Consider the following 138,947-nt stretch of genomic DNA (forward strand, 5'->3'; position numbering starts at 1 on the left):
GAAAGCATATGAAAAGTACTTCTTAATCTATTGATAATTGAATGCCAGCCGTACTTTTGTCGTGCCAACCAGATTGGTAGTACTGTCATGCCATGCTCATAGCATGATCATTGAAACCAAGGAAAGAGTTTGGCCCCAAATCGACGTGTTAATCGAGCTACGTTCTGATGATGATTCTGCGCAGGTTTCAGGAGTGGAGAGGTGCGCGCATGGTGGCCTCACTACTCGAGTGTGTTAGCAGAAAGCCCAGGCACTCCTCTGCTATAGTTCTGAGATCAGAGATCAGAAGCAATCCACCTTGTGCAGTCCACCGCAGACTCCATTCGCCCTCTCCCATCCTGTCCGCCTTCGTCCGCCTCCCTTCCTCGTCTCGGTAGGAGCCGAAGAAAAGAAAGAAAGGACGCAGGACTCGAGGACGCACTCATTGGTCCTTTCACTCCCTTCGCCTTTTTATTATGGAGTCTATGAATGACTTGTAATGGAACGAAGGAAGCTTTTGCTTGATGGAAGCTAAGCGATGGCGCAGAGGAAGGTGGTGGTTCATGCCTCGGAACGACTAATGACAAGCACATGACTCAGTACAAGGCGAGGGAAAGTTAAGACCGAAGCATCACGTGGAGGAGGACCTTATGGGTGTCGTTTAGTAAGATAAGACGAAGATGAACGAGAACGACTCTGTTTTAGGGTTGAATTAAGTGACGGATTCAGAAATCGATGGAGACTTGGGTCTTGAGCATAATGCTCTCATCAAGGTCAAAGATTACAAAAGTCCAAGCGAATCTTCCCAAGAAAAGAGACGCTATACTCCGTGTCAATTGTCCGCTTCGCATGAAAACAACTCCCAATCTTTGTTTAAGTCTCCCATCCCCTCTCTCTCTCTCTCTCTCTCTCTAAACTAAGATGCAGTGTGCTGACTCTCGGTGAGTAACGCCGAGCATTGAATGCTGAAGAGTGTCGATACGCATGGCCGGAGATGTACACAGACAAGTGGTATATGCTGTTGTGGTAGTTGTTGACTCTACTTCTCTTTTTCTTCGTGTCAGGAATGGGACGAAGAATGTTGAATGACTGAGAGAATACGGCGGGCTCACACAGACAAGCGACCAGTGTTTGTTAATGCATGGTAGATATGGGGAAAAAAAGGATATACATGGCCACTCGTAAATGTTGCGATTGGTATTTCATACAATGAGGGGAGCAATGCATCGATGAGAACCGAGAGGATAAGATGAACAGGAGGAAACGATAGCAGCAGTGCATTGGTTCTCTGTTTTCTCCTCCACATTGTTTGATTGCCAACCAAAATCGCTCCCACGGAGCTCCGAGCATTGACAGAAGGAAGACAGTCTGCTTCTAAGATCCATAAGCATAACCTTAATGTATATTAAGAATCGGGACCTTCGCCTCTGGCTCCCTCATCTGCGAAGCGATTGGGTTTCTTGGACGGAGGAGTCTCGGGTGAGGACGACGTGGATGACGACCACATCGGCCATGAATCGCATGAGCTCTCGCAGCTGAAGCAGGATCCGATCACCCCACTGGGACTGGGTGGCAATGAATGATGGTAGAAAGCGGAGGACGAATGCTTGCGCCTGTGGCCAACAATGGCAGTGCCCACTGATTCCAGAAGTAGCTGAGAGCATTCCCCCACCTTTTCCTAAAGAGTGCTTTGCCCATTAGCAGAGTACAGAGCACTAGTGAGTATGAGACAGAACCAAGGAACAAAGGAACAAAAAGATCCAACCTTTGGGGTGTTGAGGAGGGAAATGAGGCGGTGGGCCTCTTGAGATTTCACCGCTGCGGTTCCTCCATCGCCGGACCCCGTTGCCTGGAGCAGCGCCGCCGCAGCCCAGACCGACGACGGATACTGGACCCATCTCCTGTCTTCGTGAAACAAACCAAGCGTTAGGACAATGGCGGCACGAGGAGATCGAGACATTGGTTTAAAGGAAGCATTTTGATGACAACCTACCGGCTATTACCGATAGAAGAGCCGCTTCACACCTTCTCATCAATGCCCGGGTTCGTGCGGCAATGCCGACGGCGGCAAAGTCAGCATCGGCGATTTTGGCCTTTGAGCAGAGCTGAGGGAGGAGGTGGTGGATGAAAGACAGGGGGGTGACGGGGTTCATCCTCCAGCCCAGAACGGAGAGCACCAGAAGCTCCATCCGCCTGATCGTCTTGGACTCGAACACGTACCCGCCCTCCTCCTCCGTTGGCTCCTCCGGTGGCAAAGGCACCTGGAGGTCGAGCAGGAGAGGAAGGCGCGTCTCCTCCACCTTCGCCGCCAGCGAAAGGCACGCCACGGCCACGATCCGCCCCATCCACGGCTTGTCGTCCTGGAGCCTAAGGAGCCCGCCGCCCGCCGCGCCGCAGGAGAGGAAGCACCGGTCCAAGTAGTTCACGGCAAGCAGAGCCGTGAGGGCGGAGAAGGCGTGGCGCGCGGCGGCGCGCGCGACCCACTCCACCGCCTCCTTCCTCGCCGACCGGAGGTAGGAGCCGACGCCACCGTCAGGGACGAGCTTGGGCAGCGCCTCCCCTTCTTTCGCCACGAGAGAACAGAGCACCTCTGTCCACTCCTCCTCTGCCTCAGCCTCAGCCTCCGCCACCAAGAGGACATGGCGCTCGGTCTCGCAGTACTCTGGAAGTGGCATCACAGGTGCCATCCCTTCTTCTACTTCTTCCAACTCCAGGTTCTCTTCTTGACAATAAAGATGATCGAAAGGAGATAAAAGAGCCATTTTTCTTCTACCAACCGGAAGAAGACGTGGAATGCTCTGTTCATTATACTAAAACGCAACACTACAAGCGAGTGGAAGCGCGAAGAGAAGAAGAGGGAGAAGCACCCTCTTCTCCATCCTTGTCTGCTATCCGTTATCCTATTTTGTCTTCGTATTCAGCACACTCTGCTGCTGCTGTCTTCTTCTCCTCTTCTTCTTCCTCTTCTTCTTCTTGTGCTGTGGAGGCTGGGGAGTGGTGGAAGTATCGGCGAAGACATAAAATAGGAGAAGGATTGTATTGGCGGAGAGTAGGGGGCTTCGCGGAGCCATTTGCAACCTTTTTATTACTATTATATTTACTATTTCCTTTTTTTTGTCTTCGTTATTATAATTTTTAGGGCTCGTTTCTGTTGTCGTTTTCTTGGAGGAGGAAAACATGGCGTCAAAGCCGCTAAACTATGCGGCTTTATAATTGTTGGAAGGGAACATTATTAGTACACCATTTTTATTGCATTAAGAAAGAAACAAAAACATTTTGAGGCTTTATAATAGAGAAAAAAATAAGTCACATATAATTATATCCTCTAAAGTAAGTGATTTTAGTAATTTTTCCAATTAATATTTAGATTTAGTGTAAATATTTATTTATAATCTAAAATTTTGATATGTTTTCTTATAGTTAATTTTTGGTGGTGAGAGCCATTTAACTATTAGTTAATTACATGCATGTTAAAAAATTCTAAATTTTATGTTATTATTTTTAATATAAACTATCTATTTTAATTGGAATATGTTATCCCCAAACTTTACAAGATTAGATTTGAGAAAATCTCATTAAAAGGTTTTATTTTTTCGAAAATATGTGAACTCTAGAAAGTATCTTTTAAGGTAAGAGAGACTTGATGGACTTTATGAGTCCTTGGTTCTCATACACCTCAATCAATATGGGACTAAATGATCTTATCATAGCCAAAAAAAAATTATTATTCATCCTCCAATGGATCATCACAAAATTGACAACTTAATGTAGTGATTTCTGTGACACCCAATTCACCAACAAATAAAACGAGAGTAGCAGAAAAACATGAGGCAGGAGAGCCGTGATCTTTTGTCTCTTTTATTGGGATCACAACGAGGTTCTTCGTGATGCAGAAAAGTATGGAGGGATCCGATGGAGTTCATTCTTCAGCAATTAAGAGAGCAAATCCAATGTAGATAGAGTTGCTAACACAAAAAGGAACTGCTGGAAATGACGTACGATTTTGACTGTTGTCTTCTTCGTGGTCTTCAACATCACTATTCTGGAATATGGCTCTGCCAAGTTCAGAGGCAAACACGCATCAGTTTTAGCGTTAAGTAGCAATGACCGAAGCTTCTTCAAACTACAGTTCTTCCAACAGAGAATGATGGCCCATGTTGTGGCCCTCACTAAGAACAGCAGCTTCTTGAGCCAGCATTTGAAGCAATGAAAGGCCTCTCAAGAGATTCAGCAATTGAAGAAACAACAGCAGAAGTGATGTCCCTCTTGAAACAAAAGTAAAAATAGCATAAATGTCGTGTTAGAGAATGGAAAATCAACATAATTTCGATGTATTACGCGATAAAAGGAGGCCAGAAGATCGCTACAACAGTACGTAAAAGCTCAAGGATGTCGATCAACAGCAGTCATGGGTAAATTGTGCTGCTGGATGAATCCGACAAACAATAGAACAAACCTGGTATTTATATCTGCTAAAATTTCACCTACAAGCAACATGTAGAAAAGCATCTTCTAAACCACATCACCGGAAGGTAAACCTACATTCCATGATCATCTTCATGAATGAGAGAAGCACCATCAGCAAATCCAGGAAGATCAATGAACCAAATTGTTACTCTCTGATACAACAATATCTTGAATGCTGGACACCTTCCGGAGCTTACAAATCCTGGCGAAGCTACTTCCAATGGAATTTCGTTTGCCTCTCCGTGTGCAAGACAATATTACTTTTAAATGGCATAAAATCAAGCCTCTTCACACTGTTGCCGCTTAGAAATGTGTCGGGAAATACTTATGCTGGACTCTCACTTCTCTTGTGTGCTGGACATCTCGGAAACCTGTGTATCTACATGTGTCTCATGCTTCTTTTTATTGCGAGAGCTGCGTTTTGATCTGGAAGATCGAACTTTCTTTGAAACATGCTTTTCAACATGACCACCTTCATTTGCAATCCTTTGATATGGGAGATCAGGAGGTGCATCCGGCCATGGAGTTCGCTTTGCAGGAACAACAATTTCCAAAGGAGGATCTATCACCCATCTGCACACAAGCCAAAATGCCCTATAAGGTAACATAAGACAAAGTTTTCCTCATACAGCAACACAACCAACAAAATCTGCAACAGCAGTTGAGTGAATTTTCACAGGAATATTCCATTTTTAAGGCAATAGAATATATGCAGTTTTTGCAAGCACTATAATTTGGAGAGGGTCTAACAAGCGTTTAGCAATTTGTCTTGCTCGACATTAAACAAAAAAATCCTCTCTTTTGAGATCAATTATAGTGCATCGTGTTTGCTAAGCATTTATTTTATGAATTGCTACGCAATTCTTTATGTAAATTAAACATCATATCTACCATTACAGAGTTACATTCTAGAATCAATATAAACGGTCAGCAGATGATTATTTTTCAAAAAAAAAAGTTATATTTTTATATATAATGATAACATAGATTTTCTTTTATTCTACGTATCAGACATATGCCAATGTGGGTGAAATATTGGCTGTCCTCATGTGTGACAAATCACATTGACTCGGCTTATTAAACAAGAATAGGAGCTGTCAAAAACACAAACCAGTGATCTATGACGGCTAGTTTACAAGAGGATCTAAATTTATAATCTGATCTGAACATATAGAGTAAAAAAATGGAATTATCAAATTACAAGTTTTAGTATACCAACCAAGCCCACGGCATCCGTGCCAGAGAGATCATTGTGTTCATTGTTTAAAACTAGTGATTTGATTATCTTATTTTGTTGTGATTGAGCATTGAAGAACTAATATCTTCCCATGAGACCTTAATTTTTTCTTGAATAAAAGCATTATACAGTATGTATTTGTTCTTATGTTGTTTAACTACTTAAATCTCATGTGCAAGTATATTTTGGAAAAATTTAGTAGTGAAAGGCATCACGTAATGAAAATACATTACCCATTATATGTTATCATAAAGGAGATTGCGATACTGACCGACTAGGGAACTTGCTATCGTAGCGAGCTTCGGCCCGAAGCCACCACAGCAGAACCTTCTTCCCGCAGTTCCCAAGTGGCTCCACGAACGAAGCATCCTTCAACAGATCCAGCGGGCTCTCAATCTCCTCCCCGCTAATTCCCACCTCATCAAGATCACGCGCCCAATTCGGCTTCCCCTCCGCCTCCTTCCACAGCAATCTCGAGTTCAGCACGAATGCAGCCCACTCGAGCTTCGTCGGCAGCACAGTCGCCCCATCGCCGACAAAGGTGGCGGCTTTTTTGGAATACGGCAGATAATTGAAGGTGTGCCAGCCGATCAATTGGCCCGAGGAGTTGCACGCCGGGCCTTGGATCGGCAATGGCGAGGTCTCCTGCTCGCTTGCTCTCTGCTGCCTTTTAGCCGTTGCGTCGGGAGCCGCAGAATGTGCCAGGATTCCGACCGATAGCGCACCCATCCACTGCACCTTTTGAATCTCGTCGAATAGCTCCATGGTGTGGACGTTGCTGTCGTCCGCGAACACGACGATGCCGTCCAACCGCCGTTCCCTGATCACTCTGCGTCCAGAAGGCACGGCTTAGAATCCAGAAAAAACATGATTTTGGGTAAGGGGGAAAGGAAGACACGGCGCTACAGGTCGGACCTGAGGGCGCGGAGGCGCATCCGGGCCTCGAAGCGGTGTCGGTCGTTCCAGAGAACGGGCATGTCCTCGTGGAAGGGGAGGTGGACCACCGGGAGGCTGGAATGGGCGAGGAGGGCTGCGGTCTCGTTGGAGACGCCACCGGCCTCGACGACGAGCCAGGTGAGGGGGTAGGGGACGAGCATGAGGGAATGAAGGAGGCCGGTGAGGTGGAGGGCCTGGAAGGTGCGGGCGTAGGTCGGGGTGACGACGATGACGGGGCGGGGATCCTTGACTCCGTACCGGAGGCGCTGTTCCTGCTGCAGGCGGACGAGGATCTCGTGGGCCCGCGCGACCTCGGCGGGGTCCGGGCGCGGCCACGGCCGCACGCGGATGCCGTGACGGCCGACGCCGACGCGGCCTGCTACGGCGGGCGGGGGCGGAGGGGGAGGGAGGTCCGGCCGCGGCGGCGGGGGGAAGGGGATGACGGCGGCGGGGGGTTGGCGGAGGAGGTGGACGTGGTGGTGGTGGTTGTGATGGTGGGATGCAGGGGAGAAAAGGAGGAGGAAGAGGAGGCGGGAGAAGCGGAAGCCGAGGGCGGCGGAGACGAGGCAGCAGAGGACGTGGACGGCGGACCAGAAGAGGAAGCTCGGGGGCCTGAGGGCGGCTGCCTCTGCCGGCACGGCGGCGCTGTATGGCCGGCGGTTCGGATGCTGCCCCGCCGTTTGCTTCATTGCCTAACCCACCTCCGTTCGATCTGCTTCTGCTCTCCGATTTGTTCCGCCGTCAGCTCGTCGGTGGCATACTAGGCAAGAATTATGAATTGCTTCCGAATCTGAAGGAAGGCGAGAGCGACGAGAATAGAGAGGAGAGCAGAAGAGAGGGAGGTTGGAGGAGAGATAAACGACGGGGCCCGGACAGAGGGGAGGAGGAGGAGGTGGTGTTTTGGACATGGATTTGGAAGCTTCCTTGTTTTGTTGAGGTTGGCAGTCACCAAACATGAGCGGATTACAACACACATCTTGGACTCAGCTCCACCCTCAACAGGCAAGTTAATATTTTTGTATATTTATTTATTTATTTATTTCCTTTTTTTTTGCATTAATTGGTGACAAATATTTTTTTAGAAAAACAATTTTTAAAAAATTCTTCTTCAGTTGTTTAATATTTCTCAAAGAACACAATAGTGACTTTGGTCCATCGACTTTGGATAATTGGTCTAATTCCTTAATTACAATATTTCTGAATATATTTACCATATTTTAAAAAAATATTATTATAATTGATATAATAGTTTTTAATTTTTATTTTATTAACTTTGTTCCTAAACAAAAAAGGATAATCATCTAAAATTTTATTTTTATATAAATTAGTTTTCATTGGGTTTCAGTTACAATGTTTTTTGATAGATTTACAGTATTTTTAATGGAGATATAAAAAAATACTATAAGTCTTAGGGAGTTTCCATGAAAGAAAGAAAAAAATATTTTTATCATGAGTCATGTCAGAGTATTTTTAGAATTATGAAAAAGCAGAAACGTCCATTGATTTTATATCGAAAATCAATCACATCGTATTATTAATTCTTCCGACACAAACCATTGATTTTATCCTATCACCTCATCTCGACCGTCAATATGTAAACACTAATAAAAGAATCCAAAGTGCAAACAAAGGAGTTGTTAGGAATGGAACAACAATGGCTTCACCTATAAAATAAAAAAAGAAAAAAAGAAAAAGAAAAAGAAAAACAAAACTACAAAGTAGGAATAGAACAACTCACAAGTTGTGTGGATCTTTTATTTACATCGGTGCATAAAGGTTGTCATGTCATAATGTGACCCATAACAAATGTTGTTGAACTTTGACTTGGTATTGAGATTGAGGTCCGGCAAAAGCCATTTCCAACGACTCCCAAACTACCCCGCAAAAGATTCCAACTAATGGCGTAATATTACTAATAAATTTGCGAAAATTCTTTTATAAAATTAGCACAAAGAAAAAGATGAATTATGTGTCCCTTTGTGCTTTTAGTTTGCTGTGTAGTACACTTCAAACTAAGCTTGATATGATGATGTCAAGAGGTTTTGAATGGCCAATCAAAGTCTACTTCTTCACATAATGGCTCCAAATTAAATGGACCCGAAATTGATACGAGACATGATTGTTGTGGAGTCGACGACGATTGCTCAGCGGATTCGTCTTTGACCCATTCAAGAACAAGGTCGTATTCAAAAGACGGTGATGTCAACGATGTACTCATCGATGACCGATTCATCGGACTTGTCGACATCCACCAATTTATGGCTTCTTGTTCTAGAATTGAACCCACCTCAGAATCATCTTAATTTGATTAGCACATATTAGGTTGTGGGCAAAGTATTAAGTGTAAGACTCCAAGTCAATAGTTTTTTTTTTTCCTTACCCTAAAAATTCTGATCAGCAAATATATTTTTTTAATCAATCTAATCATCATTAATTAGTTAGACTAAAAGAAACAATGAAATAAGACTCCAAATCAATAATATTAAGTGAGCCGCCATCCTAATTCTAATTGAACTTTATTTATATTGATCCATAACTATAATAGGAATCTAATCATATCTATAATATATCTTACCTAATTAAATAGGATCGCATAATTTAATATTCTCTCACCTAACCCCATTAATTGATAAAAAATAAAAAATAAAAATAAAAATAAATAAAAATTTATTTAAAATAATTTTATTTAATTAAATTCTAAAACTTAAAAAAAAAATATTTTATACATGCATACATATTTTATAAAATAGGCCAACAAGTGCAATAAATATAATACTACATTAAGTCCGACTATCAATGTGAATCATAGTAATTATATGTCATTACTATCATACTTTCTTTCATATACTATAATATTATTAGCCCTTCATGATGCAGTCCAAAATGATCATTATAATTTATCTTGTCTAGACAATATTGTTATCGTATTCAACCATAATATATATATATATATATATATATATATATATATATATATATATATATATATATATATATATATATATATATATATATATATATATATATATATATAAACAAGAATGTTAATTATAATATGCACTCCAACATAAATCATCATATCTTTTATGGGTTATTTATAAACCCAATTAAAAGAATATATTCTTTTAAATACTTTAGATTATATAAGTCCTAAATGAATAGATTAACCATGAATATAGTAGAGCTCAAATTCTTAATTATCATTAACTATTTTTGGAGTTTTTCTCTAACCATTAAGTATTTTATAACATAATGCATAGAACTATTAAAAAAAATTATTATTTTTAGAAAAAAAAACTATTGTAATATATGACAAAGTATCTTTAGCGACTTGACAATTAAGAGTAACAACATCAAATCCTGAGATAAAATTTTATGATCATAAAACTTGATTAATGGCCTTAAAGAATATCATAAAATTAATTTTTATTATTGATAATGTAATAATACATTATTTTATATTTTTTTCATGTAAATGACCCCTCTAACTAATATAAATATAAAACATAAAATGAATTTATTATTATCGAGGTAATTTATAGAAATAACATTTGAAAATACTATCAGTTAAAGTCTACCTAATTTCATATAGACTCAACCCATATATGATTAAATATTATTATCAATTTTGATCCTTCTTTTAAGATTATTTTGATAAGTCAACATTTGATCATCATTGGTGTGACCCCATAGGCTCATAAGAAATTGAGGCTTGTGAGCTCTAAAGGGTGCCTCCAAGGGTAAGGGTGACCGGGCGAGCTTATAAGCCCTTGGTTCTCTTACTCATTAACTAATGCGGGACTAAATATCCTTATCAGTGCTTCACCCCGTAGGGGAGCTAAGAGCTCATGACCCTTCTTCTAGTGTTATTCTGATAAGTTAACATTTGGTCATCATTAGTGTGATTTCGTATTCTCATGAGGAATTATCTGCATTGGGCGTACCTACACAATTTTGCCCTTTTGGGGCTCACGAGCCGACGATGGCTGACCTACCTTGAATGCATGCACTATTGCAGTCGCTTGTGTTCAAGGTAGGTCAACTACCATCGATTGTCACAATTTATGATAATCTCACTATGTACATAATTGTTGCTCACGATTGGACCGGCGACCACCGGAGGTCATCGTCTTCAACAATACTATTATCAACAACAAGCTGTCGATAATGGTCTATCTATGAAACATGAGGAAAATCGCATTGCTTGCAGGCAAGTGATAAGACGAACTAGATGGAAAGTAGATCGACAATACAAATAGATTATTCAAGCATTATAAATCAAAATCAAATAATACCTTTTTGTAAGTAAATAGTGCTAATAAATAGATCTAAATATAAAATATATCTGAAATACTTTTATAATCTAAAGTATTTGACTTCAAAATATGACTTTGATACTAATTGTGAGCATAAAAATCATAATATACTACTATTATGCGAAAACCCTTAATACCAAAAAATTAAAATCAAATAATGATAGATTAAATTATACACCATCATTAGATTCAAAAGCTATTGCGATACCGATCTACAACAAATGTTAGATTCACCTTCTCTTCTCTTTCTATTATTCACATGATCGCTATGAGTGATGAATCATGGACAAAGGGGAGATGAAAGAAAATTTGTAATCTCTCAATAATATCACATATCCATATTAAGTCTCATAAGATACTATCTATTTAGAGATGAGAGTAGACAATCTAAAATAAGTAATTAGGAAAGTCGCTCATATCAAAGTATTCTTTTATGGAATCTTATCATAATTGGACTTCTTTTCTACTAGTCAATAATAATAATCAGAATTTAATCATGTCTATAATATATCTTACCTAACTAGATAGAACTATATAATCTAACATCAACCACACAATCGAAGCGATTGTTGCAATATAAACTACCTCGATATCCAAGCCAAACAATACTCTCAGTAAGCATATCTTTTTTATTTAGTAACGACATAATGTTAAAATAGTTTTATAGTTGGAGTGAAGTAGTTAGCCTCTTGTTAACATACAAGGATTGTCAACTAGCGAGTCAACCCGATTGGTTTACTATCGAAAGTGTAGGTCTCTCCTAGTGACTCCTAGTCGACGTGGAGAGCAGGCATTGTGGGCGGGAATAAGGAAGTTGTAGGAAGAGTTAGTTTGCTAAGAGCGGTTCAGTTTTCGAGTGGAGAAGCTTGGTTTAGGAGCTGAGTGGTCCCTTTTGTTGCACCTCCAGACTATGTTGATGACTTTCCACAATAAGCCTATGCCATGGGCGTCCCGGTTGGACCCCTCCGATACTTAAGTTAAGAAAGTGAAGGGGGAGGAAAAGAAGAGTATTAGTAGTGTAATCAAGAGAGTAGAGAGTCTCTTTTTTTCGCTTGCCCCGACTTGGCCTGGAGCATGGCTTTTATACCTGGGCGTTACTCTGTCAAGGCTCCCCTTACTTGGCGTGGCAAAACTATTTAATATGGGTGGCTTGCTAACGTGTGCTCCCAAGGGCAGCGTTTGGGGACTGTCAAGATGACGCCTCCGATCGAACTTTCTTACTTCTTTGGGTCAGGCAAGGCATGGTTCTCTCGAAGCCGAGCCATATTATCGACCATTAATATGAAGCTAAGTTTATTTTTTTGACTGTGGGATCGATGAGGAGTGGTTCATGCATACCCACTTCGAGAAGTCGAGACAGGTGATGTGACCTCCTATCGATGATCATAGAGAATAGGTAGCTCTAAACCTTCATTTTACGTGACGAACAAATATGAGGGTGTCATGATTCATCTCTATCACCTCTCCTAACAAAATTCACTAGCTAGTGAACTCAGTTACAAGTGCATAGTCGAATTCCATAGATATTGGTTAAATTGATACGAGCTCAGTTTTATCCAGACATCATGTTATGTTGTTTTTTACCTCCGTAATGTTTGACTTATTGTCCAATGTTTTCGAGCTGATGCCCTCGGTGTAAATGGGCATGGGCGAACAATTTGAAGAAGTGTTTAGTTGACCTAAATTTTTTTCCATGTCCATAGCTAAACTTTTTTTTGTTTTTCATCTTAATCCTTATGTGAGGTAGCTAAACTTATAAAGAGAAATAAAGCCTCTCCACAATATATCTATTAGCACAACATCTTAAAAAACGACCGCTCATCATTACCCACATCCAAGTGCGGGTGACCTGCTTGTGAGCGGCTTTATAACACTCTATGAAACAATCATAATCATAATAGTCAACCCCATATATATATATATATATATATATATATATATATATATATATATATATATATATATATATATATATATATATATATATATATATATGATCCAATAATAAACGGCGCATATGAGAGTAAGATCATAAAATATTATCATAGGAATCAAAGTTTTACTAGCTATGTGATATATAAGGATTGTCACACATGAATGGCTATTGACACGTTAATGACACTTGATCGATCAATGTATCATCATTATCGAGTCGATAAATCACTTGCATCATTTCGATACCTCAATCTTATTTGATAACTTAGCTAATAGAGATTTAGTCATTTATCATAAGGTCGTGGACTTAAATCTTGTATTCATCACTACGCAAAAAAAAAAAATTCAAATAGAAAGTTGGCTCAACACTCAACCAATCACTACCTCACATCTTCTAGATTTGATTCTACACAATCGTCCATGTAGTCGAGGAAGGTGAAGGTGTATAATTATTTTCAACATTTAACCATCAAATGTAATAGTCTCATACAACATGATAAAAAGGCTCAGCATATATATTCATAGACTTAGTTTCTTTGTTGAATCCTTGGAACAAGAAACAAACATAAATATCAAAGGGACTTTATAGAGGATAGATACTCTTTACATAGATTTTGTATAGGATATTGACTCGAATTTTATTTATTCTAATATCACATCACTCTTAAATAGACACATAAGATGACCTCAGTTGCATCCAAATTAATAACTGGACAACCAAAATTTTACTTAATACTACATTTGCTAAAATTCTTAAACTTTATTGAGTTTGATGCATCACTATAAATATTTTGTATTCATGGTGTAAAAGTCTTGTAAGTAAAAACTTAGGCTCCATTAGGTCAAAGATATAAAATAAATTTTATTATTATTATATATTATTTTATACCAAATTCAACAACGATAAAGGATCCATATATATTAATTCAAAATAGTAATGGCCTTTATTGGGATCGGTATTTTCATATAAAAAATGTATCTGTGTATGATAAACTAAAGCCTTTGATGATCATATCTAAACGTTAGCCACCGGTAATAAACTCTTGTATTATAATGAGAATGATAGAAAGATTCTTATTGGTATAAATTGCCTCCAACTCAACCGATGATAGAAAAAATATTCATTCCTATATGGACTCGACATGTAGTAGCCCAATCAACACAAGAAGACAAGATTTATCTTTTTTATTTATCTATATAAGTCTAAGACAACAATTATGAATTATCCGAGACATGAACAAAGGGTTAAAGGAGATGATTTTGTGCTATCTCCTCCTAAAAGACTCCACGGAATATTCTTCGTTCTCTTGTCAGATATAAAAGATTATTTTTAGGATAATTACAAGGAAAATTATTTTTGGACCACACTTATATACCTTGAATTACTAATTTAAGTGCTAGAGGGATAAGTCAAAAAAATCTCTCATTACCTCAGTCTTTATGTAGATGGTACATTGGGCGCTTAGTGTTTCTTAATCGGAGGCACTTTAACCATACTTTGAAGACATCAATATATCATTCTGTAACAATTATCTTTCCGTAATAATTAACAATTCATAGACTAAAATTAGAAAGTATCACAATGCCATTTAATTGCATTCGTGATTCAGTGGACAAACCCACTTTCATCAACATGTCAAGTTAACCTTGCCATGATTTTGGACAAGTAAAATATATATCGCGGGAACAACAAATAATGACAATGAACTATGAGTTGTACTCCTAATAATCTTGTGTCTAATGATTGAATGTCAATTACACCAATATCCTCATCAAATCAGGAACGATCTAATATCTGTCTTACGTTACACATAATTGATTTGGATCCAAAGGTTGAGATCGATCCATCCGAGCAGTCTTCTCTAGCTCGTGCTTTGTGACACCACTATAATCTGATCTGAAAGAAAAATTGAATTAATTTATAGGATTAGATGAATGAGTATTATTATTTTGAGTTTAAATATTATGGTTTAAACACTCCTTCAATGAAACTCGTGTGTCCTGTAACACCGCATATCAAGTTAGTAAAAGATCATATATGAAAATTTGAAAGAGTATCCTTGATCCGATGCAATCCGAATCGTGTCGAATCTTAATTAGCTAAAGGATTGATATTTTATTTTTTAATAGGTAAATTCTTTTAAAAAAATCTCAAGTTTTCTTTTTTTTCACAAAGTATTTTTTATTTTTTTCTTGCTTCTTATTTTCTAAAAGATAAAATTACCTATAGCCTCCACCCAATGACCGTCTCTATCCCTCATTCATTCGTCGCTATCAAGGCATTGCTAAGGTCTTATCTTTGTGTCCTCATCTGCATCTCTACCCTCGCCCTCCTTTATTATCTTTGATCATGCCATCACCCTTATGTCATGGTCCTTCCTCTTCGGTATCATCAATTCGATTATAAGTGGAAGAACAATAGCGGACTTCATGGAGTGGTTATTCCCATTCCTGGGTGGGTCCTCGTCGTTAGGTGTCAGAGTCGAGCTACAAGTTGACCAGCTTCGTTGCGGCTACTATATCACTAGACCTCGAAGACTAGAAGGGTTGAAAGGTGACGTCATTGTCAATTCTGATGATACCTAAATGATATCTCGATAGTGACAAACGAGAATAAGAATAAAAGATGAGTCCTTTGTCACTAATATTAGTCGTGTTATACGTGAGATAAAAAAATCTCATATTTTATAGAATAAAGATATTATATAAAAAAAAAGAATGTTAAGTGGGAAAAAACAAAAGGAAGAATTTTTTTTCAAATGAATTTGCCCTTTTAATGTGATTTTTAATTTTTAATTTTTTATATTTAATTTTTTGGTATGATCGAAGGATTGGCATTCCTCCACGCTGTATCACATATTACGGAAGTCTGACGTTGTCCTTTGCATCACACACGCGTTACGTGTCTCTGCTGCATGGAGCTTCTCTTCTGGTCTATCATCATATTCCTCGTGCCATTCGATGCATTCAGGTGCGTCATCCCGACGCGATCAATGGCCCTTTCGGCCGGTCACGAGACCAACTACTGTTCCTGTGCTGCCTCTGAAAACGAGGGAGCAGAGGGGCTCTGCGGTCGTGTTTCCCCATGCACAGTGAGCGAGTTGCTCTCTATTCAATGAACCTTCGCCAGACTGAGCGAGTAGATTGATCACCGCCACCTCAATTAAATGCTTTCCGATGACTTCACTGACATACGACGGCCACCGCGTTCCCTACATCTTTGGTCGAGACCGACTACGGATTGAAGAGTTGAAGAAGGGACGATGTGGGTGGAGATGGATGAAGATGACTAATTTAAGCCGTTCTTCTTCTCTCCTCCCGACTTCGAAGCCGCACCTTTGCTTTCCTTGACCCATAATCCTTCCCTCCCCTCCGTCCATGTGCGACTCCTCCGCTGTCATTTTCTATTACAACCACCGCCTCACCTATCAGCTGCAGTATTCCTGGGCGTATAATGCAGTCAAAAAGGTCCAAGACCAGCTAAATTATGCCGTCAGTGCTATTTTAACCCCATCTTTCCGAGTTCCGATGACCACCGTCCCTTCCACTATAAAAAGGCCTCACCCTTCGACCCCCCAACGCATCGAAAGCCGACCTTTCCTATTGTTTCCTCTGGAATCATGATGGCTTCCAAGTATTTCCTCGCCGCCGCCCTCCTCTTCCTCTCCGGCCTTGCCGCCGGCCTCGCCGCGCCGGACATGTCCATCGTCTCCTACAACGAGGAGCACGGCGTCCGGGGGCTGGAGCGAAGCGAGGACGAGATGCGAAGGATCTACGCGGGCTGGCTGGCCAGGCACGGCAGGGCGTACAACGCGCTGGGGGAGAAGGAGGCGCGGTTTGAGGTCTTCAAGGACAACCTCCACTTCGTCGACGGCCACAACGCGGCCGCCGACGCCGGGCGGCAACGGTTCCGCCTCGGCCTCAACCGCTTCGCCGACCTCACCAACGAGGAGTTCCGGGCGTTGTACTTGGGCGCCAAGGGCCGTGGCGTCGCCCGCCGGAGCCGGGTGGCTGCCGACCGCTACCGGTACGAGGGAGCCGGCGATGTGTTGCCGGACTCGGTGGACTGGAGGGCCAAAGGCGCCGTCGCCGCCGTCAAGAACCAAGGCAGCTGTGGTGAGTCTCCCCCTCCTCTTTCCTTTCCCCTCTCCCAAGCAAGATCTCGTGATCAGCAAATCCATCATCAAATGCTAACTCTTGAATGGTTGTGCAGGGAGCTGCTGGGCGTTCTCGACTGTTGCTGCAGTGGAGGGCATAAACCAGATCGTGACGGGGGAGCTGATAAGCCTGTCGGAGCAGGAGCTGGTGGACTGCGACACGGCCTACAACCAGGGCTGCAATGGCGGCCTCATGGACTACGCCTTCGACTTCATCGTCAACAATGGCGGCATCGACACCGAGGACGATTACCCCTACAGAGCTCGAGATGGCTCGTGCGACCATAACAGGGTACCAATCTTGACTGTTGTTGTCATGATTTCATTCATGTTCTCACGGGGATTAGCTTTGTCGTTTGACGATCGCAGAAGAACGCCAAGGTCGTCACCATCGATGGGTATGAAGACGTTCCGGAGAATGATGAGAAGGCGCTGCAGAAGGCTGTGGCAAGCCAGCCCGTGAGTGTCGCCATTGAAGCCGGTGGCAGGGAGTTCCAATTCTACCAGTCGGTATGTGGTTGCTGCTTCAAGTGATCATTCTCATGAATTTAAGGGAATTAAAAGGGCATAACATAATATATTTCTTTGTTTGTTTACCTAAAGAGTGATTATTCCCAGATTATGTTTACTTAAATAATTCATCCCTGGAAGCTAGACAGCAAATCTGTCGTTTATATTATGTCGCATTGGATGGTCTTATCGAAGATCATCTGTACGAACATCTTGTTCTTCGTATCGCTGAATAAATCTTTCATCTATAATAGCACTTTCTGCTGAAAAATTCTTTTTTTCCCCCCACATAATTTAGGGGATATTCACTGGAAGATGCGGGACCGAGCTGGACCATGGCGTCGCAGCGGTAGGCTATGGCACAGAGAACGGCACGGACTACTGGATCGTTAGGAACTCATGGGGAGGAGACTGGGGAGAGGCGGGCTACATCAGGATGGAGCGGAACGTGAATGCATCCACCGGCAAGTGTGGTATCGCCATGGAAGCTTCTTACCCCGTAAAGAAGAGCCAGAATCCACCGAACCCTGGTCCGTCCCCGCCCTCCCCGGTGAACCCACCGACCGTTTGCGACAACTACTACTCCTGCCCGTCGAGCACCACCTGCTGTTGTGTCTACGAGTACAATGGTTACTGCTTTGCCTGGGGATGCTGCCCTCTGGAGGCTGCTACCTGCTGTGATGATCACTCCAGTTGCTGCCCTCGTGACTACCCTGTTTGCAATACCGAGGCTGGAACCTGTCAAATGGTAATTTCATCGTACTCGTCTTTTGCTAAGTCTCTTATTTACCAGAACCGAATTGAATATGTGCCTTTGCAGTCTTTGTTGCCATAATTTTGATAGCCATGATTCATCATTTTTCATGCCGATTCGCAGAGCAAGGAGAACCCACTCGGAGTGAAGGCTCTTGTCCGCACACCTGCAAAACCCTACTGGGCTTACTCTGGCCGAGTGGAGAAGAAGATCAATGCTTGAATGCTTCCAGCGTTGATTTGTTTGGTTGGCCGCCGAGTGCAGAAAGGAGGGGCAAGATTTGCAAACACCTCATGATCACCGATTGATTCACGTTTTATTAGATGATTGGCCAAAGTCCATGTACATGATCTCGATTTAATACTGGACTTGAAGCTAAAAGATTGTTTTTTTTTTCCTTTTTTACTATTCAAATGATGAAAGTTGCCCCTCTTCAGCTGCTTCTGCCCTTCCACAATTACTTGAATCAATCAATGATTTAATGCACCGGTTTGCATGCAGATTAATGCCTTCCAAGACTGCCCTCTCCCATCACCTTTGTTTAGACGACGATTGTTTAGTCGTCCTCTTTGGAACTCTTCTAAGACAGCAAGAAAACCAGGAAGATCGTGAGATCGATAGGTTATACTCGAGAGAATCTTAATGCTTTGACATTGATGAAACACAGGACAGGTCTTTCCTCCCCTAATAAAGTGGCAGTACCTTAAATGGAAGTGGGAAGATCGCAGAATCCAAGAAAGAGCAGGGAATTCAATCTAGGTAACCTCGTCCTTTTCAAGCTCATGCCGGAACAGCCCGATCTCTAAGAATAAAAGATAGGCGCATAGTAAGAACGGAGCACTAAAGCAATGCTTGCTGATAGGCGTCGAAGAAGTCTAAAATCACTCTCGAAATAACTAATAGAGAAAGACAAAAGAGAAAAAAATCCCATTCTATCAAGTAGCAAACTGAATAGTTCAAGAAAAATCAACCCAAACATCTAAATCAAAACGGGCTCCCCCGCCCAAGGAGTCGCGATATGTATATCAGCTCAGGAAACATCATTCAACGACAGACCAGCTAAACGGTTTGCGACCTGCTGCTGCTGAACAACACTTCTCAAGACTCCCATAGCCTCCACTACTTTGGCCTGCAGCGCTTCAGGAGATTCCAGCAAGTGTAATACTTCGTTCTGGTCCATCTCAAGGAGCATGCCAGTTACTTTCGCAGCATACCCGTGCTCTAACTGATCCACGAGAGGATAGAGGCTCTCACCCAGCATCTGAAATGTAAAGAAACAACACACTCGGTTATACTGCCTACCCAGTGATGCAAATCCATATTATCTTAAGAACTAGCATGCTTCACGCACAGACAAACCCACAAGTTACTATTGGACCTTCCTTACCAGTCTCTGCTGCTCTGGTGTAGCATTTGCGAGAGCCGAAGTCAGTTCTCCTACCGGAACAGGTTGTGACATGCCAGCATGCCTTGCGGGCATACCACCCATGTCATAGGGGGGAGAGAACATCCCTTCAGGATTGCCGACTTCCGGCATGCCACGCCCAGGTGGATAGCGGTAAGGACGTCCACCCCTTGGGAGCATCTGCGACATTCAGATTCTCACTATATGCTATCACAGAGGCTTTTTAATTTGTGACAATATGCACGGGAAGAGTGATGGTTATGAGAAACCGGAACCTGCACTCAGTGCAAAAAGTTTTATCACACACCTGCTGTTGAATCATTTGCATAGGGTGCTGCTGTGTCAGTTGCAGTGGACCTGCTCCTGCTCGTCTACCACCAGGACGTTGGGCCTGCTGACCTTGTTGGGCCATCGGGATAAAGAAATTGGGAAAAGGAGCAGCTCCAGGTCTCATTCCAGTAACAAGGGGATGAGGGAAGCCAAATCCAGGCTGTAAGAAAAATGTCATTGGAACACACATCATTTTAGTTCTCCTTCAAGTGATACTATCTTATGGAAGATTCTCGAAATAAAAACATATACCCATGGCAATGGGACCCTAATGGTTTGACAATGTGTACAATTGGAATTTTTTTCATATCAAACAAGCAATTTCTTCAGATTTATTCACAGTAAAGCTAGTTACAATATGTTCAAGGGGGCCTGTTGCATGGTTAATGGCCTCAAAATGAATCACACCAACAAAACACAACATGAACAGAACGTTGCAACACATAACTTACCACATGAAACACCTTTACATAATTGATCAAGTAGGCTTTCGGTTAGACTTTGCAATTGAAGAACATATAGTAAGCATATAACCATATTGCCCATACTGGTAACTACTCTAACCCCTTTTCCTCTCTTTACTTTTTTCTCTTCCCCACATGGCCCCCGCCTCTCCTGTGTCAGAAGGTACTGCTCTTGTGACAGCTCCGTGTGCTTGTAGTAGTCCAGTCGCAACCAACCATTAGTACACTTAATGGTACCAGTGTAGTATCAAAATTTGGCAGTCAACCAGTTTTTACACCAAACTGAGATTTTGTTCTTTGATAAAAATCCATATCTCAATACACTAGCAATATCAATAATTAAACTATTTTATAATTCATTTAAATATCTATATTTTATTCCATTTGTATGCATTGTTGATGAAAACCAAAATACCACTATGTAAACTGATCCATTATGGTGCCTCTGACCAAATTCATTGAACCAAATGCCACCTTATTGGTGAGGATACTCTCAGCAAATTCTACTGCAACAACCTTAAAGGATGGTTCAATCTTAAAGTTGAGAGATGCATGTAATAAACACGACCATGAAAAATTAAGTTGCATCACAAAGGAGCACAAACTAGTCAAAAGAATGATTTACCACAAAACATATAACTAAACTTTGTTTTGGGTGACAGATGCTACCTGAGGAGGAACAAGTGCAGGTGGTTGACCATAGAAAAGTGGTTGTCCTAACCCAGGAGCACCGGGAGGATACAATGGAACACGAGGAGCAACTGAAGGCGGCATCACCACAGGTCGCATTTGTGAAAATTGAGCCTGGAAAAGGAACAAACAGGCAACCAATGAAACTTACCACATTATTTATGACCATATGAAAAGGATAACAAAATTTGTAAGATATATACATTGGAATATGCATAATGTCAGAATTCATCACTTTCCATTATAATTAAACACTTTTCATGAGCTAAAAAGCACAAGAGGCTTCAATTAGAATATGAAAATAAATCAACCCCTAAAAGTTCATTTAAAACATTTCCATGATATAACTGAAACGAGACTTCACCGTTGTTGCTGCTGACTACCCCACATGGTTGGCAACTTGAATTTGTTATTGTATACCATTGAATGAGATAATATTAATATTACACTGGTCTCTTATATCCAAGCATATAGCTCATATGATGATACAGAACTATCATGTAGACTTCAAAGAAATTACCTGCAATCTTGCTCTTCTGTCTTCCTTGCGTTGTGCTAGTGCAACATAAAGTGGTTTATTGCCAATCATTTTGCCATTCATCTCCAAAAGCTACAACAAATTTAAACATTGAATCAACAAACAGTATACAGTAACCCAAAGTGAGGTTGCAACTTCCAGACTTTGACTTACTGCTTGAGAAGCATGATCAGGAGACTGAAAAACAACAAATCCAGATCCCTTGCTCACACCATTTTTGTCACGCACAACCTATAAAAGTTTTACAAGTACATAATGCAGCAACAAGCAAATTATAATGGAATGAAAGAACAATGAAATCAAATTAGACAAATTAAAAACAACCTTGCAAGAAGCAATTGCCCCAAACCCTGAGAACAATTCTCTCAAGTTATCATCACCAATGTTATCGTCTAAGTTTTTCAAGTACAAGTTAACCCCTTCCAATTTTTCAGAAGACTCCTGCTTACTCTGGTCAAACTTCTCTTTAAGTTCCTGTTCTCTCTCTGACTTCTTTTGTGCTCTTCCAACATACCATTCCTTATCATCAAATTTCTTCCCATTAAGTTCCTGAACAGCCTGAGCAGCTTCATCAGGATTCTCAAAATTAACAAAGCCAAAGCATTTTGATTTTCCATCCTCCCCTCTCATTACAATACAGCTGGTGATCTTTCCAAATTCACCAAAAACTTCTTGAAGAGTATCTTCTGTTGTAGACTCTGAGAGATTTTTTACAAATACATTACTAAATGTTATGTTGCTTGCAGCATTCTCCCTTTCCTGTTTACGAATAAAGGGCCCAACAAAAACTTTCTTATCGTTCAATAGCATGCCATTTAGATTCTCAATTGCATTTTGTGCTGCATCATCCTGTTCAAACTGGACAAAGCCATAGCCCTTTGACTGACCAGATGCATCTGTTGCAACCTTGCAAGAAAGAATATTCCCAAACGCAGAAAATGTATCATACAGTGCTTTGTTGTCGATACACTTGTCCAAATTCTGCAACAAAACAAAACAAAACAAAGTCAAAAAACATGTAAAGATATAAACACAATAACTACTTGTTGAAACACATAAAGTGTCACGAAAATCAACTCATTAATTCAAGTTCCAATGATCCAAGAGAAGATCACGAAAATTGTACCTTGATAAATATGTTGGCAGTCCCACTTCTACGTGTGCTAGGATCACGATTTGAATGCATTATCCGAATAGTCTTCCCATTGAGAGGCATGAAATTAAGCACTTCCAGTGCCCTTGCAGCTGCCAACAGGCACTTAACAGAGTCAATAAATAGCATACATAACTTTCTACCAATGCAGTATAAGCACTTCAATCTATATCATCTTCATAAGTTGGCATCAAGATTCAAAATAGGTAGTGGATCATGAATTCTCATGATTCTACTGAAACAGATGATTTACATATCAATAAAAATCAATACCTAACAGAAAATGAAGTCAAAGTGAAAAGAACTTTCATAATTTAGATTGTTCATGAATTTAAGACATGTCAAATGTAATTGTCAGAGACATGCACATACAAAGAAGAAACAGAATATCCTAATCAATATAACATGTTTAAAGTCAGTGTCAAAGAAGAAACAAAAACACACGCATGCATATTATGATACACCGCAAAAAAAAAAAAAAAACTAAGATACTTGGTAATATTCAGATGAACAATGTGAAGATTCCCAAAGTATTCCAAGCAAGGGGTTACATGAACATAAAGGTCTATTAAGAAATTATATTCCAGTTCAAGCAATCAGTGATTTAGCCTTAAAATGAATCTAAGCACCCACAAGGTGCCATTATTCTAAAAAAAACAGAGCTCAACGGAGAGTAAGTTTCAATGATTCCAACAATGCTACAACCTTCTAGTGCACACCAGCATATGTTGAAGGTCAGAAACCTTTGAATATTATGGATTAGAAGGCATCCAGGAAAAAAAGTCTGGGTAATTTTAACAACAAATTTAGGCTTTTGGTGCTGGATAGATCTCAACTAAGATCCTCAACATAATGTTAAATTGATCCATTACTAGCATCAGTAGGCATCCAGGGGTCTGTGTAGCCCGGTGGGGAGGGGTGGGCTGGACAATAACTTCATGTTGCAAGCAGCTTCAAGACAAGTTATTTTTTGGGCAGAAGCTCATCTTTAACGTCATACAATTCAGAAAGGCAACTGTGGGTTTCTTGTTCATGGGTACTACTGAAAGCAAGACATCCCAACCAATAATCTATGCTTCATCTTAATTTTTCCCCACCCAAGAAAAGTCTTGTGATTATTTAGTGGTAAAAAAGAAAAACAAGACATACAATGATCAATGTATGAAAAGAGTTTATTAACAATCATGTTCTGGGGTGATGAGACAATACTACTGTTAATGATAACATGAAGTTGCATCATCATCTAGCTAGTAATCCACCAGTCTGAATCGGCCTCACGTTCAGACACGGACAATCCCTAAGAATAATAACTTGATGACTCCTTCAAACTGTATGAAGCCACAACAACAAATAGCCTCAAACAAGTAGTTCACACCTTGGCATCAGGATGTTCACATGCAACAGCAAGTAACGAGGTCAGCTTCTGTAAAGAGAAATCTAGATGTGCTAACATGGAAAACAAGAGACAAGATACACTAAACACTAAACACTAAACAATAAACAATAAATGGCTAATGACATGGCAAAACTTAATGTCACCGGTTAATTAATTCCTACAAATCCTAGTTAGATTCTTACCAATAAATCACTTGCAACTCACATATACCCATTACTGACCATACCAGTATGACATGGTTCTACCACCATGAGAGTCCACAAAAACAAAAAATAAAAAAAAAATGACCAATTAGCATGGCTCAATCAATATGGCGTATAAATTGAAAATAAGACTGTCTCCGGTAAGCCAAAATATGAGGTAAACTATCAAAAAATAGCATCCAAAGAAATGTTTACATTGGCAATACAGTATAATTATTTGGTGTTCTTCCACAATTCCCTATATCAATTATTAATCTTCAATGCAGGACAAATAACTGCAATCCCGATAACAGTATGCCAATGCTAAAGCAATAGTTAGGGGGCATTGACACAAAACAAGACAAGACCGAGCAACAGCCACATGAACAGATTCCAGAGGAACAAAGAGAGCCAAAGAACAATTCCAACTGACCATCCGCGGCATCGTTGTAGTTGACATAGGCATAACCGAGAGAGAAGCGAGTATTGATATCGCGGCAGACGCGGACGGACACCACCGCCCCGATCTGGCTAAAAACATCATACAGCTGCGCGTCCGTCACGCCCGGGTCCAAGTCGCCGACGTACAACGACGTCGAGGAGAACTGGGCCCCGCCACCGCCTTCAGCCGGGCCGGGGACCGCTGCCTGCGGCTGAAGCGGGACCTGCGCCATTTGCTCCTCACGATCTAGAAGACAACAAAGCCTTTTTCTTCCCGGCTCTTCCGCTGACCCTAAGCGATCAACAACAACAACAAACACCTAAACAATTCCGGTTGCTGGATGAAAGAATTGGAGAGGAATATCGACGGGGTTCTTGTAAGGGTTTGGAAAGGGAGAGAAGGTTTCGCAAGAGCAGCCTCCGCAACCGCAACCGCGCCGGAGGCCGCACAAGGGTTTAAATCGCGGGGGCACGTCGCAAACCCTAATCCAACTAACACGGCAGCCTCCGCCGTCGGATGAGGTGAGGTAAGCGACGCGGACCGTACGATGGCCCGCCCCGGGCTAATGCCGGCGGACAGGGCGAGGGGGTGCGTACGTGTCGGAATCAGGGGGGTTGGAGTTACGAATCAAAGCGTAACGTGCTGATGAGTCGGGCGATTCGAATCGCCTGTCCCAAAAACAACAGGGTTTACGAATGCATCCTCATTGGTCTTGTGACCCCCGCGTGGGTCCCACCGCATAAGATTGGCCTGCCGTTCCGAGAAACCTGAACCCGGAACCGGCACACGCTTGTGAGCCGCACCTTTCACAGCAGGAGGCCGCTCTGGTGGGTCCATGATGGGCCCATCGAAGGATAAGATTTCGCTGGTGCAGCAGAATCAGATGGGTGAGCTCGTTGGCCCAAAGTTGTCTGATTCTTGTTGGGTTAATAATGTGATCTGTGAAGAATATTATAGTATCTGGAAATTAAACACCATCATACCCAAAAAAAGTAACTCAAGCTATTGAGTTAATCATCAACTTAAAATACTTAAGCTAAAATTAATAATATTAATAGATCCACTCCGGTCCTATAGATCAACTCAATTAATCTCGTGTGGCACAAGCAACTCCAAATGGTGGCTAAGAATGGCAGGGAGAAGAAGAGATGTTCCAACACTTTTTAAAAGGATTTCAGGGTCACCATCTATTTCCCAAGTGCTTTGATGACTCCTCTTTCACTTTCAAATGGACCAGATGCCAGATCAAGGACTTCCGATACGAATACACGGAAGCAATGGAGCAGAGGGATTCGAGGTAAATGTATCCAAGACTGATCCAAACAATAATGATAGGCCACTAATCTTCATGTTCTCCATGCATGACAGCAAGCTTTCGAGTGCACAGAACTCACGAATGAAGACGATCTGCAAGTATGCTGTTTCACACACGAATCTTACAAAAGACAAAAGATCATGGAACTTTAGGAATCAGAGGGAGGAACAGAGCGATACAACCAATGACACATCCATCCATACGTAATATATTAAGCTCTTTCTCGACGCACGGAGTACGTACTCATCCTTTCTCTTCCCCGTCGCACATCATTTCCCTTTGCGTTCTTTAAGCAAAACCACCGATCCTAAATCCGTGTGCGTTAACCGGGATTACTTGTAATCCCATGTATTTTTCTTCTCTCTTCTTTGGCTTCGTATCTCATGCTCGTCTTTTGGGTGGATAAGACACACGCTCCAGGAGATACATATGAAGCATATAAATATCGCAATTTACAGCATCAACAGGAGTCTCAGGAATCTTTTCACAGCTCCTCCAAAGGAAAGATACTCGATGGGTGTAAGATTATTCGGATTCCAAGTTTTATGTCTGCCATATACTCATATAGATTATTCTTCTGCAGTTTTATGCTTTTGTGTTTGTTCCTCAAACGTGACACACGAAGGATACGATCTTGAGCTGTTTGGCATGCAATAACTTAGAGCGTGATATGATCCATGTCCTAAAGTTCCAGCCTTTCCTTCTCTCTCTCTTTAGCTGCTTTCCTAAAGCTTGATTTATTTCAAGACATGGTGTTAACTACAAAAGAATCTATCCATCTGCAAGGAGACAAGCAGGTGAAAGCAATATGAAAGCTTTGGCATGGCAAACGAAGTTGGAAGTATTGGTATATCATTAAAAGCTCTTTACATCGATCGAGTTCATCTCCAAGAGAAGCTGCATCACAAAGGAACTACAGACCAATGACTCCTCTTCTCCTTGTCGCTGTTATTGTTCCCGTGGATTCCTTCCCAGCAAATCAACAAGTACAACTAGAAATCCAACAAGAAATAAACCCTACTTCGGTTATCAGTGTATTGACATGTGTCTTCTTCCTTCTTCCTGAGGATGGCATGCGAGAACAGAACTACTGCAACCAGATACATGGTCATATGTACCCATGCGTCTACTGCAAGCTGCTGCTCCACTCGTCGTCGGAGTTCTCGGGGCCCGGCGCCTGATTAAGGTCGGGATTCTTGTACCGCTTCTCCGCCTGCCGACGCTTGTCCTCCTGACAGCAAAAGACGGCCGCCCCGCCCCCGCTCATCTGGAGCGCGTCGACCTTGGCGCCCACCTCCGCGGCCTTCTTCCTGATCGACGCGGCTGACATGGCGATCGCTTCGTGGTCGGCGTCGTCTCTCACGGAGATGTCGTCGGGGAAGTTGAGGCGGGCGGCGCGGCCCCGGAGGTAGAAGAGGGCGGTGTCGTAGGCCCTGGCGGCGGCCACCGGGGTGCAGTAGGAGCCGAGCCATATCCTGGACCGCTTGTTCGGCTCCCTGATCTCCGCCACCCACTTCCCCCACTTCCGCATCCGTATGCCTCGGAAGGGCCGCTCCTTCGGCTTCCTCGCCGCCTTCTTCGGCGGCAGCTGCCTCTCCACCTCCATCTCTCCCTCACCTCTCCTCCCGCGGAGCTCCCTCCCCGAAACTCCCACGGATCGTATGCCAGGAAACTTTGCCGGGGTTGCGTAGGCCGTATGATATATAGCGCGTGCCGGCAGGCGGCGAACACGTCAAGCTCGGCGCTGCTTGGTAGCTTATCCAATAACTAATAAAGGACGGTGGAGAAGAGAGAGAGTCCACAACAAGGAAAGTGCGAGGAAACGACAAATTTACATGACGCCGTCAGTTAAGAGATTTGTGACAATTAATTACAATAATTAATTTGGTTATTCAAATAAAAATACTAATAAATTATAAAATATTTTTAAAATATACAAATTTTAAATAAATATTTTAATATAATGGAATTATTTTTATACTTTAAACTGATATTTGAAATATTTACATGGCCTTAGATATATTTAAAAAATATATGACTTGGATTTTACATATATATGACTTTCAGGTTTTTTCTAATTATTAAAATTTTAACATAAGTTTACATTATTATATATTATATTTAATTTATTTTTACTGTAGTATGTTAATTGATTGGATCGGGATTTTAATTTATAATTAGGATTAAAAAGTGGGAGCTTTATGCCTAAAAAAATAAAATTTTTAGGTATTTATCATAATAATAATAATAACAATAATAACAATAACGCGTCGACAAGAAAAAGATGCTAAAACGCGTAACGGAGGTCGCAGAATAAACGGAGAGAATAATAACGCAAGAAAAAGCAGGGAAAGGGAACGGAGAGCGTGTCGACGGCGGGCAGTCGACACGTGCCGCGGCCGACAGCGCATTAGCGGTGCGATGCAATGATTGAGATATATATATATATATATATATATAATTATATTGAATTATCATGGTTTTGTCGTCTTGTGTGCGTTCCAAGGCACGTGAGGTGCCATGACGCCACCAACGCCCGCGTCTTCTCCCTCGCCACGGCAGTGCCACCTCCGACAAGGGCGGACGGAGGGGGCGAGATCGAGCGGGGCTCCATCCGACGGTCGAGCACGAGGCGGGGAGGGAAATTAATTCGAGGTCGGTGGCGCGTGTCAGCACCGCCTGCTGCGAAGCAGCGGCGGCGAGATGGCGGAGAAACCGAATCGTCTTTTTAGTATAAAATAATATTATATATATATATCGAATTTTGGTAGAGCTAATAGTTATGATAAGTTTCGGTATAATGGTTTTTCTTTTGAAGGAGAATGATTATGTGCCTTTTAACATAGTAATGTAGTTTAATTTTCTAAAAAAAGTAAAAAAATTAAATTGATCCAAAGTCCATGAATATCTATATTTATATATTACACTTGTCAATAATAATGAAACATCGTGATTTAATAGGTATTGATATGTATACTAAAGATACCGTATGAATATTTAATCGAAGGTATTGATATGTAGTGTTGATCGGATATTGATTCCATGATGCAATCGAATGTAGGCGAGTAGTAGTTATCTTATATTCATAACCATAATGTTTTAATACACATAACTCATATAATTTTTTTATTTTTATTATGATCTCAACTTAATTATTATTTCAACACACTTTAAACGACGCATCATAACAAATATTGTTCTAACTTTCTTCCTATTCTACAGAATCCTCTAATAAGTACAATATTGGGAAACTTTTGGTTTCCCATCCCTAAACCCGAATTCCCTCCCTAGTTTAACAAGCATAAGACTCATTCATACACCTAACCCTAACATCTAAGCATAAATATTATATTAAAGCAAGCTAAGTTAACCTCAGAATGTCAATTATCTTACAAAGGCGAGTTATATGATTATAGCATCTTATTCATGTCAATAACTTGCATAAAACATGCATGTGATTTTGATCATGCTTAAAATAACGTAGATGCTTTCAAACACTTAAACTCTCTTTTGAAAGAATAATTAGGTTTAAAATAAGATAGATACACTTTCAATACGTTTGGATTGTTATCATCATTCAAATTTGACTATCATCGATTGATTCATTGCACCCCATTCACTATTTATTATCTATGCATCAACTTGGTCAAAATTCTTACGATAATTTGACTTGGGAAAACAAGTATTTCAAACGATTTGTGCGTGAGATCGATTGGGTAAGCATTGACTTCCACATGTGGAATAACACAACTCAATTCCGTTCGACGAAGCCCATCGCATTAAATGGCGAGGCTCCACCACAGCTTTCTTCGTTTGGACTTTTGTGTTGCTGACCTTCGAGATATATCATCAGCCTCTCTGCCCTAAATAGCTGAGTTTTCAGACTTGTTGTGGCTGATAGAGAGTTCGACGTCAACTTGACATCGACTCACTCGTCAATCTCATGTTTGTCGGACGCCCACCCATCCTGACATTTTATCGGATCATTCGTCTCGTCAGTACTCGATGATTTCGTACGCTCATCCCATATATCAATAGTTTATTTGAACTATTTATAAAAAGACTCTAAGTAACATTTTCTTATCTTCTACAAGTTTGGAATACATACCTCTAAAATCTCTTAATTTTTCGACACCGAAGTTACGATAAGCTCGGATGTCAAATCGAGATTAAATCCGAATCCTCAAAATATCGAACAATCAGAATATACAATAACATGATCAAAATCTTTATCGTAAAAATATTATTCGCATTTCTTGGTTTAATTTGAACTATGGACTTAGATTCCTTTTTTTCATCTAAAATAATTAATCATCAAATCAAACTATTTTTCAAATGATCATCAATTAAGGTGAAGGTAGAGTCCATTAGTTTGACGTGGAAAAGTGATGCAAAGGACCAAACGAGATGAATCGTTGGCGATGACTCATTGAGTGCGAAATGGAGATATGTGTGACCATTCTAATTACTTGCATGCGACGTAAGTCACATCGTTGTATCTATCTAAATTTGGACCATCTTTCGTGTTAAGACTTCCATGCCTCCATGTTAGGTTGGAAAATGATGAAGTGGAGTTGGAGTGACTTGACACTGTACAATTAGGCACATATGTTGATTAATACTTTTGAATCGATGGAGAGTTAGCTATCCGATCCTATCGACAAAGATCACTTCTTCTTCGTGACGTGGTTGATGAAGATATAAGTTTCTTATTTTACTTTAAGATTAAGACTATGTGATGTTGACTTAATAAAGCTATAATTGACTCGAGCAATGAAACGATAGGCTTTACTTAAAAAGAGCTTTGTATGGTCGTCCATGATGAATTAATAATGTATTACCGTCAAATCGGAAGGGATTAATGAGATATGCCGATTTTTAATTAATACAAACCGGTACGGATCGGTTGAGTAATGGATTCTACCATCCATTGTTTAAAGTTGACATCTTGAACTTAGGGATTCAAATATTTATGATTCTATAAAGAAACCAAAATATTTTACGTATGTATCACTAAAAAAACACATTTGTGTAAACTATAAGAACGAGTCCTAAGTGGATTGGCCCAAACTAGCATTTTTTGCATGATAACTTTGCTTCATGTATGCTTGTCATAATTTGATCTCAATATCGTCAGCAAAAATCTCACTTGTAATCTAAATTAATTTATGATATTTTTTAAATCCACTTGTAAGGTACATACGACATATACTTGTAAGATTGTCGTTTCGTTAGCACCATCATATTTACTAAATATCGATGAAATAATCAAGAAATAATAGAAAAAATATTGTTATTTTTAGATTATTAAGCTATAATGATGTCTTAAAAGATCGTCGTTATTTTGAGCTACACTATTTGAAATCTTATGGTATAATATATCGTGTTATGGAAAATCATTCTTAACTCGAATTCTATTTTCGTCTCTTATTCTTTAAAAAAAATTAAAATTATATATTTCTTCATCGTATCATATGATTTAACATATTTATGCCACGTGGCATTTTAATTGCATTTGAAAAAGATTATTGAGAGTTCTTAACGTTGAGAAAGTTTAAATGTGTGAGCGGACAACCCATTGGGTCCCACGTGGAATTCTTGACGTTCGGTATGATTTGCTCGTTTGTCCAAACTAACTTCGTCGACCGGTTTCTTCGTTACCGTAACCACCCACCCGTCCATTTATTGGAGGACACACTGACCCCAGTGTTGGTCCCACACAGCGCTGTCACTGGTCATTCGTACCGGAGATGCCATCTTGGATCAGATCGGACACCTCAACTTATATATATATATATATATTGCTGCCTCCAAAGGTAATGCATGTCTGTGTCACAAGCAGAAAAACTTGGAGACGGTAAGTTCTGGGAACAAGCATCTTCCTCCTTGTGACAGACGTCGAGCGACATCTCCATGTCACGCATGCCAGTGTGGTGGGGGACGCGGCTGTGTCAGGAGCAGTGGGCCGCACCCACTTCCTCGGACCGATCCAACACTAACATTGTTGCGAGGTTTCATGAATGACAATGACCGGCGGGAAGATGAACTCACTGCACATTTGGTATCGGACTAATTGTATATTATCCTTATAATTAATTTAATTTAAATGCTTTAATTTTTATATTTAAAAATTTTATATTGATATCTTTATAATTATAAAAATAAAATAGTTAATATCATTTCTCCTTAATCTTATCGATAATATGAATGATGTAAAAAAAATTTTCTAATAAAAAACTCAAAATCAATAGATACTTTAATAAAATAAAAAGTGAAAGAGTAAGATCTCCACTCCGGTTCTATTATCGTTACACCTATTATTTTACGTTCATCATTGATACTTTTTCGTTTGGAGATGGAGGATGATAACTCTAGAGATGACTCTAATAACCTCATAGCGATCGTCGTTGATGACAAAGTTTCGATCCTCAATTTTATCTCTTATCATCGTGTCTACTACATTCATACGACGCTCAACCTTAAAATATAATTCCGATGATATTTTTAAGTACCATAAACTATGACTCATCTTTTAACTTCCAATTTATAGTACTCGATCGTATATTAAAATATTTTATTAATTTTAATTTTTTTATTAATTTAATTATTTTTAAATTAACAGCAAATGTCATATCTTTCATCGATAAAGTGAGATTAGGATGTTTGTAATTAGTCCGGGCATCTCATCGTCTGGGCGCGGAGGAGTCAGGTCAACGGGGGCCACCTCAAAGCTGGACCGAGCTTGCCCTCCGCGGCCAATGGGAGAAGCGGCTCCGGTGGTTCGTCCCTAAGCCATCACATGGGGGCGAGGGGATGCCCAACTCCCGACGACGCTCCGTCACCGACAAGTTTGCTCGATTTATCAGTCAGACCCGTCACCTTCACCTTCTCGCTCCTCCGTCAATCAATGTGAGAGAGAGAGAGAGACCGAGGAAGAAGAAGACACGACCGTTGCCAGTTCGGCTGTCATGTAGTCTTCAAACGGGCCAATGGCAGGGAGCCACGCCATGGCGTGGCAAGTTGATACAATGCTCCCGCGGGACAGCGGACCTGTCTAACCTGCCGTCTTCGATTGAAATAGGAAAGCAAGCAGCCATTCCAAATAACCAGCTCGTTCTGTGCCCTCCAGATGGACGTGGCGGTCGAGGCTGTGTCGGCGGCCAAGGACCAGCTTCGCTGATGCCCTATCCCTTGGCATCTCTACACTCGGATTCCAAGATTTCAAAGAGAATCGTAGATCGACAGGGGAGAATGGCTTTCGGATCGTTGTTTTGCTGCGGGAGATCTTCGGATGGGTACGTTACTTGACGATACTGTTCGTACCAAAGGAATGAGCTTTCGCGATCCGTCGAGGTTTGACCGGTCGGTGAGACTAAAAAGTTGCTTCCTTTTTTTCTTGGAGCGCAGGAGGGAGCCGGGGAAGAAGGAGGCACCGACGTGGAGGGTTTTCTCTCTCAAGGAGTTGCATTCGGCCACCAACAACTTCAATTACGATAACAAGTTGGGGGAAGGAGGGTTTGGCAGCGTCTACTGGGGCCAGCTCTGGGATGGATCGCAGGTACTGTCTCCATGTATCCCTGATTTTTCATGTAAATATCTAGGTTTTTCTTCACATACTTCGATATGGTGTTGGATTTGGCTGAGATAGGAATTCAAGAAACGGATCAAAGTTTGAATTAGGGTGTCTAGAGTGGATGTTCGTCAAATTTTCCTTAGTCTACAACCTCTACAAACTCTGCATCATATGATGTGACAGGTGAAGAACTTGACTTATCAGAAGACTGCTTCTTTGTTGAAATAGGTCTTTTCTTTTTTTCTTCATTCTTAACTCCTACTAAGATTTCTCATCAAGAATAGGCTGGGAATTCTTCTAAAACATAGGCTGGGAACTCTATGTTTGAGGCAAGGCAACATAGAGTTATTAGGATGAATAGTTAGCACAGTGTGAATGCAACCACCATAATTGCCATAGATATAAATTGTTGTGATCTGTGACAGAGCAACCAGTACTTTGTGAGATCAGTACAGAGTTGACCTTTGGATAATAAACTACAAGATGACTGATTACTAAATCAGGAGACACCTGTGTCCAGCTTCCAGTGCATCATAAACAATTTAGCCATTTGAACTTCTGTCCGTTTCAATTGGTTGATAGAGTATAAATCCCTTGGAAGTTGCATTTTCTGATCTTTTTTTTTTTTGCAACCAGTACAAGGAAGCAAGATTCAGCTGTTTGGATTTCGTTGTTTGGGTTAATGGTTTCCACCTCAGGCTTGATAGCCTCTTCGAGGCATCTAGGTAATTCAGGGGGAGCTGATGCTATCTCTCTTCAGAAGCATTTCTTGGACAATTGTTAAGAAAGCACCTCCCTTTAATGATCAAAAGTCCACTACTTAATCACATTGAGTAGAATAGATCATGGCTATCATAGACCAGATACCTGAATGATAAAAGCCATAGTTGATTTCTTCATGCATCATTTCATGTTCGAATTAGCATTCCTAAAAATAAAAAATCTCCTTCGTCTTCTTGCTTTCCAAGCAGGCATATTGGGATCTATTAGAGTATTCAGAAATATCCATCTGCTATCAATGTCAATTTTCATAGTTGGAAAATGGCTAAAATATAATTCTGCCTTTTTGTATGCATGACGATAAAACAAATTTGTTTTTTCTGAAAATGTATTATGTTTAAGACTTTGTTTCATTTGTTTGCTTCGCTGTTTGGGTTATGTAAACAACCAAACAGGTTTATCTTATATTGTGGAAATTTCTGTCAAATTCTTTGAGGTCATCTCTTCCTCTGGCATCAAATTTCTTATTATTTAAATTGCTAGCTCAGTTTTTGGATTTTTTATTTGGTCAGATATGGGTGCAGCTTAGGATATTGATGTATAAATCTATCGGTTGTTAAATGCTCATATTTATCTTCCTCCTTTGGCATTCTCATCTACCCATAGATGAGATGATAAAGCTTTGAGTATTACTAATTTACTTAACTCTTTTCATTGGTGCTTGATAAGATAGCGAGCACAAAGATATTACTTGACCCCCTGCAAAATGAAATAGACGGACACAAATTCTATGCCAGTGAAATGAAATTACATTCTCAACTAATATGCACAAAAATTCAGCATAATTATTTGGATCATTAGGCTTCTCTTGACATGGAACACTTATTTCTGTTGCAAGCAAGCATACAAATGTACATACATCCAACTTCTGGCATGCAGAAAGGACCTTCGTAGATCACATGTTTGGCAGCAAAATCTTGTTTAAATTCATGTTATTTTTATACATGATATGGGGGCTAATATATTACAAGCATATGTAGATTGCAGTGAAGAGGCTAAAAACATGGAGCAGCAAAGCTGAGATGGAATTTGCTGTTGAAATTGAAATTTTGGCAAGAGTAAGGCATCCAAATCTGCTGACCTTACGCGGATACTGTGCCGAAGGAAAAGAGCGTCTCATAGTCTATGACTACATGCCTAACTTGAGCTTGCTGTCGCATCTCCATGGGCAGCAAGCAGCAGGATGCCTTCTCGACTGGGGAAGACGGATGAGTATCGCCATCGGATCAGCCGAAGGGATTGCGTAAGTCTACAAGCTTACATACGCACACACACCTATTACTATCAAACTATCATACCGATGTTTCTTACTTTGCAGCTATCTCCACCACCATGCTACCCCCCACATCATCCACAGAGACATCAAAGCGAGCAATGTTTTGCTGGACTCTGAGTTCCAGGCACGCGTTGCAGATTTTGGGTTCGCCAAGCTGATCCCTGATGGTGCAACGCATGTTACCACAGGAGTGAAAGGCACTCTTGGATATCTCGCACCAGAGTACGCGATGTTGGGGAAGGCCAAAGAAAGCTGTGATGTTTACAGCTTCGGGATACTGCTTCTCGAACTTGCAAGCGGAAGAAAGCCGATAGATCAGTCGAGCTTGACATCAAACCACTCGATCGCAGAATGGGCACTTCCACTGGCTCGAAAGCAAAGGTTCAAAGAAATTGCGGATCCAAAGCTCAATGGACACTTTGTGAAAGAAGAGTTGCGGAGAATGGTGCTTACTGCTCTCGTCTGTGCTCAGAGCAAGCCTGAGAAGAGACCCATAATGCTTGATGTGGTTGACCTGCTTAAAGGAGTGTCCAAAGAGAAGCTACTGAGTCTGGAAGACAATGAACTGTTCAAGTCAGAATCCGCTGCAGGTTACCAAGGATTGTCCATGTAGCATGGATAGAATTTGAACACTAGATTGATGCATAGATCACAAAATATCGATGTGCTCTTCCTTGGAGTTGGTTTCATGTTTTGATGGGGACGTGCACGCTAGAGATCTGGGCTTGTTTGGGACATTCCTCGTCTCAATTTGTAGTTTGTTCTTGAAACGGTGTTAAGATATATGTGAAATATGTTTACATGTGGTTATGTGTTCTTAAATGAACTTAAGACATAATGTCCTTAAATTATAATATCCCAGTTTAGAAGAGTACTTAACATCTTCTATCATCAGTCTATCCTAATAGTATATGCTTTAATAAATTAATGAGTCAATCATCATGTTCATTTGCATTGAAATCTCAGAACTGATAGCCATGGGATCTCACCGAGACAAACTGATGATTAAGGACAAGCAAAATTCCCTTCCACATTCTCGTGATGAAGGATTTGGTCAAGATGCAAGAAGAGAGATCCATGCCAAACTCCAACACATCAGTTTAATCTAATATATTATAAATGTATATATTACATAACATCAATGTGTTTAGAGGTTCAACCTTGCTTAAACAGTAAAAGACTACTAAGACCTACTAATCAGATGTTTAGACTGATTTCTCGAGCAACTAGTGTATCCTAGAAGACATCCGGATGGAAGCGTCCTGGAATGGAACTGCCTTGCTGAGCCTGCCTCAGATGCATAGAGAGGGCATAGTTATTGATCTGCCAACCAACAAACAAAAAAAAAGCCAAGGATTTTCGGTGATGTGGAACCTTTTCATGGCAATCAAAAACACAAAGGAATCAGCACAACTGAGTACCTCTAGCGTTCGAACTTGCTCCTGGTATTGGGAGACGAGTTGCTTCAGATGCTGCAACTCTTGGCTTTTCTCTTCGTATTCTTTCTGACGATCATGCTGGATGGCAACTGCACGCTTCAGAACACTGTTTTCTCGAAGCAACACTTCAACTTGTTCTTTTAGCACCATATTCTCCTGTTTCAAATTCAAACGAAAAGAAACAAGAAACAAATTAATCTCTACCTTTTCGAAAATTGAGGTCCCAAATGACTAAAAGAATACTCCTGCAAATGACTGGTATTTTTAATAAAGAAACAAGTACACTTATGTCATTTTCCATGTCTCTATGTGGTCACAATGTTAGAGAGAAGCCTAAGGTACCTTGTGCAGATTTTCTATCACCTCAGCACCAGCACGAGCCATGATGGACTTCTCTAAAAACTCAAGTGCTCTGGATGCACGAGTTCTAGCATCATCTATATCGGCAGCACTCATCATCTCTCTCACAAATAGCTCTACCCATTCAGAACCATCTGTTGGAAGAGCATCCACATTTGGTAGACCTATAGCAGCAGCAGAATCAACACCATTTGCTTTCATGGTACCTGCCAAGCACACAAATACATAGGCATATATAAATGGTCTAGAATTCTGTGGTTCCAAAGTTGTTATTCACAAATTATCAGAAAGTAGGAAAAGAGAAAAACGGCTAAAGGTATTTTCCAGAAAATAAATCTTGGAGGGACAACAAAAATAAACAAAACAACAACAAAAAAAGCTCATCCAGCCTACATTGCATTCTTTGAATTATTCATGAATTATTTCCAGAATTATTATGTTCGCGAATTGTTTCCAGAAAGCTATTGTCCATATGCAGTTGGTTCATATACCCAGGTCAAATTATGTTTTTTGTTTTTACTTGTAACACAGAGGTCATCTTGATGCTGGACCATTTAAATTTGCTTCTGGTTTCCAAATCATGGATGGAATATAACTTAGAACACCATAGAAATTAAACCTGGAGATTTGAGTGACCTGCACCAAACTACAGATTCTCTACGACTTTTTAACATTACCTTTGGAGATATAGAAAATATGATATCAGAAAATACTGAAACAACTTGAACGGATTATTAAAACTTTGGAATCATCTTCATCCCATTAGAAAATTTGAGGTCATAATATCAAAGCATTGTATAAAAGCAGCAAGATACATGAAGGAAAGAAGAGTATATACCAATGCAAGTTTATGATATTCAACAACCAAAGCTACTAGTGGTATATGGAAGTGCACTTTGGAATGCGAGTATACCTTCAGTCGGTAGTTGAACATTCATTTCAGCACCATTTTCAGATTTGCTCACACCAGAGACCAAGTTGAAGTCTGCTGCCCCTAATCGGAGATCATTCAGACTCTTTATTGCAGAATCTAAATCATTTCCAGATACTTCAAGAGTCCGTTCAAGAAGCTGGAGGAATTTATTAACATTTTTAGATAACATATATATGATAGTCTAATACACTATACCAGATCTAGTGGCATGCAGTAAACAAAAGAGTTGAAATGAATTAAATATACAGTAATCTGGAAACTTTTGCCTACGAATTAACATGAAAGTGGAAGATGAAAAAAAGAGAAATATATCACATTGAGCTGAGATGATAAGATAACAAAACAAGTTACAAGTACAGAGATAATATGATTTCTGGATGAATGATGAGTTATGGATAACTTCTAACAAAAAAAAGCAAAGATCATGTTAGAATCATACCTAACAAAACCTGTACTCTGTTTTTGAACATTTTTCCAGAGTATGGAAATTAAAACACACAATTTGATATGGAAGAGACAGACTACTTTACAATCCTCAAAAAGCTAGTCCTTCCAAACTCTTCAAATGGTAATTGAACGAACCAAAGGCAAAAGTCAGAGAATAAAAATCATTATTTTAGGCAATAAAAGTTCTTATCTAGATCTCCTCAAAATTTACACAGATTTTCTCAAAAACAAATGCACGGACAGGCGACTTTCTTTGTTAGGAGAACACAAGTTCACCAGCACAAATAATGAAAGATGCCATATGAAGATGTCATATGTGATACATGTGCTAACATACACGCATAATGCTGACAGCTTTGCTAGTCACTCATTGATGTTCTAACTTAACGACAAATTGTAACTAAAGTTTAAGCAGGAAAAAGAGAACTATAACGAAAGGAATTCAGTCTTATGCCTCTTACCACAAAAAACCAGTTAAATATTTGTAGGCTTAAACAACTAAATTCAACCAGTGGCTTCAATTATAGATAAGAAATTGCTATAATCTAAAAACAGAATAATTCTAGTCACTCACTGGCATATGGAAACAGAAATGAGGGTGCACTCCCATAGTTGTAGATAATGTTAACCATATTTGTGTATTTTTTATCCAGATCTATGCACAAACTTTTCACTGATCAATATTTTTGAAGCTCCAAATATAACAGCCATCTTAGCAAAATGATTGTGTGTGTGGATTGTTTATCATCAGGTAAATTACACTATCAGTCCTTGAAATTCAGGACATGAACCAGCCTTCTTCACACTAGATATTCATCTTTGCGTTCACTTTTGCTTTTACTATCAACAAGATCATCAATCTTATTGGAAATGAAGATAGCTTCTGAAGAAGGCATACCAACAGAACCAAAAAATAATAGTTAAAGAGCAGGTAAGCTCAGTGTAAAATATTGGTGGCATGCCTCAACGATCATAAAGAACAGCAGTTGCCACATTGAGGATTATCTTATGCATCAAGATTACTAGAAAAAACTGTATGATTTCATCAGCAACAGAAACTCTGTGATCAAGGGCTATAAGCTAATAGCAGTAGTTCCGAGTTCCTCATAATCAATCCAAATACATGAGCACTTAGAATAGGGACAATCACGGCAAGTATCCTCATACATGTTAACCAATCAAAACCAGCAACAATTTTCCTTGCAAATATGAAAAGGGAAGAACTCTTTCCCAACATGCAATACCATGTTGTGCAGCAAAGTTTCAGGAGCAATAAGGTATTATGAGTCCATTGAAGACAATAACCAAAGACTCCATAGCTGCCAGCATCAGCAAATATAACACAGTTACTACTCCGAGACTTTCAAATATTATCTTATCAGATCCACCAAGATCGATCTTTTCATTATTCTACTTGCAATGAAAATATATAATTAACATCCTTCCTAATTTACAAAATAAATACCTCCAGCCATAAGCACCGATTGCCCAAGGAAAATTAAAACGTCAAGAAACATCTTAAAGCCAGAGCATAACCATTTTGTGCATGAAAATTGCTGGAATCAGTGTGCATGACGAGCTAATTAGATCAAATCATTCTAGAATTAATCCGAACATCATACAAGTTTCAACTTTGTACATAAAGGTATCATCAATCCTAAACAAGCATCACAATATATTCCCAAAAACCTGCAATTAAGTGAAATCAATAGATAAGGGAGAGGAAGAAAACTCAACCTGCTGATCCATGTCAGGGAACAGGGACCTCAGACGGGCAAGATAAGCCGCAATCAGATCACCGTCGTTGAGATCGAACGAAGGGGAAGCCCGAGACGGGGAGACGCGGAGGGAAGTGGTCGGGGAGGAGGCGCAGCGGACCCTCTTAGAGGCCGGCGGCGTGTTAGCGTGTAGGAGCTCGTCGAAGATGGAAGATGACCTCTTACCGCAGACTACGGCAGACATGATGGCCTGAAAGCCGGAGCGTCCTCGATCGCTTTGCTCGCCGCCGCCTCTGCCTCTTCTTCTCTAAGCCGCTCCTCCCATCCAGCAGCGACGATCTCGGCCGTCTCTAGGGCGCGATCGCCTAGGAATCGATCCACGGCGAGGGCGGCGTCGACCAAATCGAGGGTTCCGTAGGCAAAGAAGGGATGACACGGGAAGAAAGGGATTGGCGATCGGGTCGGACTCAGCGGGTTTGGTACTTTGCTTGGGCAACGGGGGATGTGTTGGAAACTTGGGGCGGATAGGGAGACGTATATATAGACATATATATACACATCAAATTATCTATCAAAAAATAGACGAAATATATATATATAATTCATTATAAATTTGTAAATTGCATATATTCACAGTAAATTTTACTACAATTTATTCAGAAAATTCCACGTATTCCGGAATTCAACGGGGAACTCCTAAACTAATGAAGGATAAATGTATCCTTATATATATTTTTAGATTATTTCTTATGTGATTTATAGTGTCTGAATGTGAATCTATATAATTTCGACTTAATTTTGTTTAGAATCACCTAAAAATATAAAGACCTAATGGCACCACTATTTATATCATATTTACTTACTATATCGATTTACGCTCGTAAATAAACTATGTTACGTTCGTCACTTAAAATAGAAATATTAATGTTTTATGATGTTACGTCTGTAAGTGAACTACTATGCATATCAATCCACTTATGTATGTTAATTTTGTTACACTCAATTTCATATTAAGACGAAGATGAATCATGTCACACTGACTATATAATCGAGTATAGGGCAGTTGCTTTATTGGTGTAATACTATAAGATTTGTTTAGATTACTTAATACTTCAACTATTATAGAAAAATATGATGTAAATTATTGCTCTGTTAGGTTTTTTTTTTTAAAGTTTCATAATAAACACATGTGATATAAATAATTACCCTATTGGTTTTTGAAATTTTTTTATTATTTTATCAATTTTAAATCCTTCGAGAGGAAAAAATTAGTTATTTAAGTCCAAGTTAATTGAATTAAACTAGTTTATCTTAATGAACTAATTCATATATAAGATGCTCCGAGATAAATTTCGAAAAGTAAGATGCTAAGGGAGATTCACCCCGAATTGTAGCTCTCTATATAGTCAACACAAGTAGTAAAACCCAGTCTATGATAAGAGTCACTAAAGTTAGATCACAATAAATAATTTAAAAATAAATATTTCGTTCAAATTATATTTAAATACCATTTACCGAAATTGGGCAGAAAAATATTATTATTTCTCAAAGAACAAGTAATAAATTGGGGCTTATGTTGATCGACGAATCCGTGTGCGCTGTGGGTTGATTCCAGATTCATTATGGCCTACGAAGTTTAACCAATCAGAGTCTGACACATACGCTAAGCCACGTGTTCCTACAGGAGTAACGAAGTACTCTACCGCTCTAATTTGCCCATTCTTCACCATTGTGGAAGCAAAAAGGCAAACTGTTGTAGGACCCACCGGCGGCTTTGGTCGCCTCTCTGGGTAGGGGATCGGGTATCTTGAAATGAAGGTGAGTACAAATTTTCTTTTGTTCGGACATATAGTGGTGCCCGGTGATGGAGGACTCCAAAACCTAGAAAGGGAAAGAGAGTGACGGATAGAGGAGGAGTGGGACGATGCATTCGTTCGGCTACAGGGCGAACGCGGTGGTGACGTTCGCCGTCACGATCTTGGCGGTGATGTGCGGCATGGCCTCCCTCTCCGACAACTTCAACTCCCCCTCACCCACCGCCGACGTGAAGGTAAGAAGTCGTCACTCCGCTCTCCCTCTCGGTCCTTCCTTGGATCGTCAAACCCTTACAACTCTCGATCCCCCAAATTTTCGAGCCATAGTTCCCACTAGTCAGCCAATCGGTTCACTTGCATCGCTTCCTGTTGGATTTGGTTCATCTGGACTAGTGTTTGTGCTGCCGAGAGACTTATCATCGAAGACCATGAGAAGTAAAAGAACGAAAGTTATGAGGTTTTGTTAAAAGATTACTTTCTTAAGGTCATAGGAGACGACTCTCTCGTAATCGCAGAAGAAAAGGATTAGATCCTATTCTTTTTGTGACATGTAGAAAGTATCCCTCAATTTGTGGCGCTAATCTCAAACCAGGATAAGCACAAAATTCCAACAAATATGTGATCTTGCCATATGTGCTCATCGTGTACCATGGACGCGCTGTAATTCTATCACCAACTCCGCTCCTTATCTCAACAACACCTAGCTTATTTGTTTTTGTTGCTTGTCCATACTCTCTCAAGAATCAGATTCTTCTTTCCCTTATTTCTTTATTTGATTTTTATTCGAACATTGCTTTTTTGTAGGTTCTGAATATAAACTGGTTCCAGAAGCAACCAAATGGAAATGATGAGGTGACGTGATGTTCCTGTAGGTTTGCCTTCATCAATGGTGTTGAATTTCCACTCCATCAGCAGCTTTATACTTTCTTTACCTCTCTTCACATTCTCTTCCATAAAAAATGGCAATGTCTTCTCGCAAGCATGATGTGTCGTAGACCAACAAATTGATACTGATGCAGTTATATAGCACCCATGGTAGCCTTGAGAACATTGCTCATATGATGGCAAGAAAATTTATTGTGCTTTTGTTTGAAGATTTTGACAGTTTTTTTACCAATTTTAGATGCTTAATCAATATTAGATCTGCATGCTCTTTAAAGTATAAACATAGGATTCCATGAAGTACTAGATGTGACGATCATCTTAAGCACCAGTGTTATATGTGCCTCTTTGTCTATTTAATTTCAGGAATTGTAACAAGCTAAGTACTTGTGTAATTTTGATCCACTCTTAGCCACATGATGCGGATCCATCCTTAAGCTGCATGGCCCAAAAATCTTAAGCTCAAATTATTATTTTGCAGACCTTTCTGGTTTCTGATTATGACATGATTGGGGCATTAAATTTCATCCACTCATATCCTAGCCTTTCCACTGCAATGTACTGAAGGTCTTGCTTTTGACGTCTTGCCTTACGATTCCCACTGGAAAAAAGGGAGGATGTTTTCATGACCCAATGCTGGTAACTCAGGTTGCGAAGTAGCAACTTGTACCAACACTCACCCTCTATGATTTTTGCTGGAGCTTTAAAGAATTATTTGCTCATGTTGACTGATTTTGTTTTAGTACCTCTGGTAGCAATCTTCATTCATGATAAGAAAAGGTGGGAAAGCCATCCTATTTCCTATTTATGATATTTTAGAGAAACAAAAGACCCAGCGAGGTGAAAAAAATCAGATATTAATGTAATATGGCTACTAAATTGTGTTAAAGTTCTTTCAGTATATTAATGAAATTCAATTGATTGGCAACTGGCAGCATGGCAGGGCACTTATTTTGATTAAAGATTTTTTGATTTACATTTTCTTTTCTAACTTCATATTCTGCTATGTCATTTAGGTCAGCCTAACATTGAACATATCAGCAGACCTTTCATCTCTGTTTACCTGGAATGCTAAGCAGGTTTGTCCAATTTGCTACAAGTTTACAGGCTGCACTAGGATCTTGTTATTAGTTGTTAGATATCATTTAGTTACCATTGTAGATCCTGAAGATTTCTTTGTTTGCTTGTTAATTTTCAATTAAATGTTGATGTTAGTTTGAGTGAAGTTTTTTTTGTTGAGGAGATGATTTAAGGACATTTCCAGAGTTGAATTTTCTTCTTTTAATTAATTAGCTAATTAAAAACTCAGTAAAATTTTTTTGGCCTTATAGTTTAAGAACCAAAGAATGATTTAAATAATTTATGATTAACCAAAAAATTTGATTCAAATTGATTGAAACAATTCTTTGTAGAAGTTATTGCAAAGTAGTATGGCCTTCAGAAGGATTGGATAAGTGAAAGTCCCTGATTGGCATGAATGGCCTCTAATGGTAGGATCAATCCTAAAACATTTGCACTTTCTTAAATTTTATCTGACAGATTTGTAGGAGTTGGCCTCCTGTTGGGTGGTCATGTAATCCTCTTTTTATTTTGGTATCTTCTGGATTCTATCTTTTTAAATAGAAAGAGGTGCATGTCAATCAAGTTGGATGATATTTGGTAATGGAAATTTGACCACTGGGGTTATAAGGCCTTTGTGGCAAATTCAGTGTTTTGCAAGCAACTTAGTATGACAATACCGGTAACCAATAAGACAGCTTTTCAAGTACATGGTATATATTAGTGGGCAAAGGAAACATTTTCAGGTTTAGGGTTATATCATACAATATGAATGATTTTATGACAGACTGAATTAAGGATGGAATTGTAAATTGTAAATATTTTTTCCTAATTTATTTTTTAATAAAAATTTGAAAACAGTTGAGAATATGAGTTAGCTATAGATATATGATGAATAACAAATTTTATCTTCTCTAATGAATATAGATGCAACCTGGTTCATGTCTCACATGTTCACAAAAGTAAATGTAAGTTATTTAATTAAGATATTTCTTAACTTGAGCATCCTGTTTTGCCAAAATTTGAACAATAACTCTAAGGGCCAAATTTAACTTCATATTTAGAACTAATACAATTTATATTTATCTGTTATTAAAAACTTGTAAGCTTATTTCTACAAATAACTCATCACACATGGAAATATTTTGCCAAATTACAAACACACTTGATTGGAAAACAGTCCAGTTACCTATTGCCATGTAGTACATTGTTTCACACAAAACACCCATCTACTTGTTATCTTACTATTAAATCTTGCTCTAAGAATACAATCAGATTTCAAGTCATTTTGACCTGAATCGTAATATCCAGATTGCTGTATCATATAAGATCCTAACAATATTGGATGTAGCACATTATCGAGAGGCTTAGGATGCCTTGGGAAATTGTATTTATAATATGGAAAGGATCTTAAATAGGTCAAAATATATAGATGTCTTAGTGATGAAGAATGACCATTTGATATGGCAGAATTTTGTCCATCCTAACGGACTAGGGTGGCCAGTAAATATCATAGGGGCTAACATTGGTGATTGCCAATTCTAGAACAGAATAATGCGGAATATGAAGTCATAAATTTTGTTTAATCTGGCGGTACTTTATATGGCATAGCACGTGCCAGTGATTCAGTAACTAATCCTTGTTGATGATTTTATCAGTACCTTTCTGCCTTCACTTATTCTTGTGTTTTCTTGAAGATGTTAGACTTTGTCTGTTGATATATTAGATTTTCTTTTTTGTAGACAACATATGATTAAGTAGCCAAGTTAGTCTATGGAAAGGTTTTTTGATGTCTTTGTAAACTGTCATAATCGTGTCAATTCTGCTTTTATCCTTCCGACACTATGCATAGACAAAAATGAAAAATGAGTTTACGTAGGTTTTTACCTGGATGATATATTTTTTCTTGAGGGAACACTTCATTTGTGTTGCAATATTTGTCCAGAACATTTACTTTTGCCTTATTATTTTTTATTGGGCTGTTAGGTATTTGTATTTGTGGCAGCTGAGTATGAAACTCCTCAGAATGCCTTAAATCAGGTAAGCCTAAAATATATTACAACTTGATTCCGTGTGATACCTTTTATTCATCTTGGTTTTTGACTTGCAGTTTTGGAGATACATGTATTCCTGCATTAAGATCTTTTCTCATCATCTGTTATTGCCAGATTGTAGACATGCTTATTACTTGGTTTTAGTTCTGGTCTCTTGATTCCTTTTTGTAGGTACGTATATGTTGCTAGGGTCTTCTGATGTTATGCAATGACCCTGTATGTAAGAGCGTGATATGAATCCTGAAACAACTGGTACAAGTCTGATTGACTTAGGGGATGTATGATATTATTTTGAGCTGGAAATGAGCTGCTCTTTTTATCTTCTTTATTTGATTGCCAAAACTATTATTACAAAAGACAAGTTGGATTCAGATTGGTGACTTCAGAAATTGTCACACCTTTAGAGTACATTCTTGTCTTGATTGTACAATATAGCCATAATTGCATTGATATATAACTTTGGCATTAGTAATTATATGGCATTCAATGGTCACTTAAATTAGTGTTGTGAGGAATAGGACCAATTCTTTTTTTTTTCTCTTTGATAGAAAATGCCCCCTGTTCTCTACCAACTGTTATATCCATCTTAACATCCTCACATCAGTGGCACCAACTCTAAATTGGTTTAATCTTTTATTAGATTGTAGATCTTGCTAATAAGTTCTTTTTATCCTACCATTCTCTGCTCTAACATACTCTATTTGTGCTATTTATTGCTGGATTTCCCCTTTCCTAATGAGTTCTGAGTAACATCTGTTTGTCATATAAATTTATGTTTACTGTTGTAGATATCTTTCAAATTTGCAAGGAGCCGTGGAGTACTGATTTCATTTTAATGATATGCCTCGACACTGCTAATTTCCTAGCGATATTGTACTATGTTGTGTTCAATTCTGACAATGAACATGTCTTGTTGTACACATGGCATTATGCAAAACAAAAAACACAAGGGAAAAGATCAGGAATAAAATGTTGAATATCATGTCAAACACTATCCACACACTTTGAAAGTTTGAATGGTTAAATTTAACTAGACTTAACACTCCCCTCTAGTAATAAAAAAATAAACATATTTGCAAAGAAAAATGGTGACAAAAAGCACAAATCTCATTGATTTGGGTGACCATTGCAATTTTATCATTTTGGACTGTCACATGCAAGGATTCTTGTCAAGTGACATACATTTGAGATATTGGGAAGCCAATGTACGGTAAGAAAAAAGCTCTAAGGTCCTAGATATTTTAGATCTTGGGTTAGTAAAGGTGATGAAATTATTGGTAAATAAAAATTTGAAAACCCAGTCTGTCATGCTTTAATTCTAGGTTGGGGTGAGTTAGTTCTGGGCTAATAGAAGTGGTAGAAAAGTGGGAAAAAGAGTTCCTGCATTCTATATGTTGTCTTTTCCACAAAGAAAAAAATTGTCGTTACGTGTAGGAACAGTGCATGCCGACTGACACTGGCTGGTATTGCTACATGTACTAGAGCAATAAGAAAAGACTTGTCATAGAATTTATGGCTTTTAGGACTATGACTGCAATGATATGGGTACCGAGTAAACTTGGTCAATATGGATTTCATTTTGGACTTTTGAAAAGATGAAATTAACAGATTTCCATGTCGTTACTGTTTACTTATAGCAAATAGAGAACAAGTGAAAATAAAATCACTATAGGAGTAAGCAAACATGATGCCATAAACATACTCAAAGTCAAATATAACAGTGTCCTGGAGTTATCATGGATATATTTAGAGTTGGAAGTGATAAATTTGAAGAGCATCATAATGAGAAGGGAAATGTTTAGCAATTGAAATATGGAGATGAAACTGTTGGCAACCGTAACTTCTGTTCAAGATTATATTCCTTCATATAGGAGGTGAAGAATCCAACAACTGTCTCTCACATGCAGCATACAATTGACTTAACAACTATTAGGTAGTACAGATTAAAATTCTAGATGTTTCATCAGCTTCTACGCCAAGAATGCTTGGAGAGGCTTTTATTTCTTCCCTGGAATGCTATACTTTATGTTGAAGACATTTCAGTCATGGACAAGAATAGTCACGTATATGTCTCATTCTGTCTGCCATGCTTATCATCTGTCCAGCTACTGGCCATGATCCATCAATGACAGAAGAAACTATCATATCTGGGTGTTGCTGTTACAGAATGTTTTGGATCAGAATGCAACAGTGGAACCCAACATGACTTGATATACACATGTACCATGCACGAGATAGATATTTTTCCTAACAAGTATGAATTTTCATGATTGTTAAGTGATGTCCGCTTGCTTCAGCGAAGACTTTTATTAGAAAGTTTTAAGGATAGTTTTTCATAAAAAAGTTATATTGAGAGGACACTGAGCTAAGCCAAGCAAACAATAAAGCGAGCAAAGACGGACAGAGGGAAGACCAAGGTTGGTTAGGCATATAATGCATATTCCTTACTAGAGTATCACCATTCGAAATGTAGACAGACAGTCGTTGGCCCTTAATGGTCAGAAGCAACTCATAAATCCAAATCTGCATGAAATTAGAAGGATGCTGAATTATCGAGTTTCTGATTTAAATTTAATTACTTCATCCTTATAACCTAAATATTTAGTAGTTTAATGTTCTCCGTGTGCATTTTCACACATAAATATGTGGTTGACACATCTCTTCCAAAATCTTGTGATAACTGATTGAATAATTTTTATAAGGAACTTGTGGATCTGCCATGTGTGATCTTTTTTACAATCGACAGTGATATTAACATAGAAATGTCAGTCATATTGTTTAATTGTCATATCATGTTGTTGGCGACTTTCATTATTTTTCTAGCTTTAGAAATCTGTTTTCATGTTTTAACTTGGATGTGGCAGGTTTCACTTTGGGATGGAATCATACAATCAAAGGAGCACGCAAAGTTCTGGATTCACACCACAAACAAGTACCGTTTTACTGACCAGGCAAGATACTTGATGCCTTTGTTTTCCTCTGTTGCAACATAATAGGTGTCTTTTCTTGCATCACAATAACACTTTTTTCTCCATATCATTTTATTGTGTATGTTATTTCATAAATATGTTTAAGAAACCAAGCATCTATCCTTTCATTGGCTGCTAGCTATTTGGCTTCATGTTATACACTACATGTTTTTCTGCAGTTATTTTAGATCCTTGTTTGTTGATGCATACATGTTTCTGATACCTGTCTCCATGTTATACTAGTTTTCTTATTCTGTTACAACAAAACTCACCATAAACTAGTTTCCATGCTCTTGTTATCATTAGGTTCTCAGTCTCAATTGTTGAACCACACACGTAATGTCTAAACATCAGACTAGGTTCAAACTCGCGTCAGTCTTTATTGATGTCCATCCCAGGCTTTGAGCTTTCATCATTGAAAACCCTGGGTCTAGTTACTTTACCATGGACTTGTATTGAAATTGTAAGAGGTTTATCTGCGCATTATATTGAGCTCCCTCACTGCAAGAGATGTGTAAAATGCACTTCTCTATCCTTTTCTTTGGTCCAAGTTTCTCTGATTCATTTGTTTAGTCACTCTGTTTAACTGTTCAAGGATAGAGAGCAAAGACCAGAAATTATCAGTTTTCCTTTGTTTACATGTAGGGCAACAACCTAAGGGGGAAGGACTTTAACTTGACGCTTCACTGGCACATAATGCCGAAGACTGGCAAGATGTTTGCTGACAAAATAGTCATGACTGGATATAGCCTTCCTGAGGAGTACAGATAGAGAATATGTGCAGTTGGTTCGTCCCCCTCTTTCAGACTTCAACAAATAGATACAATGTTATGCGATTCCAACCTAGACACCAGGTCTTGCAGAGGGTAGGAATGGAAATCAATGACCTCTTGCTTCAGAGCCTCTATGGAGGATGTTGTACCTTATCTTTAATTTTCCGATTGATTTCCTAGATCTCAACTATCGAAATGTTTTGAGCCTCAAGGAATGAAATGTGTTAGACTGATCATGTACAACAGGATTCTCATGGTTGCATCAACTCAGATAGCTTTAGTGACAAGAAACCTTCTCCAGTTGAAAGCTTGGTGGTCGATAGCAAGAAGTATGTTTGTACCACAAGACTTAAGTTGTGTCCTGATGTGGTTCATCAAGTTACGGAACATGAAAAATATCATGACTGCAGTGGTTGATGACAGATTAATTCGATGATATTATGTTATAATTCAGTGTCGGAGATTGAAATGTCACGTAACCTCGGACTAGAACATTTCCTGAAACTCCTGCTACATGAAGAACAGAGATGATACAGGTTTTCGAAACTTCATATGCCTGTGGTCGAGAAGAATTAAAGCCCTTATTAGGTGATCCACAACGACGTGAGATGAATCTTGTGGATCACACGTCTGACCACCACGACAGATAGGGATCAGTGTACCAATCAGACGTCCACACGTAAAGATGAATCGTGGGGATCACGTATCTGACCACCGTACAAGCCCTGTCGGCCTTCCCTTGAGATCATCATCCCTTCGCCTGGCCTCTTCATCTGTCACCCACGACCACTCGGAGAAGGATGGGGTAATTCCCACATTGATCCAAATTGTCTTATGATAGATTCCACTCGAATCGAACTAGCAATCCTTCATGCTAACTCATCAGGTGCAGTGTCTTGAAAGAGGAGACGCTTGTTTTCCCAGAGAGATCAAACATGCACGAACAATCGCTGCTTACCTGAAGAATCTCCTCTGGCAGCGCATGACTCCGGCAAGTCCTCCTGTAGATCTCCACTACGTGGAAGTGGATCTTGGTTTTATGTGCAAACTGCAGATGGTAAATCCATGTTCAGTTTACATACGATACACTCCGACGCAACGAGTGGAGGAGGAAATGAGAAGCTGGAGTCATCCACTGGGTGTAGAAGGTACAGTAGGATCTTAGCATTACCTGCAAACGCCAACTTATAACTCTACGTGGAGATCACAGACTAAAACTTCCAGGAGCAGACGGTGGGAGATGAACAGGAGATCGAGAACCTCTCGGGATTCCAACCTCTCCATGCATTCCCACAGCTTTCCTGAACTTGCTCGAGTCCAGCGCCCACGGGAAGTTCAAGAAAGCTGTGGAAAGGAACGAAGAGGCTCGATGGAGCTGCCTGCGCGATCCAGATCCAAGGAAGCTGTGAACCAAAAGACGACGAAGAGGAAAGAGGAAGGAGTAGGAGGAGGAGGAGGAGGGAGGAGGAAAGAGAGGATCAGATTGCTTGCGGGATGCAAAAAGCCTGGCGAGGAGAAGATGGAGAGAACAGGATGAGCTTCATTGTTGTGAGTGAGCGTAGCAGAAGCGGTACAAACCTCCTCCGGTGAATGTCCCGTACGGGCGAGGGGGTCCTACTACCACCTCCGTTGTCTCGGCCTCATCTCCAATTCCTCGCTAAACTGTACGTTCGTCTCCAGCCTCTCCCTGTGTCGAGCTCCGTTTTATTGTGGGCATAGAAGTGTGGGGGTCGGACGTTTTTTGGATCATCATGTCTACTTGATCTACTTTTAAGTCCGATTAAGGTACTCATCATGTTGTTGCTTTCAAAAAACAAAAAAAACATTTCTTTTTCATCCATTCATCATATTTGTGGTGGGTAGGATAGAAAAACGAGTAGATGATATGTCAAAATTCTAAAAATTTAAAATTATAAAATTTCAAGAAATCACTGTAAACTTTGTTCGTGGATTCGTCTAATGGTGTGAATAATTATGATGCTAATGGATTCGTGGATATAAGAGTTTAATGCGATCGAAGGGGTGGCTCGAATGCTTATCCTCTAATGCTAAGTCAATAACAGATAGATGTAGAATAATTTTAATAAACATAACTGAACTCGATTATATTATCATGCCTAATATAATCTTTTTTAGCGAGTTAATCAAGAGAATATTTTCTGATTTTATTGTTTTTAAAATATTCTTCAAATTATTATTTTGGATTGATGTTCACGTGACTAAGTCCTATTTTCTCATGATTGACTATGTTACCACTTGTCCAATTGTTATCAGGGATGCATATTCCTCTTTTGAACATGGTACTCACGATTTGTAATCAAAGCATTTTCTCTATCATGCTACACCCATTAACTCTCCTGTAATCGTGGATGACTACGGAGAGAATCATATAAAAGCCGTGAATCTTCGACTGCTTACTAACTTAAAGGAGTTTTGCCAGACACCCCTAATATTAGTTTTGCAAGAAGACTCCAAAGTCAAACCTGCAGTGGGTATTTTGGCTCAGAGAGGAATCCACCTATTTGAGTGACATCTCCAGCAATGTCGCTCTATCTCAAGTTGACGATCCAAATCGACATTAACATAACATCTTATTCATGAAAGCCATTGGTATCAGAGTCCTAAAGTTTGAAGGATAGATTTGATTAGAACAAGATTTTGAAGGTGTTTGGGCTTCAACTCTATTTGCTCCATAGAACAGATTTTTCGAACATGAATACTCCAATTTTGAGGACGGATTTTGGAAGGTAGAGTTTCCAAGTGATCTAAAGACATAAAAGAAGAAAAAAATTCAAAGAATATAAAAAGATGCAGGATGATGAGCAGCTGCACCAAAGAGATCTCTGCGCAGATTTTTGATCTCTCATGGTACGTAGCAAAGCCCACATCAAACAAACTGTTCATAAAAAGGAGCCCATTGCGTGAGACAGTGCATTGTGCTCCAAATTCGTATGCGAGTCCACTCGTCTCCACTGTGTGTTTGATGTCACAGTACGCGAGCAGTACGCACCCCATATTGTGTCATCTCTCCCACTGTGCCATTACTGTACCCTTACACGTTGTGACTCCCACTGCAATCTCCTCTAAAGCTTCCACCCTTGTAGTCCTCAGCATGTGATTGAAGAAAACTATGCAGATACAGCAGCAATGATCTCAGCTTCGTTGGCAAAGTTTCTTGTTGTTGGGATGTGCATGGGGAGAGCAGTATCTGAGTGGAGATGATCTTTCTGACTCCATGTCACTGTTGCTGGATGAGGTGAAAGAAGGGCGAGGAGGAGGAGGAGGAGGAGGAGGAGGTGGTGGTGGTGGTGGAAGAGGCCTAGTTTGGCAACAGGGAGTGGGGGTGAAGAGATAGGTCGTCTGATGGCTGCTTGGAGGTGAGTTAGGCTTTGTTGCTTAGCCTGCGTGCCATGGAGTGGCGCCATTGCTGGCCACCAGCTATGGCTTCTGGCCACACCAACACCTTCGCTTTTGCTAGCTCACATGCTGCTTGCCCTACTGTACTCGCTGCCTTTTGCTCTCACACTGAGCTATCAGTCCCTGTTCACTCCCCTGACAAAGCCTGCTGTGGCTGCTCTCAATTTGCATGCACCTCCAACTGCAGCTCTGTGACAACTCGGAGCGAGCTGCCCCAACTCGGTCCTCCATGCCCGGCTCCTCCCATCTGATTCAGCTCACCATTAGCGGACACAGTTGAGGCTTCGACCCGCCCGGGGCTTTCCTTCGTGGTCTCAATGGGGCCATATGAAACCGATGATGACCTTCCGAATGCAATAGAGAGAAGGATTTCCCAGCAAAAGCTTACAACTCAGCTGGCCCAACTTTGCCATGCTACTGGTTTATTTCAGCACATCTCCTCCCGCCTGACTCAAATTCCATCATCGCAAGCTTCAGCGTTTGCAGGATGTGATCCAACCCTATCTCGGTTAGGTTAATGATAGCTACAGGATACTTCCATACGATCCTAATCGGCATAAAGGTAAACGTGAGCTTGTTGTCTTAAGCTACAGAGTCTGGTCTACTGCTCATGAAGAGAACACTGGGCTTCCCTGGGCAAATATTCTGATGACAAACCAACTGCTGGACGCCAAGGTCATGCCTTTCCGAGTGGTAACTTTGAGTGCAACCCAAATGAAGTTTGATTGCTGTACTAGCAAAGCATTCAACGTAGCAAACAAGAGGAAGAAAGAACAGCTCAATTGTCCTTGAGAACATGTTAGCAGTGGACCAGTGTTTGGTCTCCATAGGTTAGCGATGATGGAAGTCCATTATGAACTTTGATTCAATGATGCAACCGATCCTTTTGTGGGCAATGCCATGTACTGCTGTTTAATTATGTTGGCATTGATGTCATGCATAGTTTGAGCTTCTTTACAAAGTCTGTTCTCAGACTTCGCAGAACATGATATCCACCTTCCTTATCTGAGCCTTGCAGAACCAAATCCACAAAGCTTAGAGACAATAATCACTTGCCATGACAGCTTAAATGATCAAAGAAGAAGCAACCTCTTCTCCATGTAGATGAAAGCCGTGGCCATCATTTGGAATCATACGACAAACATCACATTCATCTTTTCCACATGAGCGCGACTGCAGAATTCCAGCAGAAACTTAGAATAAGCTTACAGCACAAGTGATCAACGAAGATGCAGCCATTGCATTGGCTATATTTCCATGGCACTGCATGCAAATTAAATGACAAAAAGTACATAAGAGTTTCCAGTTTCCTTCAAATAATTTGCTTGAAAAGGCTGTCAGTGTCTTCACAAAGTATGGATCCCAAAGAAGATTCCCAAAGAACATCACACTCAAAAGGCCAAAGTGCACATACAAGTGGAATCAACTACCAAGTCTTGCTCTTGAAAAAAGAAGAAAACTAAGAAAAAGCTTATTTCTCTTCTTATTTCTTCAATGCCAAATCACTTATTCTTTGAGGATTCATATACAGCTTGTTTCAGGTGAAGCAATAAGAATTCTTCTTGGCGCTACTTGACAAACTATAATTAGTATTATCATATTATAAGAAAGAAGCATTGGGCATTATGATGACCCTATAAATATGAGTTCTCCAACCACAAGTGGGTTTCTGCACAAATTGTCCAGTGAACCAAGAATTTGTTGGCAAGAACAATTGTCAAAGTATAAGAGAAAGATACATCATGATGTATGTAAACATTCTCCATGTAAAGCAAGGTGGATCAAACCTTTTCTAGTATAAAAAAATCATCATGGGATAATAGATATATCATCACTTCACTGACTGAGATATGTATATAATTGTAGCTCATTTATTCTTATTATAAATGCATTGGGTCCTTTTGACAGACTGCCTCAGAACAGTCCAAGACACATCTTTTTTACTAATTAATTGTACCTTGAACCATGTTCCATGTTACTACTACATTTCTTAATCTCCATTTGTAGTATGTTTCATGTTTTAGGGTAACATTCATTAGGTATTGAAAACCATGTCCTCAACATGCCATTGTCCCCTTATGCAATAGTAATTAAGGATTCTCCAACAGGAATTGGATACAATCAAGTGTCAGTATATCAACATAGATACAAAAATTTTCCATCTAGACTGTAATTTACAACTTTATCTCTTGAAAATGATGTCCATATTTTCCTTAGAAAAAAGAGAGAAAAGAATACATACAATACTATGTGAATTTTGAGAGGATGCATATCTGATTGAATCTTAGGTTACAATATGCTCAAGATCTCATACATAGCCAGTTCTTTTCCACTTGGTTTTTCTCTTGAACTGCCTAATTTGTTTCATTTCTTCAAATACTCAAAAATTTTCTTCAAACATTTCAACATACATAACACTGAAGGGCAACTTAGAGAATTCTCATAACTCATCACACCATAGATTAATTGGTTGAATTTGTCAGACCATGGGTGCCTGTTTTCTGCTATTTCCATGCCAAAGAAAACTCTGCAAAAATTGTGGAGCCACAGGCTTAAAAGGGAGATCTAGATCTAGCTTGTTCTATACTATTGTTTCAGTTGTAAAGCCTGAGGCATGCAGATAGCCAGGAATCTGTGCCAAGGATTTCTTGCATTTCTCTGCCACAAATGCAGCAATAGTGCAAGTATTGACTACTTTTGGCTACCTTTTTAACCTTGCATGAATGCAGATGGCATAATTTACTAGAAAGGGAAAACTGAAAGAAAGAAAGAAAAAAAGGAACACCATTAGCTCAGGAAGAAAAGGAGAAGAAACAATGACAATACTTTGAAGAAGAAAATGCCTGCCTTGAGAAAAGCCTTTAATAAGCACTAATATATATATATATATATATATTTGTTGATGTAATTTTTAGTATCCTAATTGATGTTTTAGAAATTATTTTGTGATATGTTAATTATAATCAAGACCTATATATTATGTTCTCTCTGAAGCATTTTACCAACAAAACTCAACAAGACTTGCCTTCTCTATCAGAAAGAAAGCAATGCCTTTTGACGAAGAAAAGAAGACGAAGATAGCAAATGAAGTTGTCGTCCTACCGCCGATACTGACCTTTAGAAGACTTTGGGTTGCTCTTCGGCTACTCACTGTAATTTCCCACAGCTTTGTTGAACTGCAATTGAGATGTATGCGCTCACTTCCAAAGGATGAGTGCAGTTCAAGAAAGCTGTGGAAGACTACAAAGAGGGCCATCGTGTCCATACACGGAAGAAGATGAAACAGAGGGAGGAGGAGGAGGAGGAGGAGGAGGAGGAACTCTTGGGTTTTTTTTTTTGGGAGGTGATTGAGAGGGGAGAAGAACCTGACTACTTATAGAGGAGAGAGAGAGAGAGAGAGAGAGAGAGAGAGAGAGAGAGGAGGGCGTGTCACTTCATGGGGTTGGTTGAAGCCTGATATCCCAATCCCGAGAAGAATATAGACCTCAAATGAACCATCTCCCTTCCCCCTTGGCTTCTCTTCTCTGCAACAAGCTAATCAATGGCAGCACATTCACATTCGACCATATGACTGCATTATGGAGAGCTGACAGTACCACAATAGTTTTTCTTGTCCTAATGCGAAAAGGTTAAGCTATGTTGGAAGCTGTACCGGCTGTAGGTCTCATTATTTAGTGATTGGAGACCTAAGAGTTATTTTAAGTTGAGATGTCACTTAAAACCATCAGTGTATGTTCATATCAGATTTTTTACTTTTGTACAGTCCCTCGAAAGGTCCTCGAATGCCTTAACTGGCCAAAGCTTAGCTTCCTCTCCCAGACATTCCAAGTTAGATTTGGCCTGTCCGATGGACTCCATCTGCATGCCCACCACCAACAATCCCTGCAGCAGAGCTCGGGGACATGTGAGCCTGTTTTGGCAACACTCTCCCACATGCCTGCTACCTTCTTCTTGTTCCCTGTGGTGCGACTGATGCTGGTATGAAGAGTCTTTACATCCGATGCTGCATTGTCTTCTACCTTGGCATGGAACATGCAGAACAACATGGCTAAGAATCCTAAGCCGAGCTGCATGAGACATCACGTACTGTTTCCTTTCCCCGGTACGTTAAATACTATTCAAGCTTATCTGGCCAACGAGGGTGGCGATGGCTTGTGGAGTGTGGACAAAGCACACCATGAACACGCCTCATGTTCTTCGGTGGAGCTGAGGAGTCGTCCATGGTGCACCATATCATGGCACCATTAAAGCTGGCAACCTTGATGGAGATCTATTGCCTCTAACACGGATCTATTAGGCTGTAGTTGGGAATCTGTCTGCCCTTAACCTGACACCAAACAGTGCATCACTACTTGTTTATTACGTGCTCCTTTAAGCATCTGCTTTGTCTTTTAGAAAGAAGTATGCTGTGTTGTTGCCTTCACCCTCAGACCATATGGCTGGTGTATGAGATCAGTGAGAACATGTGAAGATTCATATGAGAGAGAGTTACGACTTGGCCTGTTGCGGTTCGAGCAAATGAGCATGCGCAGTGGACGCCATACAATGCACGTACATGCAGAGAGAGAGAGAGAGAGAGAGATGACGATCTGAAGATTTCAAGACTCTGTTCATAAAGACTATAAATAATAATTAGAGATTATATGCTCTTGATTTGATTAAGATTATTCTTGTGTAGCTGTAGGCTAATTTACGTGTGCATCAGAACGGCCAACATCTCATGGATAGGTTTAAATGGGCCTTCAACAGAGATTAGGCCCAACAAATGGGCCCATTTTGAGCCACGTCGACGGCCCACTCGTCCATACCCTGTTTGACCAATGAATTCATACGTACATATACAAAAGTAACTCTCACTTGTTTATCATCTGTGTCATATTCCTGTTGATAAATACTGCAATTTGACTTGATTAGGTATAAAAAATATGAATAGCAAAAAATTAAATTTCTTGGCGTGAACAAAGATTTTTTTCTCATTTAATAATTTATAAACATATTTAATCGTATATACATTTAGAAATAAAAGAACCAGTATTTTATAAGTCTCTATGTATAGTTATATCTTAAAAAGATATAACTATACATAGCTCCATAAAATTATATCGAACTACCCAAAAGATTATTTACACTTGTTATAGAACCCAATTTTAGTTTAATTTGGTAGTAGTTTAATTACATAACTCATCGAATCGAATGTATCGTTTGAGGTTAGAAGGATATATGAAAAATTAATTTTTTTCTGAGCAATTAAAAAATAATAGCGCAAGTAAAAAATAAAATGACATATATACCTCTATAAGTGGTTGATTTCCGTATTTATTCCTATAATCTATCCCATATAATTGCTGTTAGCTATTTGAAAATTAGTTTATGTGATATCTTTGAGGAACGCATTACGAATAATTATCTTAATATTTAAGTGAAACAAGAAGTAAGCAAAAATGATAAATAACAATAAACGATAAAATAATAAAAAAATAAAACAATGTGTTGGTTCTTTCTCGCCCGTAAACCCAATCCAAAGAAAGATTTCTTTTTTTCTTCCTCCTCCGCATTCTACGCCTCGGCGTCGTCGGATTGCGGTGATCCTGAGGCGCGGCGGCGAGATTGATGGCGTCGGAGATCGAGGTGGTGGAGGAGGCCAGCGGGGCCGGAGGAGGAGCGGCGCCAGGAGGCGGAGGAGGGGCTGGTGCTCAGGAGGCGTTGAAGAACGATGTGTACACTGCCGCGGCGTACGGCGATCTGGAGAAGCTACAGCGGCTGGTGGAGGAGGAGGGGTGTTCCGTCTCCGAGGCGGATGGCGCCGGGTACTACGCCCTCCAGTGGGCCGCCCTCAATAACCGCACCGCCGCTGCCCAGTACATCATCGAGGTATCTCCGCTTCTCGTGGTGTGATCTTGGGGGGCTTCTTTTCTCTTTTTCTTGTCAGTGGATCGTTCGTGGTATTGGCTATTGCTTTTTTGTCGCGTCGTTGTGATCTACGTCTTCGTGTAATTTCCACGAAATCCCTGTTCTTCCCCTTTGTTGATGCGACGATTGGGTCATCCTTGTCTCTAGAGTAATTCTGATAGTTCAATCTTTTCTCTTGCACCAGCACGGAGGAGATGTCAACGCCACCGACAACACGGGGCAGACCGCGCTCCATTGGAGTGCAGTGCGGGGACACGTCCAGGTTGCTGAGTTATTGTTGAAAGAAGGTGCTCGTGTTGATGTGGCAGACTTGTATGGATATCAGGTTTGAGGTTCTCCTAAAATTATAGTCATAAAAAAGATAAAAACATGTATTTTGCTCCGTTTTTTCTGTTTAAGTTATCTGTATGAGTAGGCATGGTCATTAACCCCTGCTTGGTTAACCCTTTTTGAAAAGGATAAACTATTGTTTTAACTAGTGTGGCTAACATAACTTTCATGTGCTGATGTGTTAACCATTGTTTTTGTTCCATGACTCTGCAATGACTGGATTAGGAATTTTATGTGAATAGAGACTATAAGCTGAGTTTATAACCATGGAAGTTGAGTTATATGGTTAGTGAGTATAAATTCTAATATGGATTGACGAAAACATAGTTTTTTTTGTTAAAATATACAGTGAGCATTATTTTGTTTAACTTGAAAATAATTTTCATTATGTAATTTATTGGTTTGACTTGTATCACTTATGAACTGGATCAAACTGGACTGCACATGGTCCTACAATTGATTAGAAATCTTATCATTGTTGGGTAATTGACGATGATGTCTAAGAAAGTCAATAGGTTGATTTTATTGTATTGGGAAAATTACTGTCTCTATGAAGTCTTTGGCCGCTGGTGCTTTTACCTCTTGAAATGGATATCCACTCAATATCTTTCGAACAGAACATTCATGCTTTTGAGCTGTGGTTGAGCCTGATTCTTGTTCAGCATATCAACTTTATGTCGTATTTATATGGATCTGATCTTGTATTTTCATTTAAATTTGGGCTGCTTTCCACTTGGTTTATGTCACGTATATCAAGTTCCACTTGATTGCAGACTACCCATGTCGCAGCACAATACGGCCAGACAGCATTTCTCTATCATATTGTTACAAAGTGGGATGCTGATCCAGATGTCCCTGATAATGATGGAAGAAGCCCTTTGCACTGGTACATAAGATATTCTTCTATGTTGAGTAATATGACATGGCATCCTGATTCTCCTTCCCTCCTTATTATTATGACCCGAGCCTGATGAGCTAACTAGCCTATCAACTTCGTTTGGTCTAATCCACTGACCAAAATGCTTAAGCTGAAGTCGATAGTAGTACTGTAACATCCCTGATTAGTCCCACATCGAAAGTGGGCAAGACTAAGATTGACTTATAAGGGTCTGATGAGTGTACTACTATCAACTTCAGTTTAAGCATTTTGGTCAGTGGATTAGACCAAACGAAGTTGATAGGCTAGTTAGCTCATCAGGCTCGGGTCATAATACTTATGACTTGTTAACTTATTAAATTCATGAGTTTGTCAGTTGTCACAATATCTTCCAATTTCGGTGACACTTTGAGTCATAGTTTCTCTATAGATGCTCTATAGGAATTACTTTTACTAACTGCAAATTATGTTTTCCTTTTTAATTTTTGTTTAACGTTTTGGATCTTTAGGGCTGCTTACAAGGGATTTGCTGACTGTGTGCGCCTTCTTCTATTTCTCGATGCTTATAGGGGACGACAAGATAAAGAAGGTATTTTTTACTATTTTGATTTTTTCCTGTCACATACTCCTTAATTTGAATAATTTTCGCTCTAACTTGAAGTCTTTAATTTCATTGAGCTCAATAGGTTGCACCCCACTTCACTGGGCTGCTATCAGAGGGAACCTGGAGGCATGTACAGTTCTAGTTCAAGCAGGGAAGAAAGAGGACCTCATGATCACAGATAATACGGGCTTAACACCTGCACAGCTTGCTTCAGATAAGGGTCATCGGCAAGTTGCTTTTTTCCTTGTAGGTTCAGTGTCTCAAATAATTTATTTTTTGCATTTTGTTCCTTTTCATTTCTATTTTGCTCTTTATAAGGCGAGGAGTGTTTCCAATACAATAAGGTTGCTTTGTACCATTATTTACATGCTTAACTCTTTGGACCCTGTAGGGGAGGGAAACTTGTGCTTTTAAGTCTCCTTTATTTCCTGTCGTTGATTTAAGTTATCAATCTGTGAATCTATGATTCTTGCTTCTACTTCTTGTATTCTTTCTTTTCCTTTTCAGGGTGACTATAAAATGCCTTGCGCTAGGGAGAAGTTGCGTAGGTTGCAATTGTGAATTTATTAGACAACTGTTAAGAAGGAGACACACTCACTTGTTGGGCATGAAATTTAGGTAGAAATGATAGAGACTTCTAATTTTGCAGCCCTTTTTATAATATGAAAAAAAGTGAAGAAGTATATGCCTTCTGCAAATCTAGATGTTTTGTATGTGTCCAATGGAGGTCAAAATGTGCATTCATAAGGACTGTTGATTTGAATTTTATGTTTCTTTGGAGGTAGACTTTCATGAAAATTCAATGATTCAGGACATAATGGCTCAAAAATTACCGACGGATGTTGCTCTATAGCTAAATGATGGGTAAGATTCTATATATCTAATTGCAAATGCTTGTGACGGATGATTTCTTTGTTTTTGTTGAGCTATTTTTGCTGCAAACGGTACTTAGTTATTTTTTAATTGATTGCACTAGATTTTGATACGAAGCTTAGAGCAAGTAGGAAGTTGTTTGATGATGGAGTAATTATTGAGTTGTTCTCATATACACATATGTATGCACACTTAGAGTAGCATGAATATGGAGCCAAAGCCTTTGATTATATGTAATTCTAAGCCATCCCAAGTTGAGTCAAATAAAAAGAGCTGTTGGGAGCTGTCCACTTGACTAATTCTGCTAGTAGCATCACTGGACTTCCTCCTAGTACCAAATAAAATTTTCTAAGTGGTTTTTGTCCTTCACTTATTCCATGATTTGTTTTCCATGTCATTGTTGAATGAGAGTTGTGATTAAATAGGATAGTCCCATTCTTTGGAAAAAGGAAGGACTAGTGCATAAGACTCCCACTAATGTGGAGTTCAACTTCACTCGGTAAGCAGAGAGACTATTTCTGGAACTTAAACCTTGTCATACAGTTTGCAAAGTAGCAATCTTACCGCATGACAAAGGTTCACCTGCAAATTAGAAACCAGTTCATAGAAGGTTTTCAATAGTAGATTCCTAATCCTATGTGATAGTGAGCAGCAACTGGACAGTTTCCTTAAGGGGACCTTTTTCTTTTTTCATATTTTTATATCAATAATTACACAAAAAAATGATTTTTTAATTTTCTAGAGTTTCAGATAAATTATCTGTGTAATCATCCATGCGTGCAAATTGTATGCGTTTGTGTTTATGAGGATGTCTATAATATATTGCATGTGTATATGTAACAAGTGTTCTGGAGCCTGTTATTGGGATCCTAGAAAGAATTTGCATTTGCAGCTGATAAAATGTTAAACCAAAAAAATTAGCTGCATTGACTGTTGCATCTTACAATTGTGCAAACCCCAATATGTGGTTTTAACTCTTTTAATTGCCAGCATTATTTCCTATCAAATCTTGCAATGTTCCAACTTCTTGTTTCATTTTCTTTACGCTTAGAAGCCCCGAGTGGAGTGATACAGAAGCTGACTGCTGTATGAATGATTCATATTGCTTGGTTTCACCAATTGTATTCTGGATCTTTCTTGGTCTTTCAAAGTGTTTACAAGGCTTCTTCCAACTAGACTTTGGAAATGTTGATGAAAAAGTTAATTTTTGTAACCTATGCTGATGCGTTTTTGTTTCCTTGTATAGTTTTCTGTATCTTAAACTTGTTTCTGCTACAGTTCAAAGGAGCTTCCTCATAGCAGGTCATGAGTAGCTGGTATTATTTTTTGCAGGGCAATGCTAGACAGGTATTTGACAGGCGCTGTGATGCGAATAGCCACCTGGGAAAGCTATCAAAATTAGGACTTGCACCTGCTCTTTGGTGCATAATAATTGCTATGCTGTTTACATATATACATTCAGTCATTGCAGGTATACTATGTTGATAAATCTTAAACCGTCCATCCTGTTAAATAAATTTTATAGAATTTATTCTCTGATATTCTTTCTTTTGTGGATGTAGGTTCTTACAATTTGAAGTTAACACCTATATTTGGGCTTTGTGCCTGGTTGGGAGTTCTCCTGGCAACTGCAGGATTATTCATGTTTTATAAATGTAGTAGGTATGGTAATTTCTTGTTGTAATGACTGTGTTTGATTGAAGTTGTACTTTTGCTAGTTATTGCAGAGTTTATGTAGGAGTTATGGACATTTGATGTGAAAAATACATGGACATTGTCTTAAAATCATGTAAGTGACACCTCTAATCTCATTTAGTTTGAGAGACATAAAAAGGTTTATATAATCCTTGTTTAGAAGATTAAACTATAAAGTAATGATTGTTTTACCAGGAAATCGATAAATTATCCAGCCATGATTTAATGGCCTACAACAACTTGTCGTGGGCATAGGGGAATAGTGCCTAGGGATCACAGCAGATCAGTTTTTTTTTGGGTACTCATGTCTACCTGACCCACTTAAAGTAGGTCATATCCCCTTTAATTGGTGTGGGATAATTTCGGGTGAAAAAATAGGTATCCAAGTAAGATCTGGTTTTGGATACTTCGATAGTGGCCTACATTGCCAATAGGGATGCGGTAACTTGCCATAGAACCTGCGGTGTTACTGTATTCATGCTGCTACAGTGATCACTGGAGTAACTTCTGTAAGTGCTGTCCTGCTGCTCTTCTATTCCATCATTGAATTTTAATTTAGGGCTACTTCCTTGCAATGTTCTATCGCCCGAGTCCTAATTGACTCAGGACCCTACTACCTTGGTATATGTTTTATTCTGCAACTTCATCTCTTAAACAACGGAAGTCTGCTTTCATCCTTTGCTTTATTTGGACTAACATGTTGCTTTGCATCTACATGGAGACAAGATGGATATTTATAACTTACTTTTTATGCATATCCTACACCTGTTGGGAAATGGGGAAAGATATATGGCCCTGCATTGTTCCACTATATGCATACACTTTTTCTCAAAATAAAAAGGAAGCTTCAGGAACATGTGTTTCTTGTAGAACATTTTTCATTTCCATTATAATAGTAGAGATGATTATGTGATTTTAGATGTGTGAATGGTGAAGCTCAACTGGCTCCAATTTTTTGTTTTGTCACAGAAAAGATCCTGGCTTCATCAACAGGAATGCACGCGATGCACAAAGCCTTAGAGATGATGTAAGCTGCAAACATTGCTTGCTTAGAATGTAGCTACTATAAATATTAGGACTTTGTCTAATTAGATGTTGTCATAACAATACCTCAAGCTTTGTGTTCATATCTGTTTTGTTTTCATGTGGTTAAATTCAGAACAAATTTCTTAGCAATGTCTCTAAATGCACATTATCCATGTACTGAGTCATACACACTCTCACATTGCCTGTAGGTAATAACTATAGAAAGACATTTCTTTCTAGAGAATTATTTTTGCATTTAGCAAACAAAAAAGCTTCTTGCCTGACATGTCAAGATATACATAGTATAGTACAATCATGTTCAAAGATTCTCTTTTGCATGATCTTGTTTCAAGAAAACTTGTATGCCTTAGAGCATATATATATTGGACTTTGAGTAGGGGCATGATATGAGGAGACACATCTCCTTGCACCAAACTAGGAATTTTATTTTGTACCCATTAGTACCATAACAGTGTCAGTGCTATTAAACCATGGAATAGAGTAACTTAAAGAACCATTATTGTACTCAGAGAAAATCCAAAAAAAATATTTTAAGTATAATAAGAGATTTAATTATCCTTTTATTAAGCTGTACAACTCATGGATTGCTTGTGCTGGTCTGTGCTGTCTTGTTCCCAGCCTGTGCAGTACTGCAATAATAGAATATTGGCATGGATGTCATGCTGATCCGATACAACCTGCCAGTTATCAGTGTATGATGTTGATGGGGCCTGTGCCACAACCTGCTGTGTGTGCTGTTTTTGCACTAAGTGGTTGGGATGGTGTCATGCTGCAAGAAGGGAAATTATGCTTAAACCACTTTTATTTTTTCAAAAATTTAGGGACGCATGGGCTAAATTTTTGTCCTACAATTGTGATTGAACAGTGCAACATTGCATTGTCAGTTTTTTTCAGTGAATTGATTGATTCTGTCAGGAAAATGCCAACTATCTACTCAAGGTCACCACCTTAAACATGATGATTGTTGTTTGTTTATATATATATATATATATATATATATATATATATATATATATATATATATATATATATATATATATATAATTGTTGTTTGTTTTATGTGTGTGTGTGTGTGTAAATTAGAAGATGAGATAATGTTATAAAGGAAATCAACAGGGTGACTGAAATGCCTTTTTTTTGCAGTAAAGTAAACCATAACCACAAACAGGGTAAGAAATGGGTGGGTAGTGGGTACATACCTGTGGCATGAACCTGTATGCAGATGGCCTTCGTTTCAGGTGGTCTGTTCCGACTTAGAAAAAACTATTTAGCACTCTATAGGGCTTGCAAATTGGTGAGCCCCCCTTTGCCTGAACATGAGCCTCCTATTGCCTCCTGTCATGCTCACCTAGGCTTCCTCCTCTTCTCCTCCTCTTTCTCCACTGTCTCTACTTCCTTCCACTTCATCCTCCTCCTTCCACCTCGTCCTCCATCAATGCCCCCTCTTCTTCCTTCCTTCTCCTTCCTCATCTTCCTTCACCTCCATCTGTTCCTTCCTCTTCTCCTCCTTCTTTTCATGACATTGGTACGTCTTGGTGTACCATGCACTGGTACATAGATACCAACTGGTACATACTGGTCTGGCTATGGATCAAGACAATATGGGTGGTTGGTACAAGATGACAGTCCTTGATCGTAAATGTAAGTAACAAAGTTCACATTGCTAGATGATTATGTCGCTAGCTTAATTGTGCTTTTTCATTTCTCTTCTTTGCTTGCAAGGATGAGTTTGCACATGTTGATCCTCTCCCTATCTTACATTAGTGCAAGCCACATGCATTGAGCTATCCCTTTCTTAGCTGGGACTAGGATTCAAGTTTCAGGAGTCCCAGGCTGGTTTCCAGCACATCGACTGATACGTGCTGAACATGCTGGATCAGCAATTGGTCCTTGGATGGGATATGTATGTGTATATATTGAGAGTTATATTAATGTTTCTTGGACAGATCCTTTGATTTTAAGCCATCATATAACAAAATATCTGATTCTTTGAAATTTACCTATGATTTACAACTATAAATATTTGTGCTATAGGAACCTTTATTGAAGATGGAGTTAAACCATCCTGCCCTGTTGGCTGGGAATTGGTCCCAACTGTGTGCAACATGCAAGGTACACTTCTTTTCTATCCATAGGAGGGGAACTCATTTTCCTTTGTCATATTACTCTTGGAGTTCTGATTCAAATTTGGTTGAAATAATACTTAGATTGTCAGGCCTATACGGGCAAAGCATTGTTCCACCTGTGATCGTTGCGTTGAGCAGTTTGATCATCACTGCCCTTGGGTATCAAATTGTATTGGCAAGGTGCTTTTGATACTCATATATTTCTTCCTGGTTCCTACCTTTTATTTCTCTGGAAGTACTAGAGGCATTGTCATGCAAGGTTGCTCATTTCTTGCTCTATTAATCAATTGATTATCTAATTTGTCAATAACCATTGTTCTGCAGAAAAATAAGTGGGACTTTTTCATGTTTCTTGTGCTGGAAGTTTCAGCTATGATAATTACTGGTGTAGTTACCATTGCAAGTACGTGTTCATTAAAGTTGGTTTCTCTATGAGTTTATCACGCTATCATTTGACTCACTGCTAGTGAAAAGCAAAAATTTCCTGCAGCAATTGTGAAAGATCCTTCTCCACCATCTTTTGGTGGATGGTTGAATCATAATGCCACCGAGCATCTTGGGGCCTTATCATTTCTGATAATGGATTTTTTTCTCTTCTTTGGAGTTGCCGTCCTAACTGTCGTCCAAGCATCACAGGTATGCAACTGAAATGATGTAAATGTTAATTAATAGCAATTAGCATTCTGCTACTGCATTGCATTAATTGTATGACAATGAAACACTAGTCTGAAAATAATTACACTTCAGATCTCAACATTTCTTTAACTTTTCATATTTCAGTTCCATGAGCTGTAGTATGTCTTTAATCCTCACATAATGGTGGACAACATAGATATTCTATTAATATTTAGTTTATTTATAATGTTTTTCTTTGCTACTGATTCGTATTAAAATATAGATCAGTTTTTGAATCCCATTGAAGAATAAAAATGCTGGCTTATGAAGCTAATGGCATACTGAATCATAGTTTTAGGCTCTTGATAGAACTGAACAGATCATAAATTTGAAATCTTTTCTGAGGCGGCGGGTTCAGACTGCAGACTCTATCAACCCATGAAGTTATGAAGTGTGGTTTCTAGATCAATGATGCCCTTAATGACCTTTGGTTTCAAACACATCTTAGCATTTAGGAACCAACTGCTATCTTGTTCATCTAGTTTTATTAACATTATGAAAAAACACAAGATAGTGAAAGATTGATTTAATAAATGATCAATGTTGCATGCACAAAAATATTCTTTTATTCGTTCAGTGGAGTTGACCATACCATTATCTAGGCAGGGGATGTAATTTTTTTTCCGAGGAAGGAATTGGCCATACCATTATCTAGGTAGGGGATGTAATTGTCTCTCGAGAAATGTCGTTGGCCTCCCAAATTACACGTACTCTAGACTCTAGGACTTTTGGGTAAGGAATATCGTATCGCATACTAGATTTGTATCGATCACTGGTGGGATCGGTACATACTGGTATTGGTGTGTTGACACATTATCATAGACAAATATTTACAAAGAGTGTTTGATGTAATGTTTGTGTCAAGGATCATAATTTCGTATCGTACCAGAGTTTCAAGCGTAGTTTGGTATGGTACAGTACAGAGTACCGAGCGATACACTAGAGTTTCAAGCGACATCGCCTCCTTTTTTTACCTGCGCGGGAAGAAGAAACCGAGGTTTCCTTCTCCTCGCGCAAAAAAGGGCGACGAGGCGACGTCTTCGCCTTGTTTCTTCTGCCCGCGTGGGGAGAAATGCTGCCTCGACGACGCTCCGTTTCTTCTCCCCGCGCGGATGAGAAGTCACCGACGATGCCGAGGCCTCGTCGCCTCAAACGACGAGGAGGCAACATCTCATCTACGGCATCCGGTGAGGGATGGCGGCAACGGATTTGGATAATCGAGGGAGAGCGACGCCGGATCTCCAGGTTCTCCCTTTACTTCCCCCCCTTCTTCTCCCTCGGCTCTCCCTCAACTAATACCACCTCGTAGCGAGCTGTCACGGACAAACTTCGAAACAAGGTGTTTGATGTAATGCTTATGTATGTCCGTGTCTTTTGGCATGTTCATGCCTTGTACAGAATGTAAAGGGGCGGCCGAAGGCTTAATAATCCCACTTTAGTTGGGTTGGTGGCCTCTTTAGGCTTGTAAATAAAGGTGGTGTCATGTGGACACGTGCGATAGATTTTCGGTCTGTAATGGACCATTTTACCCTTTGTTGTGCAACTGTTCAGAGCTTGTAAAGTCTGTTTGTAATTTGCATTGTCTATGAAGTGGTTTTCGGAGATGTTTGCTTGTGGATCCCGATTGAGGCGTTCTCTCTAACTTGTTCTCTCTTTTGGTGGTCCTAAGGGACAATGGGAGGCTTCGGGGAGGCTGACCTTTGCGGACGGACACGCAAGGGTGCCGCACGACATAGGCAAAACCAGCTAAGTCCGTGACAGATGGTATCAGAGCGGGATAAGCACTCATAAAAACACTTGGCATGCAAACGTGGGGGACCTAGCGGGGCTGCGTTGAGGGCAGTCAGCACACGCGCGATCGTTTGGGGGAAAACGGGCATGGAGATGTAGGGAAAGGAGTCGCTCGGAGGAGCGGACATCTGACATTGGCATTCAGAGGAATGGCCAACCCTTCGCGCAAGAGGCACCACGAGAACAGGCAAGCTTGGAAGAATGCGGAGCGCACAAAGGTTGGGATGGCTGAGTTTGAGCTACGGCTCAACGTTGACAACTATACTTGATGGTGCTCTAGGCAAGCGAGGCGCTTGGCAAAGGATGAGACCATGCAAGGTGGAATGAGTTGTTCAGCGATCGAAAGAGTTGTGCAAAGCTCACAGAGGTGAGGGGAATTGCTAACTCAAAGAATTCGGTACTCATGCATGGGCTTGTATGCGAACGATGGAGTGTTCGCGGCCATCCCAAGGCGGTCGAGACTTGGCGCCATGGAGCATTGAAACTTTCTCTTCGGCATTGAAACATCTCTCTGTGCAGGAGGCAGAACAATGCACAGTTTGTTCAGCAGATCGGAGTAGTCCCAGGGGATGGTGGTCTCCGAAACAAAGAGAGATGTTGCTCCAATGGGACAGTTATCCAGGAGGGATAAGTCCCGGCTCTCCAAAGGGAGAATCATGTGAGACGGACCTCACATGTTGAGGAGGAGTACCTTAATAAACAACAACTCCACGAAGCTCGATGGACTGAGCAAGCGGCGAAGAGTCGTTGCATGATCATGCTTGAGAGAATGCATTGGTGGATGCATTGCGAGATCAAGTGGGGGAGCAACCTGAAGCAACTTAAATGAAGGCACACTTGGAGTCGATCTGGAGAGCGGACTCAAGGGAGGGCTGACCCGTGGAATGGTGGGCGAGGGCCACCATCGACTCAATGCAAAGACGAGGAGCGGAGCAACTTGAGTGTAACTTGGCGAAGTACTCAAGCCGCATGAAGGGAGCCAGCATAGAAGTTGGAACATGGAGCAGAGGCACAGTGCTTTCCTTGGACAGAGGTCAAGGACATGAACTCTTGTAGAGGCAAGAGTAGGATCATGTTGTTCCATGGGCCATTCTTTCTGTCAGAGTGGACTCATCTTGCATGGTGCCAAAGACGAAGGGAGCTTCTGGGCACATGCACCTTATCTCGGAGGAGCATTTGATGGAGGAACTAAGGCGACTCAATTTGTAGAGGCGAAGTTGAGTTCAGAAGACCTTAGCACGGGGCAAGAGGACGCAGAGGCGGGTACTCTTGAAGAATATGCCACAGTGTTGCCATTCGAGTTGCTATGAAGGAAGCAGTGCGTAGCGGAGATTGTGCTGGTAGGGGCAGAGGCCCAGGATCCAGGCAATGGTGCACAAATTACAGCGAAGTCGGTGGACTTCGGGAGCTACTAGGCGACGGACTGTCCTAGAGCGGTGCTTCATCTAGGTGTGACCCAAGAGTGGGTGGATGAAGGTCGATTGCCCAAGGAGCGAACAATATCGAAGGTGGAAGAGACCCTGCGATGTATTGGCAGAGGCCACACATGGAGGGTTCACAATTCGAGTTTATTCCACAAGGATCAGAATGCAATGGAGATGTCACCAGGAGGCGACATGGTGCAGCGGATCATGGTGGAACAGTTCGATGGCAATGCGATACACACGACCTTGACCCGTGAGGGACCAGATCATATGGAGGTATGATCGGGAGCTACTGGAAGCTCCACTTCGGTGAACAACACGACGACAAGAAGGGCTATGGATTCAAGGAGTGAAGGTCATGGTACCGCAGAGGCGGGTCTTCCGTGCGTGCATCGAATTTTGTATCGGATGAAAACCTTGGTCATCAGCATATGGGGGCTGGGTTCCACCAAGGGAAAAGTTCGAATGCAAGTACCAGTGAGTCCCATGGGAGGGACTTGATCATGCAGAGGTATGATCGAAGCAGCTGGAGAGTTGGACTGCTCCAGAGCTTATGTTCGTTTAAGGGAGCCCGGCAAGTCAGAGGACAAGGCCGAGTAGGCGAACGTTGCTACCAAGGAAGTTAAGGAGAACAGAATTGGTGCAAATCCTACAATGTGATGGCAGAGGCCATGCATGGGAGTTGCAGTCTGTCTTTCCATCGACCAAACAGACTGCTTGGAGAACACAGAGGTGTTGAAGCAGGGGGTCGAAAGGGGCGAGGAAGCGACGACGAGTCCAGAGGGACTTGGCTACCCAAAATCAAGCATCAGTCAGAATGGAGGTAGACTTAGAGGAGTGCCACAGAGACATTTCTACTGATCGTGAAGAAAAGGGATGCAAATGCGAGACAACGGATAGTAGGGCCATGGGCATGGCAGCGCCATGGTACCGCAGAGGCGGGACTTCCGTGAAAGTCATTGATCCCTTGCTCTTACGGAGGGAGAGCGCTTGGTCGTGAAAGGGGCCGAGGAGGTGGAGCATGCAAAGGCAATCTCCAAGTACCGAGACAAGGCTGAAGGGCAGAGGCCAAGAAACTTCGTAAGACCGGTGTCAACAAGTTTCTCATCAAGATAGCCGTAAGTGAAGGACTTCGGGTCATGCAAGAGTGCACGACCAAGGAACGAAGCAAGCAGTACGCAGTGCTGTACCTTTGCTACTCAGTGGAGTAGGCGGCAGGGTTGATGGAGAAGACGGTACAATCCCAGAGGCGACCTCATCTATCAGAGAATTACTCCAAGTTGGGGTGAAAACTTCCCGCATTCCAGAAGTTCGATGGCATTGAGAAGGTGAATCACAGTAGCTAACTCAACGCAAGGAGTGCAAACACTTCAGGTGCTTCAGAAGTGTGAGCAAAGAGCAGGCGAAGGCCAGTAACCAGCTCGATGCATGAAGTACAACCTCGAGGAGGCGGGCGAAGTCAAGTAACCTTTGCCTTCTCAACTCTTAAGAGAATGGGCGAAACCGAGTACCCCAGTTCTCTTATCTATCCAGCAGAGGAGCTCTGCACAAGTTCAAAGACCCTTCGAAGATAATGGAAGACAATAGTTGTCAAATCCTCACCAATGGTGATCAGTGTTACTGAGAGTAGATTGTCCGCTTCATTTCCCAACGAAATGCCAATCGAAAGCGGAAGTGATGCGAACCTACTTGGATGTGACAACTAAGTGAAAGAAGAGTCAATGAGCAAATTTTGTGGAGGAAGGACCCAAAACTTCAAAAAGTTTGCGAGACGATGCTCGTTAAAGCTCCAACAAGCATCCACCCAGTTCAAGCGGCATGTGGAATTTTGAGAGACTAGCGCAGTAAGGATGGTCTTTTCCTTCATCTGGCGGATCCGCAGGAATCAACAAGGATCAACACAACTCATCCAACCCCACACCAGAGTCAGAGTCATCGGTGAGTTGAAGCAGCATGGCGGATCAAAGGTTTGACTACTCAAAAACAGCAGCGGAGAGCAGCTGGGAGCCAGGAGGCGCATTGCAGCTGGAGCAGAAGATTGAAGACTCAGCAAAGGCGAAGAGTTGTAGTGTTCACAAAGGCTTCGACGAGGACGTCGAAGGAATAAGTGGGGGAGAATGTCACGGACAAACTTCGAAACAAGGTGTTTGATGTAATGCTTATGTATGTCCGTGTCTTTTGGCATGTTCATGCCTTGTACAGAATGTAAAGGGGTGGCCGAAGGCTTAATAGTCCCACTTTAATTGGGTTGGTGGCCTCTTTAGGCTTGTAAATAAAGGTGGTGTCATGTGGACACGCGAGAGATTTTCGGTCTGTAATGGACCATTTTACCCTTTGTTGTGCAACTGTTCAGAGCTTGTAAAGTCTGTTTGTAATTTGTATTGTCTATGAAGTGGTTTTCGGAGATGTTTGCTTGTGGATCCCGATTGAGGCGTTCTCTCTAACTCGTTCTCTCTTTTAGTGGTCCTAAGGGACAATGGGAGGCTTCGGGGAGGCTGACCTTTGCGGACGGACACGCAAGGGTGCCGCACGACTTAGGCAAAACCAGCTAAGTCCGTGACAGAGCGGCGACGATCGAAATTGATCATCACCGATCGATTTAGGGTGGTAATGGGGAGGAAGCAGCCCTAATCGACGGTACCGCCCGGTAGCGAGCAGTCCGTGTACCGGTCTGCTGACGAACTGGTACATACTACCCGGTACGAGCGATATTATTCGAAATTAAAATCCTTGGTTTGTGTATATCTATGTTTTTCGGTTTTATTCATGCTTTACACAGTATGTAGAGAGCTTGCGGTAGGCTTGACAACCCCATTTTGACTGGCTTTTGTGGTCGTTTTAGTCTTGTAAACACAGGTTGTGTGCAGTTGTCACACAAAGGCAAAACTGTCTAAAAATAAGCCATCTAGGCAGTCATTTTGGGGGTTGTCTAGCTCCATAGAGTAGTGTGGAGTATTAACCAATGCAGCACCTTGGAGCTACCTAGGTGGCATATGGTTAGATGGGCCTTTGGGGTATTATTTAGGGTTGGTTTGCTATCTTGTTCCGCAGCGTGTTATATGAGCACTTGTGAGGACTTTTGGTTGCGACAGACCACCTTAGATCCTTTATCGCGCGGTCGCTCAGAGCTTACAAAGTTTATGTTTATAATTTACATTGCTTATCAAGTGTTTGCTGAAATGCCTGCTTGTGGGATCTCAAGTAAAACGATTCCTCCAACCACCCATCTTCTCGTTTGTAGGTTTTTTAAGGGACCATAAGAGGTCTCGGGGAGGCTGATCCTTTGCAAACGAACAAGCAAGAGTGTTGCACGATTTAGGCAAAACCAACTAAGTTCATGACATATGGTATTAGAGCGAGACAAGCACACTTAGAAACACTTGACATGCAAACGTGAAGGCAGCCAGCACACGTGACCGTTTGAGAGAAACAAGCATAGAGACGTAGGGAAAGGACTCAAAGGAGTCACTCAGAGAAGTGAACATCCGAGATTGACATTCAGATGAATGACCAATCCTTCGTGCGAGAGGCACCACAAGGACAAGCGAGCTGAGAAGAACGCATAGCGCACAAAGGTTAGGATGGCTGAGTTCGAGTTACGACTCAACGTTGACAACCAAACTTGATAGTGCTCAAGGCAACTGGAGCGCTTGACAAAGGATGAGATCGTGCAAGGAGGGATGGGTTGCTCGGCGGCTGAAAGAGATATGCAAAGCTTACAGAGGTGAGGGAAATTACTAACTCGAAGATTTCGGTACTCATGTAAGGGCTTATATATAGACGATGGATTGTCCGTGGCCATCCCAAGGCGATCGAAACTTGGCGCTATGGAGCATGGATACTTTCTCTTTGACATGGGAAGGATATGTGCGTAGGTGGTTGAAGTGTGCAGTAGGCTCAGCATGTTGCTAGGCCTCGAGGGGCGTAATGAGGGTTGTATTGGCGAAGAGTTGCAATCTAGTATGTTCATTCGTAGTAGTGGAACATTGTGCAGTTTGTTCAACAAGGCGAAGTAATCTAAGGGGATGGTGGTTTTTTAAACTTCGAAAGAAAGGATACGAAGAAAAAAGTTGCTCCAATAGGATAAATATTTAAGAGGGATAAGTTTCTGATTCTCTAGAGGGAGAATCATCTATAATAAACTGCACATGTTGAGTAGGGTTCCTCAAGACGACAGCTCTATAAAGCTAAATGGATCGAGCGAGCTGTCACGGACAAAGTTGTAAATAAGGTGTTTGATGTAATGCTCATGTATGTCCGTGTCTTTCAGTTTTGTTCATGCTTTGCACAACATGTAGAGGGCTGGCCGTAGGCTTGGCAGCCCCATTTTGGTTGTCTTTGGTGGCCGTTTTAGGCTTGTAAATAAAGATTGTGTCATGTGGGCACTTCTAGGGATTTCGGTCTGTAGTGGACTATCTTCGACCCTTTGTTGTGTGACCGTTCAGAGCTTGCGAAGTCTATAGTTGTAATTTGCATTGGCTATAAAGTGTTTGCTGAAATGATTACTTGTGTATCCCCAGTGAAACACTTTCTCTAACCTGTTTTCTCTTTTGAAGAAGATCGTAAGAGACCATCGAAGGCAGGTTGACCTTTGCGGATGGACACGTAAGGGTGTCGCACGACTTAGGCAAAACCAGCTAAGTTCGTGATAGAGCGGCGAGGAGTTGTTGCATAATCTTGTATAAGGTAATGTGTCGATGGATGTATTGCGAGATCAAGTGGGGGAGCCACCCTCGGCAACACCAAACAAAGGCACACTGAGTTGATGTGGAGATTGGACTCAACGCAGGGTTAACCCGTTGAATGGTGGGCGTGAGGGCCACCATCAATTCAATGCAAACTGAAGAGTGGAGCTTAATGAAGTGCTTGAGACGCATAAAGGGAGTTGACAAGACGAAACATGGAGTGGAGGTGCGAAGCTTTCCTTGGAGAGGTCAAGGTCATGAACTTTTGTAGTGGTAAGAGCGAGATCATGTTGTTCCATGGGTCCCTCGTTTTAATGGAGTGGACTCATCTTGTATGGTGCCAAAGTTGAAGGGAGCTTCGAGGCACATGCACTTTATCTCGACGAAGCAATTGATGGAAAGATTAAGGTGTCTTAAATTGTGGAGACGAAGTTAGGGCCAAAAGACCTTAGCACGTGGTAAGAGAACGCAGTGGCGAGTACTCTTGAAGAATACACTGCAGTGTTGTCATTCGAGTTGTTGCAAAGGAAGCTATGCGTAGTGGAGATTGTGCTAGGCGTAAGGGCCAGGATTCAAATAATGGGACACCAATTTTAGCGAAGTCAGTGGACTTCGAGCACTGCAGGGTGACGGATTGTTCTAGAGTTGCACTTCGTCTGTGTGTGACCTGTGAGTGGGTGGATGAAGGTCGATTGCCAAAGGAGTGAATACAATTAGAGATGGCGAAGGCCTTGTGATGTATTGGCAAAGGCCACAGATATAGAGATCATGGCCCGGGTTCATCCCTCAAAGATTAGAATGCAATGGAAATGTCACCAGGAGGCAACATGGTGCAGTGAATCGTGGTGGAATAGATTGAAGCAATACAACACACGTGAGAAGTCCCATGAGGGACTTAATCATATGGAGGTATGATCGGGAGTTACTGGGAGCTTTATTTCGGTGAGCAACATGACGGTAAGAAGAGCTATGGATTCAAAGAGTGAATATCATAATATTGCGGTGCTCAAGGTTCGCCGTACCGTACCGTACCGGCGTTTCGACCTGGGCTCGGTACCGGTACGGTACGGTATACCGCTCGGTACACTCAGGTGTACCGAGCACTGTAGCAGTGCTACAGTGATACAGTGCCCCTGCTACAGTGCTCGGTACGGGCGGACCGGTACAGGGCGGTCCGCGTACCGCTAGCCTGTCGGACCGGTACGTACCGCCCATACCGGGCGGTACAGTCCGGTACGGCAAACCTTGGCGGTGCTGTACATTTTCTACTCAGACGAGTAGGTGACGAAAAAGATGGATAAGATGGTACAATCCTAAAAGCAACCAAAACTATCGGAAACTAACTTCAAGTCGAGGTGAAAATGTACTTTTTCCAGGCAAAACTTCTTGTATTTCAGAAGTTCGATGGCAATGAGAAGACGAATTATAGCAGCTAACTCAACGTAAGGAATAAAAACACTTTGGGTGCTTCAGAAATGTGAGCAAAGAACAAGCGAAGGCTAGTAATCACCTTGATGCATAAAGTACAACTCTCAAGGAGGTGGGTGTAGTCAGATAATCTTTGTCTTTTTAACTCTTAAGATAATAGGGTGAGGTTGAGTACCACAATTATCTTATTTATTCAGTAGAGGAGCTTTGCTCATGTTCTATCATTCAAAAAGACATAATGGAAGACAACAATTGTCAAATCCTCATTAATGCTGATCGGATCTATCAAAGGTAGATTGTACGCTTCATTTACTAACAAAATGTCAATAAAAAATGAAAGTGATGCGAACTTACTTGGAGATGATAACTAAGTAGAAGAGGAATCGGTGGACAAATTTTGTCGAGGAAATACCTCAAAAACTTTAAAGTCTGCGAGGCAATGCTTGTTAGAGCTTCAACAGGCATCTATCCAGTTCAAGTGGCGCTAGACGTTTGAGAGACTAGCGCATAACAAGGAAGGTCTTTTCCTTCATCTGAGGGATCTGCAGGAACCAACAAAGATTAGCGCAACTCGACCAACCACACACCAAAGTCAAGAGTCACTTACGAGTAGAAGCTGCGTTGGCGGATCAAAGTTTGACTACTTAATAATGGCAGTGGAGAATAGCTAGAAGTCAAGGGAGGTGTGTTGCAACTAAAGTGGAAGATTGAAGATGAGAGTAGCTAGAAGCCGATGGAGGTGTGTTGCAGCTAAAGTGGAAGATTGAAGATGAGAGTAGCTAGAAGCCGATGGAGGTGTGTTGCAACGTTCACAAAGGCTTCAACAAGGATGTCAAAAGAATAAGTGGGGGAGAATGTCATAGACAAATCTATACAAAGGGTGTTCGATGTAATGTTTGTGTATGCTCATGTCTTTCAATTTTGTTCATGCTTTACATAGCATGTAGAGGGTTTGTAATAGGCTCGACAACTCTATTTTGGTTGGTTTTTATGATTGTTTTAGTCCTGTAAACACAAGTTGTGTGCAGTCATCACAGAGATAAAACTGCTTAAAAATAGGCCATCTAAGCAGCCATTTTGGGAGTTTTCTAACTTCGCAGAGTGGTGCGGAGTGTCAACTGGTATAGCACCTTAGAGCTACCTGAGTGACACATGATTAGATGGGCTTTTAGGGTATTGTCTAGGGTTGGTTCGTTTTCTTATTTCGCATCGTGTCATGTGGGCACTTCTGGGGACTTTTGGTCACGGTTGGACATCTTGGATCTTTTGTCACGCAACCTTTCAAAACTTATAAAGTCTATGTTTGTAATTTACATTGCCTAACAAGTGTTTGCTGAAATATCTGCTTATGGGATCCCGAGTTAAATGCTTTCTCTAACCCGTTTTCTCTTTTGTAGATCCTTAAGGGACCATAAGAGGTTTCGGAGAGATTGACCCTTTGTGAACGGACACGTAAAGATGCCACACGACTTAGGCAAAACTAGCTAAGTTCGTGACAACATGATACACCTGTAGGTATACCCAGTGTTTCAAAGATGAAGGAGAAGAGGAAGGCATAGTGGAGGAAGGAGGAAGAAAAAAAAAAGGAAGTGGGAGGAGGCGATTGAGAAAAAGGAGAGAGGAAGAGGAAGGAAGAAGAGGAGGCGATGGAGGAAGAGGAAACGGAGAAGGAGAAGAGGAGGAATACTGGGGACGTAAGTGGCGACGGTGCTGGATGGCAGCGATGGAAAGCAGCGGCGGTGACATCAGTTTGCAAGAAGAGGGCTCATGTTTGTGAATTTTTTTTTAATAAAAGAAATTTTCTATTGGGTTGTGGAATGAACCGCTCGAAGTGGGCTGGGTCGCATACCAGTTCATGCCTGGACCAATATGTACCACTCATTTCATACTAGTCTGGACGAAATGGAGAACCCTGCTTCGAGGTGTCTAGATTTTGATGACAGCCATGCGATCATATAAACAAATGACCCTTTTTCACTTTTGCCTTCTCAAGAGAAAAGTGTAGGGTACCATGGTAAATGCCTTGATAAAATATCATTGAAAACACTGTGTCTAGATTTTTTACAAGGAAAGTGGATAGAAGAATAAAAAATGCCATCATGCTCTTCTTCCAGGAAATCTTTGTTAACCAGCTTTGTTTTATTTGGTCAACAGCTCTCCTGATCTTTTTCTTTCCTTGCAGATCTCACAGAATATAACAACAAATGAAGTTGCAAATTCTACGAGGTACAGTTACCTCAAAGGGCCTGGTGGACTGTTCAGAAATCCATACGATCATGGCATTCACAAAAATTGCTCGGACTTCTGGATAAAGGGTTACAATGAAGATGTGGAGCTTCCAGAACAGATACCACCGTCAGAAGAAATGGGGATGATTCAGATGACGAGAAGCACAGATTCACAGAATGGCGAGAGCCATTCCCATCAAAGTAATAACGTCAATGTCTGCGTCGACGGTCAGTCCAAAAGTTCAAGAACTCATGGACATGTTAATGGCAAGAATGACAGAGCCCCCCATGGGTTAGGCTTGGGTGTTGGTCGTAATGCTCGACACAACACACGGTCGATTCTGCCATTGTGATCGTTCAGACGGCATGGGCAAAAGATTATTCTCCTTTGTATCATATTCATTGAGGTTTTTTTTTTCCTTCTTTTGGGTGTGTATGTAGATCTAATGTCAGATGCTTTATTCTCTGAAAGCAGTTTTTACCTGATACAAATATTATTTCACTTGTAGATGTTGTAATGCCCAATGGTAGCTTCATAATGGTGTTGCCGTACTTGGATGAGATGTTGTTGTCGTTGTAAAGACGCTTTAAGTCATCAGATTTCATTTAGTTAAAGAATGCAGAATCATTCATGATTCGTCTTATGCTTTTGTGCATGTGATATCGATGCTGCACGGTTGTACGTATCACGTGTAGAATTCTTGTTCTCTCGGATATATTCCACAACTCATGTGAAAACGCAACTAGAATTCTTCAAAAATGACATTTACTTTTATTGTTGACACAGTAACCACAATTCTTTTCAAGATATAAGAAAGTGAAGATTATTTAAGCAATTCCATTGATCAACATTAACTCAGATTCTGGTTGTACGGCACATACATAAAAAAGATTCGTGTCAGGGAATTGAGGATTTAGTCTGACGTTATATAAAAACTACATTAAGACATATTTGGTGTTTATGTTAGTACAAACATTAAGACATACTTGGACAAGCCATATCTTCAATCATGTTGCCATTAAATCATACATCGAACATGAGGATACAAACAACATATCAAGTCAATTTTCTATCAACAACACTACATGATTGACCATATTAACTCGAGACAATGTCAATGGACCCCATGAAGTCGAGTTAATATCCTTGTTGGCAAATAGGATCGAGGTATCTACCGAATGGAGATTAAGTACAACCAGATATCAACTAGGTGGGGATGACGTGTCAATGACAGCACAAATGTCATATTCCCCTAAGCACCTCCTAAGATATACATTAAATTACAAAAGAGACATCTTAGCGATCAATCATGTTATAATATAATTGATAAATAAAGATTAATAATGTTAAAAATCTAAATATGAATTATTATATAATAAAAATAGTTAACAATCATTAATAATATTTGATCTATTGTTAACAGTAATTAGAGTGAAGAAAAGAGTCATCAATGATGAAAAGGAAGAAGAGACTACAATGATGAAAGAATTTTTAGATGACGACAATGAAAAAAACTACATACGACAATAGCAGTAGCAGCAGAGGAAGCTTCGAACAACAATAACATCGATGATGAGGAAAGCTTCAGATGTGTCTATTAGTAGCGAAAGAAGCTACAATCCTCCCTCTCAATGGTGGAAGAAGTTGCACACAAAAGCAATGACAACAAGGAGAACTATGCACGAAAGCTACACCTTTGGATTCATTCATCGACAAGGGGTGGGTTTTTACAAGTAAAATAACTTTATATAGCTTAATTGGTTCAATCGAACTAATTAGCTACTGTTCAACCGAACGATTGCATGATTTCAATTGGGCGCTTGCCCAAGGTGCCTGGCACCTAGGTTCAGGCGAGCGTCTAGGTGATGCTTCATTGAAGCACGCTGCTCGGGCCTCGCCTCGCCTCACTCAAGCACCTAAGCGAGTGCTCGAGCACCTATTTAAACACCTGTTCTATTCCAAGCCATGCGTGAACTTGGAACCTTGTTCAAGTTTACTAGCGGTATAGGTCATCACTGAAGATTATTTCGGCATTATAACCTGTAAATTTACTACCTGGAACGCTTGCAATAGGATGCACCTGATTCAACGTGACACATGAAATGCTATATAAAGAGGATCGGAAGTCCGGCCACTGCTGAATGTTTGTGCTTCAAGGAATGTACCATATAGCTTCAATAGGAAAGATACCGTAACACATCGGCGAACAATTTCTGAATTCATGTCAACTATTTTACCATGCAGCTGCTGATGCATAGCTCAGCTGCTCCCGCATGCTTGTGGCCTGGCTTGATTGCTCGTGTCTAGGAAACTTTTAGCATCTGATAAAAGGATCAAAAAAGGTGCACATAATACAAGCAGATTTAAGCAAAATGATCTAAAAACTAGATAACAAAAACAAGGGAACCCATCTTACATGGAGGAAGATGCTGATGGGATGGCAGCCACTGATTGTTTTGACATAGTCTTGGAGATAACGCTTGAACAAATCAGCATCTCCGGTCTCTTTGATATCCATGCCTCTATGGACTAGTAAATGGGACCATGCTTCTAGTCATGTATGACTGCACCTATTACAGTCATGCATAAAAATTTGGTACATGGTTTCTACAGATTCAACAAGGTTGATGCTGAGCCAGCAGTGTAGGATGGAACACGTTCCTTGACAGCTAATCCATGTAAGAAATATCAATATCAATAACTTACTGGAACATAATATTCTTTACAGCTCTCGGTTCATATTTAAATCCCTAGTCTGTTTTCATGAAAATCAACCATAAGAATAATACTGAGAATATAAATTAGCTTTAGTTTTCTACTTTTTAGTTGCCTCAATCATAATCAATATCAAGCTTTTCTCAATCATAATCCAGTTTTTTGTTTTCATGCTGCTTGCTGCAATGGAGGCTCACCACCAAATATATCGCAAGGTCCACACACACTCTTGTATACATGTCAAAAAGTTGAACAAGGGTTGACATAATATATTTCTCAGAGCGTTGTGTTCAATCTAAAGTTGGATGCAAGTTCTATAGTGGCTTTTTAACCAATCTAAAATCAGAAACAATGACTAATTTATTGACTTTGAAAACCTATATTAAGCTAATAGATCAATGTACGTGAAAAAGAATGAAAGAGAAAGGAGAATGAGCATACCTAGAGCCCCAAGTACAGAATTCTGATGACACACAAGTTCTTAGGATTGTCCACATACTAAGCAAGCCATCGTCCGTACATGACTTCACTGTCTGAGTTAACAGCACCAACCAGTGATTTAAAAAGCGCTAGGCGCCAAAAGGCGCCAAGGTCCAAAAACGCCCGAGGCGCTAGGCGCTCATCCAGGCGCTCGCCCGAGCGAAGCGAGACGCTAAAATATAAAAATATATAATATAATTAATAAATATAAATATTTAAAATTTTAAATAAAAATATGCTATTTTAAATAAAAATTCTAGTCGCGAGCAGAGGGAAGGCTCGCGGGAGGCGCGAGCAACGGGAGGGCTCGCGGGAGTCGCGAGCAGCGGGAGGGCTCGTGGGAGGCGCGAGCAGCTGGGAGGGCTCACGGGAGGCGCGAGCAGGGAGTCGCGAGCAGAGGGAAGGCTCGCGGGAGGCGCGAGCAGCTGGAGGGCTCGCGGGAGGCGCGAGCAGCGAGAGTCACGAGCAGAGGGAAGGCTCGCGGGAGGCGCGAGCAGCGGCAGCGGGAGCAGGAGCGACGAGCAGCGAGATCGGGAGCGGCAACGACAGCGGGTTAGGGTTGGGTTAGGGTTAGGGTTGGGTAAGGGTTATATCGGTTTAGTTGGTTCGATTGAACCAACTAACAACCGAACCAGGACCGAACCAGACCTAAAATCCTAGTTCGGTCACTTGGTTTACCTAGGCGCTCGCCCGAAGCGCCCAGCGCCTGGGCTCGGGCGAGCGCCCAGGCGGCGCCTGTTTGAAGCGCGCCGCCTGGGACATTAGCAAGGCGCTCGGGCCTCGCCTCGCCTCGCCTCGCCCGAGCGCCTAGGCGAGCGCCCGAGCGCCTCTTTCAATCACTGGCACCAACTAAAATGGGAACAACATTTATAGGATAACCGCAAAGGAAGAAAAAAATGGTATGACCATAGTTGTTAGTGCATCATATTCTGTAGGTCATTGAACCATTTGTCAAACAAAACAATGTATGTGTGGGACTCTAAATCATGCTGTAGGTCATACTTATTGAACTATTTGTCAACCCAGTCTTCATATGCATGTTCTTTTTATTATGATAAACCAGCCTTGAGCTCTTGAAATCAGAATTGGTGATTGGTCATTGGTTGTCAAATTCTTGGACTCAGAAAAGAGCAAGACGCAATTTAAAGAGTGTACAAGCTTGAAGCTTCCCACAAAAATAAACACCATGTGAAACATTTTAGATCCGTATCTCCTTAAAAACTTATTCTAGCAAATTACTGATGAACTTTTCAAATCTTTATATCGTTAAGGCACGTGCATTTATCATCACTTTACCCATTACGAAACAGAAAAACCATGCTGGATATGAAAGATAAGCTGAAGAAACTTAGTTGCCTAATTTAACAAAGTAAATCACTTCAATCATAATGTTCGGTCCTCACTATACTACTCACAGTCTTTCCATCAATACCATCACTGAATAATACTTTTGTTCCTAAACTCAATAAGATTTTCTTCACTATTTCACTTTATTATCAATCAATCTCATACATCTATGTTGACATACTCAGGAAACAATACAAAGTAAAAGTTGATTTTTTTACTCCACCCACTGGGCTATTATTCAGGCTCAACATCCAACCAAAAGGTACCTGACTTTATAATATTTGTAAAATTAACTCTTCACCTTGAGGTCTCAATGAATTTCTTATGACATTTTCTTTTACCACAACTTTAAGCTACCCATTTCATCAATCCTATAGGTAGTACTCCAAATATGCGCTACATATTATCAAAGATCTGCTGGTTCGATGTTTATGCCGTTTTTTAAAGTTCGGTTCGATGCATATGCTAAAAGTACCAAAGGACACTTTGAAAATTTGGTCTGAAAGGGGGATATTCTCAACATATTTTCTCTGCAAAACAGTAGCAAGCTATCCAAGCATATCATACATGAACCAATGTTCTAAAAATAAAATGTTAACCTTTGAATTTATATTTTCGTTATCCCAAGAGCCGATTACCTATTTGTTTCCCAACAATAACCCACCTGTCTGTCAATGGCAGAAATATCTGACCTAAAATTCATCTCCCAACAATATTCAATCGATTGATTCTTAATATTTTTTCACATCAAACAATGCAAACGCACATGCAGCACAAATACTTCCTCCTCAAAATCCGTTCCATAATTGGCTTCTCAAGAGATCAAAATGTAGCAGGGGTTTGAGAGATTCACCGTTGCTGGTGTACCTGGATCCAGCATGAGTCGCTCTTCGGATCGTCTCCAACGGATCGAAGCAAAAGGCGAAGCGTTGATCGATCGGAAGGAAGACGAACCAAACCCTATCTCTCCGCCCATATGCAGGACGACGGAAACGATGTACATTACAAGCCGTGGGAGACAGTGGGAGAAGGGGCACGATAAGAATAGATGCGGTCGGAAGGGACAATTTAAACGAGGATTAGATCTAGTACAGATTAACTCAGATTTCTGTTTTGCAATGGTAATGGAATGTGAACATCTGTTAAATCCAACGGTGGATTGTTCACGATGTTGGTGACCGGGACGGTTTACAAGGTTAGAGGCATTGTATGGAATCCGATTAAAGAAAGTTAAAGCCGAAGCGGAGATGTGTATATATAATCCTTCAAAATAAATGATAAATTAAATTACATTATAATTTTTAAAAAATCATTCTGATAATAAAAATAATTAAGAATACTTCATATTGTCTATTCAAATCAATTAATATTAATTATAATTATAAATAATTCATTTGGGTTTCTTAATGGATGCTAATGACAAGGGAAATGAGAAGACACCGCATTGCCTTCGCCTCCACTCCTTCGCCTCTTTCCGCCACCGTGCAGAATTCTTGGAGTGTAAGGGACCTACTCGAGTTCAGGGAACTCCTCCTACACCCGTCCGTGCCTCTACCCGTTGAACTACCTGTCGGTAACAGGGGGACTAACGTGGGCCCCGCTTATGTTGACGTGGTGGCAAGCGTGTGGCGGACAGGCTTCTATTTGGGATTTTAATCCACCGCACCGACAAGACGATGGCTCGCCAATTTGGACGGTCTCCTCCTCTTACACGCGACAAGTTTGATCTTTTCTTGATCTTTCGCGTCGCGTCCTCTTGGTTTTGGCTCCCATCTCCGGCCCTGTGCGAGAATCCAAGTGGAGGCTATGATGGGGACGCGTGTGGTGGCAACGGGATACGGCCAATTTGGATCGTGAGGCGTTGGTGCTCTTGGGGACGGTGAAGCCTTTGGGACATTCGATTCCTCCTGGGAAAGCAATTTGGTGCCGTCTCCTTCGAGGAAGGAGAAGACGACTCTTCTGAGTGCAGAAAGGTTCCGACTCTTTTGAGGTCCGAAGGAGGGACGAGATTTCTCACCCGGAAATCAGATAAGTTTTCTGTGTCTTCTCCGAATTCTTTGTGGCTGGTAAAGATTGGATCTTGGGATGCAAGATTGAGTTTTTATTGCCCAGTTAGGAATTCTGAGCGAAACCCGTGTTCGATTTGATATAATCCTTTTGGGTGGAGAATCTTTCGGTAGTTCTGGCGGATTAGACGGGAAAGGTGCGGCTTTTTGTTCCCGGTGTAGGGCTTTCCTTGCTCCTTTGGGCGATCGACACAAAACTCGTCAACACAATCAGATCCCATTTTGTTATGTTTGCCCTTTTGTATCGTATTTCGTTCATACAAATCAAATAGTAATCAAAGAGAAGAAGTGATTTTCCTTGGTCCGAAAAGGATTTAGGACTTGATTATACTCGAGAATTGGAAATGGGTAAGCCGACTGCTAAGAAGAAGAGTTCAGGAGGTAAACATACTGATGCGAACTCAAAGAACAGCAGATCCATCGAACACAGCCCAAACGTCTTTGATGAGGATACGACAATCTTCATGGACATGGCTCGTGATTTGAAAGAGGAGGGCAACATGTTGTTCCAGAAGAGGGAGTATGAGAGAGCAGTGCTGAAGTACGAGAAGGCCATTAAGCTGCTTCCAAAGAACCACATTGATGTTGCGTACCTCCACAGCAATACAGCAGCCTGTTATATGCAGATGATCCCTGAGGAATACCACCTTGCAATTAATCAATGTAATCTAGCTCTCAAGGTCTCACCCAAGTACAGTAAGGCACTACTGAAAAGGGCCAAGTGTTTTGAAGCCTTGAATAGGTTGGATTTGGCCTGTAAAGACGTCGACCTAGTTCTGAGCTTGGAGCCAAACAACCTCACAGCATTGGAAATTTCAGAAAGAGTTAAAAAGACAATGGAGAAAAAGGGCACCGTTTTAGATGATAAGGCTCTTTATCCACTGCCAGAACCTCCGACAGTGAAAGAGAAGCTGAAGAAGAAGAAGAGGAGCCATAAGCCCATGGAGAAACAGGTTGAAGTTAAGGAAGAGCCTATGAAAAGCGTGAAGTTAGTTTTCGGGGAGGACATAAGATGGGCTCAGGTACCAGCTAATTGTACAATGTTGCAGCTGAGGGAGATTGTTGGCAATAAATTTCCAAACCTGAAGGCTGTCCTTATCAAATACAAGGATAAAGAGGGTGATTTGGTGACAATCACTACATCTGAAGAGCTGAGGTGGGCGGAAGAATCTGCAGACCCGCTGGGGTCTGTTAGGCTTTATATTGTAGAAGTTAACCCTGATTTTGAACCTTTGCTTGAAGAGGCAAAAAACAGCTCTTTAGGGAGGAAGCTGGACAGAGAAACTAATAGCATATCTGAAAATGGGAGCATCAGACATGACAATGACAAGGTCTCTTCAGTTTATATTGATGACTGGATTGTGCAATTTGCTCGGCTATTCAAGAGCCACGTTGGTTTCAATTCTGATGAATATCTGAACCTTCATGAGTTAGGCATGAAACTGTTTTCAGAGGCAATGGAAGAAACTGTCACAACTGAACAAGCACAAGAAATTTTTGAAATCACTGAGGATAAATTTCAGGAGATGGCAGCTCTGGCATTCTTTAATTGGGGAAATGTGCATATGTCTCGAGCAAGGAAGAGACTGTTCTTATCAGAAAATCCTACGAAGGAATCTATGCTTGCAGAGGTGAAAGCTGCATATGAGTGGGCTCAGACTGAGTATGTTAAAGCGGGAAAGAGTTACGAAGAAGCTTTGAAATTCAAGGCTAATTTCTATGAGGGTCTTCTTGCACTTGCACTGCAACAGTTTGAGCAAGCAAAGCTTTCATGGTATTATGCAATTGGAAGCGAGGCAGATTTGGAGACATGGCCTTCATCGGAAGTCCTGGAGCTATTCAACCAAGCTGAGGATAACATTGAAAGAGGAACAGAGATGTGGGAAGAAATAGAAGAGCAGCGGTTAAAGGAACTCTCCAAACCCAATGAGGAAAAGACCTTGTTGCAAAAGCTGGGTTTGGAAGACTACTTCATAGAGCTCTCGACTGATGAAGCTGCAGAACTTGCTTCTAACATGAGATCTCAGATAAATATATTATGGGGAACCATACTTTATGAGAGATCTGTTGTGGAATTCAGATTAGGTATTCCACTGTGGGAAGAGTGCCTAATGGCGGCGGTGGATAAATTCAAACTGGCAGGGGCTTCTCCAACTGACCTTGCTGTGATGATAAAAAACCACTGTGCCAATGAAACTGCCCAAGAAGGTATTAATATTTGTCCTATAAAGGCTGCAATTGTTTTTTTTTCACCTTTCATTTATGATTAGAAGAAAATATATGAGATCAAATGTCTGGAAGTTCATATAACTAAAATTATTTAAATCTTACATATTATATATGACTGATTTGTGTAAAAATTCATCAAACATGGTTTATTAATTTGTGTCAAAATACTTGAAACTGATTTGTGTAAACCTTAGATGTGTTTTTATCCTCATTTTGGAAATACCAAGTACATGATGCTTGCAGATAGTTACCAGAAGATTGATTGTTAGGACACAAATTTCTTGGCACTTGCGCATATTTCTCTCCAATCCATGGCCTATTGATAAGGTTATTTCATTTTAAAATTAAATTTCATCTAATTGTTTATTTCATATTCCTAACCGTGTTCTTTGTGGGCACATAAAGGCCTTAGGAGGAACTCTACAAGTGGTTCAACAATCACCTTGACACCCAAATACCTCACCTCTGTTAATGTTGTTAAATATGCACCTACCTAATCAGTGATCTATTATGTATCATTAAACTTTGAGCATCCTCTTGACTCCAGCTGGCCTGGAAATGATCCTGCAATTCAAATTCTTAATTGCTTTTCTTTTATTTGCAGGATTAGGCTTCAAGATTGATGAGATAGTTCAGGCATGGAATGAGATGTATGATGCAAAAAAGTGGATAAGTGGTGTTCCATCATTCAGACTTGAGCCTTTATTTCGGCGGAGAGTCCCAAAGCTGCATTATATACTGGAACATATATGATTTATAAATTTATTTCAGCAACACAGTATTAGTGGGTATTGTTGGGAACATCAAAACATAGATTCTGCTGTCTTTATATTTCAGATAGGTAGTTTTTTCTTCTAATCATGGATGATTAAATTCTTTTTTCATCTCTAAAATTGCTAGCACTGCATAGATTCTGTTGTTAAGATATTATTAACCTAAATTAGCTGTAACTTACTTACTGATTATAGGACTTGTTTTCTAGTCTTGTAGTTCTAATTTTATGCAAAGCGTTCTATTATTTTCTTCGCTAGAATTGCCAGTACTAAAATTTTTTGGAACTATATTAACATCATTCCCTCTTGAAGTTACCTTTTTTTTTTCTTTCTTCTTAGTTCACAATATTTGCTTTAGTTTTATGATTTCACAATTCTCATCTTTTTTCTTCCAGGTTTTTCCAAATAAATGATTCATGAATGAATTAGTAGAAATGTTTGATTGCAAATACATTTGAATCTCTTGTATAGAGTCACTACTAACTGAAATTGTCATTTTGGTCAAGTCGGTTAAGCCATTGTTTAGAAAAATGTGATTCCATGAAGCTTGTTATTCTGTTTTTCTGAGTCAACACTTGAAAGCAAGAAATGCCCCTAGAGAGTTGTATTCAAATGCAAAGCATTGAAATGCATTTGAACACAGTGGACTGGGGAAAAGAAGTCGTGCAACTGTGTGATTATGCCATGTACAGAAAGCACATTTTGATGCCAAAAGTGGCATACCCTATCTTGTATCTGGACTGTAATGCTGGTTCAACAATACAAGTGGGTCCAGCAAGGATCAACCTTAGCTGCTGAACTTGAGTTCATAGATTTATTAAAGTCATCTGCTGTTTTTGTAATCACCCATCTGCTATTAAGTCTGAAACTAGGACAATTCATTTCAGAAATTGAGTATGTAACATAATCACTTGATGTCTTGCTCAGAATGGTTTTGTATTCTGAAATGATAGAAAATTGGAGGACAAAACATGGACGTATTGGATCAAGGAATTAGAAGCTGAGAACCATAGATGCTTTTTTTTAGTGGTAAAACACATTTAGTTGATCAGAGATGAAATTTCTCCTATCCTACCAATTTTACTACTAGTATGTACTGCCGCAGCAAGAACACTGTGGTTGTCTAACTGGCTCGATTTGGGTTGTTCTTCCAGTTTAGGTCAAAAATTTGTTAAAAAAGGTACATAAAATTGGATCTAGAAAAAAATTTGCTTTTATCCCAATTTAAGTGATATCCTCATCCACAAACAATTTGGTGATAGTCTAGCAAAAAAATGAAAATGGTGTTCTTGCGAAATGGTTTCAGATCTAAATTTATGAGTGAAAAAATGTGTGTTTGCATGCACCTGTGAGTCATTGGTTCTTGTGTCAAGTTGATCTGGAAGAATATGCTGAAACTATGTTAGATGTTAACAACATGCTTGATGGTGCATCTAAGAAAACTTGCTTTTTGGTATTTTGTACTGTTCAATATGAATCCTTATGATATACAAATTGAGGAGACAACAGGCCTTGGTGTCCTGATAAGATTGCTCCTTTGCAATGTAAAAGCATGGAACCTCTCTCCCTTTGCTCTGGTATGATGGCCAGCTTGGATGATAGTGTCAAGGGGTGGAAGGTGAAAGAGGGGTGACAGTGAATAATAACTTGGGAGAAAGATTTTGCAGGATGCCTAAGATTTCAATCTTTATTGAGGGCCTCAATTGGTTTTATCCACTCTGGTGTTTTGTTCAAACTGGAGAAAAAAAAAATCAATGGCAGGGGCTATTTACCAGTTAGAACTGAGCTGTTTATGTCCCAGTTCTAGGTCATATGGGTAGTTACCAACCTGAATGGGTGGCAATCCATGGTATTGCATCCATGATCTCTCAGTTTGTCAGTCCTCATTTTACTACTAAAATTAGATTTCTAAAAGATGTGTACATGAAAGTTAAAAGTTAAAACTACAATTTTCAATTAATTTTGAATTATTTTAGCCCTTGTCTCTGCTGTTAATGAATTATTTGCGTTATAGTAGCTTTTGTGAGTCAATCATCTCGCAAGATGACAATCTTCTACTAATTGCACACATTAGAGTGGAAATAATCCAAAACTTCATCTTGGTTTAACAACCACCACCTGAACTGCATGTGAACTATAGAGACTTGTAAGTTCATTAACATATCAGCTCATATAGAATCAGTGGTTTGGAATCTTAAGCACCTGTATCAATAGGAGCTTATCTTCTGAACTTGCTTTCATATAGGATGTCATCCTCTTGTGGCTGCTGTGTTTGTGGCAACATCCAGTCTGTATATTGCACTATTATCCTAGGTGGTGGTGACGGGATAAATTCTAGATGGATTTCAGGAAACTTTTCGATAGGTGGTGTATCATGCTTTAGTAGGAACTAACATAAAACTCCTTTAGTAAAGAACAAGATGTTGACAAATTCCGACTTTTCTATTAGCCTAGCATTATGATATCTGCAAAGGTATTTTTTACTGCTAATGCTTAACACCAACTTGAGTGGTCTCTTCTGTTGGAGCAATATTGCTAGCTCCATAACTAGAAATCAGGCTATTACTATTAAAAACTTTCCATCTAGGGCAAATGATAACATTGCTCCAAGAATTTAACCCCATCTAACAGAACTTTTTGCTGCCATTGCAGGGGTCCTTGTTCATGGGATTATATATTCAATTGTTCGCTTGCTCTTGTGGAGAAGAGTTTGTCGATTCGGAGTCACACAGCAGAATTCTTTATTTTCCTTTTCATGCACCAGGTTGGAAGCCTAGTGCTATATGTGATTACTTGGTACTTGGTGGTGTAGCATAAACTTATTTCAAGTTGGAGTCCGACATGGCCGTCGTCCAGCCCTCTTCATATTGGCTGAAGAAGTTTGATTTTTTATGTATTTTTGAATTTTCTCCTAGGATAATACATGGTAATGGTCATTTGTTCTGAAGGTTTGTTCTTCATAAGAATGCTTAACTTGCTACGTATTTGAACATACAGGTTACTCTTATTAGAAGTTCAGAATATATTAAATTACTTTGGCAATTTGTTGCATATGGTCGTCTTGACAAATGCAGGCCTGGAAATATTTGTGAGAAACATCGTTACTATCTGGGCTACAAAGATTTGAATGAGAGACTTGTGGAAGTTTGATATGAGCTATAGCTTTGTTGGTAGCTTTGAGCTTGTTGTGGCAGTATTATACTCGTTCTTGTGTGTGCTATGTCTTGTTACATGATGGCCACTTTACATAAAGGATTACACAGAAAAAAAAAATCTCTCGCTCTCCATGTTTTTATATAGAAAAAATTAAAATCTTTTAAGGGTGATTTCGAAGAAATTCCTTAAAAGGTACTTATGTATTCATTTTTTTTTCAAGTGATGTTCTTACTACTATGATATTGTAGATGCCTCTCGTTCTCATTTATCAATTTCATTTACCGTGAGGCTCTCATCATCGTCTTTATTGTCTTCAATCATCGTCCTTATTAACCCCATCCTCTCTTGTTGTTCTTGTTATCACCCATTAAACCTTTATTTTAATTTATCTTTGTTATCACCCATTAAATTTTTATTTCAATTTATCTTTAAAGTTTTTTTTGTCGTATATTGACCATCAATCTTCATACTACTATATCTCTATCCTCCGTGTAGGCCTTCTACTTTGCTCTTAATATTAGTTCCAATTTTATACCCTCAAGAAAAGAAAAAAAGAAGATGGAACTTTACATAGGCGATGGGCATTTACGAGATTGTAAAAAATAAAAATATCATTTAAAATATAAAAATAAAAGATATCTTTCGAAAAAGCCAAAAAAAAATTTCAGGTAAATCACTCATCTTTTAATTTCTTAATTATTTTTCTTTGAAATGTACTGTCACATGCAGAGAATTGAATTACGATATGAGGAACCAAGTCTCATCATCATCCTCGTCCTCTTATATGGAAAAGAGTGGCCAAATCAACTCGGTATATTTCCAGTTTCACTTTGACATCCAACACGGTAACCTCAAATCATCTTTCATGCCACTTGCCACCTGAAAAGGAAGAGAAAGATTTCAAAGAATGGAAGGCCTTAGTAATTCTATCACCAATTTATCATATATTTCGATGCAAGCTTTTGATACCTTAACATAATTCAACTTCAAATATGGCACTCATAGCATTAATTTATATAGCATTAAATTCAAATATAACACTCATAGCATCAATTTATATAGTATTAAATTCAAATATGGCACTCATAGCATCAATTCATATATTTCTCATTCGACACTCGTAGTATCAATTCATATATTTCTCCCCCTTTGTCACCAACAAAAAAGAGAACGATATTAGCAAATTTTAACTAGGTTTATGTCATTTTTCAATAATGAGTGATAGGACACTAATTATACAAACATATCAAGGAAAACATGACATAGAGATGACTTTCATTACTTCTTCCTCTTTATTTGTTATTATCTTTTTGCACGAAGGAGGAAAGCTATTTGTGAGCTTACTCGAATGAAGTTAAAATTGATAAGATATTAAAGCACGCTTTATTTTTACAAGAATCAAGATATGTGTGTGAATCAAATCCTTACACGTAAAACTATTTCTCAAGAGATATAAGAAGGAATCGTCAAATCCATTTCTCGAAAGATATTTTTTACATGATAAGTCTATGAAATATGCATTTGCTAGTTGATTACATATTAAAAAAATCAATGATGTGAATCCAAAACTCAATATGACATATGTTTATTAAGTCCGGAAGTGAATAATGTATCGAGAAAATCGGATCAAGAAGATTCGAAAATGAAATTTAACACTTTAATGCATTCGGACAAAAAAGATAAAACATGCTTATTATCATGAAAATCAATTTCCTCCGCAAACCAAAACTATGTCATGGTTTCTCTTTCTGCAACATGAGCAGATGCTCACAAGCAATACCAATACCAAAGTTCAAACTGGAGATCGAGAAAAGTTTAGAGGATGAAGAAAGAACTGAAGAAGTTTCAGTACCAGACCATCGAAACTCTCAATCAGCTGCAGCATCTCCTGGATCAAATATACAGCTCCAAGAACCCTAATCATCAAGACATGGGTTGGGTTTCTTGGCCACGCATACTTGTCTTATCCCTCATTCCCCCACTATCAACTTCAAATCCAGAAACAGTGCTCACTAATCGATACCCAAAAACTTCAACCACATGAGTCTATCAGCATATATCTCCATCAACATTTTCCACTGAATCAATCCACTGCCAGCTGCTGGTCATTGCCACTCATCAAAGAGAACCTTGAAGGCTTGGGGCGGAAGTCCCTCCTCCGGCACAGGCCATGGCTTGATGGCCTAACGATCTGCACGAGGACAGCTTTCATGGACCTCGCCCTCGCCGGCCCTCCTTTCGGTTCCACCGAGCCCGTCGACTGTGCCGCAGACTTGCCGGAATTCCGCCCTGCGCTCCGATGTAGCTTGCACCGGAACGACCCCGGGTGCGTCGTCGGCGAGCACAGACAGGTCCGAGGAGCTTTGCAGGGCTTGCATGAAGGCGAACCAGTGCAGTACTCCATGGATGGAAAGGAAAGTAGGTCTGAAGCTCTCTGTTTCTGCTATTGTCTTCTTGGTGGTATTACCTCCATGACGTAGAAATGGTGGTGAGACATCAACAGAAGATATTAGACTAACGAAGCTTTGTGGGCTGCTGGTCATCATTCAAAGCCATTTGTTGACGGCAATGAGATGGCTTTCCTTGGAAGGGTTTCCAAACCATGAGAAAGAGCTGCGTGTCTCCGAGCCCACCGTTTCCTGCGCTCATCGACTGCCTTCTACTGAAGCTGTGTGCTGTGGGGGGCACGCGACCTCCTTCTTCCACAACTTCGTCGATTCTTGGCACTTGTCCTTGAGATTCGTGCTTTGTGAGATCTGCTCGATGTGTTGCCTAACTCAACCGTCGAAGCTGTGGGGGGCACATAACCAACCCAAGGTTTAATGGATGCGGATCTTCCATCAGATATGATTGAGCCCGATCCGGCCCATAATATGTCAGAGCCCATATATTGAGCCGTTCTCGTTAATCAACGAGCCCAACTTGGCACATTATGAACCCCGGAGCCCTTCTGTATATAAGAGACCGCGTCACCTGGACCGCATCACTTCCGTTTCGCGGCGCTAGGGTTTGGATAGGCGACCGAGAAGCTCCGTACCTCCGCTCCCTCTTTGCCGCGGGCGCCGCGGTGTCCATTCCTTAGTCGCTTGTTCGATCATGGCGGAACAGGTTAGTTTTCATCTCCACTCTACCGCCTTTTTCTCTATCATCTGGAGTGGTCTGATTGACGCACGGAGGGATCTGTGGATGTATTTTGGTTTCGTGTTTGCTCATCGGTTGTTCTTCCTTGATATGCTGTTGATCATACTATTGCGTTGGGATTTTGCTTCAACTCTTTCAAATCTTCGTTATTGCTGTCTACATAATTGCAAGTAATATCACCTGTATTATCTTGAATTACGTCGATCAATGCCTTAATTAGATGTTATTTCTACGTTGTTGATTTGTTTTCCCGTTGGTCTTACCTTGCAATACTATTGGCTATCTTGTTTGTGTAATTTCTTCTCTCTCTTAGCCTGTTGGCTACTTTTGGTGTTATTTTCCAAGGGAATCTTTGCATATAGTTTCTTAGTGCATTCTGTGCCCTAATTTTGGTCTATTAGGATTGGTCATGCTTTAACAGTCTTTTTGTATGTTCTTCTTGTAGACAGAGAAGGCGTTCTTGAAGCAGCCGAAGGTGTTTCTGTGGTAAGTGAAAGGATTTTAAGTATTAATTGTTCGGAAAGAAATTTATGCTGTGAAATTTAGTATAAGTGTGTTTGTAAGTTGCAGTTCAAAGAAATCTGGAAAGGGAAAGAGACCTGGAAAAGGTGGGAATAGATTCTGGAAGAGTATTGGTCTTGGCTTCAAGACTCCCAGGGAAGCCATCGAAGGTCTGGACTCTAACACATCTCTTTCCTCGTTCATCAGACATAACATGTCCATTTCCTTGATGCTGGTTACATGTTTTTTTTTCTCGAAAATGAAGATTATATTAACAGATTAATGGGTACAAAAAGAATCATAGCAAAGGCCAATTGTTGTGCCAGAAAAGGTTATCTTAGATGATCTACCGAAATTGATTAACCAGTTAGCCACCCTCACTGTGAATTCGCTATAGACATGGCAAAATTGTAGGTTACATGCTTAAACATGTGTTCCTGTAAAGTAAATAACCAAAATTTTTAATAATTCATTGCCTAGGTTTAGAATGCCTTTAGGCTATGGAAGATCTTCCATGAAAACCGAAAAACTCATCTTCTCCACATGAACATAAGTGTGTTTGTTGCAGGAACCTACATCGATAAGAAGTGCCCATTCACTGGCAATGTATCGATTCGAGGTCGCATCCTAGCAGGCACATGCCACAGTGCCAAAATGAACAGAACCATCATTGTGCGCCGCAACTACCTTCACTATGTGAAGAAATATCAAAGGCAAGCAAGAAACTGCCACACTGCTCTTATTTCTAATTGCTTGTTTTAGGGATTGAAGATGCTAAGTTCTTCCCTTAGGTATGAAAAGAGACACTCGAACATTCCTGCACACATATCACCCTGCTTCCGTGTGAAGGAAGGTGACCATGTTATCATTGGTCAGTGCAGGTGAGCATTTTTTTTCTGTTCTCCCTTTATGTAGAGCCAGAATTACTGATTGAAGTAAGATCTAAGAAAAATTGCATGGTATCTGCAGGCCACTGGCAAAGACTGTTGGATTCAATGTACTAAAAGTCATCCCAGCTGGATCAACAAGTGGAGGTGGGAAGAAGGCCTTTGCTGCAGTTTGAATCTTACTTGAAATGCTCTAATTTATCTCCAATTTTGTGTTAGACTGTGTTTGGAATTCACGTGGTTTTAGTTAATTCATTTTTATCTCTGATTGACGTGAACTCGTGTATAATTTCTCTATATTAAGTTTACTTGCGAAATTGTGCAACAATGTGCTAACGACTGGATTCAAGTCCCTTTTTTCTTACATTATTATTTAGACTTGAGGCTTCATCTAATCATTTACAAGCCGAACATTATCTACAACATGCACTTGTTGCTACAGCATGTTGTGATGAAATCTGAAGCAAAGCCAAAGCTATCGGATGAGATTTCATCCGATCTTTTCCTGGAGTCAAGTAGGTCGTCGTCGATTCCTACTTCCGTTTCCTCAGCCCATCAAGACCCCATGTAGATTTCATAGATCTTTCTTCGGGTTCAGCGAGCAGTGGCTCCCTGTTTTCACTCTCATCTGTGTTTCCCTTCCGAAACAGATCTTGGAACATCTTCCTCTTCCCTTTGTCAGACTTGATGGGTATCAGTGGCGAACCTTCCGGCATCTGTATCGAACTCTTGCCACTGTGTTGGTTTTCCATCCAAGGCCTCCGTGGATCCATCACATTCACGTCCACGGAGCCTAAAGGCCCCTTCATCGCCTTGCAAGAGCCGTCCTTCTTCCCTTTACCTGTCCATGAAGCTGCATTGCCGATGAAGGCTTTGATCGGAGTTTGGTTCTTCGCCTTCTCCGCGACCGTGGAGGGCGCTTTGTCCCCGAGCTCTATATCTGACCACTCCTCTTCCGTGCTCATCGTCGGGCACCTAATGATCACGTCGCGGCAATCGAGCTCGACGCCTTGCACGGCCAGCCTCTGCAGCAGAGGCCTCTTCGACGAATGGTACTCCTCCGCCGAGATGCACTTAGCATAGTACAATTCCTACGATGGACGAGAGAAAAATTCAAGCGTTTTCGCGATGAAAGCTGAAGAAGAATGAGCAGCGTTTCTGAGTCCGGAAGACCTGTAAGAAGAGTAGCTTGTCGCGGATGACGCCGGCTGGCTCCTGGTCCTTGGGGGCGGCGATGAGGGTGTCGAGAATGTGGGTTCGGAAAGCGACCACGTCGCTCTCGGGCACGATGCCCTCTTTCCGGAGGCCCATGAGGTGAAGGATCCGGTGGAAAGACTCCTGTTGCCACTTGAGGCTGTCGGAGTGGCGCTCCGCGAGCTTCTGGTCGGGCAGCGGCGGCCGCCGGCTCCTGAGGCTGAAGGGCAGGATCGATTTGCACAGGGAGGTGATGGTGTCCTGGAAGGAAGAGTAGTAGGTGGGAGTGTAGCCGTACGCCATCGTCGTCGTCTTCTTCTTCCTCTCCTTGCAACAAGTCTTACAGAATGTAGGAGTTGTATTAGGGTTCAGTGGTTGTTTCTCGAGCGTGGGGAAGAGATTTAAGCCGTGGAAGAAGACGAGCTTTGAAACGTTTCTGCACAACGGTAGAACCGAAGAAACCTAGCCGTTGGGGGGTGACGTGTCTTAGAGTTTGGAATGAGTAAATGCCCCCTTTAGAGAATATGAGAAAAGAAGAAGGGGTGAAGTGAAAAATCTGTTCTCACATGGATGCATACAGATACATTTGTGGCAAAAGGATTCAACAATCAATATAACTTTCCAGAATCATAGCTTGCTGTTCCAACTAAACAGCAAGGAATCTTTGATGGCAGAAGGGCTCACAAAATGACAAACCATGAAAAATGCACCACCAAAACAAATGCTCTTCATCACAATTTGCTACTCCCAACCACACAAGTCAAAGGTTAGCAGTTACATTGCCACCATTTATTAGACTCTGTATTCACATCTGTTTCTTCTTGATGAAATGATATATGTATATGTAAGCTAAATCTCAATCTACCAATTTCTGAGCAAAGTAAAGAAGGTCACACACTTTTAGCAATATACCCAATAGTAGTAGATCTGCCAATGCTGCTGCTGAACCATATCAGCCACCCCTTTGTAACTGTAAAAGCCACTGTGTTGTTCATTCCAAGTGCTTGATGACTAAAATTAACACCCAATTTCTCTGCTGCTAAAATTAGATTTCCCTGCACATAATATTAAGTTTCAATATGTGGCTGCAGATTGCTTCACTTGATTCAGTATGACCATCATAGCAGCAAATAGTGCTCTTGTTCTTGTGTTCTTCATTCCTGGCTCATTGTCTACATGAATCAGCCAACATTGAGATCACCTGCATATTTTTTAGCTCACATTTTGATTCGAAGTTTAGGCAAAAAACTTTTCACAAGTAGCCTTTTATAACACACCTTTTACGCTTGCTTTTCAGAGAACTTGATGATGATGGATTTGTGTGCCAATTCCTTTTTCTTTGGTTGATGAACCAGTTATTGATCTGCTTTAGCTGTAATCCCGTTTCCTCCACCAATTGTGCTTTATCGTCCTCCTGTGAATCAAGAGAAGAGAATATGGTAAACAAGGCTGCCGTGAATATGACAAGATTGGAGAATACAGTGAAAGATACAACTGATACAATGTCATGGAAGTTATCTTCACAAGATGAAGGAGAATGAATGACAAGCTAACATACTGTTGGATATGGCCATTTAGAGTGGGACTGCCACCAAGCCTTCAATGTACAAGTGCTATCTCCAGGGAGTTTTCCAGCTCTTCTCTTACGCAGAATCTCTTCTCTGACATCTACAATCTTCTCCTTGTAACCCTAAAAGTCAAAGATTTGATCAACAGACATATACATGAACTATTGAAGAGCCAAATATCGATAGACATTTTACCTGTTTCAGCTCATGCTTCAGCTCCTGCCTAACACGTTCCATCAAGGATCTCTCACTGTCGGTTGGTACAAGAGGGCCAAATCCCATGCTGTCTGGAACATCCAAGCTTCCATCCAACAGGTTTGTCTCACTGTCAACCTGGTCATCATCATCATCATCAGACATAGTTGCACCTGTACCTTCACCAGGAGAGACACCTGTTGCATTTGGCACAATTGAACTCTCATGATCTTTATCGATACTCAACCATTGAAACATTTTAGATAGTTTTAAATGAATAAAATTGAGCAGCCATGTTCCAAGCAGACACACAAGTTTAATCTTATAAAAAATATAGCAATTTTGGCATGATCATATGATATAATCTATTACAAAATTTTGCAATACTATGTTGTTTTCATATAAATTAGATTGGTCATAGAGATGCCAAAGATGCCATTTCATAAGAGCTCTCTAAAGATATTACTGATACTGCTCTGTTATAGTAATATGTTGTGTCCCAGTTCAAATATATTGTTTAAATTAAAGACGATAGGTTTGAAGCTAAGTTAATCATTACATATGAGAATATCTTTAAAGCTTTTGGAACAACAGGTTATTATATTGACTCATTTGAAAAATCTTGGTAAAACAAAGTAAAGTACTTGGCTTATTGAACATGTTAGATTTGGGCTTAAGAAGGTACTTTTGGTTTTATGAAAATAGAACATTTGATTATTAGACTTTAGAAGTGTGTTTTCTTGTTTTCCTAACTCAGATATTGTTGTTTTATATTAAAAAAGAATCAAAATTTAAGATAGTATTATAGAAGTCCTGCCATCTACAATTCAGTTCACAAGCCAATCCAGGATAAAGCTTTCTCTTTTGGAACAATCCCAATCCCAACAACAATGATCTGAAATACATTGGATATTCTAGAATCTAAAAATCCAATCATAATTTGTTTGTTCTCTTATTTGGCTGCCTAATTATATTGCTTACTAATCATCACATTAGAATCTAACAGTCAAAACTTACCAAATTTCAGACCAAATACTAGCATAAGCTCAGCAGAATCATGAACACTTTAATTACAGAATAATTATATTTTACTTGTAATTGATTGCCATGTTATGGCATGAGGACATGCCAACATTTTTCTAGCATGGTGGCACGATATTGTCTTGCGCTGTTTGGTTTTCTACGTTCCAACCAACATGAGCCAAAAAAAATGGTACTTGTCGGCTGTAAAATGAAGCTTCTTTATTATTAGTGAATGTTATATAAATCTCAGGAATAACTGTTATAGTATATAGAAGCTGCTCTGAATTTTTCCAAGAAAGAGTATTTGCCTTCATGTATATTGAGTTTGAGCTTTTAATCCATGTAAATATAAATTGTTTCACTAGAAATGTAATGTTTTTCAAAACAAGAATGCGAAGGGAACCTGTTAGGCTTTGAAGTGCTTGCTCAAGCTCCCAACAAGCCATCACTGCTTCCATGGCATGAACACGGACATGCTGCTGTAGTTGTTCTTTGAAGGAGCAAAGTAGCAAGACATAATGTGTCTGACGAAAACATTAAATGTTTCGAAGATTAGAAAATTATACTCAAATAACAACAACAATAACCAAAGTATGTCATATGAACCACAAGAAAATCTCAAAATTTGTGAATTCTCAAGTGAAGAATGCTTGAAGATGCAAGAAGAAAATAAAAGTGATTATTATACAGTTAAATAGTTGGAGATAGATATTTGTTATGCTATCAATCTGTCAGCATCATGCAGTCTAATAACTTTCAGCATATTCATGAAACAAACTTACATGCATATCACTTAATCTCGCCCTAGTAAAATCTGGGTTCAATGCGACAAATCTTTGCAATGCATAAAATGCAAGTATCTATTCATGGAGCTTATATGGTGTGACAATGGGCATATGAAGTAGACAAGTGATCACAGATCTTCCTCTCAGTGTTAGGAGCTCTGTCTTTTTTGGAAATTTAAGTACAATTACTGTCTTTTTGGAAAGACATCATTCTAGAATCATGCCATAAATTGAATTTATTGAAGAAAGCAACACTATGTTATAACTTCCTGTTGGGAGGGCAGTGGATGAAGGAAATTAAAGCTTTAAGAAGGATTTTAGACATGATTGAAATTGATTGAGATAGATTTAAGCTTTGAAACATAATCTGAACAACTTGGTAAGAAGGTTAGTATACAGTCTACAACATTAGGATCCTTGAAATGAACTTATATATGCGAGTGTTGATTCTCAATATGAGTTCTCATATATTCTGTAAAGCACATATGCAATTTGCTGAAAGATCTGACATTAATATGCATGTAAGACACTCTAATGTCAAATACATCAAGGAAGAAATAATTTTCCCATGATAGAAGGATGTTTCAGTCAATTGTTTGGTTGCAGTAATAGCATAGTATTGTCAAGAAAAAAGGAGATAAAATCTTCAACTGAAATGAAAAAAATAAAATGGTTCTTGCTATTTGACAAACTACTTATGAGCTTGCTCTTGTAAGAAGATCTGTGACTTTATGATGTCTCTCCTATTACATGAAATGAAACAGATGTCGAAAGAAATTAGCCTCTGAAGTCATCTTTGAATGTTTTCGAATAAAGTGTAAATTTCAGCAGATCTTTTTCATTCTTCACCAAAAGTTTTAGCATGTTTCTTCCTTCTAAGATTAGTCTCTGAAGTTTTAGTAGATCTTTCTCAGTCTAAGTTTGGCAAGAGAAGTGACAAAGTATGAAGTTCAATCATGCTACTGAAGACGATCCAAAAGAGAAAAGACAGACTCATTTGGGGACTTCAATCTACAGAGTGCTATGGAATTCCCTTAACACGATAAGCAAATCCTCATCCGAATCAAGTCTCAACACAGAACGGAAACACTGGTCTTCCCCATCCCTAATCCCGTTCAAGAAACCAATCGAAGAACATCAATTTTTTTTTCCAGTAAATCATACACAAATCGAGGAAAGAAAGCCTATAAATCACAGAAACGCAGGGAAAAAAGGGTTCTTGAATCCAAGAAAAGCCAGATTCGAAATGAAGGAACCATTTGGATTGAGAAAAAGAGCGAAAGATTGGATTTTTCTTGCTCTGTTTTACCATGAACCGATCGAGCTCCTTGCCGTCGCCGAGTATCTGACCGCTGCTGCCGCCGCCGCCGAGCACGGAGTACTTGGACACGACTTGCTGCGATTGCGCGAGCTGCGCATCGATCCTCGGCAGCTGGTCTACGGGGGTGGCGATCCTCACGCACGCGACGTGCGCCGACAGCAGCTGCTCGTACAACGGGTGCGCCAATATCTCCGCCTTGTACCTCGCGCTCTGCCACGTCCCCTCCCCCGCAACCGCCTCCCCGCCGGTCCTCTGCGCCAACGCCTCCGCCTCCACGAACTCCCCGCCCGCCGGGATAGCAGCGACCATCACGGAGTCGCTCGAGACCGGGGCCTCGTCCTCGCTGCCGCTGCGCCGCAGGGTCGGGGGGCGGGGAAACCAATGCCCCAACCCCCCTCCGCCTCCTCCGGCTGCGACCGGTGGCGAGGAGGAGTCGACCGTGGTCTGGAGGTGGAGGAAGCTGCCGTCGGCGTAGTGGTGCCCCTGCCGCCGGAGAATTGCGCTGTTGAGCCACGTGGGTCCGCTTCCTTCGGCCATGAGACGGGGGATGTCTTTCCCGTCCTTCGCCTCCGTAGCGGCTCCAGATGTAGAGGCGGCGAGCTGACCAACGGTGGTCATGAGCACTGTCGGGCTGTCCCCACCCAGCTGCTCTTCAGCGTACTGCGGCAGCGTCAGCTCGTGAGAGAGGTGGTTGTGGAACGCCATCGCCCCACCGCCGGTGTCCTCCCCCCCAACTTAAAGCTCCCCCACGAAGCAAAGCAAGGCGATAGGTAGAGATCGCGAAGCGAAAGGAAGGGGAAGCGAAGCGACACGCAGACGTTGAAACGACAATCCTCTCTCTCTCTCTCTCTCGCTCTTCTCCAATAATTCGCGAAATCAACCGTCGATGCTGTATCCGCCGCCCTATCGGACGGTATATAATCAGCCACGTCGACGGCTCGCAGCAACAACACGCTTCAACGCCGCGGGGTTCGCATTTATTACAGCGAGCACTAACCACGGCTGAACACGTGGCGCTAATAGGTGGGAGGACCACCCGGCACGCGGGAGCCAGCCAATGGACGAGCGACACTTGGACGTGTATCTTTAGTTTGTATTTTGCGCCGCCGGCTCCAACGCGATTTTTAATACTGCTTTATTATTATTATTATTATTATTATTATTATTATTATTATTAGTATTCGCCTTCTGTTGGGTGGGTTTATTAACATTACAAGGAAATTTTCTAGGTTTAACCTAAATTAAATATTCAAGAACTAAATAAAAAACAAAGCTGAAGTTAGAAAGGAAAAGTTTGACTTAGACATTAAGCAATGTCTAACAGTAGAGAAATCCAAACATGATAGTAATTTTTAATGGCTAAGCTGCAAAACTCATTAGATAAAGCGTGTTATATCATTATCATCGTATTAATATTTTAGATATAAATATTATAATTTTAATATTATAAAAAAATATTAAATTGGTTAATGCATTATTCTTGTCCACATGTAAACATCATATATATTATTTAATATGATAAAAATATATTTAATTTATAAAATGCACGAGTTGCATTAATTGATCCTACCATAATCTTATATATATATATATATATATATATATATATATATATATATATATATATACATATCTATTGATTGCAAAATGATATGCAAATAGCCACAAAAGTTGAAAGCCTGGATACAAGCTGTAAAATGCTTTATTTCTTTTAAGGAATTGAAGATTTTACAATCTCGAATCTCTAACTTTAACTCACTCTATTCCACTAACAAACTTGGTTTTCTATAGGAAAAAAAAAGGTGAAAAAGTTCTATTTTTAATACTAAAAATAGTGTTGTTGAAAAGACATCCTGATGATTAAAATGCTATCGTGATTCACTAATTCTTATGTTCATCACCATCACGACGTTCTTTAGATTTCATATGTTTGTAGTTTATATTCTATCACATGATTAATAATAATTATTATGATAGTTTCATTTTAAAACTAAAAAGAAGATTACTATTTATGATCCTTTTTATTATTTATAATACTATTTATAATTTTTTTTAATAATTTAAGACTATTCTTTTCGAAATGAACATAAATATTCTTTTTATCCTTCTCATCTTCTTTTTCCTCTTCCTCTTCCTTGGATGATAGTATGAAGGGGGGTGAATAGAGTCAGATGATATGGAGCAACATTAAAGTACTGACTAATAAAGCGTCGATGATGATAGGATGCGGAAGTTGTGAGAAAGAAAAAAATAATAAAATCAAAATTGGTAGGACTATAAATAGTAAAATATTATTTTATTAATTCTTAAGAGTTTATGAATATAAAAAAGGGGTTTTAAATAGTAAGCTATAGTAAAAATTAGGTCATTGTAGCATAAACTTTATAATAATTAAGGCACATTTTATTATAAAATTTTGTAGAATGAAGAATGCAACTCAGACTTTCTATTTTATCTAAAAAATTAATGTCTATAGTGACTAATTAATAGAAATAATTTTATATTTTTCAAAGAAATAAATATTATAAAATCAATTTACCTACTAAAGCTCGTATTAATTGGTTTTTATACGATAGTGACTCTCTATAGGAAAATTAATTAGGGATTTTTTTTATAAATCTTAATATTAGATTCATATTTTAATTTTTTTAATTCCTTAAATCGATTCACTTTTAATTGATCCACTAAACCGTATCAATGAACTAGTTTATGTTAATCTTTTTACCTTCCTCTTCTTCTCATCATCTCATCTTATAAGAAAGATTATAAATGAGTAATAATACGAGGGATGACTAGAAAGGAATCACCAAGGAGGAGGGGTAAAATAGAAAAAAGAAAAGAATAATGTAATCATCCTATTTAATGTAAAATTATAAAATAAATCTAAAAAATCTAATATAAATCAATTAATAAGGAGTTTTTTTTTGTTGAAGTAAATGGCCCAAATTGTAATATGAGGTATGATTCGTAATCGACAACGGTGGCTACCTTAGCAGATCGAAAACGAAGGCCACCTCCCCGTTAAGTGAGGACCACATGGGCGACGTGGGCCCTACTAATTTGCATAAGGGCTCTAGTCCCAATGTGGTCCCCAGAGCTCAGGTGGTTGTCAATGCTGCCACGTTGTTTGGGTGGAGGAGCATTACCTGATTCCATTATCATTTCACATTGGTTTGAGAGAGAGAGAGAGAGGGGCAAGCATCATTATGGCTGTTATGTGATATAGTGACCGTGAATAGCTTCACTTAAACGATATCAATGCAACCAAAGTGAAAAACACTAATCTCAAAACAAACACTTCTCTTAAACAATATCACACGCTACGTTAGATCTTTATCCATCATGGTGATAAAGCGGTTGTTATAAACAACATGGTTATGAGATGCTTGTTTTAAACGATATCACTACAACGAAGAAAAAAATATTAATCTCAAAGCAAGTCATGTGTCACATGACTCGTTATCACGAATTTAGTTACAATGGTTTAAGTTGTGAGATATCTTTATGTTATTCAATCAGAAAGAGTCAACCTAGTTATGACCTCTCTTGAAGGATTTGTAAAGTTTGAAAGTGAGCAATAAATAAGTCCCGATGTTTTATGAAGAGAACAAATTTATAAGTAATTCGGTAAATGCTCGGTGTGCAACAGAGGAAAGAGAGAGAAAAAAATAAGAATTTTAGAAGGCAAACGAATAATTATAAATCTGCAAACGATTGCTCACTGGGTGTCAGACACGCTAGCAAGTTCCCGTAAACTTAATATGTGAACTTGTGAATTCAATCAATACCCAACATTACCCCAAACCCTCATCCAGCTAAGTGCTATCCTAGGGGTTCTAAGGTACTGAGATGGTTGATATTTTACTTCACATTGTAGCTTATAGAAAGCAATTTATGACACGTGAAAATTAGGTCATTTTGAGATAGTTTTATCCATTCTAGTGAGTGGCCACTTTGCAACCTTATAAATTATTTCTGCTTATAGTGTTTAAGCAAAACACACAAAAACAAGATAAAATACATTATTAAAACATATGTATAAACAAACAAAAGCGATGAACGATCTGTTAACGAATGTATTGTAGGTGCACGATAATCATTCATTACATTCTCCCCCAATTAAACTATCAACATTCTTATCGACACTTGTTGGTAGGCTTTTAATAGCAATTTATTCAAGTCACAAGGCATCTTCAGGCTCCCAACTGTCTTCTATTCGAGGAAGCTCTTGCTACTTTACTAAGTGCATAAGTAGCTCTGCGATATTGAATAACTTTATCTTGTGATTCGCTAAAATGGTTTTAACTCACGTTTTATATGAGACTTTAATGAGGGCAACCGAGTTGAAATATTTTGGGAAGTATCTTGCAGATCTAAGTGGTATGTTTTCAAGTTGTGTGGAAGATATTATGAATTTTGAGTCATACTTATAACTATAACTTATAAGAGATATTGCCTACCCTACTAATAATTATGAAGGGTCTTTCATACTTACGCATAAGTACCTTATGTACTTTACTAGAGTGACCTAAGTCGTGAGGCAATCTTGCGTTATTCGTCACAAAGGGTCAACCTAGCTGCAACCTCACTAAAGTCTTGAAGGACTTGTAAAAAAGCAAATTAATTAGTTCGAAAGCGAGCAATGGACGAGTTTCGATGTCTCGTGAAGAAAGCAACCTTGCAAGCAATTTAGCAAACATTTGGTGTATAAGAGTGAAAGGAGAAAACAAGGACTTTGGAAGGCAAATGAATATTTGTAAGTTCTCAAATGACTGCTCGCCGGGTGTCGGGCACGTTGGCAAGTTCATATAGGCTTAACATGCGAACTTGTGAATCTAATCAACGCCCAACACTATCTCAAACCCCTATCCAGCCAGGTGCCACCCTGGGATTTTTTGGATGCTAAGATGGCCGATGATTTTCTACGCACCACAACCTACAGAAAATAAGTTATGACAAGTGAAAAATGGGTTATTTTGGGATAATTTTATCTATTCTAGTAAGTAATTATTTTACAATCTTACAAATTATTCTTGCTTATAGTTTTTTAATAAAACATAAAAAATAAGATAAAATAGTCTACCCAAACATATATACAAGCAAACAAAAGTGATGAATGATCCGTTGATGAAGATGTTACGGGTGCACGATAACCATTTGCGACAACACATTAGGTTTTCTTTATCCAACATGGTAGTATAACGATGGTTACAAACAAACCGTCATGAGATGTTTCTTTTAAACGGTATCACTATGATGAAAAAGAAAAACACTAATCTCAAAGCAAGTCATGTGTCATAAGTTACGTTAGGTCTTTATCCGTGATGATGATATAGCGACTATTACAAATAAATTACGACGAGATGCTTCTCTTAAACGATATCACTGCAACGCAGAAGAAAAAGACTAATCTTAAAGAAAATCACAAATCATGCACCACACGTTGCGTTAGGTCTTTATCCATCACGGTGATACGATGACTATTACAAATAAACCAGTATGAGATACTTCTTTTAAATAAATATCACTGCAACGAAAAAGAAAAACAATAATCTCAAAGCAACTGTTGCACCACACACATTAGCTCTTTATCCATCACGGTGATATAGTGGCTGTTATAAACTGCCACGACATCGTGTGGAGGAGGGGAAGAAGCGTTATTTTAGGTTGGGGTATGATCGTGAATAAGCTGGAACGTCGAGGACAGATAATTAAGGTGACTTTCAAGCGTCCCGTTGCAAAACGATTGGATTCTTTTGGTTCCTCATTTGCTTACCTTCTTTTCCCATTGGTCAACCGCCGACGTGTCCCGGGGCCCCACATATTATTATAATTTTATTTAATATGCACCCTAATCATACATGCAGTAGCATATGTGATTTGTATAATATATACAAGTAGAACAGTCACAGTATGTCAAAGCAAAAATATATTCTTTGCACACATGTTTCTCAACAATATTAGTAATTACTGTAGACAAATAAATAGTTTAAGATGCATAATAATGTTTGCATCATTAGTATGGGAGTTTTTAAAATTTTCTACATCAACTTAGATGGATAGTAAATTGTGTCAAATTAAATTAATTGAATTATATATACATATATTCTTTTATTATGTGGCTTGAATTCTCGTTGTGATAAGACATGCTTTGCATAAATTTATAGTATAGATTGTTGCCTTGTCCTTTTGAATCCCTAGTGATGCTGAATCAACACGAGAATGTCCTGTTTGATATTTTCCAAGTCAAGTCCTCCTTCCCCAGTCTTCATCATTTATGTATTCTTTTGAACAGGTGTGATTCTACCACCTTGCAGTGACCAGCGTCAAACTATTCAAGTACTGAAGCAAGAGGGAGGCGGGGAGGAATTCATATTCTTTCCTCACCAGTCTCTCTCTCTCTCTCTCTCTCTCTCTCTTGCCTTGCTAAAAGACTCTGCCACTCACATGCCCCTCCCTGTGAAGCACAAAGCAAAAAGCTAAAAGCAAAAAGTAAAAAGGAAGCAGATGTGTGTCAATATGTGTGTGTGTGTGTATGGTGTGCGTTACTTTCATACCACCAAGGTTTGCTGTCTTATGATTGAGGAGGACATGGGAGACCAAACCTTAAAGCTCTGCCCTTTCCCCTGGGCATGCAGTGAAGGAGGAGCTTCTCTGGACATCAGCTAGTAGAAGGGCTGGAGATGATGGCAATACTTGAAGCAGGACAATTCTCTTATGAGTGGGATGGAAGGATTCTGATACCTTATGAAACTGACCTTCTGAGCCAATCCCAGAAATGGCCTCTGCTGAAAGCCGCTCTTGCACTTGTTTCTAGGGCACACCATCTTTTAAGTTTCCTTTTCCTGCTACTGTTTTTTATAGGCTGCAAAATTGCAGTGGCAGTGCCTCAGAACAGCAAAAACATGCATAGTTTCAAACAGTGGTAAGTCTTTTCAAATTGCATCATGGAAAACAAGCAAGAAACAGTACTCCTCATATAATCAATAAATTAATAATATCTTATTCTTATTTATTTCTCCATTTGAACTATAATCAGACATGTCTCTGTTTATAGACTCCAAAATTAAGCTGTTAAGACTTTATCCAGGAGATATGTTTTTCTACACAACCTTTCCCGTGAAACAAATTGTAAAAAAAACCAATAAAAAATATTTAACACAAACATCATTATAGAACAGAATCAACCAGGAAAAGTCTGCTAAGCTGTGAAGCTTGTAACCTGAGCAATGAATTATAATGTGATGTTTGAATTCCCCTTTTTCTTTGAGATGCAGGCAGTCTCAATCTCATCCATTTTGTCCATCATTGTCTGTCCATTTATTTACCTACTTATTAGTTTGTGATCATCCTCCTCTGTTCGAAGAACAACCTCTCACCTAAACTTTCAAGCAACACCCTGATGTTCTAATGGCCAACCTTTGTGGCTTGGTCTGAAACCTCAACAGTTCTCCATTTGTTTGGCATGCCCCACTGCTCAAAGAAAGCTCACTTCAATAATGAGATTCCTTCTTCCTATCATTGTTCCTGTAGGAATGCTTCTTGGGATGTCCAAACAAAGCAAAGGAGAGTAGAGTGTGTGGTTGGAGAGAATTGCTTCTAAGGTTGGACATGCATTGGTCCAGTGGCATCTCTGACCAATTCTCCATCTTCCAAGCCAACAACCCCTTCCACCTCACATTTATGTGGTGTCCAAACAAGATGTAAGCTTCCAACCTAATGCCAGCTGGCTTAAATCCAAAATTTGGTCCTGTGAAGTACTGTAGCAGGAGACATCCAAACCGAGGTAATCCAACACATGATTACACTGGAAGGAAAACATGTGGCTGAATGTGATTGATATTTTGTTGCATTGCATGGGCTCAGCAGCTGCAACCAAAGTCCCAGTATTTTCCCACATGATTAGCTTCACAAACACTCTTAATCGGCACAATTGTTCAACAGAGAGATTGCTAGTATCAACAATTTTTTTTAGGACAAATCAAATAAAAAAAAATTATGCTTGATTTCAGGTGGTTCAAAGATTAGGAAGTAAACAGCATGCAGTAAATGTCTCGGAACATGCTCCTAAAAGGATTTTAGTAGGTTAAGTGGGTTGAATCACTTGCATACGCAGGCACTTGAAGCTTATGAGTGAGTTGATAGGTCTCACATCATCAACACAAATCTTCTATCAAAGAGAGGCAAGAGTTGTGAAGGTTTCAAACCTATTGGGCTTGGAATATGTTTGATGCAGCCATGAGGACAAGGATACCATCAAGAAGTCACTACTCTATATCAAGAATGACATTTGATGAAACACATGTTTGTCACCCAGAAGAGTTCTGTTGCTTTCAACATCATATCCTTGCAAAATCTATCATGGGTTACAAATAATCACATCTTAAAATGTCTACAGATCTCATCCTTGAGCATATCAAAATAATTAATCTCACTTTAAAGGCAGGCAGACGATATTTCTTGCACTCATCATGCAGAGTTTGCTATTTCCAAATAACCAAACTAATACAATACAACTATTAAGAAAGAGTACCTCATCATTGAACATTTTAGTTCTTTGGTACTACCCTCATGCAAATAGTTCTGCAGGCATCAATGTTAAAAATCTTGAGGGTTCTGGAATATATCTGCAAACAAAATATAGGAAAACTTTTTCAACTATCTCCTGCTGTTTGCCGTCTTGGACTTGCTCAGATTTGCAAGCTCCTCGATCAACTTCTTTTCTTCACTGCTTAACCTCTTCGGGATCTCCACCTGCACGCGAACCAACTGATCTCCCCTGGTGTTTGCCTTTCCGAGGTAAGGAACCCCCTTCTTAGCCATTACCAGAGTTGTACCTGGCTGTGTCCCAGCTGGAATTTTTAGATCCACCAATCCATCCACTGTTGGGACCTTCATAGTGGTTCCTAAGATGGCATCAATGTACGATACCTTGCACGTATAAAGAATGTTGGTTCCATCCCTCTTAAGCACAGGATCCGAGAGAACTTCGATAAACACATAGAGGTCTCCAGGAGGGCCACCTCTCCTTCCAGCATTCCCCTCAGACCGGACCCTCAGCCGGCTACCAGAGTCAACTCCAGCTGGAACTTTAAGACTAATCCTCTTTGTCTTCCTCACACGGCCATCCCCTCTACAGGTGTTGCATGGGGTAGAGACCTCACCGGTACCACTACAACTCGAGCAAGTCATGACCTGCTGGAATACACCGAGTGGTGTCCTCACTGAAGAGACAACCTGACCTTGACCTCCACAGGTGCTGCACTTGCTTGGCTTTGTACCTGGTTTAGCACCAGAACCATCACAGGTTCCACAATTTTCTAACCTTGTAATTTCTATCTCCTTCTCAATGCCAAAAATTGCATCTTTGAAATTCAGGACAAGATTATAGCTCTCATCATCACCCTGTATAGGCCTGTTGCGAGCTGCTCTTGGACCACCCATCCCACCCATGCCTTCAAATAATGACTCAAAGAGATCAAATGGGTTGCTGAAATCCTGCATTTAATAAAAAAAAAAAAATTTAAGGAACAAGCAGAAAGTTTATTGAAAATTATCTTTTTACAGAATAAAGCCCTCCTCTAGTTGATACTCACCCCCATGCCCATGCCAGCACCTTTGAGGCCAGCTTCTCCATATTTATCATACAGAGATCTCTTTTCATCATCTGATAAAACCTGTAATATGGTGACTTTTAATGACACAGAAAATATGTATTACTGTTGCTGCTAAAACTACCAGTTTAGATAAACATATTCATGAGAAAGGGAATAATAACCTCATACGCATTACTAATATCCTTGAACTTCTGTTCCGCACCAGGTTCTCTAAAACACATCACAAGCAGCAATTTTGGCAAAATTACTCATAAATAAAGCTGAAAAATTCAAAAGATCATAATGAAAATTATGGTAAGTTAGTTGTGATTAATTCAAAATTAACTTGAATATCTTTTTTCTAACATAAACATTAAAAAACATGCCTATAATTTGAAATTTACTGAATCTAAAGCCATATATTTTCTGTTACTTGGATCAGCAAAGGTGCATTCTTGAGAATTCTAGCATATTGATTGCATAAGCATGCTTAATTAGTTTATGAGTGTTTGTGAGTTATGAAGACTGTACACATCAGTTGACTTTTATAGTATGAGAGTGTGATCAAACTTTTACCAGTAACAAAAGTGGCTGTTTATTGTTAGTAGGAGCCATTGCACCTGTTCTGTTACATGATCATTACGCTGAAATAGTTTTTTCCTCCTACCCTGATGTTGCTGAGAAACCTAATTTACATAACTTAAGAATCGACCAGCGGCAAAAAAGTGAGTGCAACTTGGCCTTTTTAACCTTTTTGTTTAATTGATAATAAAAAAAAGGAAAAACTAAAAGAAGTTATGCTGAAAACTTGCTACTGTCCCCATTCATCATTATCCTACTTCCATCTGCTATTCTTTATCTAGTTTTAGATATTGCTGTTTAATTTTTTTCCCAATATTTAATCTTATTTTCCTATTTTCGCTTCTCTGTCATTTTGACAGTAAAGTATATCAGATGAGACACATTTTGGTAGAAGCAAACAAGCTTGAGATATCACAGCTAGTTTGCTGGAACACAAAACTGATCTTCCTTATCATGCATAAATTTGAAGCCTTCTACAAAGCCAGATTCCTGTCATACCAAAAGCATGCTTTATTTTCATGCATATAATGCTACACCAAAATATATGGTCCAATAACTTCTGTCAGCCTTACATAAACAAATATTATGGAGTATGGACAATTTAAATAATTAATCACTAAAAAAATTTGTTGCAGAGTTTTGCCCTCCTTGCACTCGATTGAATTTTCAGGATAGTTCACAAGATCAAAGTCTTTCTTCCTTTCTAGTTATTTTTTGTCTTTTGATGCAACTGTATTTTTCGTGTCTGAAATTAACATAGTTTTGTAAAATAAACATATCAGGTTTCTACTCACTTGTTCACATCAGGATGATAACTCCTTGCAAGCTTCCTGTAAGCTGCACAAGAAAAAGATGTCAATATACACTATAACATGTAGCTTAAATACAGATGCAAGTGTAAGAACAAATCCATTAAAGGTAAGATTGAGATACTGCTGACTCTTTGAACTTTGAACCAAAGGAATCAAACATAAAAGATAGGAGCCACAGTCAGGGATCAGGAAAGGTGACTTTTTATGTCTGTTAAGAAAGACCGGAAAAAAAAAAGCAAATGAAGAGAGCAAGGGAACAGCGAGTGTTATACTGCAGTGATGCTCCATTTTGTTTACTGATCTTTTATCAACCTTTATCCTGTTCTTGCCTCTTGTTGGATCTGGAAACCAGTCCAATCAGTTTTGGTAATCTAAGTTCTTGCTGTTTTTTTCTCAGAACAACAACCTCAAACTTGTTGCTTGTCTGTTTATACCAGGGTCTGCAGTACCGACTGTACCGCCCGATACGGGCGGTACGTACCGGTCCGACCGGTTTCCGGTACGCAGACCGTCTGTTACCGGTCCGAGTGCACTGTAACACTGTAGCAGTGCTACAGTACTCGGTACACTTGGGTGTACCGCTCGGTATACCGTACCGGTACCGAGCCCAGGTCGAAATACCGGTATGGTACGGTATTACGAACCTTGGTTTATACTATTACTAGAGCTAGTGGATTTGTCTGATAATGCCTAATTCTATTTCTGATTACTAGACCCCTCAATCTAGTTAAAAAAGAAAAGGGAGTATATATATATATGTGTATATATGTATATATGTATGTATATATATGTATATATATGTATATCTGTATGTATATATATACATATACATACATATATACATATATATCTATACATATATACATATATACATATACATATACATATACATATATATGTATATATATATCTATACATATATACATATATACATATACATATACATATACATATATATGTATATATATATATATACATATATATATATATATACATATATAATTCGGGCTGACAGCATGAAAGTAAAATTCTGCAGAAATGTTGATTTTGTAACTTGAGGACACCCATGGAAACAGAAGCGAACCTAATTTCCATGATTCCATCTTGTTATTGAAAGGTGGGGCCCTAACATACAGGCCACCTTTTAAATTCTGAGCCAGCAAAGTATTTGTTAAAGAAAAAGAATAGTAAAAAAATCCAAAACAGTATAGTTTGTAAGCATAGTTGCTGCTGTCCTACAACTTTAACAGTACGAGCCAGAACAGAGAATACATATTATGCCACTGTAAATGCTTGTTGGTCACAATGTGGCAGTCCCACTGGGGCCTATAAATGCAAAAGCAAGAGGACGAGAACTACAATAAGAGCAAACAACTTACCACTTTTTATTTCAGATTTACTTGCATTTCTTGACACACCAAGTACAGAATAATAATCCTGCAAAAGATGATCCCACAAGAAAGAAAAATATCAGACAAATTTGCATCGACAGAAGAACTTGCCAATCCATAATAAAATATTTCAATCTTCATCGAACAAGAGAAATGAATAAAACAAAATCTTTCTTGTCAACAAAAGAACTTACGGCATCAGCTCTAACAACAAGTCGTGCTGTCTTATTACGCCTATTATTTAGGCGTGGTCCATCATTAAATAGAGCAGATGAAGACACCTGGGCAAGAAAACTTGCACGCGATGACGCCAGATAGTTACCGGAAGTACTGCAAATAAACAAGAAATCAGTGAGATGGAAACACTAAGATCAGAATCTCACACCAACGGTAGCATACATAACAATTGCTTTTCTCAATTTACTTAAGATCAACTTCTTATGATAATTTCTAGAATCTTTTAAACATATTTGCAAATTACACATTTTTCAGGGATCAGTTTTCACCAGATCAGAAAATAAAATTTGCATCATCCAGCTATGGTGTTTCGTGACAAAACTCAACTCGTTTTCAGACAGTTCAATTGAGTCTAAATTGAATATCTCAATTACTATATCCTTCATGTATTATTGTCTCAAGCAATTGCCTGGGCACTTTAGATAGCACCTAGGCATATGGTCAGCCAAACCACCATGCGCAAAGACACTCATACATAGACATATATGTAAGCATACATATTTATGCATAAGTATATTGAATATAAAATTATGCATGTATATTATACAATTATAAGTTGCTTTAATACAATAATGATATTTGTCATACATTTACAACAATTGACTGGCTATTGGAACTTGGAAGTCCCATGGAACATTCACTCAAGATCTCCTACCCTCTTAAGAAACCTGATTACCATCAAAGTTCAATTGAAATGAGGGGAGCTTACCCCTCAAGAAACCCTTTGTTTCTCCAAGAAATGTCAGAGGCTTGATTTTATCGAAGTAAAACATTGAATACCAAATAAAATTCTTCAAATTTCTTTCTTAGTTCTAGGCAGTAAAGTGACAATGTAATGCTTTTTATTACCCAAAGAATTTCTCATAAATGGTCATCACAAACTTAAATACTTTAATTCTTAAACTTGATAAAATAATTAGATATACTTTGATCATATTTGGACTATGAAAATTTCTAACTGCTGAGCACGAGATCATTTTCTTCCCTTTTACTAAGGTTAATATTTTCTGATTTTTCATTCTTGTTTTTCCTTATTAATGTCCAAATCAAGAAGCTAAAACTCAACCTAACACCACTAAAATGTTGAAACAATTAATTACAACCATCAGTTGAAATGGAGACCTCAAAGGTAAACACACAATGCTGATAGTGTAGCTATGAATGGATATTTGCCTGAATATGCCAACATACAAATACACATGACACAGCAAGTGATAAAAGCAATGAGAAGTGTCGGCTAGTCACTGATATGTGAACCTATCATGAAAACTTAACTGACATTTAATGTTAATCACAAAAATGAAAATATGATGGTTCTTCGGTATTAATAAATATATTTCAAATTAGATTTAGGAATCTGATTGACAATTTCGCTTTGAATAATTTTTTAAATAAATCATTATGTTGAAACAAATCCTATGGTTACATTTCAGGAAATACCAACAAAGGTTTTTGTTTGAGAATACTGGTGTAAACTAGTATTGCACATGCCTCTATACAACAGTTAGAAGATCAAGAATAAGAAAGAAAACATGAGGATAAAAAAGATGGTATAGGACTCTTAGCTATATGTTTTCCTTATTCAACAAAAGAATAAGGCCAACTCTCTACTATACGAATTCGAGTAACCATCAAGATGAAGATAGACTACATGCATATATATGATATTCAAGACTTCACAATCATCTCTAATAAGATAGAATGACAGAAAAATAGTGTATAGCATACCTAAAAGGTATAGTTTGAATACAGGAATTGATAATGATGTGGAGAATAAAAAGAAGTCATCAACAAATGCATTGCAAATAAATACCACATTGCTTCTTCGGACATAATATAGCGAGATGAAACACCAAAGCTTACCCGGTTTGAGGCATCAGCACCCTGTTCGTAAAATGACAGCCCTTAGCTCCTGAAGATACATTTCTACATATTGCTTGTGGTTGGGTTCCCAGCTGAGGTACTGAAGTACCTCTACATGGTACAGTTGTCATCGGACTGATGTAGTGAGGAGAAGACAGGGTCAGCCTTCTATTTTTCTCTCTGCAATGGCAGATAGGATTATCAACTTTTTGGTATCACTAAGAGAACAAAAGTAACAAAGATAACAAGATCACAACCCTATTATTTGTTTCATAATCTACTCATTTTGCCTTCCCAAGTAAAAAGAAGAGTTATTTTAGATGCCCTACAAAGTTTGTACCTGTCAAGCTCCACCAATGCCCTCAGGCAACTGTTATATAATCTACGAACATTAAATGTTCCAGCTTTAAGTAGTTTCTGTATCTAGTCATGAAACAACAGACCATGAAATTCCCAGGGTGCAAAGCCTTTCTCATCTAATAGGTCAATTTATACCATGTACCAGGAGACCCTGGTAAAATCTAGAATTTAAAACCAAACCAGCTGCTTGGAAAGAAATCTAGACTTTCAATCAATTCCCTGATAGTAAAATTTTTAGCAGCCTGGATTCTTAACCTAGCCACGGACTAACCCATATGCATCCGCCTCTCCAGTCACTCCATTCCAATAGATTCCCCGTCTCAATTGCCCCAAAAACAAATCTTTAATGAATTTCCTTCAAAAGATACCTCTACCTCTCCGACCAAACAAGAAATTGATCGAATATAACAAGACCTTAGCAAACTACAAACGAATCGTGTCCAAAACACGGAACCCAGTTAAAATCGCTCACCAACACGACTAAGACGATTCAAACATTGACCCGAGAAGAAGGATTCTTGCTTCTCGCGCACGAAAGGCGAAAAAAGGATAAACCAAGCTAAGAGACCACCAAACGCCCTCGAACCAATTCGAGACGGCAATCCCGCGAGGAGACGGAGGGCTTATTCTCACCTGAACCGACGGCGAAGAGGATCTGCTTCTCCCTTCCCCTCTCGGGGAGGGTAACGAGTCCGACGAGGTGTTCTGCTCGTGCGAATGCGATAAGAGACGGAGGAAGTGAGATCGAGGGCACGAGGCGAATAAATTGATGCGAGTCGACGGTCTGGATCTCGCCCAGTACGTGCCTTAAATTAAAGAGCAGCCGTCGGATCGGATCGAACGGTTATCAGATGCAGTGCGACCGCAACCAATCAAGGACCGTCCATGTATAATCATCAAGGGTTGGTGATGTGCGTGTGTGAGTGGAGACAACATTTCTGCACAATCAGATTAGCCTCGAATTCAGGTTTATGAAAGACAAATCAATAAATAGGATTTGAGTAAAATGTGATGGATACAACATCAGGCATCAACATGTTTGAGGATCACAAGAGTTGAACACACAAGTCAGCATCCATTGGTTCTATTGCAACCATGAAAGATTTCACTGCCACTCCAAATCAAGAAACTATAGAGGAAAAGTACTTTAAGGACAGTGGACAAATCAGAGAGTGGAGCAGATCAACTGAGATGGAATTTACATGGAGAATCACCAAGGTCGAGATAAATGGCTAGTTTTACTGTAAAGAAAAGAAAGAAAAATCGATTTGGTATATCAACAAATAATACATTCTATAATTTCTTCTGATCCATCTCGGATGGCAGACAAATCTGTGTCCACTAAATGACTCCTATGTAAGATTCGATATATTGTTTTCTAAAGAAAAATACGGAAGTATATTTCATGGCACAAGTTCAAGTCCCTCTATAAGAGTAGTTTTCTAAGGTAAGCTGGGAGAAAGTGAAGGTGTTGCCACTTTCAGCTCTCCGCAGTCACTGATGTACACTGTTTTTAGCGGCCGATTCCACATTGTGCGAGCTATCTGAGCTCGCTCATCACCGATGAACTGTGCAAAATCATTGAATTGGCGAATCCTTTCAGCTGGCTTATACGTGGGGATCGTAGCTATGTTGGTGATGACATCCATCCCTGAAAAAAGAAGTATATGAAACATGAGTGATAATTTCTGCTGCTTATCCAACAATATCAGAAAATTAAACATAGATTCAAGTTTTAATCTAAATAGATGTTGACAATTCACTAATTCCATCAACTTGTTTGAGGAAGTTCTACAACAAAATGAGTAGTCAACTTCTATTTGACACTCCCGAGAACAATAAGGCAGCAGCACAATGTTGCAATAGAAGAATAGAGGACTTCCATGCAAATATCATAGGGTCAGCTCCAAGTTTGAAAAGAAAGAAGCACTTTCAGTTAGAGTCATTCTGAGCACGAGTTGACAAAAAATATATGATAATGATCAAAGATGGACTAACGAACACATGAATGAGGAACTGAAACTTATATATTTCCAGTTGAAAAAAATAAGGACACATTGTGTAAGAATTTCAAGTGCAAGCTGCAATCTGGTTTACCTCTCTCTGAACATACAAGCATCAAAATATATTCTTCTGTAAGGTGAAGATCTGTTCTGTAGCATCAGTCAAAAATGTTTGTTTTAATTGCTGCAGTGTGTAAATCTATCTCTTTCTCCGTTGATCATTTGATCCTAGCGGATCATAGCATAAAGCCCTCAAAGTCATGCATTATAAAAAACTAAGATCCATGTAGGCAAATGTTTTCAAGTTTTGAGCTGTTTCTATCATGTTGCCAAGAGCATATTATGGGTTTCAGCAACTTGAAAAGCAAAATCAAACTAATTGAGCCCACCGAGTCTATTTTGGACTGACTGCTTTCAGTGTCAGGCTACAAGAGACATTAGACAGAAATCACTACCAAGAAACCTCGAAATAGCCACTGTGTATATCTGCAAACAAAAACTGTGCTAAATGATTATGGTAACAAAATTTCTTGACCTCATAAGGAGACTATATATATCATCTTGATACTATTTTTAACTAAGCAAATAAAGCCAATAGCTATATGTCCCTTGATGTATCTAAAGATAAATATTCATTATGAAATTTCATAAGAAAAAAAGTGAATTGGCAGTAAGGTTTGTTGAATTCAAATTCTACTCCTACATGACAGTAAGGTTTAGTAGAATCAAAATAATTTTGTTATCTGCAATATTGACATCAAATTCTCTTTCCTCCCGAAGAATCACATTATATGTTGCAATTGTTTGTGCCAGTCATCAATATGTCTTAAATTCACAGACAGCAATTTGATTCATAGAACTCTAATAACCATCTTTCCTGACGTGAGTACTATCCATGTACAGAGAACATTAAGGAACTCTTATCAAGATACTTCTCAATAGAGTAAAGCATTCAACTCCATCCAAATCTGCCAGTCAAGTTAAAATTAATTTATATACCAAATTTGCCATTATAGCTGCCAAGTATCACAGTAAGCGTCATCAATATGCCTTAAATTCAGAGATAGCAATTTGATTCATAAAACTTAAATAACCATCTCCACTGACATGAATACCATCAAAGTACAACTACGAATTTCATAAAGATACTTCTCAATGCAGTATAGCACTCAGCTTCATCCACTCAACGCTAAGTAGTTTGATTAGCTTCAACATACTGAGGACTTGCTCTTGCATGGCAACAAGCACAGAATTTGTCATGCAGATGCATCTCACTATAATGTACCACTCTATCTTAATTTCAGAATGGATAAAGGATTTAAAAGAGTTTGTGGGTGAAAGAGAGAGGAAGAGACAACAATTTTGATTCAGTAATAATCTCAGGAGCTCTTCAAAAGATATTAAAGTTGAGTTTTTTTCTTAGGAAACATTGATCGAACAACTTACCTTCAAGCACAGTGCCAAAGACAATGTTCTCGTTGTCGAGCTGCGGGCATGGTCCAGGCCCGGTCGTCACCAAGAACTCGACATTGTGGTAGTCGGGTTCAAGTTTGACGGCGTCGTCGTCGTCGTTCTCCGACAAGCACAGAGACAGAGTTCCCGGCCTCGAGTGCCTCAGCTGAAACGCCTTGGGATCGACGGTCTCCACGTTCCGCACCAGTCCCGGTGGCGGCCGAACCCCCCCCTTCTCCTTCCGCCCCTGGCGGCCGGCGACGAAGAATTGACCCTGGAGAATCTTGTGGACGAAGGTCCCCCGGTACGCGACGGCGGCGCAGACGGCCTTGAAGTTGGCGACAGTCTGTGGGAGGAGCTTCCCGTAGAGGCCGAAGACAACGCGGCCGAGGGGCTCCGAGTCGGGGCAGGCGGCGAGGTCGAAGCCGAGAGGGCGATCAGAGGCGAGGTAGCTCGGGCAGAGGCCGAAGTCCATGAAGACGCGGTCGGTGACGATGCCGGACTGCGGCTGGGCGGGGGAAGGGGCCGGTGCGAGGGCAGGGGCGTCGGTGTCGGCGGCGCCGGGTTGGGGGAAGAGGAGGAGGGATGCAGCGGCAGCGGCGGCGGCGGCGGCGGAGGAGGAGGAGGAGAGGAGGAAGGAGCGGCGGCGGAGGAATGCATTGGGTTTAGGGCTCCGGGAGAGGTGGGCTTGGGGGACGAGGGGGCAGAGGCGGCGACGGAGGTGAGGCGGCGACGCGGCGGCGACGGAGGCTGACGAAGCCATGGAGTTGCTATTTCCCGGCCACGTGGTCGATGAGATAACGAGTGCGGCGGAGGCCGCCCATCTAAACCGCCGAGCGGGTCAATCTATTGCCAGGCCGGTACGGTCTTTCATGAGTCGTACCTCAATCAAACCCGCTAATTCCGGCCCGGTCCGGTCCGGTCCGGTCTTTGTGAAATGTCCTTGTCGAGGACATGCTCTTGAGGTAATAATAGGGAAGTAGAATTATCTTAATTACCAAGTAATTTCAAGTCCTATTTTTGTTAATCATGTTTAACCAAATTAAACTCTTCCAGCGGAGTTGATTTAATCTTATTAACTCTAAACCCCAAACCAATTAAAGCTTAAAGGGCTCCAGGTTTGTTTACCCATCATTCTAACCCAAACCTCCGACACGTTAAGTGGGCACAGCCCATTCATGGACTCTGTTTGGAGATCGAGGGGAGGTTGGGCCAATTTTTTTTGCCAAATCTGATACAAATTTAAGTAAGATCAGGTCAATTTCTTTCTTGATTAGCTTCTCTTTCAATACAATCAGGGAATGTGGTTGGGGGGGCGTCGGGCGCACTCACCCGTTCTCGTACTCAATAGGCAACTGTTCTCCCACTTTGTTTTTGTTCCCTTGTGGAGATTGGTCATTTAGTGTCAATCAATTGTAATTATTGTTCTAGATTTTGAACCGGAATATGTTTTTCTAATAATTTTATTTTAACTATTATATTAAATGATGTACAAAACACTGTTACATTAATTGTTCCTCATAAATCCATTAAAAAACAATTAAAAATATATTCAAACTTAAATAATTTCAACAGTCTTAAATAATTTCAATTTTTTAAAGATAAATGATTCTGATGAAATTTGAGCTCATACTCTTTATGATAAAAAGTCAAAAAATTTACCAATTAAACTAACTTATACTTTTAAATTGGGTCCATCAAATCTTTTTCTCCTCATCTCATCATGATTGTGGGTAGAGGAATAAGAATCACATGGTTTTTTATTTCCTTCAATTTTTTTTATTTTTTATGCAGTTAAATATCTTAAGAAAAAAAAAGATGAATCCATAATATTTTGATTTACTATTTATCAAAGAAGGTAATATGATCTAATATAATAATAATAAAATCATAAAATCTTAACTATTTGGGATCGATTGTGGACTCAACCTTCTATCTTTTTCATCCGATCTTGAAATTGACATAGGTGATTATAATCTGATCCGATGTCATAAGAACTCTAACAGCACTCTATTTTATCGTGGAACGATGGAAGATGAGATGATTTCTCTTGTGGAATCCATGATAGCAATAACAAACAATGAATTAGGGCAAGAGGCAATCAGGAAATGTGGCCTATCAGCACGATGGCGGCAGGTGGTGGAATTCATTTTCCTAGGCTGAGATTCCAACCACTGCACCCTACGGCACGCTGTGGATTTTTGGACCACATCATCATCAATTACTTGATATACTCTTTCTTTAGCTCAAGGCATAGTGGACTGTTGGTCTTGACTTTGTGCACTTAAGGATTGACTATGACTATCTAAACGTACTCCACAATCCCATGCCATTGATATAAGCTAAGGGTTCTGTTTTAGGAGTCAAATATGACATGCCACCATCTCTTACAATTGAACTAATTAGATCCAATTTGATCACACTAATATATTATCTATAGAGATGCATAATGTATGAGCTCAATTTAGGGAATCGAGCCATCTATAGTCTTCATTTCAATCATCTGTCTATTTTGGTCAAACTACTTGTATTATATCTATTATAAATTCAAAATAGATAGGCAGTTAAAATGCCAAGTTGGAATGAAATAGACTAATATATTATAACTATCAAAAGATTAAAAAAATAGCTACAAAATGATATCATTGGAGAAAAAGAAAAGAAGATAAATGTTTCATGAGTTCATGTGCTCTTGTTAGATGATGTTCTTCATTTATAGTCTGCTAAAATGACAGATACTGTACAGATCACAATGATGCAATGTTTTTTATGACATCTTGTCTGTTGTTATGGCTCAGAGAGTAACACTAGTTGATTGAATGCAGAGTACAATGAATGATGAAGGCAGCCCTACTGTTGCCACATGGTTTTGGTAGATTATTTACAACAGCATTATATATGAGGATGTAGATGAGTATTAATCTTTTAGTTGCATGTAATCAAGTTCAATATATTTTTTCTTTACAGAATGAAAAGATTCGTTAATGCTGAAACCAGCAACAGAAAGATATGGCAGACTAAAATTTCATTTTCATGAAATAAAAGGCTAATTAATCATCAAGTAAAAATGACTTTGTTCGGGAAGAACAAAATGACAATGACATGCATGTACAATCTCTGCATCAGAAAAGAATAAATGAACCATGAGCAGTGCAAATGCAGTTTTACTAGTCACTGAAAGCAACTCAATGTAGCTATGCAAATGCAAACAATCTATACTAATTTGATAATTAAATAGAAGTACCTGAAGAGTTAGGTCCCTCTCAGACCATTTCTCCTTGGCATGTTAATCCTTAATCCCTTTCGATCCTCGTATCCATCCATTCAAGACATGTGATTGAACAAGGATTCTGTTTAAACAAAGAAAACAGTGGCTCATTACCAACCATATTAGGAAAGTCTTGATGAAAAAGATATATGTCAGCTTAAAAACCTGCACGAAGAACCTAGAGCAACTTGATTCTCACATCTCAATCACCATTTAGTCTCAGATTTAAGGTTAACAGAGAATTGTTTTCCATGCTGTACATGCTAATTTTTAATTTCAGAAAAAAAATAACAGAAAAAAAACTGTTCATTGGAATGCAAATGTAATACATATGCCAACCTCTACATCTATCAAGCCCATGCTAAAATTTGTATTTCTAAAAGGAATCCATGAACCCAACACCAAGTGGGGCCCATGCTCTTTTGCCAGTCTATAAGAATAGACTCAGATGTAGCTATGTATGTTAAGGCAAGTAATCTATGTTGGTGAAGGAATAATTCCAATTCGAACAAGGTTAAGAATAGCAGAATAGCAAAATTGAGATAGCTATTGCCAATTGGCTCATTGCCAATTGAGATAGCAGAATAGCAAAATTCACACCTGATCAGTTCATACAGGGTTCATAATAGTAATAAAAAGTTCATTTATCCCATCCTCACATTTGATCAATTGAAGTCATTCTTTTTATTTCCCCCCTGTGTTCTATGAGTAGGAGAGGATCCCAACTCCAAAGACATCAAGATGGTGATATATAATGGTGATAAAGGATCATTTGGTCGGTCAGTAATTGATGCAACCCATAGGCTCGCGAGAAATTGTTCGTTTCAGACAATGGACGTACCCGCACGATTTTATCCTTTCGGAGCTTGTAAGCTTCAAAAGGCGTTTATGAGAGTAAGAGAGATCTGACGGATTTATGAACCCTTGGTTTCCATACTCCTATGACAAAATAGCTTTATCAAATGGAAATCTCTGTTAAAAAGAAAACTGCACCAACTCAAAGCAAACATTTCACTCTTATTGCTCATTGAGTATTTGATCATTATAGTGCAATGGACATTATGAAGTTTATCTTTTTATTGAAAAATAGGCAGAGTATTGAAATGAAAAAGTGTGAATACACGACCCAAACTCGCACCTAAACCCTGTCGAGTACGCATGCAGTGTAACCTTTGAATGGAAAGAGATGAAAAGTGTGAACAGAAAGAAACTCTATTTCAAGAACAGCTATGAATGATCCAACTGGAAAAGGAAAAAAAATCAAATGTTCAATGTTTAATATTAGATCGATCTAATGATATGAATGACATGGTATCATTGCTTTTATCCGTATGGGTTGGGTGTCAAGGATGTTACCCTGTAATTAACAGCTCCCTCAACCATCCCAAATCTTCGAATGCCTTTTTTTTTTCTCTTTTGGAAAAAAACTTTGAAAGTTTTCTCTTCGTCTTGCCTGGTAACTGCTGCATTATTTGAGTTTTTCTATCCACCCCCACATGTTTATAAAAGTGATGTTCTCCTGTTCTCCGTGCAAGTGTCCCTGTCCTACCCACTTTAACAAAAAGAGAGAGAGAATCAAATATTGTCAATGAAAAGATCCAATTTTTCAAAGAGAGAGAGAGAGAGAGAGAGAGAGATTCAAACTGGCTTGCTCACCTTGGCTTCGTGATTTGGATCTCCCACCATTCTGCTCCTTCTTGTCTCTCCCACTGCCACTGGAGATCTCGCTGAAGGCTGCTTGCTGCCTTCTTTCTCGCGGGGGAAGAGGCATGGGGAGGCCACCAACACCTCTCCCTCTCCCTTCAGTATGGGCCCTTACCTTCTGTCTGCTCATGTCTCTCGCCGACGCCGATGTCGACGGGTCTCCAGCGCTTTCTCCCGTGCCTTCCCCCTTCTCCTCGTTTCAGAACCAGCTATTTTTCCCATATCTCCGTTGTCTCTGGCGCCATCTCCTGCAGGTACTCCCGTTCCTGGCCTTTTTGATGCTTTAACTTCTGTTACTCTGCTAAAAATCGCTCCTTTTTCCCCATGATCCCCTGGATTTAGATCATCGCGAGTCAAGATCGTGGCTTTTTGATGCTATTCTCAGATGTTTGATTGCTCTTCCTCATCTATTTGAGAGCTTTTCCTTTTCTTTTCCTAAAGAGATCAATCTTTTTTAGTATTTCTTTTAGATAAAGCATGTAAGCTTACAATCTAATTTTTGAAAAGCAGAGATGCAGACCATGGAAGAGGCACACCAACGCCATTACCTCAAAGAGTTGACTGTGGCAGTCGTTCTGGCCTCCGTCGCGGTTCTCGCACTCATATCATCTGCACTCTGTGCTTGGATCGTTTGGAGGAGGAGCCGCCAATTGCTCGATTCCAAAGACATTGAAAGATCAGGTCCGCTTTCTGAAATCATCGGCGACGCCAAAATTGCAGCGATTGTTCTCTAATACTCTGATCATTTGACGCCAAACAGATACTGCTGCCGGCGGACTCCCATTCGGCCCGATCTTGAGCAAGCTGAACTCCTTAAGGACGACAAGCAAGAAAGGGTTGCTGCCAATCATCGACTATGCTTTGTTAGAGTCAGCCACCAACAAGTTCAGCGAGGGTAACATCCTGGGAGAAGGAGGATTCAGCCATGTGTACAAAGCCAGCCTCAATGGGGAAGCTTTTGCTGCGGTGAAGAAACTAGACGGCGGCGGGCAGGATTGCGAGAGAGAATACGAGGTCAGAAATGTTAAGATCATACATAATCCAGCTTTATTCCTGTCTCTCCACTTTGACCAAATGCTTCTCTTTTCTGCTCATCAGAATGAGATCGAACTGCTTGGAAGGATTCGACATCCCAACATAGTCTCTCTTCTGGGATACTGTGTTCATGGAGAAACCCGAATGCTCGTTTACGAGTTGATGCAAAATGGATCCTTGGAAACGCAACTCCACGGTGCACTTATTCTCTACCCGTATTCCTATCAGAATGATACCAAAGCACAGAAAGCTTACACTTCATCGTCTTGTTTGTTTCACATCTCCAGGGCCATCCCATGGGTCAGCCTTACCCTGGCATACTCGCATGAAGATTGCGCTTGATATAGCAAGGTTTGGTTCTTGACATGACGATGCCACCTCCCACTTCTAAGTAGCTATCTTTTCGATGGACTAATCACGATGCAATTTGCCAAGCAGAGGATTGGAGTACCTTCATGAGCACTGCAACCCACCAGTGATCCACAGAGATTTAAAATCATCCAATATACTACTAGATTCCGACTTTAATGCCAAGGTAAATACGTTTCTATAGATGCTTCTTACCGAGTTCATCTCGAGTCTTGCTCTGCTCATATTTGCGGCATAGGATGTGTTTTAGCAATGAATACCTTCTGGTTGCAGATTTCAGACTTCGGACTTGCAGTGATTGGCAGAAACCATAGCAAGGGTGGTTTGAAGGTTTCCGGCACTCTTGGATATGTAGCTCCAGAGTACCTTTTAGATGGTACTCAATTCCTCCTCTTGTTCGGTCTCTGTATATTTTTTTCTCTCATAAAAAGGTATTAATTCGTTGTTGAAACAAGCAACTGATCTTACTAGTTCTTAGACGAAGAAAAAAGAACTAAATACTAGACATAAGACAGAAATAATGCTGAATTCTTTCAGGTAAGCTCACTGAGAAGAGTGATGTCTATGCATTTGGAATTGTACTGCTGGAGCTTCTGCTGGGAAGAAAACCAGTCGAGAAAATGGCACCATCTCAGTGCCAATCGATTGTCGCTTGGGTATGATCTTTAGATTCATGAATGTGGCAGAAATATCAAAAGATCTTGCATCTGCTCCAAACCAGTGCTCAATGTTTGCAGTTGTTTGTCTTCAGGCAATGCCCCAGCTCACTGATAGATCAAAGCTTCCAAGTATAGTAGATCCAGTTATCAGGAACACGATGAACCTGAAACACCTATATCAAGTATGTTCTCCAACCTGATTCCTACTGCACATGAGCATATTTTTGTTTCCTCTAACAAATGGTGACATGGAACAGGTTGCTGCTGTTGCGGTACTTTGCATCCAGCAGGAACCTAGTTACAGACCATTGATCACCGATGTGCTTCATTCCCTCATTCCTCTGGTGCCAGTAGAGCTTGGTGGAATGCTGAGAGTTGTAGAGCCATTACCAGGTGCAAACCAGAAATCTTCTGCTCACTGATTAGAAAGTTGGAATGGAAACCTTTTGAAGGTAGCAAACCTGCTAGCAACCGCAATTTCTGCTCTGGCATTCTCTTGTTCTCCCATTTCAAGCAACTCTAATTACCTGCAGAAAGATTTCCAATTTCAACTTAATTCAGGTGGTAGAGTTCAGAGGGAATAACTTAAAGAGGAATAGTCCTTTTTCCCTTCAGTTGTGTTGTAAAAACCAATGCAGGTTTTTTTGCACTCAGAAATAAACTGGTGCCTGTACAGGTGAAAGTTATTTGGACATGATTTTTACAGAAAATTTTCAGGAAACTACAACTTCACATCGTTAAGATGCAAATCAAGGAGTATAATTCTAAAGTTAGCAATTGAACATGTTCCAATTACATAGAGTCATCCAACAATGTCTCTTTTATATATGAGATAAATTCAACTTTGGAGTTTTAAACCTAGTTTAAATTCTTTAGATGGCATCTACTGGTGTGACATTTAGTAATCACCAACCAGGATTCTTGGATCAAATGTGTTATCATAGGCATACTGATAAAAAGGATCTATAATTCAGTCATTCAATATTTACTAAGCTCATTGCTTCTGCGAGTGACAATTAACAGGAATTCATGAGTTAGTAAACACAAAATAAGTCTTCCAAGTTGTTTGAGATATGGAAGCTTGATGCTTTAAATTACCAATTAATTTGTATATCATTTCCACTAAGTTGTTTGAGATATGGAAGTTTGATGCTTTAAATTACCAATTAATTTGTATATCATTTCCACCAAGTTGTTTGAGATATGGAAGTTTGATGCTTTAAACCACCAATTAATTTGTATATCAAATGCCAATGTCATCTTAATGGAGAAGATGGCTATCTATTAGGTAAATCGAACATATCAAACTTTATGTTACAGGGAAAAGATGATCGGTAAAGGTAACCACTTTGAGGTTTTATTTCATTCCAATTGATCCCTGAAAATTGAATATTTGGCTAAGCTAGTCGCTCATGTTATAAATATTGTCCACATTCATTATAAATTGCCTCATCAGTGGAGCTAAGACTGTGTCAGATGAATCTATATGCAGAGAACAATTCAGCAGTCTGCAGTTAACATGTCACTTCAACTTTAACATGTCATATTAGAAGACTGAAAGCTTATGATTAACTTTAGTTCTGCTTTTTCTTGACTGTGGTGTCTAAGTTTTACCTACCACTTTTCTGCCAAGGACTTCCCAACTTAAATGGTTCCCAGTAATCTATCATACTGCATCCTTCATTCTTTCATCATCAAGCATGCAGGAATATTACTATGATCCAAAATGCTGCTAGATCAGTTGAGATGTACAGAAAAAATACATGTCATAGAAGGCTGTCGACCAAGCAGAAAATGACATGCTTGACTACTGAACAGGTCTGAGAGCCTTATGGTGGTTAGAAGGAATTAGAAAATAATAGCCATGTGCCATGTGCCATGTGCTGCTGTGCATGAACATTCATACTATTAGACTCTATTCAATGGTAGTCGGTATGCTAATTTGAGAATGTATAAACAACCAATAGAGCTCAAGCTATCAATTGTTTCTTACACAATCTACTGCAAGTACTCATATTGATAGTGCATTCATCACATTTACTATCATGAGATTTTAATCACCAACTCAAAAAGGAAAGCATTTCATGCAGTGAAACCAATTATGAAGAGCTTGCTCTAGTTGGATTAGTATTATGTTTCAGACCACTGAGAAAATTTGTTGATCAACTTCATTCTGCTCGCTCTTCTATCATGAAATTCTCTTACATACACGCAGATCAACGTATTGACATTGGCCTTTGGCACTATAATTAGGTTCCTCTATTTCGAGATGGGTAATCAGGTTTTAGTCATGAAAACTGTATCTTTGTCTGCAGTGATAAAGCTACAAGCTCTCTCTCAGATTTTATATTGACAAGAATCTCTCTCTCAGATTTTATATTGATAAGGGCCCCGTGCATTGGACCATCATCACAGCATTTCATTGTACTGATGGTTGTGGAATCTTCCACGTAAATATATTACTACAAATCACCTATTTGACTACCAACATAGCCTGATTATTTGAGGGAACATCTCCTTTATGGTATGTTACAAATCTGCTGGTTTTGTGCATTACCCTGTCTAAATCCAATTCCCTTGGCCCTTTAGGTCAAGGCAAGAACACTTGATTGTTCCCCGAAATTTAAGGGCTCATGCACTAGAGAATAAAACAGGAAGCACCATTTCTCTCATGATGTGTTTTCCCCACCTTCCAAAGTGCAAGCAGATGGACATTTAATTTATTATATATGCAAAATAATCCATAAATATAAATCTTACAGAACTTCTTTGGAGCTCTTTCACTCTTATTCCCGCTTAGAAGGTTGATTGTATGCTAACCTTCAACCTAGCTTCCTTGCTTGACATGCCAAAAACAGACATCTCTAAATGCATTTGCTTATGGGAAACTATGACATTATTAAAAACATCAAGCAATTACTTCTTCAGTTGTCATTATTCCTAGTGTTACCTATCAAAGATGATTTAGAGAAGTTACTAAAGATTGCCTCATTTGGAGTCATTTCAATTTTATAAGCAATTACTTTTTCTCTCCCTCTTTCTATTTTTCCTTGATTTGACAATAAAAAAAACAAGAGAATATGTGTATATTTTATTATTTCTGAAAACTACAATTTTATCGGTTAAGCGGTCCTAATCAAGAACATACATTGGAATTCTTTGTACAACTATTGAAGTCAAAACAAGGAGCCCCTTTGATCGTGCCCTTTGGTTGAATGGAAAAAGGCCTGCCTAATTGATTTTAGTGGAACAAGGACACCGTCCAATTATGTATTATGGAACAACCAGTTCCTTACTAGCATCTACTAGTCCTTGTTCACCTATCTGTCATCATGACATGTAAGGAAAAATTATCCACTGTCACCAACTCCTGAAAAATTGCTAAGATCATTGGAGTACATTAAACGCCATCACTTTGATTAAAGTAAATGAAACCGCAAGCATACATGGAAAATAATTATTCCATTGAAGGCCACAAGTGTTCTTTCTCTTTTGGTGATCATAGGCGTACGATTTGAGGCTTAGGCACAAGGACTGTGATAAAATCATTCTAAAAACATCACAAAGCCCATGAAAGTTGGATATAATCCCATGGTGAAATAGATATACATGAAACTCAACATGACATCCATAAAGGATAATACACTGACATTTTTCAATCTTAGTTTCCAATCCTTGCTCCCTAAGAACAAAAGAATAACAGTAAAAAGAGAAATTAACATAGCCAATGACATCTTTATTCTCAGGTTTTCTTAATAATATTTTCCATTCTCAAATAAAGAAACTTCAAAATAGAATATCAACCAAGACTTAATCGAGATAGCATCATTCCAATTTATGATGTCAAGAAATGAGTGAATAATGATCCAAATTTAAATTAAAAAAAGCATATCAAGATCCTAAACCATCCCAAGATGCAAGTATACTCACCTATGGCGTCCTCCTCGACACCCTAGCTTTGTGAGATGCCAAAGCCTACACTTGGTGTTGTACCTGAGGAATAAGGAACAAGCGGATAAGGACTTCGAGCAATAAAGATAGGGTATGTGCATGACACGATGATTAGCTGATGGAGAGTAAAGCATTTATACCCACATATCTTGCATATCTCAGAATGTTATACGTAGGAAAGTTGAAAAAACTAGGGCAATAGATAGAGCCCATCATTATTTCATTTGCTTGAATTAGATAATAGAAAAAAGTTTTATTTTTTTGCTGAAATAGTAAGTCGTGTCAATTCCGATTCTTTCTGAACTGTGTAAGACTACCAAATCTCTCAACAGTGATATTTGAATGGCAACTCATAGGAAGAGACATAAGCAAAGTTTCTTCACCATAGCAAGCCACTTCCTCCAACGTTTGGTAATCTTTTTTTATTTTCAGGTGGAATAACAGCATACTGATCACTAACAAGAACTCATTTTTAAACCATAATCTCCACATCATCTAAGGAGGTGCAATCAATCAGAAAGTTATCCCTAAACAAGTGCTAATTTTCACATCAACTGGCCAAAGAGAAATCAATAGTTTAATGGAGGAACAAAATAAGAATCCAGGAGTAGTACCTGCAATGGGTTAGAGTGGGTTAGAGAAGAGGTTTCAAGAGCCAATCTCTCAACCTCATGATTGAATCCCCATTATCCTTCTCTCGCAATTCCTGAAGTCACTGTATAAAGGGAAACATAATCCATAGATGGAGTAAAAAGAGGAAACATAAGATAGACGAGGCTCAGATATGCTCCCTATTGACATCATTCTCTGCATGTCTCCCATCTCTATGGGTGTGACATGAAGGATATGGCTGCAACGGTTGCCAACCGCAGAGCAGCAGACCATCCAATTGAATTGCCATAAAAATATAAATCACAACCCTATAATAAGAAAGAAATGGGTATGTCAAGGCATCAAAAACCCTAAACCATGACCAACAGTAACACAATGCAGAGAATTAACCAGATGGGCAAAATCATCATAGCCTCAAGAAAAAAAAAGAGAGAGAAAAAAAAGCAGGCAGCAGTAGTTGGATCCCCTCCATGACAGTCCATCTCCATTCTACTCCCTGATTTCCAGGGTTATATATGCATAAAAAGAAAAGGTCCAATACAAATTCATAGACAAATATCACAAGCATTCAGAAATCAAGAATATATTTTTCATAAAAAAATCAATTAAATAAGCATACAGTTCTAAGTAAATTATAACATCCTGCTATTTGCATACGAGAACTTAGATGATGAGATTCATATACAAATGTAGCAAGAAGTGGCTTGAGGCAAACAGAATAAACCTCTAATTCATCACTCTAGTGTGGAATTGAGTAGCAACTCTGAAAAAGAGATCTAAATATCGAATAGAGGAAAATTAGCCTTCACCATGGTCACCATTTCCTCCACCAGTGGGCATGCCTTTCTGTTTTTCAAATGATTAATAGTCATATGAACTATAAGAATTTATTTATTTTATTAGGATAGTCTCCACTACATCAAGTTTTAGTTTCAACTAACAAAATATGTGTGAAAACATCAAAAGCTGATGTGGGCTGGAAATCTGAGACATGCTCTATAAAATCACATGAAACAAAAAACAAATCCTAGAAATTTAATGAATTCTTCAAAATTCAAAAAGAAAATAAAATAGAAAGACGATATTATCTCAATCATAACAAAGTGATCAATGTTGTTCAGTTTCCGAATCAATCGGGATTGAGAAAACAATCATGCTTGTTAATTATCAATCCATATCCTCCCTCTTGAACTCCAAGGTCATTTGCAGCATAACATCACCTAATTGGATAGGCCTTAATAGGATGAAGAAAGCACAGGAGCGAAGGTTCGGAAAAGCCCTTCTATATATGTTGTATCTGCATATTAAACTACGAAGAGTTTTAGGACATCGTTAGAATCATTGTCAAGAGAAAAACAATACATGGAAAACAGAATAAGGAATAAGCGCAGAAAGAAAAGCCGCCTCACCGTCGGTATCATTCTCTCCCTCTCCCATCCCTGCAGTGTAACATGTCTGCCGCAAAGCAGGAAGGCCATCCATGTCGCCTGGCCATGAGGCTACGGATTTCAGGCCCAGAATAAGGAGGTCGAGTTAGGGAGTGGAGCAGTGAGTCGAGGCATCAACATCCTACTTCCTACGAACCCCAACTCCTGAGCAACGACGAAGCCTTCATATGATTCCGTAAAGCTAAACGGGCGGAATCATCATCGTCTAAGCCAAAGAAAGAAAGAGAGAAAGAACAGAGGGACTCGGTAAACTTGCCCTTGCATCAATCGGAGGAAGAAGGCAGAAGGGCTCACATCCCTTCTCCCTCTCCGCTTCTTCCTCCCCTTAATAGGCCACGGTCACTCGAGCAGACCGGCCATGAGTACAAGGGCAGCGTAATCATTGCCATTGACCATCGTCGCATCTCGAGATGATGACGGCGGGGAGTAGGAAGAGGAGTTGGGATCCTCGCCAATTCGTGCCGAGGGAACCAAGATACGAAGTGCCATCGACTTGGGAAGGAAGCCACAAACCCTGACGCCGCGATCCGTGTGCCCGTCTCCCGCGAGCTTACTTCGGATCAGCGCCTACCCACATAATGGTGACAACTTGACCGGACCGGCGAATGGGGGGAACGAGTGCATCGTGTATTCAAAACAAAAAAAAAAGGAAATTACATACTTATCCCTAAATATTAATGATTTTTTTACTTCTTATATATATATATATATATATATATATATATATATATATGCAAAACACAAAAGAATTACCACTATACTCGTTAATATCAATTTAGGGTATCTAATATATATATACATGGTTTGAGACCACATACTTCACAATACTAAGAACAAGAGTTGATTAGAGATATACTTGATAAGATCCATTCCATATTCTGATTTAATTTAAAAAAATAATAATATAGAGTTAAAAGATTTGTGTATCAAAGATTTTATATAAATATATGGGTTTTTTATGAATAAAATATTTAATTACTTACTTTTAGTTTATAATTATCCTATAATAAATATTTTCTTTGAATTGTCAAATGTTACTGAAGCATGAAAAATCATTTAAAATATCGAGAGCTAATAATGATATCACATGATAATTATGCATCCCACTAGGTCTTAGCGTGTAAGGTTGACTTGGCATCAAGTGGCACCCGAATATCCACATGTCATTATTCATATATCAATATTTTATTAATATCTATAAAAACATAAAAAATAATTAATTAATTAGTAAATTTAATTTAATAAAACTATAATAATATTAATTAACTTGGTTTTATTGGATCGAAGTTAATTGAGGTGAAGTGACTTATATGAAAGATTTAAACGTTAATGAAACACACATATTACCTTACTACCTACATGTATCCCTACTTAGTTTGTACGAATTTGTCTACCAGGAATCAATCAAGAAACGTTTTGAAGCTCAAATCATGGAGGGAGCTTCCTTTTGGACCATTGTTATTCCAAGTGGTGGCGCTAGGGTTCTACCTGAACACAAGTTGAAGCAAGAACCAAACTCTTCAGATTTGTTTGTGCCTTGAAGTCCTGGATTCTACTCCTCATTGCTGCCCAGTTCGATTCGGAACTTCTCCTCCTTCTGAATCAAAGTTCTTTTTTGCGCCAGCACTCCTCCAACTCTTCATCACCCTCGAAGAGAAGAGCCATCACTTTTGTTGCGATCCTGACGACTCGAGATCGACTACTGCAGTATTGGGATGCAGAGACTAATAGGATTGGCAAAGGTTTTCTTCCAATGGGTAATTACAAGGGAGAACACGTTTACGTTTCGTCCTTGGTTAATGACCTTCGTCTTGCCCGCGCAAGTAGGGAGCGAAGGAGCATCTACGTAAGCTCTTGAACAAAGACTTCAGTTCCAGACTTGGGCTTACAGCATCGAGACCGTCGCTCTTCCTCTTCACTGAGAGGCGAGCGAGATCGATCGGGACCCACTTTTAGAAGAGGTGGTGGGTCAAAAGATCGAACACCTGGTAGCTTCTTAGTCTCTTCGGGCGCCCGAACGAGCTCGTCCTCGCCGTCGATATGCCTAGACCAAACCCCACACTGGCGTCGTTGAGATCTGCGAAATGGTCATGATGGACGGCTACGAACAATCTGCAACGCGTGCGCATGGATGATAGGTTGCTCTCCGGTTAGCCATGACGAACGTCACGTCGCGACGGTGACTGGCACGACTCTCACGGGCAAGGCAATAGATATGGATCTTATGCATCGCACGACTTAGACCACGACAGTTTGATATGGCTCGATGGTTAGGAGAGAGGAGAGAGGGGAGGGCGAATCGCGACTAAAGTTGCGGATAAGATACTATTCTGGTCTTGCGTCCTTATAGCTATGACGTACGTATAATGGAAGCAAGAGTGACGCAAGTGCCCACGACAAACATATTGCATGGTTTCGGACAAGAATAGCAGTAGTTGTTGTCAAGAACAACAAAAAGCGATTCCATTAAGTACGTCTTTTCTTCCGAAAGATTCTATTTCATCTCATGGAAGGAAAAAAGGAGAGGAGAAATGGCACCATAAAGTATAGAAGAATCCCAGGAGAAAAAGTGGTGGGAACAAAATAGCAGTCATAAAGGCAGAAGGGCAAAAATAATTGGGCAATTTATCAGAAAAGCCCATAGTATTAGGTTTTTATCAAATCATGCCCTTATATATGATTTTTTCTCAAGGAACACTTTTTTTTAAAAAAAAATTATAATAATTTTGAATCAAGCTATTTCAAACAAAAGATGGGTCGGTTCGATCCGAAATGAACGATTAGATCAGATCGAACTTTGTTAAATTTATGAGTAAGTGAAACTCGAGCGTAATTTTTTAGGATATTTTTATTAAATTAATCTATTCTTTTTTCCAAAACTATTAGTATATCATTTTAAAATATTTAATAATATTTTTATTATTTTAGGGTGAATAAAATTTCAAAAGAGTATTTTTAGATTGAATCGATGATCAAATGTAATTAAATCTTCATCAAATTTATCTAAATTCTTCAGATCTACTAGGGTAAAATAGTAGTATATTTAGTATTTTTTATTTTTGTATAAATTTAGAACGAATAGGATATTCTTGGTTGAATATGTGATCGTGTGTGACTATTTGAATTTTCATTAATCCTATATAAACTTCTTTTGAACTACTATAGTGAGATGTTAATTTATTATTATCACTTTTTCTATTTTCGTATGAATTTAGGGTGACTAAACTTTGAATAAGATATTTTATGTTTAATCTGTGATCGAGTATAACACTTTAAATTTTTATCAAATTTATCCAAACTTGTTCTAAACTACTAGAATGAGATGCTAATACATATATTATTATTTTATTTATTTTATAAATTATATTTTTTTATTGAGTTTATGATTGAGTGTAACTCGAGTATAGTTTTTTGAATTTTCATCAAACATATCTAAACTTTCTTTGAACTATTAGAATAAGATATTAATATACTATTGTCTTCTTTATTTAATTACGAATTTAAAATAATTAATTTTTAAGATATAATTTTTTATTAAATCTGTGATTTAGTATAATATTTGAATTTTCATCAAACCTACCCAAACTTCTCTTAAACTACTAAGGTGACATGTAGTATTTATATATATATATAAATTTAGGATGATTAATTTGTGAAATATAGTATTTTTGTATTGAGTATGTGATGGAGAGTAGTTTGAGTTAATTTTAATTAAACCAATGCAACCTTCTCTAGAGCTATTGGCATGTGATTTTAAGATATATAGTATTATTTTTTTAATTTCGTATAAGTTTAAGGTAATTAAGTTTTCGAATATGATTTTTTGGGTTGATTATATAATCAAGTTTAACTCAAATTAATTTTAACAAATCAATATAAACTTATTTTGGAACTACTAGCATATTATTATAAGATATTTAGCATAATTTTTCATATTTATGATGGATTAAGAATAAGTTTATATATATATATATATATTCTATGAATGAGTGTGACTCGAGTGTAATGATTTTTTGGTTAATTTAAGATAATTTTATAAAAATTAATATATTTTTAGGATAACTTGAGTTTTAGTTTTATTATAAATTAAAAAAAATTTATATAAAAATTAATATATTTTAAATATATTATGTGAATGAATGTAATATAATTATAACTTGAGTGCAATGACTAATCTAAGTAAACTATAAGGAAGAGCAGGAGAGGAGGGAGGGACCAATTGGACGATGAGTATAATGAGGTGGAGAGAAGGGAGGGGAAGGAGGAGGAGGTAATGGTGGTTGAAGGATGAGGAGATAGAGTAGGAGGAAATTAAAGGGGATGAATAGTCGGATGATAATGGGATGAATAGTCGATAATATATGATTTAAAAAAATAAATACATAGAATTTTATTTTACTGATCTAGTTTGATTCATCTCAAGCAAATCGGTTCAGTCTAAATAACCAATAGTTATTCAGGATCAATAGGAATCGATTATATTTTTTTATTAATAAAATATATTTTGATAATAGTATTAAAAATATATATTTTGGTAAAAAAAAAACATGAGAACATCATATGATAAAATTTTATTATTAAGATTTTTTGAAAATAAATTACTCAAAATAAAATTTTTTTTTCTTCTCTCGAGGGGTGAAAGGAAGAAAGAGACATTAAAGGACTCTCTATTTCTTTGGAATATGCAAAGGGACACAAGATTCGATTGCAGCTTTTATTCTTTCTTTTCTAAAGTTTGTCACCACAGTTTAGTGCAAAAGTTTGAGAGCAACGTTGTGAGCCACAAACATTCTAAATGGATGTTCGTTAATGGTTCTTGGGGTGCTTGT

At 39.5% G+C, this 138,947-nt stretch overlaps 16 protein-coding genes and 2 long non-coding RNA genes across 25 annotated transcripts; 7 read left to right on the forward strand and 11 right to left on the reverse strand.

The window, feature by feature from the left end:
- Positions 1 to 1,181: 1,181 nt before the first annotated feature.
- LOC135660144 (cyclin-D3-2-like) lies at positions 1,182 to 2,988 on the reverse strand. Its single transcript, XM_065176348.1, has 3 exons — positions 1,973 to 2,988; positions 1,745 to 1,884; positions 1,182 to 1,657 (listed from the first exon to the last, which is right to left on the reverse strand). Exons 1-3 carry the CDS (start codon positions 2,739 to 2,741, stop codon positions 1,385 to 1,387), a joined length of 1,182 nt encoding a protein of 393 aa, XP_065032420.1. The 5' UTR covers positions 2,742 to 2,988; the 3' UTR covers positions 1,182 to 1,384.
- A 1,437-nt stretch (positions 2,989 to 4,425) lies between these two features.
- LOC135660178 (probable beta-1,4-xylosyltransferase IRX14) lies at positions 4,426 to 7,580 on the reverse strand. Its single transcript, XM_065176351.1, has 3 exons — positions 6,599 to 7,580; positions 5,955 to 6,512; positions 4,426 to 5,019 (listed from the first exon to the last, which is right to left on the reverse strand). Exons 1-3 carry the CDS (start codon positions 7,306 to 7,308, stop codon positions 4,785 to 4,787), a joined length of 1,503 nt encoding a protein of 500 aa, XP_065032423.1. The 5' UTR covers positions 7,309 to 7,580; the 3' UTR covers positions 4,426 to 4,784.
- Positions 7,581 to 16,436: 8,856 nt separating this feature from the next.
- Positions 16,437 to 18,727, forward strand: LOC135660210 (oryzain alpha chain-like). The gene is made up of 5 exons (XM_065176354.1): positions 16,437 to 16,986; positions 17,084 to 17,319; positions 17,397 to 17,537; positions 17,836 to 18,285; positions 18,415 to 18,727. Exons 1-5 carry the CDS (start codon positions 16,491 to 16,493, stop codon positions 18,511 to 18,513), a joined length of 1,422 nt encoding a protein of 473 aa, XP_065032426.1. The 5' UTR covers positions 16,437 to 16,490; the 3' UTR covers positions 18,514 to 18,727.
- A 481-nt stretch (positions 18,728 to 19,208) lies between these two features.
- LOC135660194 (polyadenylate-binding protein 2-like) lies at positions 19,209 to 25,405 on the reverse strand. The gene is made up of 9 exons (XM_065176353.1): positions 24,883 to 25,405; positions 22,845 to 22,963; positions 22,043 to 22,699; positions 21,872 to 21,949; positions 21,701 to 21,790; positions 21,160 to 21,294; positions 20,004 to 20,186; positions 19,679 to 19,876; positions 19,209 to 19,552 (listed from the first exon to the last, which is right to left on the reverse strand). Exons 1-9 carry the CDS (start codon positions 25,121 to 25,123, stop codon positions 19,322 to 19,324), a joined length of 1,932 nt encoding a protein of 643 aa, XP_065032425.1. The 5' UTR covers positions 25,124 to 25,405; the 3' UTR covers positions 19,209 to 19,321.
- Positions 25,406 to 27,029: 1,624 nt separating this feature from the next.
- On the reverse strand, positions 27,030 to 27,942 carry LOC135672572 (ethylene-responsive transcription factor ERF011-like). The gene has a single exon (XM_065181064.1). It carries the CDS (start codon positions 27,810 to 27,812, stop codon positions 27,333 to 27,335), a length of 480 nt encoding a protein of 159 aa, XP_065037136.1. The 5' UTR covers positions 27,813 to 27,942; the 3' UTR covers positions 27,030 to 27,332.
- A 5,364-nt stretch (positions 27,943 to 33,306) lies between these two features.
- On the forward strand, positions 33,307 to 36,637 carry LOC135660226 (PTI1-like tyrosine-protein kinase At3g15890). Its single transcript, XM_065176356.1, has 4 exons — positions 33,307 to 33,501; positions 33,614 to 33,764; positions 35,540 to 35,802; positions 35,878 to 36,637. Exons 1-4 carry the CDS (start codon positions 33,386 to 33,388, stop codon positions 36,446 to 36,448), a joined length of 1,101 nt encoding a protein of 366 aa, XP_065032428.1. The 5' UTR covers positions 33,307 to 33,385; the 3' UTR covers positions 36,449 to 36,637.
- Positions 36,638 to 36,930: 293 nt separating this feature from the next.
- LOC135660240 (uncharacterized) lies at positions 36,931 to 41,263 on the reverse strand. The gene is made up of 5 exons (XM_065176359.1): positions 40,753 to 41,263; positions 38,548 to 38,704; positions 37,617 to 37,840; positions 37,257 to 37,430; positions 36,931 to 37,158 (listed from the first exon to the last, which is right to left on the reverse strand). Exons 1-5 carry the CDS (start codon positions 40,975 to 40,977, stop codon positions 37,072 to 37,074), a joined length of 867 nt encoding a protein of 288 aa, XP_065032431.1. The 5' UTR covers positions 40,978 to 41,263; the 3' UTR covers positions 36,931 to 37,071.
- A 1,346-nt stretch (positions 41,264 to 42,609) lies between these two features.
- Positions 42,610 to 50,527, forward strand: LOC135660256 (signal peptidase complex subunit 3B-like). The gene is made up of 6 exons (XM_065176360.1): positions 42,610 to 42,783; positions 43,352 to 43,399; positions 44,446 to 44,508; positions 46,475 to 46,528; positions 49,407 to 49,493; positions 50,157 to 50,527. Exons 1-6 carry the CDS (start codon positions 42,658 to 42,660, stop codon positions 50,280 to 50,282), a joined length of 504 nt encoding a protein of 167 aa, XP_065032432.1. The 5' UTR covers positions 42,610 to 42,657; the 3' UTR covers positions 50,283 to 50,527.
- Positions 50,528 to 50,575: 48 nt separating this feature from the next.
- Positions 50,576 to 52,155, reverse strand: LOC135660272 (uncharacterized). Its single transcript, XR_010506517.1, has 3 exons — positions 51,863 to 52,155; positions 51,456 to 51,663; positions 50,576 to 51,332 (listed from the first exon to the last, which is right to left on the reverse strand). It is a non-coding gene; the product is annotated as an uncharacterized LOC135660272 (long non-coding RNA).
- Positions 52,156 to 59,199: 7,044 nt separating this feature from the next.
- Positions 59,200 to 80,038, forward strand: LOC103983194 (protein S-acyltransferase 24). Of its 2 annotated transcripts, none has more exons than XM_009400388.3 (13): positions 59,200 to 59,572; positions 59,796 to 59,936; positions 60,715 to 60,827; positions 61,328 to 61,407; positions 61,505 to 61,668; positions 63,628 to 63,766; positions 63,858 to 63,957; positions 64,960 to 65,017; positions 67,072 to 67,149; positions 67,245 to 67,343; positions 67,488 to 67,566; positions 67,654 to 67,799; positions 79,349 to 80,038. In XM_009400388.3, exons 1-13 carry the CDS (start codon positions 59,312 to 59,314, stop codon positions 79,745 to 79,747), a joined length of 1,857 nt encoding a protein of 618 aa, XP_009398663.2. In that variant the 5' UTR covers positions 59,200 to 59,311; the 3' UTR covers positions 79,748 to 80,038. The 2 variants fall into 2 exon arrangements, 1 of the variants encoding a protein (XP_009398663.2); XR_001977459.2 differs by having other exon boundaries at positions 59,201 to 59,572; positions 67,638 to 67,799; positions 79,349 to 79,486.
- A 1,438-nt stretch (positions 80,039 to 81,476) lies between these two features.
- Positions 81,477 to 84,960, reverse strand: LOC135660303 (uncharacterized). 3 transcript variants are annotated; one of them, XR_010506552.1, is made up of 3 exons: positions 84,805 to 84,960; positions 81,812 to 82,064; positions 81,477 to 81,716 (listed from the first exon to the last, which is right to left on the reverse strand). It is a non-coding gene; the product is annotated as an uncharacterized LOC135660303 (long non-coding RNA). The 3 variants fall into 3 exon arrangements; XR_010506546.1 differs by having other exon boundaries at positions 82,552 to 84,958; XR_010506540.1 differs by having other exon boundaries at positions 84,791 to 84,950.
- Positions 84,961 to 85,631: 671 nt separating this feature from the next.
- On the forward strand, positions 85,632 to 92,056 carry LOC103983192 (protein PHOX1). Its single transcript, XM_009400387.3, has 3 exons — positions 85,632 to 88,211; positions 88,837 to 89,073; positions 91,658 to 92,056. Exons 1-2 carry the CDS (start codon positions 86,348 to 86,350, stop codon positions 88,983 to 88,985), a joined length of 2,013 nt encoding a protein of 670 aa, XP_009398662.2. The 5' UTR covers positions 85,632 to 86,347; the 3' UTR covers positions 88,986 to 89,073; positions 91,658 to 92,056.
- A 3,055-nt stretch (positions 92,057 to 95,111) lies between these two features.
- Positions 95,112 to 97,018, forward strand: LOC135660356 (small ribosomal subunit protein uS17-like). Of its 2 annotated transcripts, none has more exons than XM_065176379.1 (6): positions 95,112 to 95,269; positions 95,748 to 95,788; positions 95,867 to 95,973; positions 96,372 to 96,516; positions 96,595 to 96,684; positions 96,773 to 97,018. In XM_065176379.1, the coding sequence occupies exons 1-6, from the start codon at positions 95,258 to 95,260 to the stop codon at positions 96,864 to 96,866; spliced, it is 489 nt and encodes a 162-aa protein (XP_065032451.1). In that variant the 5' UTR covers positions 95,112 to 95,257; the 3' UTR covers positions 96,867 to 97,018. The 2 variants fall into 2 exon arrangements, with proteins under 2 accessions (XP_065032451.1, XP_065032452.1); XM_065176380.1 differs by having other exon boundaries at positions 95,873 to 95,973.
- A 14-nt stretch (positions 97,019 to 97,032) lies between these two features.
- On the reverse strand, positions 97,033 to 98,466 carry LOC135660340 (uncharacterized). Its single transcript, XM_065176378.1, has 2 exons — positions 97,864 to 98,466; positions 97,033 to 97,781 (listed from the first exon to the last, which is right to left on the reverse strand). Exons 1-2 carry the CDS (start codon positions 98,185 to 98,187, stop codon positions 97,224 to 97,226), a joined length of 882 nt encoding a protein of 293 aa, XP_065032450.1. The 5' UTR covers positions 98,188 to 98,466; the 3' UTR covers positions 97,033 to 97,223.
- Positions 98,467 to 98,589: 123 nt separating this feature from the next.
- On the reverse strand, positions 98,590 to 103,592 carry LOC135660334 (homeobox protein knotted-1-like 13). 2 transcript variants are annotated; one of them, XM_065176364.1, is made up of 6 exons: positions 102,765 to 103,592; positions 101,074 to 101,194; positions 99,648 to 99,844; positions 99,443 to 99,574; positions 99,162 to 99,298; positions 98,590 to 99,056 (listed from the first exon to the last, which is right to left on the reverse strand). In XM_065176364.1, exons 1-6 carry the CDS (start codon positions 103,479 to 103,481, stop codon positions 99,050 to 99,052), a joined length of 1,311 nt encoding a protein of 436 aa, XP_065032436.1. In that variant the 5' UTR covers positions 103,482 to 103,592; the 3' UTR covers positions 98,590 to 99,049. The 2 variants fall into 2 exon arrangements, with proteins under 2 accessions (XP_065032436.1, XP_065032441.1); XM_065176369.1 differs by having other exon boundaries at positions 98,590 to 99,085; positions 102,765 to 103,590.
- A 7,615-nt stretch (positions 103,593 to 111,207) lies between these two features.
- Positions 111,208 to 118,383, reverse strand: LOC135660382 (chaperone protein dnaJ A7A, chloroplastic-like). The gene is made up of 8 exons (XM_065176381.1): positions 118,251 to 118,383; positions 117,258 to 117,437; positions 115,352 to 115,487; positions 115,146 to 115,203; positions 113,749 to 113,791; positions 112,555 to 112,603; positions 112,373 to 112,453; positions 111,208 to 112,274 (listed from the first exon to the last, which is right to left on the reverse strand). The coding sequence occupies exons 2-8, from the start codon at positions 117,386 to 117,388 to the stop codon at positions 111,435 to 111,437; spliced, it is 1,338 nt and encodes a 445-aa protein (XP_065032453.1). The 5' UTR covers positions 117,389 to 117,437; positions 118,251 to 118,383; the 3' UTR covers positions 111,208 to 111,434.
- Positions 118,384 to 118,836: 453 nt separating this feature from the next.
- LOC135660398 (peptidyl-prolyl cis-trans isomerase CYP28, chloroplastic-like) lies at positions 118,837 to 121,901 on the reverse strand. Its single transcript, XM_065176382.1, has 2 exons — positions 121,067 to 121,901; positions 118,837 to 119,268 (listed from the first exon to the last, which is right to left on the reverse strand). Exons 1-2 carry the CDS (start codon positions 121,833 to 121,835, stop codon positions 119,060 to 119,062), a joined length of 978 nt encoding a protein of 325 aa, XP_065032454.1. The 5' UTR covers positions 121,836 to 121,901; the 3' UTR covers positions 118,837 to 119,059.
- A 4,015-nt stretch (positions 121,902 to 125,916) lies between these two features.
- On the forward strand, positions 125,917 to 128,799 carry LOC135672573 (probable receptor-like protein kinase At1g80640). 3 transcript variants are annotated; one of them, XM_065181066.1, is made up of 10 exons: positions 125,917 to 126,298; positions 126,552 to 126,725; positions 126,805 to 127,058; positions 127,143 to 127,275; positions 127,367 to 127,430; positions 127,518 to 127,614; positions 127,722 to 127,824; positions 127,986 to 128,104; positions 128,200 to 128,289; positions 128,365 to 128,799. In XM_065181066.1, exons 1-10 carry the CDS (start codon positions 126,148 to 126,150, stop codon positions 128,527 to 128,529), a joined length of 1,350 nt encoding a protein of 449 aa, XP_065037138.1. In that variant the 5' UTR covers positions 125,917 to 126,147; the 3' UTR covers positions 128,530 to 128,799. The 3 variants fall into 3 exon arrangements, with proteins under 3 accessions (XP_065037138.1, XP_065037139.1, XP_065037140.1); XM_065181067.1 differs by having other exon boundaries at positions 125,919 to 126,298; positions 126,555 to 126,725; XM_065181068.1 differs by lacking the exon at positions 125,917 to 126,298 and adding an exon at positions 126,307 to 126,431 and having other exon boundaries at positions 126,555 to 126,725.
- The last annotated feature ends 10,148 nt before the right edge of the window (positions 128,800 to 138,947 follow it).

The sequence above is a fragment of the Musa acuminata genome, chromosome BXJ1-4, assembly GCF_036884655.1.
Source record: "Musa acuminata AAA Group cultivar baxijiao chromosome BXJ1-4, Cavendish_Baxijiao_AAA, whole genome shotgun sequence".
Lineage (NCBI taxonomy): Eukaryota > Viridiplantae > Streptophyta > Magnoliopsida > Zingiberales > Musaceae > Musa > Musa acuminata.

Excerpts from the sequence above, each read along its gene's own strand:
- LOC135660144 (XM_065176348.1), bottom strand. The coding sequence starts at position 2,741 with ATGGCTCTTTTATCTCCTTTCGATCATCTTTATTGTCAAGAAGAGAAC. Across the intron at positions 1,885-1,972 it reads TCTTCTATCGGTAATAGCCG|ACAGGAGATGGGTCCAGTAT; the intron begins GTAGGTTGTCAT and ends TGTTTCACGAAG. Across the intron at positions 1,658-1,744 it reads CCCTCCTCAACACCCCAAAG|GAAAAGGTGGGGGAATGCTC; the intron begins GTTGGATCTTTT and ends AGCACTCTTTAG.
- LOC135660178 (XM_065176351.1), bottom strand. The coding sequence starts at position 7,308 with ATGAAGCAAACGGCGGGGCAGCATCCGAACCGCCGGCCATACAGCGCC. Across the intron at positions 6,513-6,598 it reads ATGCGCCTCCGCGCCCTCAG|AGTGATCAGGGAACGGCGGT; the intron begins GTCCGACCTGTA and ends TTCTGGACGCAG. Across the intron at positions 5,020-5,954 it reads GATAGCAAGTTCCCTAGTCG|ATGGGTGATAGATCCTCCTT; the intron begins GTCAGTATCGCA and ends GCTTGTGTGCAG.
- LOC135660210 (XM_065176354.1), top strand. The coding sequence starts at position 16,491 with ATGATGGCTTCCAAGTATTTCCTCGCCGCCGCCCTCCTCTTCCTCTCC. Across the intron at positions 17,320-17,396 it reads GCTCGTGCGACCATAACAGG|AAGAACGCCAAGGTCGTCAC; the intron begins GTACCAATCTTG and ends TGACGATCGCAG. Across the intron at positions 17,538-17,835 it reads AGTTCCAATTCTACCAGTCG|GGGATATTCACTGGAAGATG; the intron begins GTATGTGGTTGC and ends CACATAATTTAG.
- LOC135660194 (XM_065176353.1), bottom strand. The coding sequence starts at position 25,123 with ATGGCGCAGGTCCCGCTTCAGCCGCAGGCAGCGGTCCCCGGCCCGGCT. Across the intron at positions 20,187-21,159 it reads CTGCACTTGTTCCTCCTCAG|CCTGGATTTGGCTTCCCTCA; the intron begins GTAGCATCTGTC and ends TTTTTCTTACAG. Across the intron at positions 19,553-19,678 it reads CACCAGAGCAGCAGAGACTG|ATGCTGGGTGAGAGCCTCTA; the intron begins GTAAGGAAGGTC and ends TTTACATTTCAG.
- LOC135672572 (XM_065181064.1), bottom strand. The coding sequence starts at position 27,812 with ATGGAGGTGGAGAGGCAGCTGCCGCCGAAGAAGGCGGCGAGGAAGCCG.
- LOC135660226 (XM_065176356.1), top strand. The coding sequence starts at position 33,386 with ATGCCCTATCCCTTGGCATCTCTACACTCGGATTCCAAGATTTCAAAG. Across the intron at positions 33,765-35,539 it reads AGCTCTGGGATGGATCGCAG|ATTGCAGTGAAGAGGCTAAA; the intron begins GTACTGTCTCCA and ends AAGCATATGTAG. Across the intron at positions 35,803-35,877 it reads GGATCAGCCGAAGGGATTGC|CTATCTCCACCACCATGCTA; the intron begins GTAAGTCTACAA and ends CTTACTTTGCAG.
- LOC135660240 (XM_065176359.1), bottom strand. The coding sequence starts at position 40,977 with ATGTCTGCCGTAGTCTGCGGTAAGAGGTCATCTTCCATCTTCGACGAG. Across the intron at positions 37,841-38,547 it reads TGTTCAACTACCGACTGAAG|GTACCATGAAAGCAAATGGT; the intron begins GTATACTCGCAT and ends TGTGCTTGGCAG. Across the intron at positions 37,431-37,616 it reads TGATAGAAAATCTGCACAAG|GAGAATATGGTGCTAAAAGA; the intron begins GTACCTTAGGCT and ends AATTTGAAACAG.
- LOC135660256 (XM_065176360.1), top strand. The coding sequence starts at position 42,658 with ATGCATTCGTTCGGCTACAGGGCGAACGCGGTGGTGACGTTCGCCGTC. Across the intron at positions 42,784-43,351 it reads CACCCACCGCCGACGTGAAG|GTTCTGAATATAAACTGGTT; the intron begins GTAAGAAGTCGT and ends GCTTTTTTGTAG. Across the intron at positions 44,509-46,474 it reads TTACCTGGAATGCTAAGCAG|GTATTTGTATTTGTGGCAGC; the intron begins GTTTGTCCAATT and ends TTGGGCTGTTAG.
- LOC103983194 (XM_009400388.3), top strand. The coding sequence starts at position 59,312 with ATGGCGTCGGAGATCGAGGTGGTGGAGGAGGCCAGCGGGGCCGGAGGA. Across the intron at positions 59,573-59,795 it reads CTGCCCAGTACATCATCGAG|CACGGAGGAGATGTCAACGC; the intron begins GTATCTCCGCTT and ends CTCTTGCACCAG. Across the intron at positions 65,018-67,071 it reads CACAAAGCCTTAGAGATGAT|GAACCTTTATTGAAGATGGA; the intron begins GTAAGCTGCAAA and ends TTTGTGCTATAG.
- LOC103983192 (XM_009400387.3), top strand. The coding sequence starts at position 86,348 with ATGGGTAAGCCGACTGCTAAGAAGAAGAGTTCAGGAGGTAAACATACT. Across the intron at positions 88,212-88,836 it reads CAATGAAACTGCCCAAGAAG|GATTAGGCTTCAAGATTGAT; the intron begins GTATTAATATTT and ends TTTTATTTGCAG.
- LOC135660356 (XM_065176379.1), top strand. Across the intron at positions 95,974-96,371 it reads TCCCAGGGAAGCCATCGAAG|GAACCTACATCGATAAGAAG; the intron begins GTCTGGACTCTA and ends TGTTTGTTGCAG. Across the intron at positions 96,517-96,594 it reads TATGTGAAGAAATATCAAAG|GTATGAAAAGAGACACTCGA; the intron begins GCAAGCAAGAAA and ends TTCTTCCCTTAG.
- LOC135660340 (XM_065176378.1), bottom strand. The coding sequence starts at position 98,187 with ATGGCGTACGGCTACACTCCCACCTACTACTCTTCCTTCCAGGACACC. Across the intron at positions 97,782-97,863 it reads ACAAGCTACTCTTCTTACAG|GAATTGTACTATGCTAAGTG; the intron begins GTCTTCCGGACT and ends CGTCCATCGTAG.
- LOC135660334 (XM_065176364.1), bottom strand. The coding sequence starts at position 103,481 with ATGGCGTTCCACAACCACCTCTCTCACGAGCTGACGCTGCCGCAGTAC. Across the intron at positions 99,845-101,073 it reads AGCACTTCAAAGCCTAACAG|GTGTCTCTCCTGGTGAAGGT; the intron begins GTTCCCTTCGCA and ends CAAATGCAACAG. Across the intron at positions 99,299-99,442 it reads CTAAATGGCCATATCCAACA|GAGGACGATAAAGCACAATT; the intron begins GTATGTTAGCTT and ends CTTGATTCACAG.
- LOC135660382 (XM_065176381.1), bottom strand. The coding sequence starts at position 117,388 with ATGACAACTGTACCATGTAGAGGTACTTCAGTACCTCAGCTGGGAACC. Across the intron at positions 115,204-115,351 it reads TTGTTGTTAGAGCTGATGCC|GATTATTATTCTGTACTTGG; the intron begins GTAAGTTCTTTT and ends CATCTTTTGCAG. Across the intron at positions 112,454-112,554 it reads ATATTAGTAATGCGTATGAG|GTTTTATCAGATGATGAAAA; the intron begins GTTATTATTCCC and ends ACCATATTACAG.
- LOC135660398 (XM_065176382.1), bottom strand. The coding sequence starts at position 121,835 with ATGGCTTCGTCAGCCTCCGTCGCCGCCGCGTCGCCGCCTCACCTCCGT. Across the intron at positions 119,269-121,066 it reads CTTTGGCACTGTGCTTGAAG|GGATGGATGTCATCACCAAC; the intron begins GTAAGTTGTTCG and ends TTCTTTTTTCAG.
- LOC135672573 (XM_065181066.1), top strand. The coding sequence starts at position 126,148 with ATGGGCCCTTACCTTCTGTCTGCTCATGTCTCTCGCCGACGCCGATGT. Across the intron at positions 127,615-127,721 it reads ATTCCGACTTTAATGCCAAG|ATTTCAGACTTCGGACTTGC; the intron begins GTAAATACGTTT and ends TTCTGGTTGCAG. Across the intron at positions 128,105-128,199 it reads GCCAATCGATTGTCGCTTGG|GCAATGCCCCAGCTCACTGA; the intron begins GTATGATCTTTA and ends GTTTGTCTTCAG.